Source organism: Acartia tonsa, chromosome 6, assembly GCF_053477335.1.
Source record: "Acartia tonsa isolate MP-2025a chromosome 6, ASM5347733v1, whole genome shotgun sequence".
Lineage (NCBI taxonomy): Eukaryota > Metazoa > Arthropoda > Copepoda > Calanoida > Acartiidae > Acartia > Acartia tonsa.
The window spans coordinates 347,341-468,721 of record NC_137265.1 but is presented as its reverse complement, the minus strand read 5'-3'; the positions used below and the strand labels follow the sequence as shown (position 1 = coordinate 468,721).

General features: G+C 33.0%; 9 protein-coding genes and 7 long non-coding RNA genes across 18 annotated transcripts; 6 read left to right on the top strand and 10 right to left on the bottom strand.

Moving 5' to 3' along the window:
- Nucleotides 1–6,033: 6,033 nt before the first annotated feature.
- On the bottom strand, nucleotides 6,034–13,227 carry LOC145321505 (uncharacterized). The gene is made up of 14 exons (XM_080162918.1): nucleotides 12,770–13,227; nucleotides 12,488–12,584; nucleotides 12,307–12,407; nucleotides 10,775–10,833; nucleotides 10,645–10,694; nucleotides 10,470–10,547; nucleotides 9,973–10,061; nucleotides 9,332–9,376; nucleotides 8,909–9,023; nucleotides 8,663–8,794; nucleotides 8,476–8,514; nucleotides 8,003–8,035; nucleotides 6,636–6,729; nucleotides 6,034–6,309 (listed from the first exon to the last, which is right to left on the bottom strand). The coding sequence occupies exons 1-14, from the start codon at nucleotides 13,111–13,113 to the stop codon at nucleotides 6,179–6,181; spliced, it is 1,407 nt and encodes a 468-aa protein (XP_080019044.1). The 5' UTR covers nucleotides 13,114–13,227; the 3' UTR covers nucleotides 6,034–6,178.
- On the bottom strand, nucleotides 13,167–15,182 carry LOC145321506 (uncharacterized). Its single transcript, XM_080162919.1, has 7 exons — nucleotides 15,017–15,182; nucleotides 14,826–14,933; nucleotides 14,227–14,310; nucleotides 14,072–14,152; nucleotides 13,709–13,804; nucleotides 13,503–13,582; nucleotides 13,167–13,357 (listed from the first exon to the last, which is right to left on the bottom strand). Exons 1-7 carry the CDS (start codon nucleotides 15,178–15,180, stop codon nucleotides 13,287–13,289), a joined length of 684 nt encoding a protein of 227 aa, XP_080019045.1. The 5' UTR covers nucleotides 15,181–15,182; the 3' UTR covers nucleotides 13,167–13,286.
- A 22,280-nt stretch (nucleotides 15,183–37,462) lies between these two features.
- LOC145323210 (uncharacterized) lies at nucleotides 37,463–45,753 on the top strand. The gene is made up of 17 exons (XM_080165660.1): nucleotides 37,463–37,677; nucleotides 38,278–38,352; nucleotides 38,967–39,024; nucleotides 39,985–40,081; nucleotides 41,163–41,239; nucleotides 41,400–41,458; nucleotides 41,781–41,836; nucleotides 41,899–41,938; nucleotides 42,511–42,560; nucleotides 42,638–42,726; nucleotides 42,824–42,868; nucleotides 43,176–43,284; nucleotides 44,436–44,558; nucleotides 44,700–44,738; nucleotides 44,870–44,902; nucleotides 45,013–45,073; nucleotides 45,501–45,753. The coding sequence occupies exons 1-17, from the start codon at nucleotides 37,581–37,583 to the stop codon at nucleotides 45,524–45,526; spliced, it is 1,134 nt and encodes a 377-aa protein (XP_080021786.1). The 5' UTR covers nucleotides 37,463–37,580; the 3' UTR covers nucleotides 45,527–45,753.
- Nucleotides 45,754–48,165: 2,412 nt separating this feature from the next.
- LOC145321504 (uncharacterized) lies at nucleotides 48,166–50,466 on the bottom strand. The gene is made up of 4 exons (XR_013880264.1): nucleotides 50,335–50,466; nucleotides 49,857–49,941; nucleotides 49,605–49,670; nucleotides 48,166–48,783 (listed from the first exon to the last, which is right to left on the bottom strand). It is a non-coding gene; the product is annotated as an uncharacterized LOC145321504 (long non-coding RNA).
- Nucleotides 50,467–50,687: 221 nt separating this feature from the next.
- LOC145321503 (uncharacterized) lies at nucleotides 50,688–53,529 on the bottom strand. Of its 2 annotated transcripts, XM_080162916.1 has the most exons (5): nucleotides 53,414–53,529; nucleotides 52,047–52,624; nucleotides 51,751–51,807; nucleotides 51,273–51,313; nucleotides 50,688–50,939 (listed from the first exon to the last, which is right to left on the bottom strand). In XM_080162916.1, exons 2-5 carry the CDS (start codon nucleotides 52,234–52,236, stop codon nucleotides 50,703–50,705), a joined length of 525 nt encoding a protein of 174 aa, XP_080019042.1. In that variant the 5' UTR covers nucleotides 52,237–52,624; nucleotides 53,414–53,529; the 3' UTR covers nucleotides 50,688–50,702. The 2 variants fall into 2 exon arrangements, with proteins under 2 accessions (XP_080019042.1, XP_080019043.1); XM_080162917.1 differs by lacking the exons at nucleotides 50,688–50,939; nucleotides 53,414–53,529 and having other exon boundaries at nucleotides 51,123–51,313; nucleotides 52,047–52,372.
- Nucleotides 53,530–59,447: 5,918 nt separating this feature from the next.
- Nucleotides 59,448–60,954, bottom strand: LOC145321499 (uncharacterized). Its single transcript, XM_080162915.1, has one exon. The coding sequence runs from the start codon at nucleotides 60,932–60,934 to the stop codon at nucleotides 59,771–59,773; it is 1,164 nt and encodes a 387-aa protein (XP_080019041.1). The 5' UTR covers nucleotides 60,935–60,954; the 3' UTR covers nucleotides 59,448–59,770.
- A 1,172-nt stretch (nucleotides 60,955–62,126) lies between these two features.
- LOC145321502 (uncharacterized) lies at nucleotides 62,127–63,317 on the bottom strand. The gene is made up of 3 exons (XR_013880262.1): nucleotides 63,231–63,317; nucleotides 62,537–62,595; nucleotides 62,127–62,196 (listed from the first exon to the last, which is right to left on the bottom strand). It is a non-coding gene; the product is annotated as an uncharacterized LOC145321502 (long non-coding RNA).
- A 130-nt stretch (nucleotides 63,318–63,447) lies between these two features.
- On the bottom strand, nucleotides 63,448–67,762 carry LOC145321501 (uncharacterized). The gene is made up of 3 exons (XR_013880261.1): nucleotides 67,684–67,762; nucleotides 65,503–65,595; nucleotides 63,448–64,480 (listed from the first exon to the last, which is right to left on the bottom strand). It is a non-coding gene; the product is annotated as an uncharacterized LOC145321501 (long non-coding RNA).
- A 1,864-nt stretch (nucleotides 67,763–69,626) lies between these two features.
- LOC145321498 (uncharacterized) lies at nucleotides 69,627–71,324 on the bottom strand. Its single transcript, XR_013880260.1, has 2 exons — nucleotides 71,266–71,324; nucleotides 69,627–70,606 (listed from the first exon to the last, which is right to left on the bottom strand). It is a non-coding gene; the product is annotated as an uncharacterized LOC145321498 (long non-coding RNA).
- Nucleotides 71,325–71,477: 153 nt separating this feature from the next.
- On the bottom strand, nucleotides 71,478–73,034 carry LOC145321496 (uncharacterized). The gene is made up of 2 exons (XM_080162914.1): nucleotides 72,952–73,034; nucleotides 71,478–72,532 (listed from the first exon to the last, which is right to left on the bottom strand). Exon 2 carries the CDS (start codon nucleotides 72,505–72,507, stop codon nucleotides 71,566–71,568), a length of 942 nt encoding a protein of 313 aa, XP_080019040.1. The 5' UTR covers nucleotides 72,508–72,532; nucleotides 72,952–73,034; the 3' UTR covers nucleotides 71,478–71,565.
- A 41-nt stretch (nucleotides 73,035–73,075) lies between these two features.
- Nucleotides 73,076–76,477, bottom strand: LOC145321497 (uncharacterized). Its single transcript, XR_013880259.1, has 3 exons — nucleotides 76,381–76,477; nucleotides 74,895–75,747; nucleotides 73,076–74,388 (listed from the first exon to the last, which is right to left on the bottom strand). It is a non-coding gene; the product is annotated as an uncharacterized LOC145321497 (long non-coding RNA).
- A 4,159-nt stretch (nucleotides 76,478–80,636) lies between these two features.
- LOC145321492 (uncharacterized) lies at nucleotides 80,637–86,124 on the top strand. The gene is made up of 2 exons (XM_080162912.1): nucleotides 80,637–80,744; nucleotides 84,734–86,124. Exon 2 carries the CDS (start codon nucleotides 84,759–84,761, stop codon nucleotides 85,551–85,553), a length of 795 nt encoding a protein of 264 aa, XP_080019038.1. The 5' UTR covers nucleotides 80,637–80,744; nucleotides 84,734–84,758; the 3' UTR covers nucleotides 85,554–86,124.
- Nucleotides 86,125–87,375: 1,251 nt separating this feature from the next.
- On the top strand, nucleotides 87,376–92,342 carry LOC145323476 (uncharacterized). The gene is made up of 3 exons (XM_080165878.1): nucleotides 87,376–87,490; nucleotides 90,521–90,627; nucleotides 91,026–92,342. Exons 1-3 carry the CDS (start codon nucleotides 87,376–87,378, stop codon nucleotides 92,340–92,342), a joined length of 1,539 nt encoding a protein of 512 aa, XP_080022004.1.
- A 2,152-nt stretch (nucleotides 92,343–94,494) lies between these two features.
- Nucleotides 94,495–100,219, top strand: LOC145321493 (uncharacterized). Of its 2 annotated transcripts, none has more exons than XR_013880256.1 (3): nucleotides 94,495–94,578; nucleotides 98,881–98,981; nucleotides 99,260–100,219. It is a non-coding gene; the product is annotated as an uncharacterized LOC145321493 (long non-coding RNA). The 2 variants fall into 2 exon arrangements; XR_013880257.1 differs by lacking the exon at nucleotides 94,495–94,578 and adding an exon at nucleotides 96,119–96,183.
- A 2,360-nt stretch (nucleotides 100,220–102,579) lies between these two features.
- LOC145321495 (uncharacterized) lies at nucleotides 102,580–106,277 on the top strand. The gene is made up of 3 exons (XR_013880258.1): nucleotides 102,580–102,653; nucleotides 103,461–103,530; nucleotides 105,555–106,277. It is a non-coding gene; the product is annotated as an uncharacterized LOC145321495 (long non-coding RNA).
- Nucleotides 106,278–107,855: 1,578 nt separating this feature from the next.
- Nucleotides 107,856–111,936, top strand: LOC145321494 (uncharacterized). The gene is made up of 3 exons (XM_080162913.1): nucleotides 107,856–107,947; nucleotides 108,919–109,006; nucleotides 110,661–111,936. The coding sequence occupies exon 3, from the start codon at nucleotides 110,685–110,687 to the stop codon at nucleotides 111,645–111,647; it is 963 nt and encodes a 320-aa protein (XP_080019039.1). The 5' UTR covers nucleotides 107,856–107,947; nucleotides 108,919–109,006; nucleotides 110,661–110,684; the 3' UTR covers nucleotides 111,648–111,936.
- The last annotated feature ends 9,445 nt before the right edge of the window (nucleotides 111,937–121,381 follow it).

Below are 121,381 nucleotides of genomic sequence, written 5' to 3'. Positions count from 1 at the left end.
TGAGAGGTATTTGGGGCAATACCTGTTTCTCACCTTTCTACAAATAAACAATTCCTAGATTAACCAAAAAAAAACTTTAAGATATTGTCCAAAACAGCAAAAATACAGCTACATAATGTGTACTTACATGAAATATGTGTTTTTACATACAGCCACAATAATCAAGTATTCATCATCATCATCGCCATTTATCTCTTCTTTCCAGAGCATAGGCCACGCACAATGGTTCTCCATTTATCTTTGAATTGGGCCTCAGTAGAGGCTTCACTGAAAGATGAAAAATTCTTTTTACTCAGTTCTTCAAGGAATTCCCTCCTCCAGGTTGTTTTTGGTCTACCTGGTTTCCTTTTTCCTGTGAAGGGGTCCCAAGTCAAGGCTTGATAGGTTAAATCATCATGCCCTTTCCTTACAGTGTGCCCCAACCATCTCTATTTTCTCTGTTTTATTGTCAGTTTGATGTCTGACATATCACTGCGCTCTAAAAGCTCAGCATTTGTGATCTTGTTTGGCCAAAAGATCTTGTGGATTCTCCTAAGACATTTGTTGACATATGTCTGAAGCTTGGAGACCACTGCTGTGTTTAGGAACCAAGTTTCGGCCCCATACAGCAAAACAGACAGAACATTTGACTTGAAAAGTCTTAACTTGGTCTTTATGGAGATGTTGTTGGAATTCCAAATTTTGTTCAAGCTGGCAAAGGCTGTTCTAGATTTGTTAATTCTAGCTTTAACATCTGTCAAAGTGCCTCCAGCTTCATCAATTTTACTTCCAAGATACTCAAAGCAGTTAACATCCTCAAGAATTTGGTTTCCAATAGTTATTGGTTCTTGGGAGTTTGCATTTAATCTGAGTATTTTAGTTTTTGGAGCATTTATTTCAAGTCCAACTTTCTTGGAAGTTTCAGCTATCATGTTAGTCCTTCTTTGCATTTGACTTCTATTGCTTGTTAACAAAGCAATATCATCAGCAAAGTCCAGATCTCCCAAATATTTGGGATTGCCAAATAACTGCCAGCGAATGCGATCATTGCTTTCACAGTTCTTCATGATCCAGTCAATGGCAAGGAGGAATAGGAAGGGAGAGAGAAGGCATCCTTGCCTGACACCTGTTACAATCTCAAAAAAGGTTGATAGTTTACCTTTATACATAACATTTCCACCTCCTTTATGATAGATAGCTTTAATGATATTGATTATCTTTTCTGGAATGCCATAGTGTCGGCAGATTTTCCAGAGTGATTTCCTGTCTAAAGAATCAAATGCTTTTTTGTAGTCAATAAAGTTTACAAAAAGCTCAGAGTTCCATTCCTTGGATTGCTCTATGATGATTCTTAGAGAGGTTATCTGATCAATAGTAGAACAGTTTGGTCTAAATCCAGCCTGATTAGGTCTTAGCTTTTCATTAACCTTCTTCTTTATTCTATTAAGAAGAATGTTACTAAAGATACGGCCAGGTACTGAGAGAAGCATTATCCCTCTGTAGTTTCCACATTGGGTCAAGTCTCCTTTTTTGGCCAGTATTGAGATATGTCCATTTTTCCAGTCCTCTGGGCATAACTCATCATTCCATATCTTAGTGATCAAAGGTAGGAATGCCTCAGCAGATGTGTCTAGGTCTGCTTTCATGACCTCCGCTGGGATGTTATCAGGTCCTGCGGCCTTGTTATTTTTCAAACTTTTAATGGCCTCTTTGATTTCCAATAGATTTGGTGCTCGACAGTCAATGTCAAGTGCATCTGAGGGTGGAATCTCAGTTTCTTCCTCTGGAACTGGAAGATTCAGCAGTTCAGTGAAATGTTCTGCCCATCTATTTAGAATATCCTCATCAGTTTTAAGGAGTGAACCATCCTTGTCCCTGATGTGTGATCCTGATTTGTGTACTTTGCCTGCAATGCTCTTAGTAATCTCATAGACATCTTTCATTCTATTTTGATTAGCAGCATTTTCTGCTTGCAAGGCAAGGTTTTCCAAGTGTTCTTTTTTGTCAATTCTGACACTTTTTTGGATTTCCCTGCTGAGCCTCTTATACAGGTCTTTATCTTCTGGAGAGTTTCTAGAGAGTGTCTTTTGTCTTACCTCTCTTCTTTGATCCATGAGATCAATGGATCTTTGAGTGATCCACAGCTTTTGGTTATCCTTTTTGAAACCTAATTTTTCTTGGCTGGTATCATTATAAACTTTTTTGATACCTTGCCAAATATCTTCCACTCCATCTTCCTCTTGAAGAGTCAGCAACTCAAATCTATTCTTTAGAGTGAGCTTAAACTCTTGCAACTTTTCGGAGTTTTGGAGGGTTGTTAAATTATATTTCTTCCTGGGGTTAGGCTCTGTGTCCTGCTTTTTAAATCTAAGCCGAACTTTAGAAGATAGAAGATAATGGTCTGAATTAACATCAGGTCCTCTTTCAACCCTGACATCAAGGAGAGAACCTTTAAAGCGTCTAGATATACATATGTGGTCTATCTGGTTAAAGGTTCTTTGATCTGGTGATCTCCAGGTGGCAGTATGAATCTTTTTGTGTTTAAAGATGGTTCCACCAATGACAAGTTTGTTTTCAGTACAAAAACTTACAAGTCTATCACCATTGTCATTTTCCTTGCCATTACTTAAGCCTAGGCCATATCTGCCCATAACTTCTTCTAAATTCTCATTATTACTCCCCACTTGAGCATTGAAATCTCCTAGGAGCATGGTCAGATCCTTTTCTTTATGACCATTTTTAAATACAGAGTCAAGCTGGTCATAAAATTCGTTTTTGACCTCTGTATTTGCTTGTTCTGTAGGCGCATATGCTACTATAATTCTCAGTTTGATGTTTTTAACTGAGGATTTGAAATAAGCCTCCTTAATTCTAGGACCATGGGGTTGCCAACTAATCATGGCCTGCTCTGCTTGCTTGGTCAGCATAAGAGCCACCCCTTGATTATGGCCTAGATCCTCTTTCATATGACCTGAGTATAGTATTTTCAAGGCAGAATGATGTTTAAACTCTCCATTGTTTGTCCACCTTGATTTGGTGATAGCCAGGATGTCAACCTTGGCTTTTAGCATTTCTCGGCAAATGTTTTCTGTCTGGCCTGACTGAAACATTGTCCGAACATTCCAGGTGCAAATTTTTGCTGGTCTGCGGGAATTCAGAATCATCCGCCTGACTGGTCCGTTAGCGGTTTGCCAGCCAAACATCATATTGTTGTTTCCAACCTCTACTTCGTTCCCGAGCCCAAAGTTAAATTGGTTTTTACTTTGTGCGGGTTGAACATAAGCAGGTTTTTTCTAGGGAGGGATTGTTAGCCCCACCCAAACCCCCTGGACTGGGGGGAAGTGACCAGAATTCAGTCTGGCATCTACCCTGGGACCTTTCCAGCACAGTAGGACTCTTCTGGTGTAGCTGCCAGGGTCATTGATGCACGGTGCAGGATGGACGGCGTGCACTTACCTGGTCTCCCATCCCATAATCAAGTATTACAATCCTTAAAATCCTTATAATCCTCTCAGTAACCGCTTAACTGAGAGGGTTCTCCACAACAGGGTAGATTTTCATAGGTCCCGGAAAGGTTTATTAACTATTTTGGGGGAGGTTGCCACCAGCCTTCCAAGAGAAATCACCCGTAGAAAAAATCCCCCCCCCCCAAAAAAAAAGTTTAAAATTTTTTAACTAAAATTAAAAGTGCCCCCCCCCCCCCACCCCATTCCAAATAAAAAATTCCCCAACCTCAATTTTTGTTTTACTTTTTCTTTAAAAATCTAAAATAATAATTTGGGTTATCAAATTTGCTTCTCCCCTCCCCAAGTGCCCCTAGTAGACAGACTAATGTATATGAACTTAAACAGGAGGTCTAAATCTATTACAAGGATGACATTTAGCAGAGCACAGATATAATAAAGTAAATTATGAGTCTACACCAAACATTTCAGCTTTATAGATTAAATAGAAGACAAGAAAATAATGATTCCACTTAGCACCCCTCCTAATTTTAAATTTTAGTTTTCAATGGAACAAGGATGACAAAATCCATAATTATAATCAGATTATTACATCACATAAAAAATTGTTGTTAAAAATGATAAAAATATACATGTTTAAAATGGACGTTCTGGTAACAATTATAGAGTGGCTACTAAATCATACTACTACAGGAATCACCATACAAAGTTTGAAATCAATAGGGCAATTCTAAAAAGCCTAAATTAACGAAAAAGTTATCTGTTCCGGACAGACGGACACACCCTAAATATAGAAAAGCTTTGCTTTCAAAAAGAGCCAACATTTTTTGGGGGGTTCTTTTTTTCAGGGGCAATCAATATTTGGAGGTTTGTGCTACCCTCCACTAAAATAGTTAGAAACCACACCAAGATCAACAAGAATCTACATTGCAAAGGAGAACCCTACAGGTGCAGCGATTAGGAAGATCCGTTGGTAATGACACACAGACAGACAGACTCATAGACATCTTTTAAATACGTGTATATAATAATATGTAATCTGAAATAGCAAAGGTCCCAAAGGTGAATTAAAAAATATGTATATCTCACAAGCGTATTGAAGTATTAAAAAATTGTGTTTCTACACACCTCCTTTGTGCAGGACTAAATTTGTATAATAAATACTCAGGTGAATGTGTGTCCGACAGTTTCACAGGCCGACAGGTAGACTTTTTGGGCTAGGAGGCGAGTTTTGCAAAATGTACTGTGACCACAGGATTTGGTCAAGTCAGAGTTCAGCAACAAGTGCATATATGGGAACCAAAGAAGTGTGTAGCTGGTGTATAGTGCCCTAGGATAATGGGTTTAGATGTCACCGCTTTTGGTCTATTGTTGTAAGGGTAAGGGTATTCCCGACGTCAATAGAATATGTAGGCCAAATGCAGTGACATCTAACTCCATTTAGCTAAGGCACTATAGATAGACAGCCACAAAAAAGTGTAACTTAATGAAAGCATTATGATACTGCATAGGTTGGGTCATGTTAGTCATTACTCAAAAACAAATTTAGAGCAGTAACCCTCTGACAAGATATCTTATTTAAAGAGGAAATTATATAGTGTTTTTTAAATCCTATGATACAAAGTAGAATGATGTCTGTCTGTCTGTCTCTCTGTCTGTAGCTTAGGTAATTGCTGAACTGATTACATTCTACTTTTCAGGGAATATACCTACTGGTCCTATGGTGGTTTTAAGGGCACTACCGTTTGCCTAATTATTTAAAAGTGCCATTTTTAATGTGGCTGATGGCAGTCTCAACTACTTTAGTAAAACAAGTTTTTAAGGTTTGATTTGTTGAAAAGCGTTAAATATCTTTTTTTTTCATTCTAATGATTACTTTGTGATAGGGGTAAGATGGGTTAAATTAGACCATACTTAAATTATTTCTATATAAATGTATACATTTTCATATAACAAGAAGAATATTCAAGCGTAATACAAAATAATTAACATAATACATAGTTACAATTGGAATTTTATCAAACAAAACAAAAAGAAATGATTTGCTTTCTCTATTAAATTAAAACATTTGGGATTAGGCCTTATATTCATCATGCATGGAATAATTCATTACTATCCATGCAAGCAGGACAGTCTTATAGGTGAATTCTTCATACACATATGATTCTTTCAACACCAATCAATATACATCTCACATCGCACGCATTCTATCAACAACAGAAGAAAATCAGCTCATTGGAGTCACATGCGTTACCCTCCCAGGATGGAGATATTCAAGAAATTTCAACTCTCAGTTATGTGTCATTCCCATATTTAAAAGTTTTGGCTCTTATCTTTCACACAGAGAAAATATGATGGAAAAAAAACAGATGCTGTTAAGGGTTAAATTACCATTAAAAGTTTTTATTTTATAGATTACAGTAAAAAAATACTTACCCTGATTACTAAATGAAAAAGAATCAAACTTTTTTTTCCAAACATTCCTCCAATATTATCCAATGACAGGAATATATATAAATGATGACGTTCATTTTATTTGAAACTTTATTACATAGAAAGTATGAAGAATTGTAGGAAAAGAGCAATTGTAAGTTTCATTTAGGAGGTCAATAGATTTTAGCCCTATGAAAAGAAAATGAGATATAAAAACCATAGGGGTATTGAGAAGAGGGGAGAACTCTCCCCCCCCCCCATCTTAAAATATTGGGTTTAAAACAAATATAAGCCTAAACTTTTCAGTAACAATGTTCCCAGGTTGGATTGTCACACCATGTGTCCAGTTTAAAAATGTTGTTGTATTTATATAATGTTGGATAAGTTTCAATCAGTTCTCTTTCATGGTTGGTGTGCTCTATCATAATAATGCCTAAAATTTATTCAAATTAGATTAGAGGAATCAAAAAAAAAATTCTTATTCAGTGCATGGGGGGAGGGGTTGTAAGGTTTGAATAAACCATTTTTATAGTTGGTAAATGTCATTGCATACAATTTTGTTTTAACTCAAGTTAAACAATATCAAATTTTTTTTTTATTTAACCTTTTAAAGTATTGCCAATCATTTAGAATTGGCTCTTTCCTTAAAGAAAAAATAAAACTTTTGAATGAAAAACCTACTTGTTCTGTGCATAGTATGTACATTATGTTTATGCAGCTATAAATAATTTCTATTTTGGAAAAAGTTTAACATCTTACCTTTGCAAAAAAAGTATTGTGTGCTATGACATTGTCTACATAATGGAAATTCTTGAACATCTTCATCATTTTCAATCATTTTTGGAACTAGCCTCTAAATAAAATAATATAAGATAAATAAACATACAGGGTGACCCCAAGACAACTGGTAGTATATTTTGTTGTTTATGATATAAAGATTTTTATAGTGAAACACTATTTTGAAATATTTTTAATAAAGATTTAAGACTTGAACGCATCATAGACATGTTATGTAGAAGCTTGAATGCAACATAGAGATGTTACATATTATTTTTATAAAAAAAAACATTGAAAGAGCCATAAGAGTCCTCTTGGGGCGTAGCTGCTGGTTAAATATAAATCACAAAATCTTACCAAATTGAAGTATAATTTTGACCTTTTTAAGCTTTAGAGTGAATTTTTATTTTATGATATATCAAATCATCTTAAATTTTATGTATATTTTTACAGAGAATATAAATCTATAAATATTTTTGATATCCCTACTGGTTGTTTCCCAAAACCAAAAATAGTAGTTTTCATAGGGTTACCCTTAAAATTATTTTTCTTCATTTACATGCAGGTTGTATTTTTTCAATCTTTCTCATATTTACAAGCAAAAAAGGTTATACTAAAATTTTTAATTTAAACTTTATATTTTTTTAGGAAATCTTGGACAAAGTAGCCTAGGACAAAGTAGCTTCAAACAAAGTAGCTTCAGGACAAAGTAGTTTCCGGACATTTACTTAAGGAAAGTAGTCTCCACTGTTAATAGAGGTCATGGCCACAGCGCTTGGCCCCCTGTCCTGCCTAGCCGCAAGCGCTCTGCCCCCTAGACTATAACCTAACCTAACCTAACTGATGTTAGCCTCATGACATTTATTTAAGAAAAATATCCTCAACTGTTAATACATAGGTGGTTTCGAATTTCGTGTATTTTCAAAAAAGTGGTTGGTCAATTTTTTAAAATTTTTAATATTTTATTTACAATTTTCAATACTGTTTTTACAAATTTTAATAATGTTTTTACAATTTTTAGGTTAGGGGGCAGCACTGCAACCATAAACTTTCATTAACAGTGGAGGCTACTTTCCTTAGGAGGCTACTTTTCTTAGGTAAATATCTGGAGGCTACTTTGTCTGAAAGCTACTTTGTCCTGAAGCTACTTTGTCTGGAAGCTACTTTGTTCAAAGTTACTTTGTCTGCAGCTACTTTGTCCAAGATCCTTTATAGGTACATACAAATGTACAATGATTGTGTCAATCTAACATATTTAAGGTGTAAATCTAGCCACCATTACATTATAATTTTGAAGATATTGAAAGCTTTAGGCAATATTAAAAGTTAAAACTTTTATAAAAAGTTACCTGATAGTTAAACAAGCATGGAAGTAGATATATCTAAATATTACATTTATTAAGATAATGCTTTCACATAACAAGTAGATTAGTTAGACCTTATAAACTCCCTCCCCCCTCCCCGCATTTTTTTTAATAATAAGAAAGTAAAGTAAGGTGTCGTGCCTCTTTGATTGTTTATTACATTAGGTCAGATTAGTTCAGATTATAGTGTGTACTGGTTAATTCCATGGGTTAGGCATCGCAGGTATAGTCCCTGTAGGGTGAGGCCCCATACAGGGTTTATACATAGAAGGAAAAAAACAATTACACACCCCTATCTTTTTTTAATATGATTTAAAAATAAAGGACTTAAAAGTTTAACAAAACATTATATCAAACATTTGAGGGAGTGGACAAAATTTCAATATATTGAATGAGTCTGAGTCTGCAATGTTGAAATTTAAATTAAATTAATACCAAATAAAAAGTATCCAAATAACCTGATGAATTTCTTTCCATCTGATCAATGAGTAAACTATCTGAAAGACCATTTATTAACTAACTAAAATTTGTGTCAGAAAAAATATTTGTATTGTTATATATTAAAGAGTATTTTAGACAGCTTACTGTGGATATTTAATTTTTTGTAATTAATTAATTTCAGAGCCATTCTGGAAACATTGCTACCTGATCTCCCCAAGTAGGAATATTGAATTCTTTGATATAAGATTTTATTTTTAATGGGGAAAATAAAGTTGTGTATTTATTTTTTCTTCTTAATTTCTCCAGGTCCATCAGAACAATACCAGAATTTAAATTCTAAATTTTAATTAGATCATTTGTAAATAAACTTAATCTTTATAATTGATTAATTAATATTAGCCAAAGAAAGCCAATTTTTAAGGCACCATGTAAATTTGTTTATTTTCATACCTGTAAAAATGGAAATGGTTCTCCTATTTGTAGACCAGTCAATGTCCTTCCTCTGTACCAAGCAGTTTCGTAAGATACATCACCCCAATCTTTTCCAAGTCCAAGGGCTTGTTCCCTAAGATTATTCAATAAGACTTCATCTGAATACAAATGTTTTTCTATTAATGTGTATAAACTAAAAGCTCTAAAATATCTGGATATATTGGCCAAAGATTTAAAATATTTGAATTCCTGATGGGAAATTTTTAGGCTTGTTTTATATAAGAGAAATTAAGTCAGCAATATGAGGATCAATGATTATATGGTAAAAAAAAATTCAAACAAACTAATAATGATTTAGTTTCTCATAGAATGGAAATATTATTGTTGTGGAATTTACAAATTAAGCAAATTGATCAATAAACTTCATTATCTTGTAATTACCTGTTCATATGATCAAAATACTTATACAGGTCTGCAATATCACATCTAGATTTCAAATATTAATTTGTATATATTTGTTTTTTCTCTATATTTATAAAAAATTGCTAAAGCAAATTAAGTTAATTTGAGTGTTTTGCTTCATAAATACAGTATATTACTATTAAGTAAAATTAGGTCTTTTGATTTATTCCTTCAAAATGTGTTAAAATTCTTATTTTGGGATATAAAATAAGTATTACAAGATTAGTAATGAAAAAAACAAGGATGACAAAATCAATAAGTAGATAAACACTAAAAATTAATGGAAGTATAAACAGACTAAATGAAATATAGAGAAGATTTTCAGTTGATAAATGTGCAATAATTCTTAGAAATTATTAACCTTTTTGAAATATTAATAAGAAATATTGTTAATTTCTTTTTTTGAGTGACCATCAGAAGGACAGACAAAGGAAATTATATTTGATGCTCATTTATACAGGAAATCTGCACTAAAAATTTAAGCTTAATAGCAGCAGAGAAAATAACATTTTCCCCTTTGCAATACAGACAGATTGATAAACTGACAAACAAAGTGAATTACACAGAGTAGCTACCAAAAATATTGACTTCCATCTGATCATTTTTAATGATAAACTTACCTTAATCTAAGATCAATATCTAAAATTATGATTCTCTTAAAGCTTGGAGAAAGTATGCCAGGTAAAAGAAATTGAACCCATTTATATTCCTAGGAAATTAATTTTTACAATATACTGTGTTATATAAAAACTAAAACAAAACAACCTTTAGTTTCAAAGGAATATGATTAACTGAAGAAAGACATTTATTAATTACTTTAATGATACTTGTTTCTTTCTTCCATAAATGCATTATTTTAAGATCTAAGAAATATTTGGATTTTTGATTAATTGGTTATATTCCTTTTCGAGATGACTCTTAAGGATTATTTCATCATATTTTCACAGTAGCTTTCCTCCTATTTCTATCCCCTGTGGGTCCAATTGTCTAACCCTGCAGGGCTATCACCTAACCTAACCTAAAATAACCAAAAGCTATTGTGAAAGTATGACAAATCGGCCTTTAAGAGGCATTGTAACGAAAGGGACTACACCTTAATATTCTACTTTTTGTTTACCTTTCTGCACTCTTCTGTCAGCCTGTTGTTGAAACCTACAGAAGTTGTTGTTTCTTCTGGATTAGGATCAAAAAAATCCTTCAAATCAATTAACTTAATTAATTGATTAACTTAAGAAATAGTATTATCTTTTTATTTGTTGAATTGTTTATATTTTTAATTTCTATAAACATACCATAGCTATTGAACTATACTCATCAATACAAAGTGTGTCTCTGTAGTCATCTAAAAATATTGATTTATTTTTTTTAACATTATTTTGATCTATGCAAATACTTTATTGTATCAAATTATTCTTCATTCACCTATTTCTTCTTTGAAATTAGATTTAAAATACTTTATATCCAGCAAACTCACTCTAAATCTGAAAAAAAGAAAGAAGTCCTATTTTGATGTTTGATATTCTAAAGCAAATTTCCTGGAATGCTTACATAATTTTAGCTTCAAGTCTCTAATCAATTAAAAGTTCATGTTATCTATTTTTTTACAGAAATAAAAATGTTCTCTCTTTATATTTGGTTGTTAAATGAATTTAATAAGCCTTTAACTCTTGAGTTGAAAAAAAGTGTTAAATAGCCAGGAAGATAGGAAGAGAACTGGAAAAGACAAATGTATAAACTTATTTTTGTAATTTTCAAAAATTATTTTTTTTGTCTGTGGTCAAAGGCAGCCACCAAAAGTAGGCAAAAATATTTTAGCAAAGTATCAAAAAACATTAATTTGTGACGTAACCACATATCACAAGCTTAACCCAATAGTGCCGAGCGCCACTTTTATGGGCCTATCGAGCTGAAAATCTCAGGGAAGCTTTATAATGGTAAAAACGGAAAACGTATTTTTTTGTTTTGCTCTAATGGCGTGCACATGAAAGTTGCCAAAAAACCTGGTACGGCTCGGCCATAAATACCAACCAGGCATTATTACCCATTTTGGGCAGTTTCCGCCGGCGTTAAAACCCGGTTTTGCTGTAAAAACCCGGTTATTTGGACCAAAAATTGAAAAATGTATTTTTTGAACGGCCAAAGTGAGATGAACACTTTTTAGAACTTTGATATGATCCGTAATTGAAAACTACATAACCTCATGTAATCTATAGAGCTACAAGTAATATACGAAGCGATTTATTTCAAATTTAGTGTTTCGGCTATAGGTGCCGCCATTTTAGGGTAAAAAAACCCAGTTTTGTTGTTGTTGTCAAAAAAGATCTATTAGTAAAACCGGGTAATAAAAATTTCAGACTCCAAATGGAAATGCCGAACCGGGCTTATATAGGGCGTAAAAAAATGATAAAAAAATCATATAAAAAATAATAATTTAAATAAACCGAATTCACAAATAGATGTACTTGTCAATAAACTTTAGATTTAACGAAAAAAATCAGCGACTTTACTATAAAAAAAAAAAGGTAAGATGGGGTATTTTGAATTTTCATGATTTTCAAACTTTGTTGAGCTATACCAGCAAACGGAAGTAAGCAAAACTGCCTGCTCCAGGGGGAAATGAAAGCCAGGGTAGTAGAGGGGGGATTCATACCTAGAATGATGCAATTATGAAGCCGAAAACCATTTTTTTTCTTCATTTTCTGGAACCGGGTTTTAATGCCCGGTTCGGCACTAATGGGTTAAAATAGCAGGCACAGGAGCCATTTTAAGATTGCTAAATATCAGAAGGATCTGGACTAGCAATATTATATCTTAAAGATTCAATTCATCTCCTAGCCTAGAAAATAAGTAAGAAAAAACATTCCCACTTTTCTTATTATTAACAACCTAGAAGAGCCCTAACTGAAGTTTTGATATTTGAATATAAAAATGAGAAGCCAGAATAAAATAAATACCTGGGAAAAATCAATATTTTGTTTTCCTTGCTCTTCTTCAAAAGAAACTTTTCAGTTATAACTTTGCCAACTTCATTTGATAAAACATTTAGCAAAACGTCCTTAAAAAACAGACTATAAATTTTGTATCTAAATTTTCTGGTTGGAAATCTATTAAACTATAATATCTAATCATTTATACCTTGCTTGTTTCATCAGTTATGAAAATGAGATAAAGAGGTGAACCAGAACTTTCAGAAAATAATGAATGCAACATCCTGTGCAAGTATGTCACATACCTGAATTGAATTGAACAAAATGATTTTATACTTAGACTAATAACCATGAACAATTTTTAACCAAAATTTACTACACTGAATTCCATGTATTTTTGGTAACTCTCAACAAAAAGAAGTATATAAATTTAATTTTTATAAAAAAAATATTGATTGTCATAATTTAATTGACCATAAAAAGGTTTTACCTTGGAGTGTTAATTTGGAAATTTCCTTCAGTCATTGTATAATTATTATTAACAAAAACAAATAACAGAGGAATAAATTCTTCTCCTGGAAGTTCTAACTTTGAAGGATCTGAAAACTGTAAACTTTCATTCCATAAATTCTCAGCAGGTAGATTTCTACAGTTCAGCTCAAAATTACTGTCTGACAATTTTATATTTGTTTTTACCTCAAGACATATGTTGTTGTCAGTATCTTTAGGGTTTAATATGATACAACTACAGAAAAACAAACATGTAATAAAAATTATGAAAACATTCTTCAAAGTAATTTTCTCGTACATTGTAATCTGAAATAGGGGATACATAATTTGTCTAATAATTTTACTTAATAACTAAATTTATAATTTTAAATTCTTTCCAATGTTTTTTTCAAAGTATTTTCAAATTTAACCCTTGACATGAAGGATCTACATGGGTGTTAGCATAGGGAGAAATTTCCAAACCCATTTTAGTCTGGATATCCACCCCCTTCTGCTTATTAACTAATCGGCTTCAGAATTACTAATTCTGCATCCTTATGCTTTCTGTCCTCTTTAAAAATTTCAAAACCTAAATAAAAAAAAGCATAGTTTTTAGTTTTTAAAAATACACAATAAGGAAATTTATAATTTTGATAAATTTAATCAATCATGTGAAATTGCATGAATAAATCTATGGATGGCATATATTATAAAAGGTGAAGAAAGAATGTTACCTTGTTCTAATAAAACTTTGTATTCTGGCCTTTGCCAGTCATGCACAATAACAACTCCAGACTTATTTAGTAATTTGTTCCTATTAAAATAACAAGGTTTTTCTACAATCTACAATTTATAACTGATTATTAAGAAATGAAATACTTTACTACATTGGCTTAAGAGGAATATATAAAACTTTAAAACTTGTAAAGAAATAATTTACCTCAAAACTGACAATGCAGCCTCAACCCTTGCTCTTCCATCAACAAGGATTACATCAAATTTTTCATTTAGGCTCTTTGGAAATTCTATATAATCCCTAAAGTGTAAAAAATTTACTTATTCAACTTAAATTACAATTATAAATCTAGTAAGATGTAGAAGAAGCCCTTAGGAATAGAAGTTTGCAGTAATTTCAAATCTTAATGAACTCACCTCTTAAAATAAATAAATTTAAACAGTGATTATTATAAGACCTTTACTTCAAAGGGCCACACAAATCAGCACTTTTGATTCAATATGTTTTTAGACTAAAGGGCTTAGTTAACCCAACATGATCCTAGATATTGAAACAAATTTTTATTACCTAAAATTTTCATAAGTTCCATCAGATGTTAAAATATCATAATCTTCATTATTTCCAATGAAATTCACATATGTATTATATCTAAACAAATAAAACTATTAAACTTTTTAAATTTGCAAAAAAAATATTAATTTTATGATCCACTTATAAATTACCTTCCATTTCTGCTATTAATTTCATTTTGAAGAAAAGTTGCCCATTCTTCTTTGTGTTCTACACACACCCATTTCTTTGTGAATCTTAATATTTGAGTGTATAAATTAGATTAACCCTTACAAATCGGGGTGGGGGCTAAATCATCCCCCCCTCTCTAGTTTTTTCAATTTAATTTAAAAAGAACAGATAGAAATATTAATTGGCGCCTCCAACCGCCGAAAATAACGGTTTCTGTTATTTACCAACAGTCATAAAAAGTATTTTTTTTGTTATGAGAAATAAAAATTCCACTTAAAATTTGGTGATCCTGTCTTTAAAATTGGCCGCTTTACAGCTGTTTTAATATTTAGCAGCAAGTTGCTAAAAAGCAGCAAAGAAGTGGTCTGACTACTATGGCTAGAAAAAGTAATTTTCTCTAAAAATGCACATGAAAAACATGTCTTTATCTGTAACTGGAGCCAAAATAGAGTGGGGGAAGGGCTCCAAGAGCCAAGCCCCCCCCCCACCTCCTCCCTCCAATCTATTTAGGTGCGAATTGGGGCCCAATCTGTAAGTAAGTAAGAAGCTAACTTTGAAAACCAGAATGAAATATATTTACCTTGAAAAAAATAAAGTAGAACCTCCACAACCCCATTCCAGAACTGATATATCCTTATTAAGAGTTGAACAAAATAATTTAATAGATAACAGGTCCATATGTGGTAAACTAAAAACAATAAGATTTATTTTTGCTTCAGTTAAAAATATAATGAAAGTGAACTTATAATAATCAAATAATCAAAAAATTACTTGTATTTTTTTGGTGGATTTAAATCATCAAGAGAATTGTGTAAATAATCTTCAAGACATTTGTTTTTGTCCTTATCATTAGGGTTAAATATAATACAACCAGAGAAAAACAAACATATGATAAAAATTAGGAAAATATTCTTCAAAGTAATTTTCTTGTACATTGTAATCTGAAATAAGGGATACATAGTTTATATAAAAACTAGCGGCTTCGCCCCAAGCCTCTAGGGGCTTCGCCCTATGAAGTTATGGGAAGTCAACCCTCCTTAATTATTCTTTGTTTAATTACTTTGTGGTAAAATTAAACCCAGGTTGTGCGGTTTATGCACAAAAATTTTCATTTGTACAAAAAAATTTCAATTCGTAAAGATTAAACCTAGGTTGTTCGCATACACAAAAATTAAAATTAAAAAAATTTATTTTTTTTGGGGGGGGAGGGATTCATGGGGGCTTCGCCCCATGTTGCAGTGGGGTTCCCCCACCCCAATTACTGGTTTTTGTTTACAAAAATTTTTAAAAATTAAAAATTTTGGAAGTTGGGATTTTTTTATTTTTTGGGGGGTTGGGGTGTCCCACCCCCCCAAGAAAATAGCTTAAAACCACCAGAGGACCAGTAGGTATATTCCCAGAAGGGTAGAGCCCAATTTGATCAGCAGTTACTGAGATTTTACAAAAAATGTAAAAAAAAAATTTTGGGGGTGTTTTTTAATTTTTGGGGGGGTTGGGGGTGTCACACCCCCCAAGAAAATAGCCTAAAACCACCACATGACCAGTAGGTATATTCCCTGAAGAGTAGAATCCGATCGGTTCAGTGGTTACCGAGATCTTAAGGGACAGACAGACAGACGGACAGACGGACAGACATCAAGCTACTTTGTATTATAGATAAGAGGTCTACAAAAAAACTATTGCATATTTAAACTTTATTGACCATTACTATATACTAAAAACACCAATTAGCTATTTTAAATAAAAATCAAAAAAGTTAGGACACCTTCTTTCGGGAATGGAAAAATTTTATTTTATTTTGTTGCTTTAGTAAAAAGCTGAGTAAGACTTGTAAATAGTCATAAAAGAGCTAAAATTTTAAATGATCTACATATTTTTATTTGTATATAAAACCTTTTTATAAAAGGCAAATACAGAATAATTTTAATTACAAATTTATTGCAAGAAATTCAGGACTGACTGATGGAAAGACAAAGTAAATTATAGAGTAGCTTTGCTACTTAGAAAAAACATATAAAATATATCTAGTCTTAAAATAAACATTTAAAAGCACCCCGAAAACACAATTTATATATTTTTTTCAATTAATCCTATATTACTTTTAATTTGAACCTTAATATTGCTATTTTTAAAAATTGGTAATGATATCTACTTTCCGAAATGATTGTATCCAACACAGCTTCCAATGAAAATATTTTTCAGAAAGTCCAGATTTTTATTATTTTTTGACAAAGCCAAAATTTTTGGTTTACTTTATTAATTTTGAGATATATGCATTATTTATAAAGGACACACACAAATACCTGATTAATTTTATGGTTAGGGCATTGTTTCTTAAATTGAAAAACCCTGTATAAAACTAGGCTATTTTTAAGGATCTTGGACAAAGTAGCTTCAGACAAAGTATCTTTGGACATTTACTTAAGAAAAGTAGCTTCATAAGAAAAATAGTCTCCAATATGGCCGCAGCACTCGGCCCCCTGGCCTGTCTAGCTGCGGGCGCTCAGCCCCATAGCCTGTAACCTAACCTAACATAACCTATGTTAGTCTCAGAACATTTATTTAAGAAAATATCATCAACTGATAATACATAGGTGGTTTAGAATTTTGTGGATTTTGCAAAAAGTGGTTGATAGATTTTTACAATTTTTAATAATGTTTTTACAATTTTTGATAATGTTTTTACAATTTTTAATAATGTTTTTACAATTTTTAATAATGTTTTTACAATTTTTTTGGTTCGGTTAGGATAGGTTATAGGCTAGGGGGCCGAGCGCCTGCGGCTAGGCAGGCCAGGGGGCCGAGCGCTGCGGCCATGACCTTTATTAATAGTAAAAGCTACTTTTCTTAAGTAAATGTCCTGAAGCTACTTTGTAATGAAGCTACTTTGTCCGAAGCTACTTTGTCTGAAGCTACTTTGTCCAAGATCCATTTTTGGGTCTAGGCTGTCAAATTTTTCCGAGGAATGTAATTGTGTCAGTATGTCTTTGCAATAGTTCTTTATAGTCATATACCCTCGCCCTAGATATACCACACTTTTCTGGGATCTTGCCAGATCAAGTATCAACTGTGGGGAATACCAAAGGAAGACTCCATGCAAAATTTGAGCCGGATCCGGCCAAAACCGGCCGGGATTTTTATAAAAAACCGTTTTTTTCCGGTTTTTAGGGGGTATCTGTAAATCAAGCCCCCTCCTGGGTACGCCCCAATATAGATTTTTGCTTTAAGGTCTGATCTGAATTCCTCAACACTGGATATGACCCCTAGAGTTGAAAAAATGGTTAAAATCCGGTCTTTTGACCGGTTTCCGGCCATTTCCGGCCCAGAAAAAAATTTTAAAAATCAAAATTTCATCTAAAATTTTAAAAAATATGCTTTAAATTCCATTTTTCACTAATAATTTTTCAAAAAACAAAACCTTAGGTAATGAAGATAATTTTAGCAACTTAAAATGTAAAAAAAGGTTGAAAATTGACAAACTTATGTCAATTTGAAAAATGTTGGTAAATCCTAAAAATTTGACGGATTTATACATACATTTCAGAATTTAGGTTGACTTTGGTCTTTAAGACAAGCCATATCCAACAAAATTGCAATGAGAAAGTCTAAATGTTTTTCTTAACCAAAATTCTACATAACCTGTCGGTTCCAGGGATATATCATTAAGGCTTGTCGGCTGGCCAGAAAGCTTTTAACAGGTGGCCAACTAAAAGCCAGATTTAATGGTTATCAACTGTACAAAGTAGCGATTTTCGGTTTTTTGGCAAAAACTCATGCAGGGAGTTGTTTTTGTGGGATTGACATACAAAAGCAAGTTAATACAACTTTTTGGGGCGGACATTTCTTTACTTACGCATTATCCACGGACCACCACGGGTGAACCATTTGGCCGATACACACCGCCAAAGGCATGATTTTTACAAAATTTTTTGGTTTTTTGCTCCCTTTAGGGGATGACGGAGTCGATTTAGCGACTAAGGACACTTCTTCAATAATGTTCAACTTTTTGAGGCGGAAATTTCTTTACTTATGCATTATGAGCCTCTGGAAAACTGTTTGGCTTTTATTTGCCGCCAAAATCGCGATTTTCGGCGATTTTGCTGTTCATGAGGTTTCAATGGCAATTTTGTAGGGAAAGGAGTCCTCCAATCAAAATGATTATTAAATACTTTTCTTTTGCAAATTTAATTGGCTACATTTCATGTGACATAATTTTTTTGTGCGTCCAATCGGTTTTGTTCCAGTTGAAATTTTAACTATAATTATAACACTATAATTATGAACTATATTATCTTACCATATTTATACAAAGGGGGGGGTGCGTAATGACATAAGCTCTTAAACCGTGAGCAAAATGGTCTAAATATTGAGCTAGACCCTTCAAACTTGGTATATAAGCCTAGTCCTATAGGTATTACATCTAAATGGCAAAAAAATCCAAAAAATTTTATTTTTAGGTTAGGTTAGGTAAGAAAAACCCTGCGGAAATGGGGTTTTTAGGCTTTTTTTGATCTATTTTGATGTGGAAACTTGTCTTAAATTGTTTTTTCTTAGGGTTTTAACTTAAATACACTGTATCTATTCATATGGACATTATTTAAGATGATTCAGCAAGTCGGGGACCGACCCCAGGGGGCTAGGTGGGTGGCCCGCAGGGGTTAAGTTCTTTTTTCCCAATATATTTGTTGTGATACATCAAATTATAGGTTTTTTAGGTCAAGGAACTCAAATTCAGAGCTAAAATAAGCATTAGACTAATCTGAAGCTAGCCCCAGCGGGCTAGGTTGGTGGCCCGCAGGGGTTAAGTGCATTTATTCTAATATATATCTTGTCATATATCAAACTATAGGTTTTTTAGGTCAAGAAACTCAAATTCTGAGCGAAAATTAGCATTAGACTGACCTGAAGCTAACCCCCCCGGGCTAGGTTGGTTTTCTGCAGGGCTTAAGAGCATTTACCTAACCTAACCTAGAAACTTACTTATATTTTTACAGGTTTTTTTCTTGGATAAACTGTGTCTATTAATGAGGACTTTATTTAAGATGATCCAGCAAGTCGGGGACCGACCCCAGCGGGCTAGGTGGGTGGCCTGCAGGGGTTAAGTGCATTTTTACAATATATATGATGTGATACATCAAATGATATGTTTTTTAGGTCAAAGAACTCAAATTCAAAGGTAAAATAAGCATTAGAATAATCTGAAGCTAACCCCAGCGGGCTAGCTGGGTTGCCCACAGGGCTTAAGTGCATTTTACCTAACTATAATCCTGTTTGCTTAAAATTTGTCTTTATATAATTGTACAGAATTCTTTCTTATTTCCAAAAGGCATCGGTTTTCATAAAAACTAGTTTTATTCCAAAAATATTTTTCAAACGCAAAAATTCTCTATAAAGGTAACTTTTTAAGAATAATGTTTTTTTTTTATAGTGAAATGTTGTGTTTATATATTTTTATATGTAGCTTTGGGGGGCCTATACCCCTAACCCTACATCCCCCCATTTATATTTTTTTGATAAGGGTGGGGGGAAGGGGTATCCATGTTTAAACGAGGTCAATGTGTAGGAAAATAAATAGTTTACTTAAGAATGTATATACTCTTACAGTTTCACAAGCCGACTGATAGGCTTGCGAAGATTTCATATTGAAAACTGCTACTAATTTCTGTGACCACAGGATTTGGTCAAGTTAGTATTTAGTAAACAGGAGCATGTATAGGACTAAACAATGTAACTTGATGAAAGCATCATACTTACTGCGTAGGTTTATCATATTACAAAAAAATTATAGCACACAGTGCGTATTAAGATGCTTTGACTTTTGTGTCAGAGCCTAAATTGGGACATAGTGCATTTAATTCATTACCCTAGGTTAGGTAACTTTATTTTACTTTTTAATAAAATCTAAAATGCAGCCGTTTTTGAGAAAATTAGATTTGAAAATTTCAAGTTCAATTTTCATCCACTAGGATTTACCGCATAATCATGACAAGAAAAGCAAAGATTATTTATTTAAAATTTGAACAACTTTGCTTCTATAAAGACTGTCATAAAACCTCTATATATTTGAGTTATTTAAGGCTGAATTTCCGTGAACTTAGCAAAGCAACTGCTAAAAATGGCCATGAATCAACTCACTTCAGGAGTGGTTTTATGAAGAACTTTATAAAGGCAAAGTTGTTCAAAGTTTTAAATAAATAATCTTTGCTTTTCTTGTCATGGTTATGTGATAAGTGAGTGAAAATTGAAAATGAAAGTTTCAAATATAATTTTCTCAAAAACGGCTGCATTTTAGATTTTATTTGAAATTTAAATGAAGTTACCTAACCAATTGTAATGAAATGCACTATGTCCCAATTTAGGTTCTGACTCTAGCACCTTTGAACGCAGTGTGAGTGGTGACCCTTTGATGAATATTTAAGTGGTAATTGAATTGTTTTTTTTTGTTCCTAAATTAAAAGTAAGGGTAATATCCTCTTAAAAATATATTTTTTCTCTATTTTTTAAAATTGTTATATGCTATTTTTACTAACAATTTGTCTATAATAATATAAAACTTTAAGTGCTGGTTATTTTATTTGCCTGTGACCCATAGCTATGGCATCCTATGTTTAAATTTAGAAATTATTTGCACAAAGATATATAGTGAATTGCAAAAATTTAATACGCACCAGCGCGCTGAAAAGAATAAATTGGTGCACTTCCTTGTGCGCTCTCTGGTCCGCTAAGTGGATGTGCAATTTCTTTATTTATACTCGTGACTGGCCTAATAGGGTTGGTCTGTCGGTCTGTTTGTCTATGGATTATAATTTTGCATTATGATTCCTATAACAACTAGGTATGATTTAGGAAGCGTAGCAACTCTTTCTTCGTTGCAGAAATTTAGAACGTCTATTTAAGACATGCTGATACTTTACTTTTTAACAAATTTTTGTATGTTATAATTATCATATTCATCTAACTTTTTAAATACTTATTCCTATTACCTCGAAGCACAATAATTATAATTATATATGATTTCTATCTGTCTGTTACTTGGGGTGCTAGGTCGATTCCTAAATTTTCATGTTTTTGTGATGTTCCTAATTACTATTCAAGATAGAAGGCTAAAACTTTCAGAGTTTAATTTGTTTTACATTCAAAATATTTTAACTAAGTTTTACTAAGATTTGTGTATTAATTGGGGTGCTAAATCAATACCTAATTTTTTAGATTTTCGTGAATTTCTCTATTCCTATTCAGGATTAACGGCTGAATTTATCAAGGATTGAATAGGCTTTTATTCTACATGTTTCCATCAAGTTTCATTAAGATTTGTCTATTAATTATGGTGCTAGATCGTTTCCTATATTTTTAAGTTTTCCTGATTCAAAGGTTGCGTAATTTTAAATGCTTCGTAATTTCCCTATTTTATGATTATTGTATGACACTGCTCTATGGTAAATTTTTCGTGATATCCATTTAAAATTTTTGAGCTTCACTATTTATGGATGCTGCATCCTTGTTTGTGTACAGTTTACGTGAGAAACAGCACCTAGTTGTGTCTATTATAAAAACAGTCAAGTATGATTTACGAAGCGACGCAACTCTCTGCAAGAAAGTCCATACGTCTTGTTAAAACATGCTGATTTTGAACTTTTGCCATTTATTGTTATCCTATTCATCTAATTTTTGGTTTAATGATTCCTAGTAAATCAAGGTACAATATTATGAAGCGAGGCATCTTTATAATCATATCATAAAATTAATGTATGTTCTTTTACTGCATCCTGTATTTTAGCAATTTTACAACCAATATATATATTATATATATTATACATATATATATATATGTATAATTTTGTTCAGACTTAAAAATAAATTTTCTGCATACTGAGTTCTGACACTATACAAGAGTTAATATTCGTTTGCCCTCCCATCTCATTTTAAAGCTTTGTTTTCATGGATGTTGTCATTCTGTTTTTATAGAATTTATTACTTTTATCTAAATAGATAGATATTTAGAAAGTATTATTGCAACCCATACAGCAAAATGTTTTGGCTTATTACTTTGGCAAAGCGAAGAAATTCTAGAAAATGAATTGTACAGTCATTATATCAATATATTAGCAGCTGCGTCCGTTAGGATCCTCTAGGGCCCGTGAGGTGGGGAAAACTATTTCAGTTTTAATAACACAAAATTTCGGCACCCTTGCAGAATGATATAATTTACAGTCCAATGTTCACTCCCTCTTTGATATTAGTTAATGGAATGAAAGGAAACAATGTGATGACAACATTCATAAAAGCAAAGCTTTAAAATGGTAGGACAAACGAACATTAAAGCTTGTAGAGTAAAATGCATAAGTCTAAACAAAATTGTGAGTAAATCGGTTTCAAAACAGAATACTATTCAAGGACATACTTATATTTTTAGGACTTGATTATAGATATGCTTGTTTACAACAATGTTCTTTGTACATTCTTGTAACGATTATAGAGTTGCTACCCTTTCTTAATCTTACCTAACTACTACAGGAATCAGCATGCAAAGTTTGAAATCGATAGGATAATTCTAACATGCCTAAATTTACGAAAAAAGCTATATGTAGCATTTAGCTCATTTATTTAGACATGTTATGATTGTCCTATCAATTTTAAACTTTGTAAGATGATTCCAGTTAGGTATGATTTTAAAAGCGTAGCAACTCTATAGTCGTTGCCAGAATTTCCGTACGTTCATTTAAATCATGTTGATTTTCAGCTTTTTGACAACAATTCTTTAAGTCTTTTTTACACAGCATTTAAGTTGAAACTGTGTTTTTTTAACATCCCAATGGGCACAACTTTTTGATATAAGTACGTCTAAGGGGGGGGGGGTGGTTCTTGTAATAAAGTAACAGGATCCCTAGTGTTTATCTATCTGTACTAAAAGTTAAATAAGTCTTCCTTTGTCTTATACCTGATGATCCCTGGTTAAAATACCATCAACTTATAGTTAAAATTTAAATAACTTGCAGGGAGGGAGAGGACTTTGGGCTATTTATTACGCCAGTCTCCAAAATTTTATAATAATGGTTTCTTATTCGTAAGGGACTTTTTGGTACTATTATTGAATTTAGATTTTTTGTTTAAATAAGCTGAGTGTCCAAATATTTCAAAAACTAATTGTAATCTACATTGGGGGTTATTTTGTGTATCATCATTAAAGTAAAACAGGGAGAAAGGGTTAACTAAGTGTATCTTTATTTATACATTCAAAATTTTTTATTTTTTCAAATTTTCATCACTTTGGAAGTGTGAAGCTTTTTTAGCTAGTAGTAAATATTGAGATAGGATGAGGAAACACCGAGAAAACTTTGCACACATTCGGAAATTTTACATTTATACTGTACACGTATACTGTACACAATAATAAATTAGCCCCCTCTCCCCTTCTCCCTTTATTGACTGGAAAGGGAAGAGTTGAGTGACTCATCTAGCAATAAAATATGCCGAGCTAGACCAAATTAAATTTGCAAGTCATTGTCTATGCAATTATTTATAATTTCTAAATATAAACACTTTCTGTGGGAATAGAATTATAAGACAAGAAGCATAATGTATAGTAAATTTGTCTTTATGGAAAAGGAACTTTTAAGGATTAATCATCGTTTATTCATGATTAACTAAAACTATTTTATTGGATTTTGTTGGTAAATATAATATTTTTTATACATTACAAAAACATTATACACGTTACTTTATTATTAATTTTTAAAACTTATTTAAGAAAATTAAGACTACATCATTATCTTAAAAATATATACATAATAATCGTTCTTTAAAACTGGTATATCTTCTTAGACTAAAATGTACACAATGTTTTCTTAGTTTACAGAAGATATTTTTAAAAATTACGATTTTAAGATCCCGTCAACCTTTAGAACAATTTTTACTTAATATTGGGATACAGGATTTAATTTTTATTAGAGGATATTATTGCGTCAACGCATTAAAATTTATGAACCGAGGAAAGAAAAAAATTAAATACACACTATCATCATTGTCATAAAATTAAAATTGCGCTTATAAAAATGGAAAGGGAACGGACTCGTATTTTATTATCTAAGTTTATTAGTATTTTTCTATTTTTTAAATGTATGAAAATCTATAAAAAACAAGGATGACAACATCCATAAAAGCTAAGCACTGAAACAGTAGGACAAACGAACATTAACACTTGTATAGTGTCTGAACTGAATAATCAGAATATAAAAGTATCGAAAGAGTCGAAGCAAAATTTAAGTAAATTAGCTGGAAAACTGCTTGATACAGGATAATGTTTATGGACATACTTACATTTTTAGGACTTGATTATAGAGTTGATTCGCTTATACTATTGTTCTTTGTTGTCCCAGGAATCAATATACCAAAAATCAGATCAAACGGATAATTAGATCACATAAAAATTTGTTGTTAAACAAGGATGACAACATCCATAAAAGCGAAGCTCTGAAACGATATGACAGACGAACATTAACTATTGTTGAGTTTCAGAACTGAATATACAAAATATGAAAATATAAGGTTTGACAAAATTATACGTAAATTTGTTGCAAAACTTATTAAATGCAGAATTCTGTTTAAGGACATACTGACATTTTAATACTTGATTATAGAGATGCTTTGCTCATAATATTGTACCTTATTGTAATAGGAATCAATAATCAAAAAATCAGATCAATCGGATGATTTTATCACATAAAAAATTGTTATTAAAAAAGTAAAAAAATCAACATGTTTTAAATGGACGTACGGACATTCTGGTAACGATTATAGAGTTGCTACGCTTTTTAAATCGTACCTATCTACTACAGGAATTACCATGCAAAATTTGAAATTGATAGGACAATTCTAACATGCCTATATTAACCCATTAGTGATGAACCCGGTATTAAAACCCGGTTCCAGAAAATGTAAAAAAAAAACAGTTTCCAGCTTCATAATTGCATCATTCTCAGTATGAATCCCCCCTCTACTACCCTGGCTTTCATTTCCCCCTGGAGCAGGCAGTTTTGCTTACTTCCGTTTGCCGGTATAGCTCAACAATTATGAAAATTTAGGTGAATTCAAAATACCCCTTCTAACTTTTTTGTTTTTATAGTAAAGTTGCTGATTTTTTTGTGAAATCTAAAGTTTATTGACAAGTACATCTATTTGTGAATTCGTTTTATTCAAATTATCATTTTTTATATGAATTTTTTATCGTTTTTTTACGCCCTATTATGACCCGGTTCGGCATGGCCATAAATACCCGACAGTTTTAAAACCCTGCTCAGTTTTGGTTTTATTACCCGGTTTTAACTTTTTAACCATTAAATATTTGTTTATGATTTATTATTCTTGAGCCACCCTAATCAGTATACCCTAGTAATCTCTATATGTGTCACCCAATATTGTTATGCTCTTTTTCTTATATGTAACACCCAAATTTTATATGTTCTTTTTTTGTAGTGTGTGTGTTTTAAAACTTCGACAAACGGGTTTTTTTAACCGAAAAGGATGGTATTTTTGAAATAAATCGCTTTGTATATTACTTATAGCTCTATAGATTACATGAGGTTGTGTAGTTTTTAAACACGGATGGTATCAAAGTTCTAAAAAGTGTTCATCTCACTTTGGGCGTTCAAAAATTACATTTTTCATTTTTTTGTCGAAATAACCGGGTATTTAGAAAAAACGGGTTTTAATGCCCTGGGGAAACCGCCCAAAACGGGTCAAAATACCAGTTGTGCATTAATGGCCATGCCGAACCGGGTTTTTTTGCAACTTTCCTGTGCATGCCACTAGAGCAAAACAAAAAAATTGGAATTCTGTTTTGACCATTATAAAGCTTCCCTGAGATTTTCAGCTCGATCGGCCCATAAAAGTGGCGCTCGGCAGTAATGGGTTAACGAATAAAAGCTAACTATCTCGGACGGACGGACGTACGGACGGACAGACCAACCCTAATTATAGAAAAGCTTCACTTTTAAAAAGTAGAAAAATCAACATGTTTAAAATGGACGTACGGACATTCTGATAATGATTATATAGTTGCTACGGTTTCTAAATTGTACCTAACTACTACAGGAATCATCATGCAAAATTTGAAATTTGATAGGACAATTCTAACATGACTAAATTAACGAATAAAAGCTATCTATCTTGGACAGACGGACGGACGGACGGACGTACGGACAGACAGACGTACAGACAGACGGACCGACCCTAATTATAGAAAAGCTTCACTTTTAAAAATAAGGAGTAGTGTTACTAATACCATTCCCAACGAAATTTGAAAGCTATTGAAACTAATTGGTCTAAGGGTTATAATTAACCCTTACAGATTGGGGGAGGGGGGGGGGGGTCATATTGCACTATATTACAATAAATTCCTGCGTTTTTTTATATAATTATGGTGCCAGATTAATTTGGGGTCTTTTTTTGTACTATATGTTAAGTAGGTTTTTTTTCGTGAGTTTTAAAAATAGATTTCCTTACTCAGTGTAAAAACAAGAGATTTTTAAAACCTAAAGATAATACTATATTTCAGAAGCAGTATTTAAAGAGGTGTTTAACCCCAAAATTAAAAAAAACATTAGATTACCCCCCCTAAAATCTTTAAAACCCCTAATTTCACCCCCCTCTAAATAAAAAAAACTTGGACGTCTCTAAGTATTCAAGTAATTATTGTTCTTTTAAACCTTGCATACATTCTATGATTACTGGGAGTTTGTCACCGGTATTAAAATTGGTTTGTTAGACTGGCCCAAAATTTAAACATGTGACATTTCTCTTGGGAAGGTATCAAAACATATCGGTTCAATGGTTAGCAAGATCCTTTGGTACATATGGAAAGGACAGACACTTACCAGCACAGATCCTGTTACTTTTTAAAAAGATTAGATATTAGTACACTATTAAAATTCTAGTCAGGCAAAAAATTCTAGAAATTGTATCTGAGACTATATCACAGTATACTAAAGTTCACATAATATTTATCTTGGGAAGGTGGTACCGTCCCCCAAAATAGTTATAAACCTTCGCATGGCTTATGAAAATCTACACTGTAAAGGAATACCTTATCGGTTAAGCGGATGGCAAGATCCAAGATATGTACAAGAAAAAATTATTCTAGAAATTGTATCCTATTATATCACAGTATACTTTTCAGTTTACATAACATTGCTCTTGGTAAGGTCGTAGTACCCTCCCCCAAAATACGGAATAATCTACTATGGAAAGGAGAAACATATTGGTTCAGTGGTCAGCGAAATCATTTGGTAAACACAAAAAGACAGACAGACACTAACTAACACAGATCCTGTTACTTTTTAAAACAGATTAAATATTAGGACAATATTAAAATTCAAGACAGGCTAATAATTCTATAAATTGTATCCGAGAGTGTATCAGTATACTTATCGGTTCAAATAATATTTCTCTCGGTAAGGCGGTGGTACCCTCCCCTGAAACACTTACATTCTACACCCAAAAGGAGAATCATGTTGGTTTAGGGGTTTGCGATATCATTTGGTACACAAAGACGACAGACATAAACAGATCTTATTACTTCTATATAAGGATATAAAAGGACAATATTTGGGGACATTCTAACGATTCTAGAAATTGAATCTAAGACAATATCTCAGTATACTTTTCAGTTCAGATAACATTTCTCTTTGTAAGGTGGTAGTACCCTTTCCCCAAAATACTTATAATCTACAATGGAAAGGAGAAACAGCCAAAAGGAGAAAGTGGTTCGCGAGATCTTTTGGTACATATAGACAACAGACAGATACACACTAAGGCAGATCCTGTTACTTTAAAAAACAGATTAGATATGATTAAATTATTAAAAAAATGCCCCCCCTCCCTATTATCTCAGTTCCTCTTAGAGCTAGAGGGCTAAAAATTTTTGTACAAGTCCCCTGTTAGATAATGAATTTCCGACCTTAAGTAAGTCAAAGTCAATTTTCGCTTCCTTCACCCTTTTAGCAACTGAGTAAATCTAATGTCTCCATGAGCATTGGTTTCAGTACTTGATTGCCGCTTTGAATGAAAGTCAGAGGTTCTGATTACACATAAACTTTCATACCGCCTGGATGAACTCCTGTGACGCTTCAGGTACAAATCCCAATTGTATTGATTTATTGAATTGCAATATAACGCACTTAATCACACAGGGAATTGGGTAAGGTAACACCCATTAGACCACCAACTCTTTGAATGCAAGAACTTTGTCAAGAAGTCTTAACTGTAAATTGTAATGAGTTATGCCTAATTTGGGCCAAGGCATTCTCCCTACTCTAACTATGTATGTTGCACACCTGACATATCATCATTAGGAACTATTCTTAACGGCTTTAGTCATGACGCGGTGTCGGGCCAAGATTCAAACCTCACACCATCCCGACAACAATGAGCGGAGGCACCACGTGAAATTTCATATAATTTCATATCTTATAGTATAGCATAGTTTTACTGTCTGGTTTTATAGACTTTAATTGAACAATGATTCAACATTTTTTGTTTCAGACAATTTTGCAATTTTTCTTTTTAAATTACTTTAGAGAAATTCTTGTGTATAGTTTTTGTACTGTTCAAAAGCAAAACTTTTATATAATTAGGGCTGATCGGAACGTCTGTCCATCCGTAACGGATTGCTCTTATTGTTAATTTGACCGTGTTAGAATTGTCCTAAAACGATCTAACTTTGCATGGCAATTTCTGTAGAAGTCAGGTATGATTTATAAACCGTAGCAACTTTATAATTGGTATAAGAATGTTCGTACGTCCATTTTAAATATGTTGATTTTTAACCTTTTTGACAAAAAAACTTTTTATGTGATATATTTATCCTAATCATTTGATTTTGGTAATATTTATTCCTATTACAACAAGGTATAATTTCATAAGCAAGGCATCTCTATAATCCAGTCTTAAAAATCTCATCATGTCCTTAAATAGTAATCTTTAATTAAGCAGTTTAGAACAAATTTACTTAAAATTTTGTTTAGAATTAAACATTTTTATTCTGCTTATTTAGTTCAGTAAGTTGGTTTGTCCTACCGTTTTAGAGCTTCAGTTTTATGGATATTGTCATCCTTGATTATATACAATTTTATAAAGACTTATAAATTTATAATCTGTTTATTACTCTGTTTGTCCTAGCTACAGTCTGATTTTCGAGCTTCACTTTTATGGATGTTGAAATCCTTGTTTTTATGAGGTTTCTAAGAGTCAAACTTTAGCTGTTAGACAAACAAGGTGGAGAACATCCTTTAATGCAAAGCTCTAAAATAAAAAAAAAGAAGGAAAAACTAACAATAACTGTTGTAGTGCACTAACCTTATAAACAGAACATTAATCTATTAGTCTAAACAAATTTATACATAAATCTATTCAAAATTGTGTGTTTCATGTTTAATGGACGTTCGTATTTTCTGGATTATAAGTTTGCCACGCGCTGCCTAAGGCGTATCTTACTCATGCAATGTTTGATACCTATAGGACAATTCTAACATGTCTAGATTAACTGAAAGAGCTATCTGTAAAAGACTGACAGAAGGACTGGCAATAAATGTAGAAAAGCTTTGCTTTTAAACAATAATATGTTAGTGAAAGAGAAAATTGCAACATTAATCATTATTTTTTTGCAAAATTTTGAAATAATACCAGACACTACACTGTACAGTTGTACAGGACACATTTAATTATAATTGAAAGGCAGGGGATCTTTAGAGAAAATTGCTGCCAATTCAGCATTAATCATTATTTTTTTTGCAAAATTTTGAAACAATACCAGACACTACACTGTACAGTTGTACAGCTAGTACACATTTAATAATAATTGAAAGGCAGGGAATCTTTAGAGAAAATTGCTGCCAATTCAGCATTAATCATTATTTTTTTTGCAAAATTTTGAAACAATACCAGACACTACACTGTACAGTTGTACAGCTAGTACACATTTAATAATAATTGAAAGGCAGGGAATCTTTAGAGAAAATTGCTGCCAATGCAGCATTAATCATTATTTTTTTACAAAAGAAGTTGTATCAACTTTTTTTTTTATAGCTAGCCGGTTCTTTTAGTAAGTAGTAGATGTAAAATTTTTCATAGAATTCAGATATGCAATCGGTTTTTTTGTAGACCTCTTATTTTTTAAGTAATTTAAGTTTTTAAAAAAAATAATTAAGTCGGTTTTAAGGTACTAAAACGCAACAAAATAAAAGAAGAAAATGGTCAGTAAGAACAAAAATAGTAAGATCTTTAATTTGACACCTTACTTTTAAAATTCTGTTGAGTAATTATTGAAAAAATCTATTTTTTTAACCTCGGTATAATAAAAACTTTAGACCTAAATATTTTCTCAAACAGACATAAAAAACATGGGTTCATATATACCATTAGAATCAGAAAAATATTACGAATCCATTGTAAGCAAAATTGAAAAAAATTAAAAAATTAAAAAATTACAGAAATGGCCAATTATTTTTTTTGTTCAGACAACACTATTGTCTTACCTTTTTTACCCCCTCTTTACCCCCTCTTTACCCCCTTCCCATTTTTATACTCAATTGAAGAATTAAGACGTTGCCTGTACAACATAATATGATATTTTCATATAATTCCTTTTATTGTAGTTTATATACTATATTGTAAACTTTTTTTTTCAATTTTGCTTACAATGGATTCGTAATATTTTTCTGATTCTAATGGTATATATGAACCCATATTTTTTTATTTGTGAAATAATAAAATTAAGTTCAAAGTTTTTATTCTCGTGGGTTTAAAAAAATCGATTTTTTCAATAATTACCTGACAGAATTGAAAAAGTAAGGTGTCAAATTAAAGATCTTACTATTTTTGTTCATAATGACCATTTTCTTTCTTTTTTTTGTTGCATTTTAATACCTTAAAATCGACTTAATTTTTTTTTTTTAAACTTAAATTACTTAAAAAATAAGAGGTCTACAAAAAAACCGATTGCATATCTGAATTCTATGAAAAATTTTACATCTACTACTTACTAAAAGAACCGGCTAGCTATAAAAAAAATAGTTGATACACCTTCTTTTGAAATAATACCAGACACTACACTGTACAGTTGCACAGTACACATTTAATAATTGATTAGTTTAAAATTACCAATAATTTCACACAGAATTAGAAAGGCAGGGGATCTTTAGGGATAAGACAATAGTCAATAAAATATCAACTTCCCCCCCCCCTCACCTATGATCAAACAAGATTACCCCTTATGTATATTTATATCATTGGTGGCAAAGTTTGGACAGTGTTCCTTTAAATTGACTAATCATAAAAGTTTAAGCCTACAAATAACAGAAATTCTAGAGGTATAATATACAGTCCAATGTCCCCTTCCTCCCTGACAAAATGTGCGCACTTATTTTCAGGGATCCTAAAGGATAAGACAAAAGCCGATAAATTGATGAACATCCCTAATGTTAATACACAAAATACCCCTTTGGACACGCTTGGACACTCAACTTTATGAACCAACCAATGAAATTCAATATAAGTCCCAAAGTTGTAAAGCCAACGAATAAGAAAACGTATTTCTAAAACTTTGGGGTTTAGTGTAATAAACAGCACAATGTCTCCTCCCTCCCTGACTTATATGCATCCTGTAATAAACATTAAACGCAACAGGATGTCTAGCTGTATACATTTGTGCTGTGCCAAAAGATCTCGCTAACAGCTGCTTTGTCCGTCGGTATGGAAATTCGTACATGGTGAAAATAAATATGAATTTTTCTATCTGCTAGGAAAGAAAGAGAGGTGTCTGACGTTTTGTTTTAGAATTTTTATAAACAATATCAATATTCTACCCTATTATATAAAGAAGTAAGCTTTTTTTTTCTCTCAAGTTTAGGATCTCAATAACCACTGAACCGATTGGGTTAACTATTTTAGCCATTCCTTATATAGGTCCTAGTTGGTTTAAGGCTATTTTAAGCCAATTTACAAGTCTCTTCATGCCCCTTCAAATACAGAGCTCCTAGATGCTAGAGCTTATTGGGGTGTTATGGGGATTTGAACTCCCCCTGTAAATTAAAATATTGGGTAAGGCTAAGAAGCTATATGTTGTAAATAATATCCTTATAATAAAGTAACAGGATGTCTGTTTGTCTATGTGTTTGTATCGAATGATCTCGCTAACTGCTGAACTGATCGGATAATCCTTAACAGGGTAGCTTCTCATAGGTCCTAGGAAGGTTTTTTAACTATTTTGGGGGAGGGTACCACCACCCTTCCAAGAGAAATCACAAAAAATAGAAAAAAATTTAAAATATTATTAGAGACTTCAACGCAACATAGAAATTATACATATTTGAAATATAAAAAACAAACAAAAAATATAAAATGAAATACATTTTTTAAAGGGGGGGGGGGAGGAATCAACCCTTTAACCCCCCCACCCCCTTTGACGTCCCTGTTTGGCTGTCTTGAACTTTAAGTACTAGAATGAATGTGACTTTTCTTTCTTTAACTAATTTAAAATACTTTGAGGCCTAGCGCAGAGAATACCGTTATAAAGTTACTCTCCAAACAGACAAAACTAACTGAAAGAAATGAAGATGATTAAAGTTCCCAACAGATTATGACGTTGAAGGAAGAATTTTGATTGGCTATTGGGTCAATATTGAAAATAATGCTTGTTGGCGGATTTCTTTGAGGATCCTTGTCTACAGCAATAACAAGTATGTCCTCATCCAAGAACCTTTTTTTTAGGTCCTGCCGAGATGGAGATATTCAAAAAATTCCAAATCTTAGTTATGTGTCATACCCATACTTAAAAAGTCACGCAATTTGGGCTCTTTATCTTTCACACACAGAAAATGAGTTAGAAAAAATGAGTTAGTGGCGTTCAATGACCCCCCCCCCCCCGACCAAAGATTATCTGAATAGTTATTGTCTACATGTTGAGGATGTTTGTCTGACTGACTGTCTGTTTGTCTTGGGAAAATATTGTCTGCATCTATATTGTACTGTTGTTCATTTATGTCATTACTGAAGATTAATCATGTTAGAATTGTCCTGTTGAGTAAAAACCAAGCATTAAAAAAATGGTTTTAAAAAAAATCCATATATTTTCTTATATAAAAGTAACAGGGTGTGAGTCTGTCTGTTTGTAAACAGGGATCTTGCTAACCGCTGAAAATATATGGTTCTCCTTTACAATGTAGCTTGTAGTAGGTCCTGTAAATTCAATAAAATTCAAAAAGATATTGAGTTGGTTGACTATCCTCCTAAGTGCCCCTAGAGGCCAAGAGCCGCTAGTTTTTATTTAGTGATATAATTATAATCAATTTGAAAATGTTATATCTAAGCTTATTTGTCACAATTCCTAAGCTTTAATTAGGTTTAAAATATATATCTTTAAAAGCTTGGACGTCCTTGCTTGTATATACCTAATTGTTACATGAATCATCTTAAGATTTTGCTATTAAGAGTTATTCATTTACACAGTCGCACAGTTACAACCAAGTCTAGCAAATGTTTACCTTCTAAATATTGCTCAAAATTTCACTACTATTTTTTTTTTAAATTGACGCCTCCTTTAAATTAAAATCGAAGGGTGTTATTTTATGGTGTGGTTGTGTAGGATGTTTCGATGTTAATTATGGAAAAAATATGTCTTATTGTCAGGGGAATTAAAAATTAGATGCACATACACCACAATTATCTATAGTGAATTTTACAGACTGATATACACTGTATATCTATACAGTTGTGGAGAATTTTTGCTTATCACCTTCCTCCTGGGCTGCATTAAAGGCGTGTGTAGGCCTCTGATAGGGGGGGGGGGGGTTGAAGGGTGGTTCATCCATAGGGGGGGGGGGGGGGGTGGGCATTCTCCCACTTTTTGTACACAGAGGAATGATACCAATTTTTTTAGGTCTGTCTGCGCGTGAGAGTGCATCAAATTTGCAAGACGCTATTTCTGTACACAATTTTTTAGTGCACTTAGTGATGGGGGTACCATAGCTTTTGGACATAGGGGAGTACAGAAATCAGCCCTTAAACAATCAAATTCCGTATTATAAACTAGCCTTTGGCCCCTCGGGATTACCAAAACTGGTTATTATTTTTATAGATTTTCATTTTTATATGATATCCACTGAAAGCTGTCTAATATATGGTGGGATATTAATCTAGACTAACATCTGAGGACTATATTAGCAATCTAAATTGATTCCCCTGTCCCAATATCCAAATATTCTATATCCATTATTGCAACAATTAAAATGGTAAATTTCAAGGGCTTTTAAGAAGAAATTGTACTTAATACAAAGCATTGATCTTGATTATAAGAGTTTGAACGCTTAAGTTCTGTTATATGAAAATACATACAGTTATATAAAAATAATTTAAGTATTGTCTAATTTAACCCACTTACCCCTATCACAAATTAATCATTAGAACGTCAACCCAAGACTACTTAATCAAACTTGCATCTTTGTACAGGCCAAATGTATATTTCAAAAACAAAAGTCTTCACTCTCAATCGTCCTGTAAAGGAAAAAACACAAATCAGTAAATAATACAAAAAGTCTATTTTTGAAAAATCTGAATAAGATATTTTATGTTTCTTTTTTCTCTATTGTTTCCATGGATTGCGGAGATGCATATAAAAAAAAGATATTTAACGATTTTCAACAAATTAAACCTTAAAAACTTGTTTTACCAAAGTAGTTGAGACATTAAAAATGACACTTATAATTAATTATACTAGCAGTAGTGCCACTAAAACCACCATAAGACCATTAGGTATATTCCCTGAAGAGTAGAACCTAATCGGTTTAGCAATTACCTAAGCTTCAGACGGATAGACAGACAGACGGACATCATTCTACTTTGCATTATAGGTAGGATTAAAAAAAACTCTATATAATTTCCTCTTAAAATGAATGTCTTGTCAGAGGGTTTATGATTTAAATTTCTTTTTGAGTAATGACTAACAGGACCAAACCTATGTAGTTATCATAGTGCCTTCATCAAGTTACACTTTTTGTAGCTGTCTATAGTGCCCTAGCAATATGAGGATAGATGTTACTGCTTTTGGCATACCTATTCTGATGACATCAATAAATACCCTATACCTCATCTCTAATCTAGAGACTTTCTTTCCCCCTTTCCTTTCTCTTTTCTTTCAATAGAATAGGTAGGCCAAAAGCAGTGACATCTATCCCCATTTTAATAGGGCAATAAACAGAGCTGCACAGCTTTTTGGGTTCCAATATATGTTGCTGAACTCTGACTTGACCAAATCCTGTGGTCACATTACATTTTGCATTCACAATGTGTATAAACTGTATTATAATGACGCATCAAAACTCGCGTCAAAGCCCTACAAGTCTACCACCAGTTTGGCCTGTGAAACTGTCAGACACACAAGTATTTATTTATACAGATTTAGTCCTGCACAATTTTAAATACTCCACAATGTTCGTGAGAAATACATGTTTTTAAAAGCGAAGCTTTCTATAATTAGGGTCGGTCCATCCGTACATCTGGCCGGAACGGAAAGCTTTTTTCGTTAATTTAAAAAATTAAATTAAAAAGTAAAAGAATTGTCCTATCGATTTTAAACTTTGCATGGTAATTCCTGTAGTAGTTAGGTACAATTTAGAAAGCGTAGCAACTCTATAATCACTTCCAAAATGTCCGTACGTCAATTTAAACATGTTGATTTTTTACTTTTTTAACAACAAATTTTTATTTGATATAATTATCTGAGTGATCTGATTTTTGGTATACTGATTCCTGGAACAATAAAGAACAATATTATAAGTGAAGCAACTATATAATCAAAACCTAAAATGTAAGTATGTCCATAAACATTATCCTGTATCAAGCAGTTTTTTTAACAAATTTACTTACAATTTATACATTAATATTATGATTTGTCAGTTCTGACACTATACAAGTGTTAATGTTTGTTTGTTGTAAAGTTTTAGAGCTTCGCTTTTATGGATGTTGTCATCCTTGTTTAATTCACCATTGGGACCTTTGTTACTTCGGATTATATATACAACTACGGCCACTTGATCGAGGAGGGAGGAGTTGCATCCCCAAACCCATTTTTTTTTTAAAGAAGGTGTCCTTTTAAGTTTAAAGGGATCCAGGATACCTTGTTTAATTTATTTTGGGCAAAGTAGACAGATACTTAGTGATCTATTCATGGTTACCCGGGCAGAACTGATTAGGATTGAGGTTGTTTATTGTTATAGTAATTTAAATTGTGTTTTTATATTTTATGACTATGTTTAATTTTTATGCCCAAATAAATATGTTTATGTTTATGTTTTAACTTTTGTGATATTTTATCAAAACAGCTAGTCGGTGCTTTCAGTGATTAGCAGATGTAAAATGATCCATAGAATTTAGATATGCAATCGGTTTTTTTGTAGACCTCTTATTTTTGAAGTAATTTAAGTTTTGAAAAAAAATAAGTTTGTTTTAAGGTAATAAAAGGCAACAAAGAAAGTAAAAAAGAAAAAAACTTTAAAAGTTGAAAATCAACATGTTTAAAATGGATGTACGGGTAACAATTATAGAGTTGCTATGCCCTCTCAATCGTACCTAACTACTACAGGAATCAACATGCAAAATCGATAGGACAATTCTAACTTGCTTTAAAAAGATATACGTGTCGGACGGATGGACCAATCCTAATTATAGAAAAACGTTTTCTTTAAAAAGTAATAAATTAGCTATCTAAAGGAGAAATGGCACAAAGGGCGTTTTGTAGGTTGTGCAGTACATCAATATATTGGCCATTGTCTTATTCCTTTAGATATTTGTATTTCATCAGTTTTATCTTAATCAGTAATTAATAATTCTAAATATTGATCTGCACAAGTAGATATTGTTAAAAGCCAAAGTTTTCTATGGTTAGGGTCGGTCCGTCCAACCGTAAGTCTGGAACGAATAGATTTTTTCGTTGATTTAGACATGTTAGAATTGTTCTATCGATTTTAAACATGTTGATTTCTAACTTTTTTAACAACAAATTTGTCGATAAAATTATCCGATTGATTTGATTTTTGGAATACTTATTCCTAGGACAACAAAGTACAATATTATAAGCGAAGCATCTCTGTAATCAAGTCCTAAAAACGTAGGTATGTCCTTAAATATTAACCTATAATTAAGCAGTTTTTCAACAAATTTAATCAACATTTATACATTTATGTTCTGATTTTTCAGTTCTGACACACTACCAGTAGTAATGTTCGTTTGTCCTACCGTTTCAGAGCTTCGCTTTTATGAATGTTGTCATCCATGATTTTAGAGTAAAATGATGGCCATAATTAATTTATTCATAATGCTTTTTGTTTTTGAAAGTAAAGGGGAAGCAACTAAAGAAGATTGTTTTAATAACATGGTTGACAAAGGTAAATAATAGTTATTTCTTGCATCGTATTATAAACAACTTTACACGGATATAGAATGTACAATTGTAAGATTAAAACCAGCTTTAGCCCGAGATGCCAAAGGCACAGACTAAAAAAACTTTGCAATTTTTCTTATTTTGGCTAATGTCATAGACTTTGTGGACCAGCGCACCTTAAGCCGTTTAAGTTGTTCCAATCCTATATTTGATGACTAGCGGCTTCGCCCCTAGCCTCTAGGGGCTTTGTCCCAAGGGGTAATTTGAAAAGAAATTAAGTACTACTAGAGCTGCCTCCACTAATTTCAATTATTTTTTTTAAATTGGGGGGGGGATCATTTCTTTTTCGGGTTGTTGGGGGTGTCCCAAAACAACCACAGGACCAGTAGGTATATTCCCTGAAGAGTAGACTCCGATCTATTCAGTGGTTACTGAGATTTTAAGGGACAGACGGACAGACAGACAGACATCATTCTACTTTGTATTATGGATAATTCTCTACATGCCAGGAATTATTACAAATTTTATGTCACTGAAACAACTTTGATTTGTCATCAATTTAAATTTTATTTCTATTAAACCACAAAATATCTCCATTTTTTAGAATGGGTGATGCCTCCAGATATTGTAAATCCTGGAACAGACTTTATTCATCTTGCTGGAATGTTTAAACTTTCAGGTACACATGAATATTTGACTAAATACACTTGTTTTTGTACTATAAACAGCTTTCTATGGATATAAAAATGTACAATTATAAGATTGCACATTTTTATATTCATAGAAAACTTAATATAATACATGATTTTTCAGTATAATTTAGTACAGGTCCTAATCAAGCAGATATGAATCGTTTTTGAAAGCCAAACTGGAAAAAGGATTGTACTCATTGGAGGAACCTATTCCTTACTTAATCTAACCTTACCCAAGTAGAGAATGAATTTTTTCTTTCTTTTTTTTGAATTGTCTCTCCCAAAAAATTAAAGAAACTGCGGTGTATAGAAAAAAGAGTAAATGAGCTGCTTGGAAGTTAAACTACATGAAACAAAATTTAACTTTTAATAGAAGAATAACCATTTTTAATTAAAAATTAGGGTTGGCCCAGATACTTTTTTTGGCCAGATACCAGATATCCAGCTGATTTATAATGCCAGATATTGAAAATGGCCTGATATCCGGAAAATTATGGATATCTGGCATTAGATATAAGCCAGATATCCGGTATCCAGATAGTTTCAATATCCGGTATCCAGCCAGATTTCTGGCCCTACCCTATTAAAAATGTTATCTTAGATTCTCAAGATCGTCATGGTCATGCATCAGATCGTGATGGTGTTGCATCAAGACGAAGGTTATACACTATTTTTTTAGTTTTAACCTTATGAATTAAGCTAATTTTTCAATATCAGGCTACAAACAATTTGCAACCAAATATACACTAATCCGTACAATAAAGTAAGAATGTGTCTGTCTGTTTGTTTGTATTAAAGGATCTCCCTAACCGCTGAACCGATCGGGTTCTCCTTAACAGGGTAGCTTCTCATAGGTCCTGGAAAGGTTTATTATTTTGGGGAAGGGTACCACCACCCTCTCAAGAGAACTTTTTTAACATATAGAGACTCCTATGCAACATAGCTAGGTATTGTAGAAACTTGAAAGCAATATAGATAGGTATCATGTTATTTTAAAAAAAAACATTTAAATTGCCATTAGAGGCTTCTAGGGGCGTAGCCGCTAGTATCTGTACAAAGGAATAATATTTATTCATATTGTATGTACCAAAGGATCTCACTAACCGCTGAACTGGGTTCTATTTTATAGGTCCTGAAAGGTTTATAAATAATTTGGGGGAGGTCACTTTCACTCTCACATTATAAATCAGCCCTGGAATATTTTTTACTTTCTCTTTTTAAAACTAAAATAAAAAATGGGTTATGGAATTCAACCCCCCCCCTCCTAATGTGTCCCTACAGGCCTCTTGGGGCGAAGCTGTTTGTAGTGTTAACATCATTACCTGTTTATTTAACCCAGAATTTTGAAAAAGATTATTGCCCAGTTCACAAACAACTTTAGGAGGTCGACTGATTTTTTCTCTAGGTCAACCTAAACAAGTACAACTAACAAATGCCTTTCTAAAATCGGTCAACCTAAAGCTTCTTTAGGTCGACCTAAAATTTCCAGCGGTCAACCTATGTCTTTTGTGAACTAGGCTAATGACTAATGATTATTAATCCTCTGCATATATATGAATGCCACTGACTTTTTTTAAATGTGAGAAAACTATAATTGTACTAATTTGATATCATTTTAGTTTAGAAGAAAATCTGCACCTTCATTTCTTATCCATCATTACACACATAAAAGAAACTCCAATTAATTACATTTTATTTGCGGATGAGTTGGGTAAAGTAAGTATTTTTAAAATTAATAAATTCAAATCAACCCAGAGGTAAATTCTTTAAAAAAATTTGCTTCACTAAAATCAGTGAGGCTCACTAAAAATTTAGAGTGGATAATTTTACCTCACTAAAATTTTAGTGAGGCAAAAGTTTTTTCAAGAATTCACCACAGTTTAGCTTTGTCCAAATCAAATGAGCAAAACTTTTTATTTATAGCTTTGTTTCTAGATAATATTGGCAATGCATCCTGGGATCTGAAGGGATAAGACAATGGCTGATAAATTGATGTACATCCCCAATGTCAATACACAAAATTACCCCTTCTCTAGATTACAATTAGTTGTTAAAACGTTTGGACACTCAACTAAATGAATAAACCAATCATAATTCTTTAAAAGTTGCTAAACCAACAAGTAGGAAAACGTTGTTGTAAAACATAATTGTGAAACAAGTGTAATAAACAGCCCAATGTCCAAACCCTCCCTCCCTGCTTTGCATTACAGGGTTACAAGATTTTTTACATGAACAAAAGAAATATACAGTGTAATGAAAAGCAGTCCACAAGAGGGAGTGTGAAACAATTAAAGGGTGTTTAAGTGGAGTGTGGCCATATCCTCTTTCAAATTTAAAGGAGTAATTGCATAGGGAAGGAGGGCCCTACCACCCCAAGAAAACAGCTTAAAACACTCACTAGTTAGAATCTATAGAAGTGTATTTTTCCTGCCTGTTTTAGAAAATTTACATGTGTACCTTATTAGTAATTATGCAACTTAATTTAATGTCTATTATAAACAACATTGGTGAATATATCTACTTAGTATTGTAAATCTATATTTAAATTAGGGTTGTGCCGGATATCCGTATTGGCCAGATATCTGGCTGAATACACGGCCATTTTCAATATCTGGCCAGATACCGGATATCTGGGTAAGTTCTAATGCCAGATATCTGGTAATTTGCCAGATATCGAACGTTGGCCAGATATCCGGCTGAATATGCATATCCAGCATTAGAAATCAGCCGGATATCTGGTGTCCAGCCAAAAAAGTATCCGGCCCAACCCTAATTTAAATAACCACTTTATGTTTAGAATACCACAGTTTTGGTACTTAAAAGTATTATTGATAACTTACCAATTAACCAAATAGAAAAAAGAATAGAAAACAAGTAAGATTTTTTATTTAGCACATGAAGCTACTCTAGTATTGCAATTCTGTCAGGATGGAAAATGATTATCTCTCCTTTGTTTTGAGATAGACGAATGAAATTTTCTCTGAATATTTTCTGTATAGCAATGAGCCGCTAATAAGTCTAATTGTTTGTATAGATTTAAACTACAGTTTGTCCCAATAAACTACTTTAGCAAGAAATATAGAAATGAATTAGGTAATCTTTACATAAATTCCATTTTGAAAGATTTTGTTGGTTTAACCCAAGTCATTTAAAATGCTGTATTCTAAGTTTTTTATTATTAAATCAAAGAAACTGATTAAGTTCTCCTTTATAAAGAAGCTTGACATAGGTCCCACGTTTTTTTTGCTAATTTAATCTTAGGTTGAATCTTCAGGATGGTTTTAGGCTATTTTTGTCCTATATCTATCCCTTTTTTACAGAGCCCTTTAGATGCTAGAGGAATAACTAATAATAATAAATAATAGAGATACACCTATCGTCTAATGTTTAATTTTTAAGAATATGTTCTATTAAGATATGTATATCAAAATCCTTTGTGATCAAAATGGAGACATAATTCCAATTCTCAAGGTGAAAATTTTTCATAAAAATTAATTGCAAAATCCAAAAGACAAATAATTGATTTTATTCAGAATTTTAAAGTGTCTGGTGTTTACTTTGGAGGTTATGAATGTAAGTTTATCTATTTTTACCACAAAAAAAATATTTTTTTTATTCTATAACATTATTTTATGTTTAAAAGCTTTAAGTCAGTAATATAAAGATGATTTTGTGTTAAATAATCGTCCTTGTGTGCACAGGAGGCTTTGGATTATTACAGGAACCTAAAGTTGGCTTTGACACCTTTTTATAATGATGCCTTACTTTATTGAATAGTAGTAAATTATACAGTGGCGCTGCATAGCAAGATTTTAGACATATTTTTGGCAATTTCTCTTTGAAGGGTGATAGTAACCTCCATTAAAGTAGCTATAAACCTTCCAAGGACCTAAGAAGCTACACCTTAAAGAGAGCTATATTGGTTCAGCGGTTAGCAATATCCTTTGATACAGACAGACAGACAGATCCTGTCACTTTTATATAAAGATTTTAGTATTTATTATCTTTAATTTCATTATTAAATCTTTTAGAGTTAAAGTTAGTTTCTTTAATTAAAGAACGTATGACTACTCGTATGACAAATGTTTATAAATATCTTACAATGTAACAATTTTGATAATGCGTTAATATCTATCATTGTTCAGATACTGGTTTAGATGACCTCAAATTGATTTGCTTCCATAAGTATACTAAAGTATTATTTTATTTTATTTCAAGTTATTTCAAGAATTTTTATGTATCATGTCTTAACCTTTTACTAACACCTTTTAGGATTTATTTTATATTCAATTTCTACTCCACCAAGAGTTGCCAATGTTTATTGACAAGCTTATCATACTGGATGTTGATACTTATTTTCTGTGAGTATGGTTGTAATATATATATGTATAAATATTAATGATAAAGTTTAATTATACAAATTCTAACCTTTTAACTTAATAACTTTATATTTTGTAGAGATGATGTAAAGTTACTGTTTGATTACTTTGAGTTAATGAATAGGTAGAAATTTCATTTTATTCTTTTATTACCTTTTGTATGATTATCAATCTTTGAGGCTTTACTTTCTTAATAGTTTGAAAGTCTTGCAAGGTAGAGAAAATTAAGTTGAATAATGACATCTTTGATGAAATCTTATAAGTACAGATAATGATTAGTCTCATGACTTGAAATAAGTTCTCAAAATTATTATATTTATCCATTCCTAAATTTGTTCAATCTGCACACATTGATAAGTTAAAAAATAATGAATTTTAAAAACTATTTTCTGTTTGTACATGCAATGCAATGGTTTACTGTATCTGTTTAGACATGAACTTGTTGGATTGAATAAGAATGTTGAAAATAATGAAATAAGAGGATTTGCACAGAAAGACAAAGACCTTCATTCATCAATAGGAGAGCCTGGAACATTTCAGGCATGTGACCTTATTTTTAGTATTAATTTAACTAAAATTGTACATTTACAAATTCTTTTAGCTAAAAAAATATTTTCTAAAAGAATGCTTATCTAGATAGAAAAAACAAAAATACATCTGTTTTAACCCCTTGCCGCACCTTAATCAGTCGGGGGGAGGGGGGGCGTTCAACGCCCCCCCTTATTATCTCAGTTCCTATTAGAGCTAGAGGGCTAATTTTTTTTGTGCAAGTCCCCTGTTTGATAATGAATTTCCGACCTTTTACAAGTCTAAGTCAATTTTCGCTTCCATCGCCCTTTTATTCAACAACCTTTGTTTTTAGGTCTTTTTTTACTTAAAAATTTCAAACGGCATTAATTTTCTTATTTTTGAAGCTAGAAGTAAAATTTTTTTCCAGAAAATGTTTATCTTTGAGTAAATTTTACATTAGAAATATCAAAATATAAATTTCAGCGGCCGCAGCTGTACTTGGCAGCTGCCAGCCGCCGCAGTCGGCGGTCGGCGGGAAAACGGCGGCGGATCTTCATGAAATTTTAATACGTTATGTAGACATGTAAGAAAAGCCTAAGTTTAAAATTTGAAGTCTCTAAGTCAAAAATTGCGGCCACAGGAGCCTTTTAAAGATTTCTAGAGACCTGGAGGATCAGGACCTGCAGGATCATACCTGGAACCTGAAAGTGACTTGAACACCTGTATTTTATATAAGGATGTACTACTAGAGGATTTTTTTGTATTTTAGTATGATAAAATGCTTTGTTTTAGTCAAAAAAATATTTTTGCTCTTTACCTGGATGACCCTGCCAGGTTTGCTGGCATCCTGTGCCCGCCAGGATGGAGATATTTAAAAAATTCCAACTCTCAGTTATGTGTCATACCCATACTTAAAAAGTCAAGCAGTTTGGGCTCTTTATCTTTCACACACAGAAAATGAGATAGAAAAAACCGGATGGGGGGGCGTTTAACGCCCCCCCCCACCGTTAAGGGTTAACATTTAAGAAAAGAAATACCTAAAAACAAAGATTGCATAAAAAACTTAAATAGTCATGAAGTAACAGTTTTCAATCTTACCAACAAAAAAATGACATTGAAAAAACCATAGGGTTAAGAGTTAAGTATTACTTAAGACTTTTATTATAATAAATAATGTTTAGACACTTAATTCAGCTGTAGTATTGATGAATCTGGTGGAAGTGAGAAAGCGGCCAAATTTATTTTCTCCTCAACACTTTTCTAAATTAAAGACTAAATATGGTTATGCTCCACTTGGGGATCAGGTTCATTTTTATAAATTATGTATACTTGATCCTAGGGAACAATAATATGTGTCAATGATTTTCATATTTTACTAATCTAAATCAAATTTTTAAAAATTTAAAAGTTTTTTTAATATATCAGGTTAATTAATAATTGTTAAGGATGCATACTTTTTTCTGAGATATGAAGATCCCAAATTGGTAATAATTAACTGATAATTCATTACCTAACTTTAGTTTATGTAAATAATTCAATTTTGCTTTTCAAATTGTGCTTAAATTATTAATAGATTAATTTTGGTGTCCTTTTTCATATGATTATGATTTATTAGGTATTTATGCTACCCTGTGTATTTAATCCACTGGTAAGTAAATTTTCTGTCCTACTGCTTATTAATTGAAACAATAAAAATACCTGTTGGGTTATAAAATAACTTTTTGCATGTAATGACCCATTATCTAACTTTTTTCTCAGGTTAAAGAATTCAAGTTGAATGCTGTTAACACTAAGATATTATCATTGGATATTTGCAAAGGTTTCCTTATTAAATATTTTTATTACAATTGCCATTAACATGTTGATTTAAATTTGGACACTTTAATTATTTGATTAATCTATAATACAAAGTAGAACAATGTCTGTCTGTCTGTCCTTCCGTCTGTCCCTCTGATCTCGGTAACAACTGAACCAATCGGATTCTGCTCTTCAGGAAAGATACCTACTGGTCATGTGGTGGTTTTAGGCTATTTTCTTGGAGGGTTGGACACCCCCTCCCCAAAAAAAAAAATTATTAAAAGATTTTAAAAAAGCATTTTGGGAAACATATAAATTTATGGTTCGCAGCACCAAAATATGTTTGAAATAAGTGGTTGCATCTCCAATTTTTTTTTATTTTTATATTACCTCTTGGGGCAAAACCCCTAAAGGCAAGCGGCGAAGCCGCTAGTATGTATATATTTCAGGTGAAAGCATGATACGAGAAACATAGTTTACATTAAATGCAAGACTTGAAACTTGTGAGAAAACAACTTCTTACATACATTTTAAACAATACTATTAATTTCAGAGGAAATGAAAACAGTATAAAATTTTATACATTTCTAGTTTCTTGAATTAGGAGGAAGAAATATAAGAATTAACCAATACACCTGCAAAATTATTCTCCTTCTTTTCATGTCTGTTGTGTAACCATGCTAAATATATAATAGTAAAGTATAATTTGTATATCTATAAGTAAATAAGCATCTACTCTATAACTCACACTGTCTGTCTGTCTGTTATGTAACCATGCTTTGCTACTTATAGATCATCTTTGTAAATGTCTATATTTAGTCATACATACCTTAATAAGAGAATTTATTAGCATCTACTCTATAACTCACACTGTCTGTCTGTTTGTTATGTAACCATGCTAAAGGGATAGTTCTATGAAGTGTATTTAAAGAGTTAAGGTACTTAGAGTAGTGAACTTTTATATGTCTTAGTAGAATATATTAGGCATTGGATAGATATGATTATATGTTAAAGAATTTTTAACATTGACCAGACCAAACTTTTTTATTTGACAATATCGAAAAAAGTTAAAGAGATTTGCCACATAAATTACAATGTTCTATTTTTTTCCAAATATGTATAGCCAAAACACTAATTTTAGATAATCTTTTTCCATATATTTCACAAGAGTTATAAAAAAATTGAACAGGGGTTCCCCTTGGGACAAGTTACTTAAAAAACATAAAAAATAACGTCCGGTTCACTATAGGACAGGTTTTCTATAGATTCTTTTTTAAAAAAATAAAGAAAACCGTCCGGTTTATCTACAATATACACATTATCTCACGCGGAAATACCAACTAACCATACAACATATATATATATAAAAAGACCATTCTCATGTAATTTATGTTGCAAATCACTAACTCTTTTAGATATTGTCAAATAAAAAAAGTTTGGTCAGGTCAATGTTAAAATTCTTTATCACAATCATATCTATCAAATGCCTAATATATTCTACTAAGACATATAAAAAGATCACTACTCTAAGTACCATACTGAATATTTTATTGGTCATTCTTTGTTGTTATGTGTATTTTGTTGTATAAAAAGTTTAAAGTTCTATTAACTAGTAAATGCTATCTAAAGTTGTACTTATGACAAAAAAGTTTTTGCCATATATAACACGCAACGAAGTTGAAAATAAAAATGAAAAACTCATTTTTTAAGGAAAATCCCTGGTGAAATCTCTTAATTTTAATCAATAACTTTATATTATGCACTACTACGTTATTTAAAATAGAAAAAACTTACAGTTCACTATTTTTTTTTAAATGCACTTCGTGAAACTATCGTGAAATAGTATAGTATAATTTGTATATCTATTAGTAAATAATATAAGCATTTACTCTATAACACTGTCTGTCTGTCTGTTATGTAACTATGCTTTGTTACTATATATATTTAGTCATACATACCTTAATAAGAGAATTTGTTAGCTATGCAACCTTTGAATGATAAATGTTTTATATTTACAGCCTTCCTTTAAGGATGTTATGATCCTTGTTATATGCACAGCAACTATGTATATGTAAATTTTGAAAATCTAACAGTCTGTCTAACATTTTGAAAAGTAAAACTTAACCAATTAATATAAAAAATGTTTGATTAATATTCTTTTTTTTCTCAAAACTGTCTTTATTTTCGTTATTGAGGGGCGTCACTATGATCTAAATATTATATAGTAACATCATGTTAGTTTGTTCCAAAGGATCTTGCTTAACCACTGGACTGATATGGATCTCCTTTACAAAGAAGCTTCTCAAAAGTCCAGGAAAGGTTAATAATCATCACCATCCGAAGAGAAATAGCCCCTGGAAACAAATCTATCAACCCCCCCCCCCAAAAAAAAAAAAATATGTTATGTCTGCTTGTACCGAAAAATCTCAAGTACTGCTTGACCGATATGGCTAGTGATGGTTTACACAAGTTTCAGAAGAAAAAAATACCTTCTAACACCAACAAATATTATTTAAAAATTAGCTCCCTAGATACTTAAAGTGGCGTAGCCGCTAGAACTGCATATAAATTTGATGCTTAACTGCGCGGGTATATACAGGATTCTATTTAAGAAAATTCTTACATTTTAGGACTTGATTATAGAAATTATTCGCTTAAGATAATTTACCTTGTTGAATAAAAAGTTGTTATTAGAAAAGTTTAAATCACCATGGTCAAAAATACAGACTTTCTTGTAACGATTTGTCATATATTTATGTTGTGATGTCATATATTTAAGCTTGCAGACCATATGATAATTGTTACTCTTAATTGCTCTTTAATTGCTCTCAGAAAGAATAAAGAGAAAATATATTTAAGTCAGTTGATATTGAGAGTCCTAACACAGAACATTATCTGGTTTGGGTTCGAGTCTTTATTAAGACCAATACAGCTATTTACAGACATCCTACTACTTTAGATAGTTTGCATAGGCAGATATTCTACCCCTTCAAAGTGCATAGTTAATTAATACATTGTATTAATTAAACAGACAGTCATCCTGTTGTTTGGTGTCCTGATATACAGACAGACATCCTGCTACTTCAGAACTATCCAGCTTTGAATAATCAGTAGTTTTGACTTATTAACATATTTAATCATTTCTAAATATAGTATCAATATATAATCTTATTTACTCAAAAACTGCATTTAATCCAATATAATAAATACTTAAAAATCTGTTTGCATTTTGAATTGAACATTAAGTCTACTCTATCATTAACTTATGTAAGTCTGTCTATATCACATTTGGCGCAGTCTTATTGTGCTACGTGTTATTTAGACCTGCTGCTGAGTTAAGGGTGGGGGAAGTGGTGTTTAATTTGAAGTCACTCACTTTTTGAGATATTTTTTTATCTCGGATTTTTCACAGTTTTGTTTTAATTTTTATATTTCTAACTTGATTTATATTTCAGGTTTCTGTGGAATTTCATTCTTTAACTCTTTTGATCTAAATTTCACGGCGGATCTAGTTCCAGTGCTCGGATATGGCTGATGGAGAAAAAGGAGAGCGGGGTAAAACTGAAGGCAAGCGTGGACGGCCGCCTAAACGTCCTCGGGAGAATGACAGTCAGGATGATGATGGAACTCCCGAACATTGGGAGGAGGAGGATGCTGCGGCTGAGGATGCTGGTGCAGGTGCCAATGCGAATGTGGAGTTGGCGTTGGGCGAGGTGGAGAATGACGTTGTGCCTGAAAGCATAAAAAAATATGTTAGGGCAATGTTGCAGGAGCATACGACTGTCAAAGATCAGGTGGATAAGTTAACGGCGGCGAATAAACGGCTGGAGAATAAGGTGAAAGAGTTTAAGAACTCTGATGAGCATAAGAAGTTAGGTTATGATGTTGATTTGGCCACTATTAAGAAAAAGGTGGCGCAATTGCCAGTGGATGGGGATATTAGCGGTTTTTTGTATGAGACAAGTATGGGGGCTAGTGTATCTGCAGTCAAGGTGACGGGGGATGATTCGTTTAATACATCTTTCATTAATCGTTTGAGTGTGGAGGCTAAATTGGATTCTACAAATTTTGAGGCTAAAAGAGGGAAAAGTGCTCCTGGACATTTGAAGTTTTCGCAGATTGAGTTTTTAGGTCCTGTTGGGAATGGAAATTGGATGAATGTTCGTGAGAGTTGTCTGACCGAATATGAAAATCAATTGTTGGATATATTTCCTTTAATTGAGGAAAGGGCTGAAGTGCTTAAGGCCTATAAAAAGGTGGCCGGCGGTAGTGTAAGCCAACAGACTGTGGAGGAGCAGTTTAAGGAGTTTTGTCTTGTAAGAGGAGTCAAGTGGGATAGTGATTTTGTGCGGGATGCTCCATTTTGGGATGGAAACATTGATTTTGAGGATTATTTCTTATCCTTATGGAGGGTTGCTAGGTTCGCAAAGTTGGAGGATCCTATGCTTTTCAAGGACATCCTGTACAATAGGATTTTTGAGTGCAAAGGGAAGAAGATGGGGAGGTTGATTACGCCGGAGGCTAATGCTTCCTTAAGTGCTTTAGGTTATTACCTGTTGATAAGAAGGTTGGTGATACCCTTTGCTGATACAGAGTCGGTTACCGAATTCTTTTACGCCCTGAAACAAAAGAGTGGTCAGAATGTGGATGTGTTTTTCAATGCTAAATTGCGTCTGTTTAGGCTTATGCATCCTGGTCAAATTTCTAGACAATCTTGGCGTGATTTTTATAATAATGTGGCTAAGAATTTGCTGTTTTCTGATTTAGCTAGAGATATGGCTAATTTCATTGAATCTATGCATTACCTGGAAGATTACAGTGCTTTCTTGACTTATTTGATTCGCAGAGGTCAGCATTATATAAGCTGGGCTCGTTCTGGACACGTATCACCTGAAAATGTAACGTCCTGTTATTCTCAGGCTATGGAAGGGTTGAGGCTAGAGGATTCTAGGGAGGTGAAAGCTAGGCCTGTAATCAGTGAAGTGCATGTATCTGATATGGAGGGCAGGACTGAGATTGGCGATAATAATGCGTGGATTGAAGGGGATGATGATATTCCTTGGGATCAGGTTGAGAACGTGATTGGGGCTCTGAATTCGAAGGCTAAAACTATGATTTGTTGGTATTGTGGGAAAAAAGGTCATGTAGTGGCTAGTTGCTGGCAGAAGAGAGATGGCAAGCCGCCAGCTCCTGATTCTCGCATAGGAAAGACCAAAGCTAAGTTTTTCTCAGCCGGTAGCGAAAAGAAAGAGGGTCCTGGAGTGCCTAATAATAGGGTAATACCTGAGCAGTTTCTGAAGAAGACAGTCAATCAGGTGGGGCCTGTTGTGGATAGGTGGGGCAATCAGGTGGGGCCTGTTGTGGATTCTGAAAAGAGCAGAGATGAGAAACAGTATGAGGCTATGATTGCTGACATAGCCAGAAACAATTTCCAGCAATATCCTATGTAATGGATATGATTGATTTGATGTATAAATCTCATTCTAGGATGAAATTTATAGATCGTTCTTTTATTCATATTCATTATATAGGCTATAGTACTGTAAATAGTTAATTTTGCTGTTTTGTATTTACATTATTGCTTTCAACTTTATAAAGCATTATTGTCTTGTTTATTCTTCAGTCAAGGTGTGATCGTGTTAATGAAAACATTATATATATATATTTATATATATATATATATATCTACTATATATTATATTTTGATAAGTACCTATGCAAGGTTGAATACTTCGAGAGGTACTTACCTGTATAAAAAAAAAAGGCTTGGAGTGTAGCTGTGTGATGCTGGTAGTCTGGGAGATGTACAGGATTTCATAAATTGAACAGTATGTTGGCGGCTGGTGACAGATGAGGGGCTGACTGCTGTGTAGTGGAATGATGTATATCTAAAATATGTGGATATATTAATTATAATGACTAGTGTTTTCAAGAGATTGTGAAGTTTTTGAAGATAACGAAAATGCCTATTTGTGCGGATTTAGAATTTCTTGTGCCTGGGGCTGATATTTCGGTGAAGGAGTTAGGAATTATTGATACAGGAAATAATTTTAATTCTTTGATATCTAGAGAAATTCTTGATAAACATGGAGTTGAGTTTTGTCCTGCTAAATTATCAGCATATTCAGTAGATTTAAAGAAAGTTAATATTATTGGATATGTTGAGTTGAAATTTAGATTTGCTGGAACTCAAGCTGTGTTTACGGAGATATTTTATGTACCTGAGGTGACGAGTAGGTTGGTAAATCTTGGATCTGATTTCCTGAAAAAGAATAAAATTAATATTTGTTTGGATGAAGATAAGTTTGAATTTTGTGGGGAATCTGTTCCTATTAATTCCTGTTTACAGAAACAGGTGGTGGCAGAGATACAGAAAATTCCTATTTTGTCCGGACGAATGAATTCTGAAATTCCATCTAAACCTACCTTGCCAGGGATAAAGGAGGGGGGTGGGTTTGGAGAGTTATATTCAACGAAGTATAATGTGAAGTTGCTGGATAAAACTATTTTTTATCCTGGAGGATCTACCGCTGTGGTGCATGTGACTGGATTAAAGAATGATGGGCTTTGGTACGTGTCCCCTAATTCTTCTAAGATGACAAGTGGCAATGGGATTATGATTATTGAGGGGGTGTATCAGCCACGGAAAGATGGGTCCTGTGTGGTTAATGTGGTTAATGCGTCAATAAAACCTATTACCTTGCTGAGAAATGTGAAGATGGGGCATTGTTTCATCATGGATAATCAAGATGTTACCTGTAATAAAACAATTAATGAATTGGATAAGCCAGAAAAGTTGTCGGGGCAAAAGATGCATGAACGGGTACAGTTTATTATTCAAAAATTGAAGTTAGATGAAAACCAGATGATTAAGGAAAATCCAGAATTGAAACCCAGGATTATTAAAATTTGTTTGGAAAATTTTGATATCTTTTCAATGAATGATTCAGATATTGGTGATTGTAGATTAATGACATATAATATAGAATTGTTACCTGGAGCTAAACCTGTGAAGGCCAGAAATATTCCTTTGAATCCAGAGTACGATGCTAAATTGAAGGAACAGTTGACCAAATGGCTGGATGCTGGCATTATTGAGGAGGGTTTCTCGGATTGGTCCAGTCCTATCTTTGCTGTGAAAAAGAAGGCTGCACCTGGAGCAGAGGCTAAGTTGAGGTTTGTCATCGATTTCCGCAACCTCAACAACGTGACTAAGCGGGTGGCGTGGCCGCTGCCACTGATCTCGGATAATCTGACGAAGCTGGGTTCTGGCAAGGTGTTCAGTACTCTTGATTTGACAGCTGCCTACCATTCGATGACTATGGATGAAGACTCTAAACCGTTGACAGCTTTTAGTGCAGCAAACAGGATGTATTTGTTTAACAGGTTGCCATTTGGGTTGTGTAATGCACCCAGCCTGTTCTGTGCTCTGATGGATAAGGTGCTGTCTATCCTGCCAGGTATGTATGGATTCTGTATCAGCTACTTGGACGATCTGATCGTGTTTTCATCAAATCCAGAGGAACATGTAGAGCATCTGCAGGCACTGTTTCAAGTTCTTCGGCAGGTCAACCTGAAATTAAATTTAGATAAGTGTGATTTATTGACTAGAGAATGCCATTATTTGGGACATATTATTAGTGCCGATGGATTGAAAATGAATCCTGCATATCTGGAACGGATTAAGGATTGGGGCAAGCCTAGAACAGGGAAGGAGTTGCAGAAATTTTTGGGATTTACTAATTATTACAGAGGATATTTTGCTGATTATGCCAAGAGGTCGTGCATGTTGGATAGTCACAGGAATGACACTATAATAAAGTGGACAGAAGAGTTGAACAGAGTATGGACTGAATTTATGGAAATGTTCAAGACTGAAATGTGTAAAGGCTATCCTCAATGGGATAATCCTAATCTTTTTATTGTGGATGTAGATTATAGTTCTCAGTATTTTGCAGGGATTATTTCGCAAGAACAGGATGGTGTAGAGAGAGTGTTTGGTGTCTGTAGTAAAAAGTGTAATGCTGCAGAACAAAATTATCCTTCCTATAAAGGAGAATTAGGTGCATTAGTATATGCATTAAAGAATTTTTTACACTTTTGTAGGTTTCGTGAATTTTTGGTTCGGACAGACAGTATTTCACTAGTGCATTATAAACGTTGGGCTAAAGGATCAATAAACGGTGTCACCTATCGATGGATAACTTTCTTGCAAAGTTTTGACTTTACAGTTATCCATCGACAGGGGACTAAGCATGTGAACGTAGATTATTTGTCGAGAACTGAGTTAGATTGTAAGGATCATCGACTGAAGGATTGTCAGGAGTGTAGAGAGACAGATAATAAAATTTTGGATCCTTACCTGGATGATTCACCATTTCTGGATCAAATCTATTCTATTATGCAGGTACATTCTGCAGAGGATGAGGCGGATGTTGAGTTTGTCTGGCAAAGTAGTCTTCAGCAGGACGAGATCCTAAATGAAATAAGGTTATGGATATTGGAAAGGAGACAGTTGTCGTCTTATGAGAGGGCGGAGTTATCGGGCAGAAAAGAACTATTGTACAATTTTATTGGCCATATGTATGTGCTAGAGGGGGTTGTAATTTTCAGACAGCCTTTGGCCGAAGGGGGTTTCGTCGAGAGGCCTGTAGTGCCTCTTTCTTTATACAATGATATATTTGATTCAGCTCATGGTGGATATGGTTCTGGACATAGAGGTGTGCAGGAGACAATACGTAAGATAAATGAGAGATTTTTTATGCCTGGCGTGAACAAGTTTGTGGAATCGAGAATACGAAGTTGTATTACATGTTTGAAAAAGGCTGGAAGTAATCCTAAACATGTTTCACTTATAACTCATTCTGTTCAAAGTAGTGAAGTTTTTGCTAATATGTCCGTAGATCTGGTTGGACCTTGGACTCCATGTTATCATCAGGGACAGACGGTTAAATTTGTCTTAATCATGGTTTGTCTATTTTCTAGATATGTTTTTACATGTCCGTTGGTTGATGCTAAAACTGAAACAACTGTAAAGGCTATATTGGAAAATTTTGTACCTACCTATGGTTTATTTAGAGCTTTGAGATCGGATAGAGGTACAAATTTTACAAGCAGTGTGTTTAAAGGCGTGATGAAAGGATTGGGGGTGGATACTGTCCTAATTCCCCCCAGGAATCCAAATTCGAATCCTGTAGAGAGGCAAAATCAAAGTTTGTATGCTGCTTTGAAAGTAGATGAAAATCATGGAACAAAGGACTGGGCTAAAAAATTACCTTTGGCCACGTTGGTGATTAACTGTTCCAAGAGTACTAGAACTGGATATTCTCCATTTTTTCTAGTTTTTGGTCGGCAGCCACGTATTCCTCTCGATTTTCTATCACCAGTCCCGTCTGTTGAATCTTCATCCTCGCGGTCGTATTTGGAATTTCTGAAAAATATTGAGGATGTAATTAAGAGAATTTCTACAAAATCCAAGTTATATTTAGAGGTTCAAAATAAACACAGAGTACAGAGGGAAGCATTAAGAGTTACAGATGTTTGTTATGCTTTCTTTAATATTGTAAAAACTGACGTGTCCAAGAAATTACAGTCTTTCTATGGAGGGCCTTTTATTGTAGTTAAGAAATTTTCGGATGCATTGTATGAGTTGGCACCTTTTGGGAATAATCCCATCAAGAAAAATCAGGTTGTAGCTAGGGATAAAATTCGGAAAATTCATGCTCGAACGGAAGTTCTAGGGGAGGAGGTTAATTTTAACGTTTTTCCTTTACCTGAAATTTGTCCGTCCGATGAGATATTTTTGGAGGTTGACAATATGCCTGTGGAGAAAGAAACTGTAGAGGAGAGAGAGAGTGAAGATGTTGTGTATTTGTCATCTGAAAATGATGGTTTTGAGTTGGCAGAGGAAAGACAGAGTGACGAGATTCAGGAGAAGGAGAGTGAGGTTGAGGTTGATAATGACAGAGTTTCAGAGAATGAGAATAGAGAAATTATACCTGTAGGTGAAGGAGTAGAGGTGGGAGTGACAGATGAATCTGTGGTGCCTGCGCCTGTAGCTGAGGGTAATTTTGACGAGGTTGAGCTTCCATCGGAACAGTCGTTTTTGACTACGGCGCCGCCGCAATCTTCACCTGAAAGATTAGTTACAATTAAGAAAAGCGGATCACGGGTGGCGAAATATTTATGGGACACTGGGAGGAGGTTAAGATCTCAGGTAGGGGGTCCTGTGGTACATGTTCAGATAGGAACTCGAGGACGGAGAAAGTAGGGAAAGGAGAGCTGATAATAATTATTTTTGAGAAAAAAAAAATAATTATTAAAATACATATAAATATTTAAAAAAAAATATATTATAATAAGAGTTCATGAATTGTTATTTGATTATTTTAATAACAAATATGTGCTGACAAAGCTAGTAGGTAGAAAGTTGCCCTGCAATGAAAGGCTAAATCAGTTGATATTTGCGGGTGAATTGGTGAACAGTTATCAGCTAATAATGTCTGGTCATAATAATAAATTCAAATCAGGTAAATATTTTTTAATTTGGGGATTGTGTTTGTTACCCTGTGGTGCTGATGTGATACCTGTGCTAGTAAAGGAGTGTGTTGGCGACGGTCCTGAGTTGAGGGCTTCAGAATGTACAGTATTTGGTCAGCATGAGTTTAATGGAACAGTCAGCGGTCATCTGTTAAAAAAAGTTGGAGTGAGATTTTTGCCCGCGGTACAATGTCACGTCGACAGAACGGTTCACACCTGGTATTGCGGCAAATATAGCCATCTACATTTAGGGGCACCAGCTGTTGTTAGTAGTGATGAGTTAATTTCTAGTGAAGATTGTAAAAGGATGGAGGAACAGAGGGTGTTAGACATAGATGGACGACGGTTGCCTGTAGCGTTTTATGACCGGTCACTGACTTATTTCATAAATGGTACCATCCTGTATGATGATATGATGACGTATGGGATTGACCCTCAGTGCAGAGGAGATGGTATTTATTTAAATAATACCTTTGTGCCTAATACTTTTCAAGAAGTTCAGATTACAAGTTATTTGAAAAATATACAAATTTCAATGTTACCTGATAACAGTTGTTTTCTTGAGGACCAGTTCATTGGGGCACACTGTCTGGAGTCTGATCTGCGGCTTGGGCTTGATCGAGTGATAGTTCACAATAGATCACAGGAAGATAGACGTTATTTTAGTTATTTTCGGACTGTTGAAATTGTAAATTTAACTTTGTTTACATTTTCTAATATGGCGGATGATGCTAATAATCAGGGTGGCCAAAGTTGGTTGGCGATTTCTCCACAGTTTTCGTTGGGATTAGAACTGGGGAAAAAAGTGGAGTTTTCTGACTTTCTGACTGATTTGCATTATTTTCATACCAACGTTCCTGATGTATTTTTGTGGATTACAACTGCTAAAAAGAATTTCTTTCCTTGGATGCGAAAAAAAGAGGAGGATGGTGCTTTATTATTACAGTTAACTTCTTCCTATCATCAAGTGGAAAGGTACCATTGAATTTTGAGCATCTGCTGGATAAGGGAGAGAAAGGACAGGTGTTGGAGTCTGTGGAAGAGGCTAAACTTTCGGAATTGGCTGCTAATTCAAATGCGTTTGTTGTAGAGGTGACAGAAGATTGGTTTGTACATTTGTATAATTCCTCAATTGATTGGTTGACTAATAGTTGGCAGCATTTTGTTATGGCTGTGATGGGGGCTGCTGGGGTGGTTATTGGATTGCTGTGTGTTGGTTGTCTAGGCAGACTGTGTAACTGCGTCAAATTTTCGCGTTATCGGGAAAACAGTAATTAAAATTTGGCATCCCTGATAAATATAATTTATGTAAAGTATTTCGTTTTGAATGTCGTCTTATATATGAAAAATGTTAAAATATTAAAATATTAAAGTGTTAATATTTAATTATTGATTATTATCAGGAAATGGAGATGGAAACGAAAGGCGGTATCAGCGGCCGTCTGGTCGGCGGGAGGAGCGTGAACCGTCTGTTGAGATGTTGGAAGCTGGTAGATCTAATCGGCGGCATGTTGTGTATAGAAGAGATGACAGGAGGCAGTATGATGTAGAATCCCCCAGGTATGAGCCTGGATATGATGATGAGGACGATGTTGGCAACGTGAGTCTTGAAGTTGAGCTTGATTCCAGGGATCGTCTGCCCAGTGAACAGAGTGGTTCGGAGATAGACAGTTGGACTGAGCCTACTACGGACAAGCCTGAAAAGGTGGCAGATACTGGTTCTGGTGAGGGACGGCGCAGATTTGGTAAGTTTGTGCCAAATCAGGCTGCTGGGTCGGTCAGGTCTAAGGGAGCCAGTAAGGCTTATGATGATGCTGGAGAAGGTACTTCCAGAAGGGGAGCCAGCAATGCTTATAATGATGCTGGGGAAGGTACTTCCAGAAGGGGCGTGGTCAAGCGGCCTGCTGGGGCAGATTCTCTTGGGCCTAAACAAAAGAGGGAGTTACCAGATTTACGTGCTGAGGTTGAGAGAAATAAGGCTGAGCGCAAGAATGACAAACGTGGCTTGGCGCCGCTCAGTGATGAAGATATAGGTAAAATCAGTAATTCTGTTGCTGTGACTCTAAAGCCTATGATTGAGGAAAAAATTCGTGAAGCTGTAAGAGAATCAGTCAAAAGTTTGAACACTGCACAGAAACTTTGGCAGACGGACAGTCATAATCGGATTAAAGATATGTTGGCCTCGCATAAGAGGGATCTAATGGACTGTATAAGGAAGGTAGATACAGAGATGCAGCAAATGGTGGCTACTACTGCACAGCAAAAGACTTCTTATATGGTACAAAGTGTACAGACGGCAATGACTGATAATTGGGAAAGTAGTTCAGCCAAGTTGGGACAGCAGGTGAGCCAACAGGTGGAAAGTGTTTTGGCAGGACAGGGAACTAAGGTTCAAGAGGCTATTTCTGAGATGGCGAAAAAAGAGGCTGAAGTGCAAAGGCACCTGTCCAATATTTTTAGTGAGCTTAGCGAGATCCGGCGCAGAATAAACAATGACTTACCGGCGGCGTCATATTGGCAGTTGCAGCAGGCTGGAACTTCTGACGGTGCTGGGGCTAGCAACGGAGTGATGATGGTCTCGGGAGGTGTTCAGGTCACTGGTGGCGTTGAGATGGAGGTGGCAATGTCGGCAGATGGGCCAGCGGTTGCTGCAGAGGTGGCTGTTGCGAATGATACCGCCTCAGCGGTAAATGATGCTGTGATGGTGGCTGTAGGAGGGCCTGTAACTGCTGCAGCGAGTAATGCTGTCATAGCGGCAACAGTGGGCGTTTCGGCTGAGGTTGGTGGAGGGGCGCTGAACACTCCTCCTCCAGTGGGTGAAGGAGAGGAAGGACTGGAGGCCGGGGTTAATTTCGATGTAGGTTCACCCAGTGAAGACATTGATCCTAGTTTATTGGATCAACCTGATGGATGGTGAAACCATGCTTAGCTGGATGGTTTCAGAAGGGGGTAAATGTCATATATTTATGTTGTGATGTCATATATTTAAGCTTGCAGACCATATGATAATTGTTACTCTTAATTGCTCTTTAATTGCTCTCAGAAAGAATAAAGAGAAAATATATTTAAGTCAGTTGATATTGAGAGTCCTAACACAGAACATTATCTGGTTTGGGTTCGAGTCTTTATTAAGACCAATACAGCTATTTACAGACATCCTACTACTTTAGATAGTTTGCATAGGCAGATATTCTACCCCTTCAAAGTGCATAGTTAATTAATACATTGTATTAATTAAACAGACAGTCATCCTGTTGTTTGGTGTCCTGATATACAGACAGACATCCTGCTACTTCAGAACTATCCAGCTTTGAATAATCAGTAGTTTTGACTTATTAACATATTTAATCATTTCTAAATATAGTATCAATATATAATCTTATTTACTCAAAAACTGCATTTAATCCAATATAATAAATACTTAAAAATCTGTTTGCATTTTGAATTGAACATTAAGTCTACTCTATCATTAACTTATGTAAGTCTGTCTATATCACAGATTATAAAGTTGCTATTCTTTTGAAATCGTTCCAAACTGTTACAGGAGATTCATTACCTAAAGTTTGGTATCGACCGGACAATTCTAAAAGGACTAAATAATGAAAAGAGCTAACCGTGATGTGCGTACAGACATACAGAACCTAGTTATAGAAAAGCTTTGATAAAAAAAACAAATGTTACTTATTTTTACAATATTTATTGTACATTAAAGAAACATGTCGTCAAAATAAAACAAAATATCTGTCATTTCAAATACAAAGAGAGGGGTAGGTTTCTTGTAAAATCTGTAAAGGTTATGTGCTATAAATTAAAAACAGTAGTAGAACGATTAAGATTTATGTTAACTTAAAAAAAAAAATATTGTCTATATTTCTTTTCAATAAGAAATACACATATTTAGAGAATATTATCGTCCGACTACTATTTTTAAAGCTTAAAACACACACCTTTACGGATTTTACCAGAAACCTACCCCTCTCTTTTATAATATATACACTAATAGGATGTCATTCTTTATGTATGTATACATGGTCAATACTATCTCATAAACGGCTGGATAAAAGGGATATTTATTAAATTCGATAATAAATTATGTTGTATGTTTGGATTTTTTATATCAGAAAGTACAATGATATTTATAATTATCTCATAAAATTATTTACAACACTCTCATTCACATTTACATTTCAATGGAGAGAGGATCAATATTGTCAGCGCTCATCTGAATAGAGAGAGGGTTCTCTTCAGATATTTCTTCCTTGATATAAACTTCTTCACATTCAATGAAATTGATTGATACAGGAGTTGGAACTGTATTAATACGTCTTTTTATCATTTTTAAATGTTTAACAGATTTTTTGTGTTTTGATAAATCTGAACTAGAGACAAAATGTTTGTCACAAAGTTTACATGAGTATGGTTTCTCTCCAGTATGGATTCTTTCATGGAGAGTCAATTTACCACTAGTTGCAAAGGTCTTTCCACATTGATCACATGAGTATGGCTTCTCACCCGTATGAAATCTTTTGTGAACAGTCAATTGGCTACTTGTTTTAAATGATTTTTCACATTGATCACATGAGTATGGTTTCTCTCCAGTGTGGATCCTTTTATGGACCGACAAATCACTATTTCGAAGAAATCTTTTTTCACATTGATCACATGAGTATGGTTTCTCATTAGTATGAACTCTTTTATGGAGAGTTAATTCACCACTTTGATTGAATGTCTTTTCACATTGATCACATGAGTATGGTTTCTCACCAGTATGAATTCTTTTATGCACAGTCAAATCACTATTCTGAGAAAATGACTTTTCACACTGACCACACGAGTATGGCTTCTCACCTGTATGGATCCTTTTGTGTCTAGTCAAATGACTTCTATCCTTAAAAGCTTTTTCACATAAATCACAAGAATATGGTTTCTCACCTGTATGAACCCTTTCATGGAGAGCCAATTCCCAACCAGATTTAAATGTCTTTTTGCATTGATCACATGAGTATGGCTTTTCGCCAGTATGGATCCTTTTGTGCCGAGTCAAATGGCTAATTTGAGAAAATGTCTTTCCACACTGATCACATGAGAATATTTTCTCTCCTGTATGGATCCTTTTGTGTCTAGTCAAATCACAATTTTGAGAAAATGTCTTTTCACACTGATCACACGAGTATGGCTTCTCACTAGTATGAATTCTTTTATGTCTGTTCAAGTGACTGCTAGTCGTAAATGACTTTTCACATTGATCACATGAGAATGGTTTTTCACCAGTATGAACTCTTTTATGGACAACCAAATTACCTCTCAGTGTAAAATTCTTGTAACAAATATGACAGGTATTCATGCTGGTTTATCCTCTCTCAATATCCTAAAATATTTTTATGGATCAGTATTAAAACATAAAATATTGTTGTACAGATATTTCTAGGTAAAAAATTATTTACACAAATCGAGAAAAAAAGGTAAAATAAATTGTTCTAAAGTAATGATAAATGGGTGAAGTTAGAATTTAATATTTGAGGCAGGGGAGTAAAATGAGGGATTTCAAAGTTTGGGGAAAGCACCCCTTTACCCCCATCCCAGGACGTATATGAGTTAGGGAGGTACTGGTAAATATAAAAAATGCATTCATATAGAACTGGAAATAAATTGTTATTATATTTAGAAGAAAAACATTGATGACAACATCTATAAAAGCCAAGCTCAAATAAACCAAACTAGCAGAAAAATCCAGGTTTCTAAAGGGACAATGGCCAATAAATTGATGTGCATTCCATATGATGATGCCCATAATTACCCCTTCTGTAGATTAATATTGGTGGTTGAAACGATTGAACACTCAACTTAATGAATCAAAATTCACTATTGTCCCCAAAGTTGCTAAGCAATTGAATAAGAAAACGTTATTATAAAACTTTGGGGACTATTGTTATAAAACAACTCATTGTCCTCTTTCTCTCTGAGAAAAATCTGCAATCTATCTTTGATAAAAACTGTGGATAGGTATATTTCTTATTTGAATTTGAAACAGAGCAGTACAGACAGACCAATACATCAAGTGATATGTAAAGTAGGTGCGAAATTAGGAAATTGACAGCAAATTATTTACAAACAAGGATGACAACATCCATAAAAGTGAAGCTCTGATTCAGTAGGACAAACGAACATTAACAGAATAAACATATTGTAAGTAAAGGGAAAAGTAGGTTGCGGGTAAAATCCGTAAAGGTTGTGTGTTTCAAGTTAAAAACAGAAGTAGTATGATAAAATTTTATTTTAACTTTTTAAAAAAAGAGAGGGGTAGACATTTTTTTTTCAATTTTGAAAATTTAAGTGCTAAGCTTTCTCAATTGTATCTCACTGTTATAGGAATCATCATACCTAATCGTACCTAACTACTACAGGAATCACCATACCAAGTTTGAAATTGAAAGGACAATTGTAACATGACTAAATTAATGAAAAGAGCTTACCATTACGGACGGACGGATTGACCGTAAATATAGAAAATCTTTGCAGTTATATATAAATACATACCTTATAATATAAATTAGATCTGTTCACTTTGATTGTTAGTTGCTAACTGACAATGCTACAATTATCAACCTAAATCATAAACAATCGTTATATTCATTGAAATTAACAAAATCTCCGCCCACTTACTTAAATATGATGCTCAACACGAACTCCTCCCATTTTTAATCATCAGAAACTGGACAAGCAATTATTAGAGAGAATAAAGATTCTTGCAGCAAATCATTTTTTATCATGTTTATTACATGTTTTAAAAATGAATATTGTACTGTACATATTTACATCATTTTGTCATTATATAATATAAAAGTAATTTAGCGGCTCAAACAGAACAAATGTGAACTTATTACGGACAGATGGTCAAAATTGGAGAAAGGCTTCGCACATAAAATATAATAAGAAATTAAAGTACCTTTCATGAGTTTATTACACTCCACAATCAAAATTCCTCTGCAGATTTCTCTCTGTTCACTGTAAATTTTTCAATCAGAAACAGGACAAGCAAATGTTTTTTTTTTATAAAGGGTGTGGAGTTATTTTAAAGAAAATTCTGGCGGCAAATTATTGTTAAACTTTTATATTTAGGTAAGATTGTTAAGGAGTAAAACTCTGCCCACCCCCTCAAAAAAGCATTATATGTTTGGAATTATATTAGATTATACCTTCCCCCCCCCCCTTTAAAATCCCTCAAAAACATTTGCTGGCACTTCTCACCTTGGTAAGAAGCCCTTGGCTTTAGCAAATAAGTAGGTACAATATCCCTTTTAAAATGCGGGTTGTAACCCGTCACAAAAATTAGAAGGTAATCCCCCCCACCCTCCAGTTTACCCTAGGTCTAAAACTTTTTTATGTGCCATTTACCCCAACCAATTTTAAATTACCCCCTCTTAAAAAATCTTGGACGTCCTTGACAAGCATTTAAATCTGCAAGAATTTACAGCCCCTACTTGGCTGAATATTATTATAGACAAAGATCTCGTAAACAGCTACAATAATTGGGGAAGTTTAGCATTGACCAAAAATAAGAAAAAAATATCGCTTTTAAGCTCTTACGAAGGTGAAGGGAGTTGTTACTCTTTAGTAAAAAAAATTCAAAAATTTACAACCTGTGTGTTTGTAAACAAAAATAGTAGAAAACTTCTTTCTTATCGATATCTATACTCTGTGCATTTTTATTTGTTATAAATAAATCTGAAAATAATATATTTACATTAGACAATTATTTTATTTACACTACAAGATAAATAAACAAAAAAATGATTTTCTTTATACTGGAAAACAATAAAATCATTTATGTAAATTAAAAACATTTAAACAGCAAGTTGTATGTGAAATAAAATGGAGACAGGATTAATGTGGAGATCCTGTAAAATCAAGTGAAAAGTAAGTATATTTATAATTTAGACACACCATAAAATAATCTAATATTCACATATTAATTGAAATAAACACAATAGCTACCTATTTATAAATGAATAAAAAATTGCAACAAATAAAGATAAAATGCAGATTTTTAATGTGAAAAATAAGATTAAGATTTTTATTTGAATTGACCATTAATCTTGTCTCTCTAAATAAATATTTTCATCCTATGGCAATTAAAGGTTTATATTTCTATTTTATGATGAACAATATCAATAGTATCAATTCTATCTTCATCATAATTTTGTTCTAAAGAAAGAGGATCTTCTATTTCTTGTTTAATATTTTCTTCAATATTGTCAGCTCTCATCTGGATAGAAAGAGGATCTTCATCAAATATTTCTTCTTCTTTAATTTCTTCCTTGATATAAACTTCTTCACATTTAATTAAATCAATAGATACAGAAGTTGGAACTGTATCATTACAGGTTTTCATCATTTCTAAATGTTTAGTGGTTTTAAAATGTCTTTTTAAATCTGAATTAGTGGTAAAATCTTTGTTACAAAGTTTACACGAGTATGGCTTCTCACCTGTGTGGATCCTTTTGTGTTTAGTCAAATCACCATTGTGAGAAAATGTTTTTTCACATTGATCACATGAGTATGGCTTCTCACCAGTGTGGATCCTTTTATGTTTAGTCAAATCACTACTAGTTGCAAATGTCTTTTCACATTGACTACATGAGAATGGTTTTTCACCTGTATGGATCCTTTTATGGACAGTCAATTCAATATTTTGTGAAAATGTCTTTTCACATTGATCACATGAGAATGGTTTCTCTCCTGTATGAACTCTTTTATGTTTGGTCAAATTACTATTACTAGAAAATGTCTTTTCACATTGATCACATGAAAATGGTTTCTCACCTGTATGAACCCTCATATTATCACAAATATCACAGGCATTCATTCTGGTATATCCTCTCTCAATCTACTAAATAAAAGGGGGGGGGCGAAAGTGACACTTTTTGAAACCAAAACTAAAAGTCAAAGGAACTCAACTAAAAAAAGAGTTACAGGTCTGAGATTTTGCATGGCAGTTGCTTTATAGGGGTACAATATGGAACTGTGAAGAAACGGCGGCGCAACCGCCGAAAACCGCCGAGAAAAGGCAAAAAAAAATTCGGCGGGAAACGGCGGTTTTCGGCGGTTGCGCCGCCGTTTCTTCACAGTTCCATATTGTACCCCTATAAAGCAACTGCCATGCAAAATCTCAGACCTGTAACTCTTTTTTTAGTTGAGTTCCTTTGTTGACTTTCAGTTTTGGTTTCAAAAAGTGTCACTTTCGCCCCCCCCCCCTTTATATATTCAAACACAAAATTGATATATTCAAACTAAACAAAGTCATATATAATTCTGATATGCCTTAATTTACTATAAGATCTATTGTTATAGACATACAGACAAAAGTAGAAGGAAAGTAATAAACAAGGATGTTAACATTTATAAAAGCAAATCTGACAAACATAGGTTGATTGGTCTTATTATCCCCCCCCCCCCATCTTCAGGTTATATTAACCTCTCCCATCATCCTCAAGTTTTCGTTTTTATAATTTAAGAATATTTAGCAACTCCTCCTACTTTAACTGAAAAATTACAGTATACTGTTTAAAGGACATACTTACAATTTTAGGATTTGATTATAAAGATGATTTCTTATAATATTGTACCTTGCTGTAATAGAAATCTGTATTCCAAAAATCAGATGAATAGGATAAGTGTAACACATAAAATTTTTATATCAGAAAGGTTAAAAATCAACATGCTTTAAATGGACGTACAGACATGATTATACAGTTGCTACGCTTTCTGAATCGTACCTAAATACACCAAGTTTGAAATTGAAAGGACAATTCTAACATGACTAAACTAATGAAAAGAGCTGACCGTTACGGACTGACGGGAGGACCATAAATATAGAAAATCTTTGCAGTTAAATAATAAATATACAAATACCTTATGATATAAAGTAGATCTGTATAATGGATTGGATATCTCTCTGTTCACTGTGAATGTTAATTACTGACTGACAATGATACAATTATCAACCTAAATCATAAACAATAGTATTATTCATTAAAATTAACAAAATCTCCGCCCATTTACTTAAATATGATGCTCAACGCGGACTCCTCCCACTTTTAATCAGAAACTGGACAAGCAAATATGATATGGTGTTATTTTCAATAAAGATAATGGCGGCAAATTCAGGGAGGAGGAGACATTGAGATGATTATTACACTAGTCCCCAAGCTTTATAATTACGTTTTCTTTTTCGTTTGACCATCAACTTTGGGGACTATAAATACATTCCGATTAGTAGGGTTGGGCAGGATATCCGGTGAGGCTGGATATCCGGCCATTTTCAATATCCGGCCGGACACCGGATATTGAAACTATCCAGCTGGATATCCGGCAATATAATATTTTACAACAAAAATTTATGTTTTTTTTTATAATAAATGGCTGTAATATTCTTATTATTGAAGCTATAAGAACAATTTTTTTCTGAATATGTTTATCTTTATGTAAATTTTATATTAGAAATCTCAAAACATAAATTTTGGCGGGGGCAGCAGTTCTTGGTAGCTGCCAGCCTCAAACTGGCGGTCGGCATAGAATATGATATGAAATTAAAACAAGATACCCTTGTCCCTTACATCCTTATAATAAAGTAACAGGATGTCTATTTGTCTGTCAGTTCCAAAGGATCTCGCTAACCGCTAAACCGATGTGATTCTTCTTTACACCTTCTCATAGGTCCTGGGAAGGTTTATTGCTATTTTTGGAGAGCAACAATCCTCCCCAGAGAAATTGCCAAAAACAAAAAATAATTAAAACGCCGTCCTACATTTATTGAATTTTCTTTTGTTTGTAGTACCCAAACTTTTCAACCAATAATATACAGAAGGGTTCATTTTCTTTATTGGGGATGTATTTCAATTTATCGTCCATTGTCTTATCCCTTAAGATCCCTGGATGTTAAACTTTATTAGTACTGTTTAGTAACAACCAGCTGCTTCGCCCCTAGCCATTAGTGGATGGTGGAGGGGGGTTAAAAAAATAGCTTAAAACTACTCCAACACATTTATAAAGTACATTGGATTTCCTATACTTCATATATTGTGATAACCTTTTCTCAAACAGTAAAAATTAATTAAATGTTTTGGTTAAAGTAAAAACCAGAAGACATTTGGACATTTAATTTTTAAGATTGAAAAATTTCTTGAGTAAGTATTTAAGTTTGTAATAGGAATCTTTCACACAAACAGCATGGAATTTGTTTCTCATTAATGTAATTAAAACAAGGATGACAACATCCATAAAAGCGAAGCACTGAAACGGTAGGGCAAACGGACATTGACACTTGTATAGTGTCTGAACTGAATAATCAGAATATAAAAGTATCGAAAGAGTCGAAGCAAAATTGTAAGTAAATTAGTTGAAAAACTGCTTGATACATGATAATGTTTATGGACATACATACATTTTTCGGACTTGATTATAGAGTTGCTTCGCTTATACTATTGTTCTTTGTTGTCCCAGGAATCAATAGACCAAAAATCAGATGAAACGGATAATTAGATCACATAAAAATTCGCTTTTAAAAAGGTATGTTGTGCTAATATTCCGTAAAAAAGTGAGTTTTAAAGCTTAAAACAGTAGAAGAACGATAATATTCACTAAATATGTGTATTCCTTATTGAAAAGATCTATAGAGAAAATTTTTTTTTACAAAAATTTTATCGTTCTACTACTGTTTTTAAGCCTTAAAACTCAAACCTTTTAGCACAAACTACGTCCCCCTTTGTAATAATTTAAAAATTTGATTTTTTCTCAATAATTTTTCTCCTTGTAACTAAATCCTGTTGGAACTCTTTGACTACTGCGAGACAAACTCTGTAGCTTATAAAGATAGTTGCACTACAAAAAAGAGAAATATTGAGTCAGCAAAAAGAGATATTTTGTTCAAATATCTTAAAGTGAAGTGAGTAGCTCACTAATAAAATTAAGAATTAGCTTGTCTCGAAGGGGTTAGTTGTAATTGGAAAATCTAAAAAGATTCCAAATTGTCTGATTCTGAGATCAATGATGAAAACAAATTCTGGCACAATTAATGAAAGTAATCACATTTACCTGATTTATCTTAGCTTTTTATTCTAATAAAGGCTGGAATAATTCTACTCTACTTTAATTTCATTGTTATCCATTATCTGAAAAAAATTAAAAGGTACAAAAAATGATAAGTTTTGATTTACAAAATAGAAAAAAAATATTTTTAACCAAATAATCTTAAATAACCAGCAAGAGTAGAAAAATAATACATACCGATTTTATAAAAATAAAGTAAGGATTCGGGGGGGGGGGGGAGTTTTGCCAGTTTTACTTACTCCGTGATTATTAGGCTAGGTATTAATGTTAGACAATATAACCGAAAGATAAAGTTTTATCCAGAATAACCTATGTCCTGGCTTTAATATCAAGTCTAATAATGATGGGGTAAGTAAAAGTGGCAAAACTCCCCTCCCTTTAATATTTACATTAACAACAAAACAATATTTACAAAATTTGGTATTTCACATAAGAAAACAAATTGTTCATCATATTTCAATTTTATGTTCTACGATATCAATAGAATCTTTATCCTCAATTTCTTCTCCTTCTATTTCCTGTTTTATAGTTTCTAAAACATTCTCAGCCTTTAAGTTGACAGAGAGAGGATCTTCATCAAGAATTTCTTCTTCTTTTATTTCTAGTTTAATATTAGCTTCTCCACAATCAACAAAACTGGTAGAAGCAGAAGGTGGAACTGCATTCTTAATAGTTTCTAACTTTTTCAGATGTCCAGCTGTCAAAACTAGTGTAATAAGATTTCTGGCATAATTTACAAGAGTATGGCTTCTCTCCTGTATGGATCCTCTGATGTACAATTAATCCATTTTGTTGTGAGAAGGCAATTTTACATGTATTACAAGAGTATGGCTTCTCTCCTGTATGGATCCTCTTATGAAGAGTTAATGCACTTTGTTGTGAGAAAGATTTTTCGCATGTATCACATTTGAATGGTTTCTCAACTGTATGGATTCTTCTGTGATGTCTCAATCCAGTACTGTTTGAAAACGCCATTTCACATGTATCACAAGAGTATGGCTTCTCTCCTGTATGGATCCTCTTATGAACAGTTAACTGACCATTCGTTGTAAAAGCCTTATCACATGTATCACAAGAGTAAGGCTTCTCTCCTGTATGGATCCTTATATGTTCACTTAATTGAATTTGTTGTGAGAAAGACTTTTCACATCTAACACATTTAAATGGCTTCTCTCCTGTGTGGGTCCTCTTATGTGTTGTTAAATTCTGTCTCAGTGTAAATGATTTTTCACATAAATCACATTTGAATGGCTTCTCTCCTGTATGAATTCTCATGTGTTTTGTTAAATCGTTCTTGTAAGAGAATTCTTTGCAGCAGATATGACAATGGTTCATGATGGATTATTAATTGTTCTTGCACCTGGAAAATATAATATTTAATGTAATACTAATGTAGATTTAAAGATAATTATTCCAATTATTTATCATTATTTTTGAAGCATTTCATTTTTAATGAATTTAAGATTTATTTAAGATCATGTCCAAAGGCCTTTCAACACTTAGGAAAACTTTGAAAACTTTCTCCTTATATCAATATCTTAACTACCATAGCAACTCTATAATCGTTACCAGTATTTCTGTACATCAAAAATTTAGAATATGTTGATTTTTAACTATTCATATGATTTTTTAAATTATAATTCCTAGGACAATGATGTAGATTGTTGTAAGCAAAGCATCCCTATTATCAAGTATTAAAAATGTAAGTTTATTCTTAAAACTATTTCATCTATTCAAGAAATTTTAGTATATCCAACAATCTGATATTAAATTGATATTAAATTTTTTTTCAAACTTGTTTTTATATATGCATAAAAAAAATAACTTACTTTGATTTGCTAAACTCAATTTACTTGTCTTTTCTTTATCTTTATGTTTCTACTGATTTTAGTTTTATAATCTGGAGTTTTATTTCATTTTACATTCAGTCTGAAAATAAATTAAATGAGTTATTTACTAACACAATCTTTACCATAAATGGATATTTACATCCCAAGATATTACATGAACAAGAGATAGATCATCAAAAATACTGAGGACATTAGGTTAGAAGAATCTTTTGAATAGCTACATACATCATCTTAAATATAAAAATAGAGTTATTAATATTACATTAAGAATATTACAATATTTACAAACTCATGGTTCATCATATTTCAATTTTATTTTTTACGATATCAATACAATCTTTATCCTCAATTTCTTCTTCTTCTATTTCCTGTTTTAAATTTTCTTCAACATTCTCAGCCTCCATGTTGATAGAGAGAGGATCTTCATCATTAGTTTCTTCTTCTTTTATCTCAAGTTTATCATCAGCTTCACCACAATCAACAAAACTGGTAGAAGCAGAAGGTGAAACTGTATTCTTAGCAGGTACTAACTTCTTTAGATGTTCAGCTGTTACATTATGGAATGACAGTTCTGATCTTAATTTAAAATATTTCTGGCATAATTCACAAGCGTATGGAACAGAAGGTGGAATTGTTTTTTTAGTAGATTCTAACTTCTTAAGATGTTCACCTGTTTTTTTATGTTTAGTCAGGCTAGAAGTGGATTTATAGGATTTCTGACATAACTTACAAGAGAATGGCTTCTCACCAGTGTGGGCCCTTTTATGTACAGTTAACGCACTATTTGTACAAAATGATTTTCCACATGTATCACAAGAGTATGGTTTCTCACCAGTGTGGATCCTTCTGTGGCTTGTTAATGCACTGTTTTTTGAAAAATACTTTTCACAAAAATCACATTGGAATTGGTTCTCACCTGTGGGAATCCTTGGTAAAGAATGAATATCAACATGACTGGTAAAGCTATCATAGTGTGAGAATGTCATATTACATATTTCACATTTGAATGGTTTTCCATCTGTCTGGAGAGAATTCATTGTCAGTACAGATTAGTCAACCTTAAAATTAAACAAATTTAAAAATAGTTATTAAAGAGGTAAAATTATCTACATTACATTTATATTAATATTAAACTTAGAATAGCACTTTTGAAACCTCGTGCATCTGAATCCTAACTTTAGAGAATAAGGCTACATACATACAAACCTTATATAGATTGACTATTTTTTACAGAAAATGGAAAGATATTTTTCTTTAATTGCTTCAACAAAATGACTTGACTTATAATTAAATTCCTAAAAATAGAAGATCTTATGAATACTGAGTCTGATTTTACATGAGTTTTCTCTAGCCTCACATTTCCTAAGAATTACAGAAATTGAATTTTCCACATTGTGCAAATAAGAACTTAAGCTGAACAAACAAAAATTATCATCATTTACTTATCCCATTGGATCTAAGATTTCCTCAAATAATGGAGGTACCATCCGCAAAAATAGTTAAAAACATTCCCTATACTTAAAAGTAGCTTGGCTGTAAAGGATACCCATATCTTATCGGTTATTAGAGGGATTCTTCGCTACAGACAAAAAAAAATCTTACTTCTTTATATATATGAATTATATCCTAAATACAAACTTTAGAGGAATCTTTTATCTCTAATAACCTATGGCCTCACTTTAATGTCTAACCTAATAAATAAGGAGTGTTTAAATACCTGTTTTTATTTGAGATATTTCTATAATTCCATATAATCAAATTTCATTTTTGTGTTCTGAAATATAAAAAAAATAATCAAGAAATAAAATATGATATGTACAGAAAACAAACAAGAATTACAGATTTACACAAAGAGATAACTTTAAAATTCTTATTTAATCAATTAAAAATATGTAAGAAAATAAATATAAATTGACAAAAGTTCTTGGTTATATAACAAAGAAATAAAATAATGTATTAGGTAAGTAATGTATTGTCTCTTTATTTACAACAATTTAATTTACTAAAATTAGATCTTTCAATCATATTCAATTTTATGTTCCACAATTTCAATATTATTTATATAATTAGGATTCTGTTCACAAGGAAGAGAATCTTTATCCTGAATTTCTCCATCTATTTCCTGTTTTATAGCTTCTTTTACATTCTCAGTCTCCATGTTGATAGACAGAGGATCTTCATCAAGAGTTTCTTCTTCTTTTATTTCTAGTTTAATATCAGCTTCACCACAATTAACAAAACTGGTAGAAGCTACAGCTGGAATAGTATTCTTAGTAGATTCTAACTTCTTGAGATGTCCTGCTGATTTATTATGTTTGGAAAATTCTGAATTTGATTTATAATATTTCTGGCATAATTCACAAGAGTATGGTTTCTCTCCTGTATGAATCCTCTTGTGTACAATTAATGCACTTTGATGCGAGAAAGCCTTATGACATGTATGACAAGAGTATGGCTTCTCTCCTGTATGGATTCTCTTATGATCAACCAATGAACTTTGTTGTGAGAAAGACTTTTTACATGTATCACAAGAGTATGGCTTCTCTCCTGTATGGATCCTCTTATGGTCAGTTAAATAATCTTGTTTTGAGAAAGTCTTTTCACATGTATCACAAGAGTATGGCTTCTCTCCTGTATGGATCCTCTTATGTTCAGTTAAACTACCTCGTTGTGTAAAGGTCTTTCCACATGTATCACAAGTGTATGGCTTCTCTCCTGTATGGATTCTCCTGTGGAGACTTAACTCACCATATGTACGGAAATCTTTTTTGCATGTATCACAAGAGTAGGGCTTCTCACCTGTATGAATCCTCTTATGGGCAGTTAATGTACCTTGTCGTGAAAAAGCTTTTTTACAAAAATCACATTTGAATGGCTTCTCTCCTGTATGTATTCTCACATGTCTTGTCAATTCACTCTTTTTAGAGAATTTCTTGCAACAGATATGACAATTGTTCATGATGGTTTCTTAATTGTTCTTGCACCTGAAATAAATTATATTTAATGTTATAATTGTGTAGAATTGGAAAAATAATTTTAAAGCATTTTTAATTTTCAATAATCATTTCAAATACTAGAATTCTAGAATCTGATATACCTTCTGTATGAAAACTCCCCTCTCACACTTATTCTTATCCCACTTTCTCTTCTATCTACTCACATGTACATGACTATAGCATTATTAATTGATCTACTTTTGATGTTTTATTCAATGTCCATCTTTAGATTTTATTTAAAACACATACTATAAAAAAAACCATCCCAAACCCCAACTGTTTGAATATTTTGATTACAGAAAACTAAATCAATTCTATCACAGACAGACAGACATCCTACATCATTAATACTAAGATTCCAAAGATTCTGCTACATATAATATTCGTTTTATGGAAAACTAACTTACTTTACTTTATAAACTCAAATCACCCGCGTTTTCTTTCTTTGCATAATCTCAGAGTCTCAATTCATTTTAAATTTAGTCTAAAAATAAATATAATTATAATTTTACATGTAAGATAATTCTAATAATGAGATCCGACTAATTGAATATAAGAAAATTTAAAAATTAAAGTAGGTAGACAAACTTTTGCACTAAAGAACAGAAAAATGTATAAACTGAAACAGTATCTAAATGATTTTGTTGAAATAAAATTAATTTTTACAATTTTTTATCAATCAATATTCCTTAAACTTAGGTTAGGGTAAATTGGTTTTGTACAGGGGCGCAGGGTTATGGCAACGCAGATTTATGTTTAAACAATAAAGGAAACAAAGTATATATGATACTAGTCTTCTTATTTAAACATTTTAAAATTTTTAGGGGTTATCTAGGTGCCAATAACATTTTTTTGCAGTATCAGGATTTTTTGTTAAAAATCATTTTTAGAAAAGTAATATAAGGGACAGTTGCACGAAGTGCATTTAACGAGTTCCTCCTTAAAGTAGTGAACCTCTAAATGTTTTTGTAAAATAGGAGATATATACACTGGTTAACTATGAAGATATTTGAAATAAAATAAATTACCAGGCAGAATTGAGATACTTTCCTAAATCTCTAATTTGTGTAAGTAAAAATCACTATTTCAGTCTTGATTTTTTTTAAAACTAGTGGTTGGTAATTGAAATTTTTTAAATATATGCCCTATAAGGAAAGTTTAAACAATTAAACAGGAAAAAATATGTGGTTTAATAAATTCAAGTTAAATGCATTTCGTGCATCTACTCCTTTACACATTTATCAAATCCTAAAAAAATAAATTTTTAACAAAGCACTTGCTAAAAGACATTTATAACAAATGTTTATCCAAATTCTTCCTCTTCTATAATTACTTCCACACTTTCAGCCTCTATCTTTATAAAGATAAGATCTTCATCAAGAGTTTCTTCTACTTCCTTCTCTAGTTTGATGTTAGCTTCACCACAATCAACAAAACTGTTAGATGAAGAAGGTGGAACTAAATTCATAGTAGATTTTAACTTATTGAGATGTCCAGCAGATTTAAGGTGTCTTGTCAAGTTCGATCTATCATTAAAAGATTTCTTGCATAATTCACAGGAGTATGGTTTCTCTCCTGTATGAATCCTCTTATGTTCAGCTAATACACTTTGTTTTGAGAAAGCCTTATTACATGTATCACAAGAGTATGGCTTTTCTCCTGTATGGATCATCTTATGACCAGTTAAATGTCCATTCGTACGGAAAGCTTTTTCGCATATATCACAAGAATATGGTTTTTCTCCTGTATGGATCCTCATGTGCAATGTTAAATTACCCTTTGTAGAGAATTCCTTGTAGCAGATATGACACTTGTTCATGATGGATTTTTATTTGTTCTTGCACCTGAAATAAACATTTATTTTAGTCAATTCTTGAGTTGAAGGAATATAATAAATCTTTATTATTGTATCTTTGAATGATCAATCAAATTAATTCTTATTTTGCACTCTGAAACTCCCATCTACTTTTTAAAAAAATTACGAGATATTGAGTTTTTTTCTTGAATCATGCTACCCTGTACCCAATATAACCTAGCCTAACCCAAAGTAAAACACAAACACATAAAAACATCCACACAATAAAGAAGAGGGGGGGGGGGGTCTGATATCAATTTGACACTTCATGGAAACCTTTATTTTCTTAAATAAAAAGAATAAGAATCGTATATTTTCTTGTGGCCTTTTACCATTAAAGATCGATACTACACTCCAATTAAAAGTAAAAAATATATACCTAGACTTATATTGAGATTCATTAAAAGATAACTGAATTATTCTCAGTGGTTAGCAAAGTCTTTTATATGGACAGACAGACATTTACTTACTTCAATTTGCTAAGATAAAACTTACTTTAGTTTTCTTTTTCCTTTTATGTTTCTATTGAATTCAGTTTTATGATCTTAAGCCTCAATACATATGATTTTAATTAACTTTAAATTTGTTTTTGGAGAAGTAATATTATATACACATTTTTCAAATCTTAAATAAAAACATAATTAAGCACTTGTTAAAAGACATTTACAACAAATTCACAAACTTGGTTCATTAATTTATCAAACATTTTTATTTTTATCTAATTAAACAAATTCTTTACTCTCAATTCCTTCTTCCTCTTTTATAATTACTTCCACACTCTCAGCCTCTATGTTGATACACCGAGGATCCTCATCAGGAGTTTCTTCTTTTTTTTATCTCAAGTTTTACATCAGTTTCAACACAATCAACAAAACTGGTAGAAGCAGATGGTGGAACTGTTAATTCTAAATTAAGAAGATGTCCAGCTGATTTTTTATGTTGTGTCAGTTCTGAGTTTGAGTAATAAGATTTCTAGCATAAATCACATGAGTATGGCTTATCACCTGTGTGGATTCTTTTATGGACAGTTAACTCACTATTTGTATGGAAAGCTTTTTCACATGTATTACATTGGAAAGGCCTTTCTCCTGTATGGATCCTTCCATGTAAAGTAAATGTACTTGGTCGTGTGAAAGCTTTTTCACACAAATAACATTTGAATGGCTTATCGCCTGTATGAATTCTCATGTGCATTGTTAAATCACTGCTTTTTGTAAATGCTTTTTCACATAATTTACATTTAAATGGTGTCCTTTATGTATTCTCATATGTATTTTTAAATAGCTCTTTTGAGAGAATTACTTGCAGCAGATATGACAATTGTTCATGGTGGAATAATTCTGGAATTCTGGAATAATATTAACTCTCAATAAAAACAATTTATGTAAAAAGAAAATATACCCCAGATTAGGGTTGGGCCTGATATCCGGTGTGGCCGGATATCCGGCCGGATACCGGATATTGAAACTATCCAGCCAGATATCCGGCTCTATAATTTTTTATACTTTACACCAAAAATCTCTGCTTTTTAAAATTTTAAATGGCTATAATTTTCTTATTATTGAAGCTAGAAGAACATGTTTTCTGAACAAGTTTAACTTTATGTAAATTTATATAAGATTTCTGAAGAAATTTTTTTTGCTACTTTAGTATCTGGTAATTTGGCCGGTTATCCGGCCGGTTACCGGATATCCGGCGTTTGAAATCAGCCGGATATCCGGTATCCGGCCAAAAAAGTATCCGGCCCAACCCTACCCCAGATGAGAGTCTAGGGTATTTCAAGAACTTTTCAATATTATGACTTTGTAGAAAAAGTATCAAAACTCTACTCCTTATATCCATATCTTATTTATATATGGTCACTTATTCGTCACAATGTACAATTAATGTACAAGTATAGTATTTTGATAATACATAACAAATTTCAAACACTTACTCAAATTTATCATTGTACTTGTTAGGTATAAACTAACTTACCTACTTTTTTTTTAACGCAAAATTGAAGATTTTTTCCTCCTTATGTTTCAATTGACTTTAGCTTTGCAATCTTGAGTCTAATTTCATTTTATATTCTGTCTGAAAAACAATATTATTATTAAAAGGTGTATTTGAGGCTTGTGACTCAAGGGACTGACTGGAAGATTTCTTCATGGCTCATGCATGCATCAGCTGCATCTACATACCCTTGGTTGGTTAATGAGTACCTATTTTTGATCAATAGGCATGTAAAAAAAACATTGGCCTTAGCTTCTCTGCAAAGATCATAATTTATTAGTGATTTAATTTGGGACACCTGCCATACTCAGAAAGGTGAGGTAATAGTAAGGAGCTGTATGAAAACATATAAAGAACTTATGTGCATAAACATGGAGCTTGAGCTAGCCAAAAGGACCTAATGAAAAACATTATGAAAACTATAGTCTATTAAAGTCTTAGGGTTACCTAGGTAGCTAATAATAATATTAAAATTGAGGTTTGAGAGGTGTCTATACAAATACAGGTACCAAGCTAATAAAACATTGAGAATATGGATGGAGAGGTGTATGAAAAATAAGGGATTTTCCTCATCTCTGCTCTTTATTCCTAAAAGTGTTCTATTCAAAATGGAACACCTGCCATACTCAATAAGTCCAGGGTGATGTAATAATTTAGTGGCTTCCACAAGTAACATCTGTGCTTGCCAATATTACTGTATATCTTAATCCAAACACAAGAGAATTAGGACTAATCATCATATGGAAGTTTTCAAAATATGAATCTAAAGATTTATAAGACTAATTTGTGGTTGTTTAGGTTGCCATTTTAGAAAAATAATTGCAAGCATAATCACCAGAAAACTGTCATACATTAGTATTTCATAGGTAAAAAAATAATAAAAAAATATAGGCGGCACTAAAGAATTTGTCAAGCTGTTTTGAGGAAAATGTTACATATTTAAAAGATGCATATATCACTTGGTGTTATAAAAACAACATGGTAAAAATTTCAATTAACTTATTTATATGCTCTATAAACACATATGAAATATTAGAAATATTGTGTTTACTAATCTATATCCAATGTAATTATTGCAAATGTCCCTTTTGATAATAAGAACATATTTAAATCTCTTTACTTATTTACTTACCTAGGTATTAAGTATATATGCAAGGGTCATGATTCAGCAAATAAAATCCATATGAAATTAATCAAAATTTGTTTTGCCCTGTAACTAAAGGGAAGTGGGTAAGAAGGAGGGAGGGAGAGGGGAGAAAGAAGTGGGTCGTGGTGAAATTTTTACTAAGAATTATTTGTCAGAATCACTGTCCCTGAATGTATGTCTTAACAAGATCATTTTGTAATAATTAGCAGCAATTTTTTACATTATCAATGGTTTGTTACCAGAAAAACATACATTTCTTTCTCTAATATTTTTCTTTCAATTATACATACAATAAACCCCCCTCTTAATTATTTCAGTAAACTGATGTGAATGTTTCTTTATCTGTAAGTTTTGCTTTATATTAAGAATTAAAATGAATAAGAAATTAAATATTTAAAAATTATAATGATAATAATTAAAATTTTTTTAAAAAAATAAACATTTGTGATGTTGAAATAATCTAAAATTAGATATTCCTTCCTGTTATATTTGTCTAACCATAAATTATAATTAATTCGTCACAAAAATAAGCATATTCTACAATTATACATTTGTTTTGTTATTTAAATTGTTTTGAAAAATGCTCTGTTTATTTTCTTCGTACAAATGCCGCACTCTCTATTTTGTATTAAATGTCGTCTTTAAAAAAACGTTTGGTCGAAATATTCTATGACATGTTTTCCCACAAAACATTATATCTTTTTTGATAAATTTTTCTTAATTTCTTTAGACAAATAAATTTAATTTGCTATGTATATAGTTAAAATACAATTTTAAAATCAAATTATAAATGATATTTGGATTTATTATTCTTTTATTTTAAAAATGCAAAAGGAATTTTTAACATAGTTTTATATGTAATCAAAGACGACATTTAAAAAATGGCATAAAGTGCGGCATTTGAGCATTGTTTATAAACAAATATTTTGAATTACTATTAACTGTTATTGTTCACAAATAAATCAATGAAAATAACATATATGATAAGCAGCAAAAAGATAAAAAATGCTTTTAAAATAAATAAAATTTTAAGTTTTAAAAGTTTTTTTTTTAAATTGGAAACTTATAGTGAAATGGCTTATTAAGTTCAGCAAATACAAATAATATTTAACAATGAATACACAGTGGCCTTAGCGTATCTTTGGCTTAAAAATCTTGACCTTAACAGTTGAAACTGTCATAACTTTTTTATTTTTAGGAGTTATGACTTAATTTTTTCCTTTTTCGAAATGGGATTGCATGTATTTTGATAGGAAAATTTAAAAATATAAATTATTTCATCTATTCTACTGTTGTTTTACCAAGATATGCAAATTTTTGATGAAAAAATCGTATTGTTTTACTCAACGCAGGGAGGGAGAAATTCAGACACATTGCTAAAAAATTTGAAAATTTGAAGTGCAAGTAATACCTGAGTTACAAGAAATCTAAAATATGTTTTGGAAAGGTCTTAAAAATGTCTAAAACATTTGGTTTAAATTTTAAAAATATTGCCCACCCCCAAGCCGCCAGGGGGGAAAAAACGAAACAGTAAGAAAAAGTATGCCTCATACGGGGTGAGATGGGGTGAACTTCCCATGGATAAAATCTAATGAGATTTTGCACACTCATTATTAAGCATGTCTTGTTGCCGCGTTTTGCTGCGTATAATGGTAGCACTATTTTTGGGCTAATAGTAACCGCTCAAAAATACCTTATATTTAAGTACTTCCAATTGCCCTAAAAAATTTAAATATTAATTTTTTTCTATAAAAAACAATAAACGAGGCCATAAAAATTTATCTTAAATAAGACCAAAGATATTATATTTAGTTATGAAACAATTATTTGAATAATAAGAAACAAAGCATAATTTGGTCAGAAATGGTATAGCAAGACAACTTTTTAAGTTGGGTGCACAGGCTTTTACCAATCTTATATCTCAATCATATATAATCCTTTTGAAAATGTAGGACAGACCTGCATTTAAGGGGGGGGGAGGGTGGTGTAAAACAGGATATTTTGAAAGCTAATAAATGTTCTAATTAAAAAAGTTTAACCAACTTCAATACATTCTCAATCTCAGAAGTTTAATTAGTTAGGTACCTACGCCCTTTTTGTATATATATGCATACAGCAAATATCATATATATATTATCTGTAGCTGGGTAGTCTGAATTAGTACATTATAACTTTTCTTTTAGGGTAAAATATTGTTAGGGGAGTGTGCCTTCTTTTTAGTTTAGGGAAGTGTGGATGTAGTTGTAAGATGACAACATTCTCTGGTTTCCTCCTCTAACCAATTAAAGATATCTCGACCATTTGGCCATTTAGCCTCAAATATTTTACTGAATAATGACTTTTTGAGAATAGGTACCTAGGTAATATTTTTTTTTGTTTAAATACATGGAGTACAGCTTATCCAATTTTATGTCTTCTTAATCCTATAATAAACAGTAGTAAGGCTTTTTTGTCTGAATCTAAATATCTTGAAAATTAATGTTCAAAATTATTATACTTTTCAGTGAAGCTGTAAAAATCTCAAGGGGTGTAGGCTATTTATCTAATAGTATAAAAAAGTTGCAATTTACATTCACAACCACAGGTTTATCTCTACTTTTCCCAGCCAGCTTCTAAAAGTAGTTTCTATAATTACAATAGTAAATATTCAAATATTGACTTGTTTGAAACATTACAAGTGTTAAGTACTATTAGGGAAATTCTTATGAAAACAAAAGTTTAGCCCAGATGATTGAAAATTGTCTAATTTGGCGAATAAAGGCAAAAAAAATAGGCTGGAAACGGCGATTTTTTGCGGGAGCGGCATTTGATGATTGTAGGCATTAAATTATTATAAAAAAGCAGATCCATACAGATGTGTAGCTATTCAAATGTTATTTATGTTTGACATCTCCTAAAAATAGGAAGCTAATCTTTAATCCAAAGTAGAACACTGTCTGTCCATCTGTCCAGTTAAAAGCTTAAGATCTAATCTATGCCAAAAAATATCCTTGTTATTTTTGATGATCTATCTCTTGTTCATATAATATCTTGGGATATAATTATTCATTTATGGTAAAGATTGTGTTAGTAAATATCTCGTTTAATTTATTTTCAGACTAAATGTAAAATGAATCAAGACTATATATAAAGATTATAAAACTAAAGTCAGTAGAAACATAAAGATAAAGAAAAGACAAGTAAATTGAGTTTAGCAAATCAAAGTAAGTTAGCTTTTTTATATATAAAAAAAAGTTTGAAAACATCCATAAAAGCAATGTATATTAATATATTAATATCAGATTGTTGGACATACAAAAATTTCTTGAACAGATGAAAAAGTTTTAGGGATAAAGTTACATTTTTAGTACTTGATAATGGGGATGCTTTGCTTACAACAATCTACATCGTTGTCCTAGGAATTATCATTAAAAAATCATATGAGTAAAAAATCAACATATTTTGATTTTTTTATGTACAGAAATACTGGTAACAATTATAGAGTTACTATGCTAGTTAAGATATTGATATAAGGAGAAAGTTTTCATAAAATACTATTTCCTACGTGTTGAAGGGCCTTCAGACATAATCTTAAATAAATCTTAAATTAATAAAAATGAAATGTTTTAAAACTGATGATAAATAAGGGGGGGGGGGGAAGTTCTGACACATTTGCGTAAACGGTGATTATTGGCTTTATCTTTGGACTGAGAGGATAGGTTATTAGGGATAAAATCATTCTTATATGCTGAATTTCCCCCAGATTTAAGATTTTTTGGATAGGCCTCCAGGTTCCGGAGCTCCAGGCCTCCAGGTGGTCTCTGGACAGGTAAAAAAATAAAAAAATTCTTATTTGAACAGTTAGAGGTAAGTTAATAAAACAACATAAGCTTCTTTTTATATATTATTTATATATTTGAAGAAAAAATTACAATCGGCCTCCAGGTTCAGGTGCTGCAGGCCTCCAGGTGGCCTATGGACAGGTATAAAATCCAAATTTCTTATTTGAACAGTTAGAGGTAAGTTTATAAAACAACATAAGCTTCTTTTACTATATTATTTACATATTTGAAGAAAAAATTACAATCGGCCTCCAGGTTCAGGTGCTTCAGGCCTCCAGGTGGCCTCTGGACAGGTAAAAAATCAAAATTTCTTGTTTGAACAGTTAAGGTAAGTTTATAAAACAACATAAGCTTCTTAATATATATTATTTACATATTTGAAGAAAAAATTACAATCGGCCTCCAGGTTCAGGTGCTGCAGGCCTCCAGGTGGCCTCTGGACAGGTAAAAAATCAAAATTTCTTGTTTGAACAGTTAAGGTAAGTTTATAAAACAACATAAGCTTCTTTTTATATATTATTCATATATTTGAAGAAAAAATTACATTCGGCCTCCAGGTTTAGGTGCTGCAGGCCTCCAGGTGGCCTCTGGTCATGTATAAAATCCAAATTTCTTATTTGAACAGTTAGAGGTAAGTTTATAAAACAACATAAGCTTCTTTTACTATATTATTTACATATTTGAAGAAAAAATTACATTCGGCCTCCAGGTTCAGGTGCTGCAGGCCTCCAGGTGGCCTCTGGACAGGTAAAAATCAAAATTTCTTGTTTGAACAGTTAAGGTAAGTTTATAAAACAACATAAGCTTCTTAATATATATTATTAATATATTTGAAGAAAAACTTACATTCGGCCTCCAGGTTTAGGTGCTGCAGGCCTCCAGGTGGCCTCTAGACAGGTAAAAAATCAAAATTTCTTATTTAAACAGTTAGAGGTAAGTTTATAAAACAACATAAGCGTATTTTAATATATTATTTATATATTAGAAGAAAAAATTACAATCTGCCTCCAGGTTCAGTTGTTGCAGGCCTACAGGTATAAAATCCAAATTTTCTTATTTGAACAGTTAGAGGTAAGTTTATAAAACAACATAATCTTCTTTTTATATATTATTTATATATTTGAAGAAAAAATTACAATCCGCCTCCAGGTTCAGGTGCTGCAGGCCTCCAGGTGGCCTCTGGACAGGTAAAAAATCAAAATTTCTTATTTGAACAGTTAGAGGTAAGTTTATAAAACAACATAAGCCTCTTCTTATATATTAAAAACTACTTGCCTAGAAGGTGAATCTATTAACGGTGTGTCCATTATTTCAGATCTTGTTAAGTAGTCTAAACTGCCAGTAAATGTTTATATGAAAATTATGTAAAAAAAAATTTGCACCCCATCCTAGATTATCTGAAATTAAACATTTAGGTATTATCCTCTTAGGATTTATTTTTCTCCAATTTAAAATTTTGAGTACAATAGAACCTGGCCGCGGATCTCGGCCTTCTGACCTGCCTAGCCATGGGTACTCAGCTTCTAGCCTATAATCTAACCAAACCTATTTGTAAAAAAGTGCCGCTGCCAGGTTTTATAGTTTAGTCGGGGGATAGCAAAATTTTCAAAATTGAAAAAAAAATTTTAAGAGGATAAGGCCAACATATAATTTCATTAGGTCCTACACATTGAGACTTCAAAGGTTTAAATTGTAGAATTTAATGACATTATCTTTTTTTTATTTTTACCTGTTCAAAGCCCGAAGCTCCTGAGCCTGGAGGCCAATTGTAATTTAAAATTATACTTATTATAATATTATTTTGGAGGCCATTTGTAATATTGTCTTCAAATATATAAATAACATATAAGCTAATTTTTTTTATAAGTTTACCGCCATCTGTTGAAATAAGAAATATTGATATTTTACCTGTCCAGAGTTCACCTGGAGGCCTGCATCATCTAAACCTATAGGCTAATTGTAAATTATTCTTCAAATATCTTTAAAGCATCTAAAAATAAGCTCATTTTGTTTTTTATGTAAACTTTACCTTTAACTGTTCAAATAAGATTTTTTTGATTTTATTAGCTGCCCAGAGACCACTTGGAGGCCTGCAGCACCTGAACCTGGAGACCGATTGTAATTTTTTCTTCTAATATATAAATAATATATTAAAAGAAGCTTATGTTGTTTTATAAACTTACCTCTAACTGTTTACATAAGAAATTTGGATTTTTTACCTGTCCAGAGGCCAACTGGAGGCCTGCAGCACTTGAACCTGGAGGCGGTTGTAAATTTTTCCTCAAATATATAAATAATATATAAAAAGAAGCTTATGTTGTTTTATAAACTTACCTCTAACTGTTCAAATAAGAAATTTTTTTTTTACCTGTCAAGAGGCCACCTGGAGGCCTGCAGCACCTGAACCTGGAGGCCGAATGTAATTTTTTCTTCAAATATGTAAATAATATAGTAAAAGAAGCTTATGTTGTTTTATAAACTTACCTCTAACTGTTCAAATAAGAAATTTGGATTTTATACCTGTCCAGAGGCCACCTGGAGGCCTGCAGCACCTGAACCTGGAGGCCGGATGTAATTTTTTCTTCAAATATATGAATAATATATATAAAGAAGCTAATGTTGTTTTATAAACTTACCTTAACTGTTCAAATAAGAAATTTGGATTTTATACCTGTCCAGAGGCCACCTGGAGGCCTGCAGCACCTAAACCTGGAGGCCGATTGAAATTTTTTCTTTAAATATGTAAATAATATATAAAAAGAAGCTTATGTTGTTTTATAAACTTACCTCTAACTGTTCAAATAAGAAATTTTGATTTTATACCTGTCCAGAGGCCACCTGGAGGCCTGCAGCATCTGAACCTGGAGGCCGAATGTAACTTTTTCTTCAAATATATGAATAATATATATAAAGAAGCTTATGCTGTTTTATAAACTTTCCTCTAACTGTTCAAATAAGAAATTTTGATTTTTTACCTGTCCAGAGGCCACCTGGAGGCCTGCAGCACCTGAACCTGGAGGCCGATTGTAATTTTTTCTTCAAATATATAAATAATATATAAAAAGAAGCTTATGTTGTTTTATAAACTTACCTCTAACTGTTCAAATAAGAATTTTTTTTATTTTTTTACCTGTCCAGAGACCACCTGGAGGCCTGGAGCTCCGGAACCTGGAGGCCTATCCAAAAAATCTTAAATCTGGGGGAAATTCATCATATAAGAATGATTTTATCCCTAATAACCTATCCTCTCAGTCCAAAGATAAAGCCAATGATCACCGTTTACGCAAATGTGTCAGAACTTCCGGGGGGGGCCCTTGGAATTATTATCTTTAAATGTAAACTGGTATTACTATAAATATTGTTTATTCCAGGTGCAAGATCAATTAATAATCCATCATGAACAAGTGTCATATCTGCTGCAAGGAATTCTCTACAAACAGTAGTTTAATAAGACACATGAGAATTCATACAGGAGAGAAGCCATTTAAATGTGATATTTGTGAAAAGACATTTTCAGAAAGTGGTAACTTAACTAAGCATGAAAGAATTCATACAGGAGAGAAGCCATACTCGTGTGATATATGTGAAAAAGCTTTCCGTACAAAGTATTATTTGAATTATCATTTTACTGAGCATGGTGAGCCATTAACTCTACACAAGTGTCATATCTGCTGCAAGGAATTCTCTACAAAGAGTAGTTTAACAAGACACCTGAGAATTCATACAGGAGAGAAGCCATTCAAATGTGATTTTTGTGAAAATGCATTTACACTACAACAACATTTGGTAAGTCATATGAGGATCCATACAGGTGATAAGCCATTCAAATGTAATTTGTGTGAAAAAGCTTTCTCACGATCAAGTTTATTAACTTTACATAAAAGAATCCACACCAGTGAGAAGCCATACTGTTGTGAATTATGTCAGAAATCTTTTTACTCCAGTTCAAACCTGACAACACATAATAAATCCGCTGGACATTTCAAGAATTTAGAATCTACTAAAAATACAGTTCCAACTTCTGCTTTAACCGTTGATTTTGATGAAGCTAATATCAAACTAGAGAAGAAAGAAGAAGAAACTCTTGATGAGGATCCTATATCTATAAAGATAGAGGCTGAGAGTGTGGAAGTAATTATAAAAGAGGAAATAAAGGAGGAAGAAGGAATCGAGAGTGAAGAATCTGATTAAGTAGGTAAACATAAAAATGTTTGATAAATGAATGAACCTTGTTTGCGAATTTGTTGTAAATGTCTGTTAGCAAGTGCTTTGTTTTATATTTATGATTTTTATTTAAGATTTGATGTAATGTGTAAATGATATTACTTCTCTAAAATCAATTCTAAAGAAAAAAATCATAATTCTTTGAAAAAATATTATTCGTAAAAATGTGTAAATAGGTAGTATCTTATATATTTTGTTTGCTTTATTGTTTAAACATAAATATGTGTCGTCCTAACCCTTCAGGAGTATAGTGTATATACCCAATTAACCCTAACCTAAGTTTGAGGAATACTAATTGATATAATATTGTAATTTTTTTTGATATTTCCACTAAATCGTGTAGATGTTGTTTCTGTCTATACAATTTTTCTGTACTTCTCTTGAATGCAAAAATGTGTATACCTTCTTTAATTCAATCAGATCTACTTATAAAATAATAATTTTGTCTACTTTCAGACAAAAAATAAAATGACATAATATTTGAAACTGAAGTCAACATAAAAAGAAACAAACCACGCACAGTCTCAGTTCACAAAATTAAAGTAAGTTAGTTTTTAACAAGTACAAGAATAAATATGTCCATAACAATGAATAAAATAGCACAGCATATTTTGATTACTTTTACTTACATATTAATGGACTTTGACACACCCAACATATAGGGTAGCTATATTAAAAGCTATATTAAATAAGATATGGATGCAAGAAGATAGTTTTCATAGAGTACATCTGGTGTACTTTTACCTAGATAGTGATGACCAAACCCTACATATAGAGTAGCTATACTTAATAAGATATGGATGTAAGGATAGAGTTTTCATAGAGCAAATATGAAATACTTTTACCAACATATTGTCAGCTGCACGAACACATCTTAATTATATACTAGCTGCACAAATTATATACTAGCTGTTTTTACAAAAGTCAGTATTTAAAAGGATTATTAAAAAATATGAAGGCTTGAAATTATTATTTTCAATTACACACAGGTATTACATTCAATATTATTTATTCTAGGCGCAAGAACAATTAATAATCCATCATGAACAAGTGTCATATCTGCTGCAAGAAATTCTCTAGAAAGGACTGTTTAACAGTACATATGAGAATTCATACAGGAGAGAAGCCATTTAAATGTGATATTTGTGAAAAGGCATTTTCAGAAAAAGGTAATTTATTAAGACACAAAAGGATCCATACAGGAGAAAAGCCATTCAAATGTAATACATGTGATAAGCCTTTCTCACGTCAAAGTCATTTAACTGACCATAAGAGGATCCATACAGGAGAGAAGCCATACTCTTGTGATACATGTGAAAAAGCTTTCCGGTCAAATGGTGAGTTAACTTCCCATAAGAGGATTCATACAGGAGAGAAGCCATACTCGTGTGATACATGTGACAAAGCTTTCCGTACAAAGTATGAGTTTAATTATCATTTTACTGAGCATGAGAAGCCATACTCTAGTAAATTAACTCTACACAAGTGTCATATCTGCAGCAAGGAATTTTCTATGAAGAGTAGTTTAATAAGTCATATGAGAAATCATACAGAAGATAAGCCATACTCTTGTGATACATGTGAAAAAGCTTTCCTATATCAATGGGAATTAAATAACCATAAAAGGATCCATACAGGAGAGACGCCATACGCTTGTGATACATGTGACAGGGCTTTCTCTCATATAGGTAATTTAACTATGCATAAGAGGATCCATAAATCCAGTTGGAATTTTGTCACACCTTCTGCTTCTACCAGTTTTGTTGATTGTGGTGAAGCTAATATAAAGATGGAAATAAAAGATGAAGAAACTCTTGATGAGGATCCTATATCTATAAAGATTGAGGCTGAGAGTGTGGAAGTAATTATAAAAGAGGAAATAAAGGAGGAAGAAGGAATTGAGAGTGAAGAATTCGTTTAAGTAGATAGAAATAAAAATGTTTGATGAATGCATGACCCTAAATAGCGAATTTGTTGTAAATGTCTTTTTAAAAGTGCTTAATTATGTTTATTTATGTTTGTATTTTAGATTTAATAATATGTGTAAATAATATTACTTTTCCAAAAATAATTTTTAAAGAAAAAAATGTGTAAATAGTTAGTATCTTATATATTTTGTTTGCTTTATTGATTAAACATAAACATGTGTCGTCCTAAGATTTGATGTAATGTGTAAATGATATTACTTCTCCAAAAATTATTTTAAAGAAAAAAATCATAAATCTTTGAAAAAAATGTTATTTGTAAAAATGTGTAAATAAGTACCTAGTATCTTATATACTTTGTTTGTTTTATTGATTAAACATAAATCTGCGTTGCCCTAACCCTGTAGGGCTACCTTGTACCCAATTGTATATACATACCCAATTTACCCTAACCTAAAATTGAATACTAATTGATATAATATTGTAAATATTAATTGCACTTCCACTAAATCATTTAGTTACCGTTTCTGTTTATACATTTTTCTATCCTAATGAGCAAGGTATTTCGGATCATGGAAAGAAAACAAAGTCATTCCTAATTAGGACAGAAGTCACTGGAAATTGGTCTAAGGAAGGCTACTTATGTCCTTCATCTAACAAAATCTAACTTAAGGGAGGTGACTTATGTCCTTTGTCTGACAAATTCTTACATTAGGAAGGCTGCTTATGTCCTTCAAGTTGCAAAACTTAGCTTTTCTGTCCTTCACATAGCAAAACCTCACAAAACATAGCATTTCTGTCATTCACATAGCAAATTCTTGCAAAACATAGCAAATTCTTGCAAAACATAGCATTTACGTCCTTCACATAGCAAATTCTTGCAAAACATAGCAAATTCTTGCAAAACATAGCATTTATGTCCTTCACATAGCAAATTCTTGCAAAACATAGCAAATTCTTGCAAAACATAGCAAATTCTTGCAAAACATAGCAAATTCTTGCAAAACATAGCAAATTCTTGCAAAACATAGCATTTATGTCCTTCACATAGCAAATTCTTGCAAAACATAGCAAATTCTTTCAAAAAATAGCATTTCTGTCCTTCACATAGCAAATTCTTGCAAAACATAGCAAATTCTTGGAAAACTTAGCATTTCTGTCCTTAACATAGCATTTTGGTCCTTCACATAGCAAAATCTCACAAAACATAGGTTTTTCTGACCTTTTTCTACCAGGAGATCAGAACTAAATCAGAACACACATAACAAGAGTTTTTACATAATACATTAAGATTATCAATTATGCATTTAACTCTGCATAAATTATGATAATTCATTATTATTACCCCTCCCCCCCCCCCTATTTAAAATTTACCCCTGCATAAATTATGATAATTTATGCTGAGTTAAATGTACTGTTTGAACTTCTATCTAACAGGATATGAGAACTTAATCAGAACACACATAACAAGAGTGACACAAAAGAGGCCAGCTATGGTTCCATGTAGGAAAAGTGGCATTGCATTCTAGGGCCTAAAAGGCGTCATAGCTGGCCCCTTTTCAGTCCATCATATGACATGGGAAGGAGGTTGAGGAGCATTTTATGCAGTCTAAATTCCCAAGAATGCAATGCCACTTTTCCTTCATGGCACCACCTCCCATGTCATATGATGGACACAAAAGAGGCCAGCTATGACGCCTTTTAGGAAAAGTGGCATAGCATAGTGGAATTTAGGCTGCATAAAATGCTCCTCAACCTCCTTCCCAAGTCATATGATGGACTGAAAGGGGCCAATTGAATAATTGTTAATCTGAATGTACTATGTAAACACTCTTGTTATGTGTGTTCTGATTAAGTTCTCATATCCTGTTAGATAGAAGTTCAAACAGTACATTTAACTCAGCATAAATTATCATAATTTATGCAGGGGTAAATTTTAAATAGGGGGGGGGAGGGGTAATAATAATGAATTATCATAATTTATGCAGAGTTAAATGCATAATTGATAATCTTAATGTATTATGTAAAAACTCTTGTTATGTGTGTTCTGATTTAGTTCTGATCTCCTGGTATGAAAAGGTCAGAAAAACCTATGTTTTGTGAGATTTTGCTATGTGAAGGACCAAAATGCTATGTTAAGGACAGAAATGCTAAGTTTTCCAAGAATTTGCTATGTTTTGCAAGAATTTGCTATGTGAAGGACAGAAATGCTATGTTTTGCAAGAATTTGCTATGTTTTGCAAGAATTTGCTATTTTTTGCAAGAATTTGTTATGTTTTGCAAGGATTTGCTATGTTTTGCAAGAATTTGCTATGTTTTGCAAGAATTTACTATGTGAAGGACATAAATGCTATGTTTTGCAAGAATTTGCTATGTTTTGCAAGAATTTGCTATGTGAAGGACATAAATGCTATGTTTTGCAAGAATTTGCTATGTTTTGCAAGAATTTGCTATGTGAAGGACATAAATGCTATGTTTTGCAAGAATTTGCTGTGTTTTGCAAGAATTTGCTATGTGAAGGACATAAATGCTATGTTTTGCAAGAATTTGCTATGTTTTGCAAGAATTTGCTATGTTTTGCAAGAATTTGCTATGTGAAGGACATAAATGCTATGTTTTGCAAGAATTTGCTATGTAAAGGACAGATAAACTATTTTATGCAAGATTTTGCTATGTGAAGGACCAAAAAGCTAGGTTTTGTGTGGTGAAGGGAGGCTACTTATGTCCTTCGTCTTGCAAAATCTTTGTTAAGGGAGACAAGTTATGCCCTTCATCTAACAAATTCTCACATAAGGGAATCTACTTATGTCCTTCCTAGGAAGGTGACTTCTGTCCTAATTAAGGAATGACTTTGTTTTCTTTCCATGATCCGGTATTTCTACCATTTCTAATTTTTATTATTTCTTATTTTCAATTAGTTCTTATAATTAAAATTGTGTTACTTGTAAAATTATTATTATATTTATTTTCAGACTGAGGATGCAAAATTATTATTATATTTATTTTCAGACCGAGGATGCAAGCTTTTCCGGAGTGGTCCTATCCGGGGAGATGGAGAAGAAGTCCCCGGGCAAACCTGCATCAAACACACCTGCTTGACCATTCACCCTGTCCGGGTTTCCACCAAGGGGCCGGCCTAATAGGCTTTTAAGTCAGCCCCTGTCAGCTCTGGAGGCCTTGGAGGCCTTTCAACTCCAACCCTCCAACATCCCTCCCCCTCCTCCTCTCATCCTCTCTGGCGACATCCACCCAAATCCTGGCCCTAAATACCCCTGTTCTACCTGCTCCCGCAATATTACCCGCTCCTCTGGTGCCTTCCTCTGCAACTCCTGCCAACTTTGGGTTCATCCTAAATGTTCCCTCCTTCCATCCAAATCCGATTACAACTCCAACTGGTCCTGCCCACCCTGCACTTCTGCCTCAACAACTCCCTTTTCACCTATCTCCCCCCAACCACCAACACCCCCATCCAAACCCCGCGGTCCTAAATTCCCATGTACAGTCTGTTCCTTAGGTGTTACAAAATCCACTGGCTCCTTCCAATGTAACTCCTGCCTCCAATGGATCCACCCCAAATGCTCCCTCCTCCCATCTGCCACCCACTACTCCCCTTTCTGGTTCTGCCCTTCCTGTTCCCCCCCCAACCTCACCCCCTCCCTCTCCTAACTTATCACCCCCTACACCCCTCCCATCACCTAGCTCCCCGTCTCCCCCACCTTCCCCTTCAGCTCCTCCTTCACCCCCGCCCCCTCCTCCACCCACCCCTGCCCCCCGAAAACCTCCTGGTAAACCTTTTGTCCTTCAATTCAATTGTAATGGCCTCCTTACCACCCAAGATGAACTCCACAACCTTATTTCTACCCATAACATCCCTATCACCTGCCTCCAAGAAACCAAACTCTCCAGCAAATCCAATCCCAAACCCCTCCCTGGCTATAACTTTCTCAGGAAGGATCGTCAAGACCGACCTGGTGGAGGAATAGCCTTCCTCATTGCCGATGACATCCCCTTCACCCACCTTGACCTCAATCACCTTTCCAATGGCCCCCTAGAGATTGATGGCATCCAAATTTCCCGCAATGGCTCTCCTACACAAATCATCAACCTTTACCTTCCTCCACATTCCTCCTGTCCCCCCCAATACACCCCTGACTTTAACCTCCTCTTTGACAACCCAAATGACCTTATCCTAGTCGGTGATTTCAATGCCCACAACCCTGCCTGGAACTCCATAACCCTTGACCAATCTGCCATGAATCGTGAAGAGGCTCTGCTGGAAGCTCTCAATGAGAGCAGCCTCTGCCTCCTCAACGAGGACTCCCCCACCCGCCTCCCCCCCAACGGCCAACCTACCTCCCCCGACCTCTCCCTATGCTCTGCCCACCTTGCACTTGACTTCTCCTGGCACACCCTCACCACCCTCCGTTCTGACCACCTCCCCATCCTCCTCTCCCTCCCTGAAATCAACAGAAACCCCCGCCCTGTCAAAACCTTCCACAACTTCCGTAAAGCAGACTGGGACACCTTCACCCTTGAAACTGAAACCCTCTTTGAAGATCTTCCTGATCCTTCCTCCTGCTCCCAAGGTGAAGCCACTTTCCGCCAAATCCTCCAAACTGCCTCCAAACACACAGTCCCCGCTGGCTTCATCAAAAACTCCAATCCCTCCCTCCCCCAGTCTGCTAAGCCCCTTATCCAGCAAAGAGACTCCTTAAGAGAAACTAACCCCCATGATCCTCAAATCCAAATCCTCAATGAACAAATTTCCTCAATAGTTAACCAACACTCCAACAAAAAAATGGCAAGAAACCCTTTCCAAATCCGACCATAGAACCAACCCTTCCAAATTCTGGTCCCTCCTCAAATCCCTTTCTGGCAAAAATAATTCCCCTCCCTCCAACCAACCCATTTCCTTCAACAACAAAGTTCACACCTCCCATGCCCACATTGCTGAATCCTTTACCAAACAATTCACCTCTGTCTCCCGCCACACCTCCAACCCTTTCTCCAGAAAAATTATCCGCAAAATTAGACACCGCCACCGCCTCAACAGAGATTTCCAACCTTTCACCCCTGCCCTCGTCCTCGAAGCCATTAAAAATTCCTCAAACTCATCTTCACTTGGTCCTGATCACCTCAACATCCTCCACCTCAAACACCTTGGTCCAAATGGCATCTCCTACCTTACCAAACTCTTCAACCTCTCCATTTCCGCTGCTAATATCCCTGCCATTTGGAAGCTCTCCAAAATTATTGCCCTCCTCAAACCTGGTAAACCCCCTGACCTTTCCACCTCCTACCGCCCAATCTCCCTCCTCTGTCCTGCAGCTAAAGTCCTTGAACGCCTCCTTCTCCCATACCTTAAACAATCCCTCTCCACCCACCCCTCTCAACATGGCTTCAAACCCCTCCACTCCACCACATCCTCACTCCTTAATCTTTCCACCTCCATTGCTAACGGTTTCAACCAAAACCTCCCCCCCAGCCGCACAACCGTAGCATCCATTGACCTTTCCAAAGCCTTTGATTGCATCCCAATCCACCTCCTTCTCCAAAAAATCTCCTCCTCAAACCTCCATCCAAACATCATCAGATGGCTATCCTGCTACCTGCGTGGCAGGATGGCCTTCTGCTCCTACCAAAACACCAACTCCTCCCCCAGAATTGTCCACACTGGTGTCCCCCAAGGCTCTGTTATTTCCCCCGTCCTTTTCAACTTCTACATAGCAGATGCCCCCCACAACCCCCCAGCCACCACCTCCTCCTATGCCGACGACCTCAACTCCTTCCACTCATCTCCTGACATCCCCCAGTCAGTTGAATCCATCAACTCCCACCTCTCCTTAATCGCTGACTGGGCCTCCACCAATGGCCTCTCCATCGCCCCCAACAAATCCACTGTCACCCTTTTCACTCCTGACCGTAAACACCAATCCAACCTCCATCCTCAAGTCCAAATTAACGGCTCCACACTCCCCCTTGAGAAAACCCCTAAAATCCTTGGAGTTACCTTTGACACCTTTTTCAATTTCAGTTCCCATGTCTCCACCATTTCCTCTAAAATTTCCTCCCGCCTCAGAATCCTTAAATGTCTGGCTGGCACCAAATGGGGCCACCAGAAGGAGACCCTCCTCACCACCTACAACACCCTCCTCCGCCCCATCACCACCTATGCCTGTCCTGTCTGGTTTCCTAACACCTCCAAAAACAACATTGATAAACTCCAAGTCCTCCAAAACCAAGCCCTCCGCATCTGTACTGGTTCCACCAAAAAATCCCCCATTAGCCACCTCCACCAAGAAACTAAAATCCTACCAGTACGGAACCACCTTTCCCTTTTATGCTCCCAGTACCTGGCCTCCTCCCTCCGCCCTTCCCACCCATCCTTCCCCAATGTCACAACCCCTCCTGGTCCTAGATCCAAGAAATCCACCCTCCAATCCATGTTCCTACCGACCCTCCAACCTTTTCTCACCCCTGAGAACACTCTCCTCCCTGCAAATTACAAATCCACCATCTCCCGACTCCACACCTCTGCAGTTACCCAAGCAATCAATTCCTATCCCCCTAATCCTGTCCTTAACCACGCCCCTCCCAACATCAACCCCTCTGAGATCCAACTTCCTAGGCACTACAGAACCATCCTCTCCCAATTGAGATCCAATTATTGTCCTAAGCTCCAAAGTTACCTGCATTCCATCAACGCTTCTCTTTCACCCAACTGCCCATCCTGCCCCAACAATCCCACCCCTGAAACTGTCCAACACCTCTTTTCCTGCCCTAATAACCCCACCAACCTTAATCCCATTGACCTCTGGCATAATCCCGCCCTTGTAGCTGCCTTCCTATCATCACACCCAAGTTTCACCAGCCTCCCTCCTCTTCAACGCCCCCCTCCAGAGCCCCCCCCATAAGCCTCCCCTCCCCCACCTACTGATGACGACCCTGGACACGAAAATGGACTATGAGCAGCCAATACAACAACAACAGACTGTATAAAAAATGAATTGAGACTCAATGATTATAAATAGAAAGAACAAACGAATTATTTGAGTTTACAAAGTAAAGTAAGTCAGCTTATATATAATACAAATATTATGTAGCAGAATCTTTAAAATCTTAATATTTAAGATAAAGTATATATCTGTCTGTCATAAAAGTGAATTAGTTTGCTGTAACAAAAATATCATTAAAAAACAGTTGGGGTTTGGGATGATGTTTTCTATAGTATGTATTTAAAATTAAAGCTAAAGATAGCAATTAAATAAAACATCAGAAGTAGATTGGGTAATAAGACAAGTACTTAGTACATGTAAGTGGATAGAAGAGAAAGTGGGATAATAATTAGATGTAAGAGGAGAGTTTTCAGAGAGTACATCTGGAATACTTTTACCTACATAGTGACGGACACACCCTACATATAGAGTAACTAATAAAAATGATGTTGCTTTAATTTTTTATTTTCAACTCTACACAAGTATTACATTAAATATTATTTATTCCAGGTGCAAGAACAACTAAGAATCCATCATGAACAAGTGTCATATCTGCTGCAAGGAATTTTCTATAAAGAGAGACTTAACAAGACATATGAGAATTCATACAGGAGAGAAGCCATTTAAATGCGATTCCTGTGAAAAGGCTTTCTCACAACAAAGTGCATTACATATACATACGCGGATTCATACAGGAGAGAAGCCTTACTCTTGTGGAACATGTAAAAAGACTTTCAAGCAACAAAGTGAATTAACTACACACAAAAGGATCCATACAGGAGAGAAACCATTCAAATGTGATTTATGTGATAAGGCTTTCTTACAACAAATCCATTTAACTCATCATCAGAGGATCCATACAGGGGAGAAGCCATACTCTTGTGTTACATGTGGAAATACTTTCTCACGTCAAAGTGCATTATATATACATAAGCGGATTCATACAGGTGAGAAGCTATACTCTTGTGAATTATGCCAGAAATATTTTTACTCTAGTTCAACCTTGAGAAATCATACAATTTCAGCTGAACATCTCAAGAAAATAGAATATACAAAGAATACAGTTCCACCTTCTACCAGTTTTGTTGATTGTGGTGAAGCTGATGTTAAACTAGAAATAAAAGTAGAAGAAACTTTTGATGAAGAAGATCCTCTCTCTATCAACATGGAGGCTGAGAATGTTGCAGAAACTATAAAACAGGAAATAGAAGAAGAAGAAATCAAGCATAAAGATTATATTAATATCGTAGAACATAAAATTTAAATATTATGGAATACCAAATTTTGTAAATATTGTATTATTTTTAATAAAAAAAAGGGGGGGGGCAGTTTTGCCACTTTTGCTTAACCCATACTTTTTTAAGCTTGATATTAACGTTACACTATATTTTAGGTTATTTAAAATAAATTACTTTTATGTTATATTGTCTAACATTATAACCTTTCCTAAAATCTCGGAGTAAGTGAAAGTGGCAAAACTCCACTCCCCCTCCCGAACATTACTTTATCTTTATGAAATCTGTATATATTATTTTTCTACTTTTGCTGCTTAATTAAGATTATTTATTTAAAATAATTTTTTTTCTATTTTGCAAATGAAAACTTTTTTTTCAGATAATGGATAACAATGAAATGAAAGTAGAATTCTTGCAGCCTTTATTTGAATAAAGAGCTAAGGTAAATGTGATTACTTTCATTAATTGTGCCAGAATTATTTTTCAAAATTTCTCGCAGAATCAGACAATTTGGAAGCATTTGAGATAATTTTTTTCTAGATATTCCCTTGCCAATTAACCCCTATGAGACAAGCTTGATGTTGATTTTATTAGCGGTGAGCTACTCACTTCAATTTAAGATATTTGAACAAAATATATTTTTTTCAGAGCAGCTATCTTTATAAGCAACAGTGCTTCTCTCTTAGTAGGCAATGAGTCCATACAGGGGTTAGTTAGAATAGATTAGGTTCAGAAGTAAGTAAGGGTTTGACATGTACTAGGATAATTTTGTCCATAACATTAAATAAAACAGCACACCATATCTGGAATACTTTTACTTATTTATTGATGGACTCACCCAAAAGAATTTAAAGATCGTATACTCATTACGTCAAATGCGTCATATACTTGACTCGCAACATCTTAAATTGCTCTATTTTGCCTACATAAAGTCTGTTCTCAACTATTGTTTAATTGTATTCACTGCTGTTCCAAACACCTTATTGGAGCCAATCTTAAAGCTCCAAAAGGAGTGCTGCCGCTTAATAGCAAAAAAACCACGCCGTTTTCCATCAAATATTTTATTTAAACAATTGGAAATTTTACCAATCAGGAAACAAATGGAATACGAAGTGTTTTTATTTATGTACAAATATAAAAACAATATGCAGCCTAGAGTATTTGATGGTGTCTGGAACACACGTGATACAATTCACGATTATGAAACCAGATTTAGAAATAATTTCATAGTAGATCAAGCCAATAGAAATTTTATATTCAATTCACCATTACATTTTTTCCCAAGACTTTGGAACACATTACCTGAAAATTTAAAAACAATACCTACATTCCTGGAATTCAAACGGAAAGCTTTTTACTTTGTATTAAACTCAATATAATGGTTTCATTCTTTATTTTTCAGTATTAATTTTCTTATCTTTTATCCTTATTTTTTTAACTTATCAATAGTTTATTTTTACACTTTATGCAGGCAACAATATATCATAACATCATACTCATACTCATAATCACCAGAGCAATTTAAGTTGGATTCAAGTATTCTTTTTTGATTTTTTGGAATCTTTATCCCTATCATATTTAAAATGAGTATACGGTTAAAAGGTTCTTTTGTACATTTCTCAAATATTTCACGCATCGGTTTGACATACTTAATTATAGCATCAGATCATTCTGTCCTAAATTTCAACCAAAATTTTGATGCCTTCAAGCAATGTTTTTTCTCTTTCCTTCTTTTCATTCATTGGGGTTGTACATGGTCGTCTCAGGGACTAAGGGATTCATTGGAAATTTAGCAAGGGTTGAAACTTAGTTCGAGGACGTCGGAGTTTTTTGTGAACGGCCGGGAAACGTTAAATACAAATGACCAATTAATATCAAAATAGCTACCTAGGACTTAATACACATAGAAATTCTTCTTTAATCTTAACTTTTCAAATTCAAATTTAATTTCGATTCATTTCTCAACTTAATTTTATTTTATTTTTTTAATTAATTTATCTAATTTATTTTAGACTACCTTGTCCCGGTCTGTACAACCAGGAGCTCCTGGAAGGCGTACATTGTGTCCTTCGAGTCCGACCTAAATACCTACATCCCCGTCGTCGAGTTGTCGTTCAAAATAGAGTTCTTACTAGATGTTAACCCCTGCAATTAAATTCATTCAACAAATTTTTTACATTACAGTTTTTTATAAATTTTTAGCAACTTCTTTCTAATATTCTCTTTTCAACATTTTTATTCTTCAACATGTTTTTTCATAACAATATTTAAATTTAAAATTAGCAATTTACAATTTTTTCTTTTTTTCAACTTACTAAAATTACTTTTGCGGGGGAGCGCATCTAGAAACCTGCTGAGATTCTCACAAATTTATTAAATTTTATTAAATTTATTTAATTCCAATCAAATTCCTATTTTTAATCAAAATTCCTTCTTTTTTCGTAGTTTTTTTTAGTTTTTTCCTTCTAAATTTTCTTTGTTTTCAATTTTTACTATAATGGTCACACGAAATGTCTATATGTCATGATTAGGTTGGTTCATATTTACATGTTGGGCACAGGATCCATCTATCTGTCTAATCGCTAGCCGGTCAACTCGTTGACCGGTCACGTACTAACATTGCTGTACAGGTTGATGTATGAAGGTTGTGGAGAAGGGGTTGCAGGCAAAGCTGATGTGAAGGCGAGCTCGCAGATGGTAAAGCGGTGGAACCACGAGCGGATAACTTTCTGATCCGCATTTATATGGCGGTCACCGGCCGGCGAAAGTGGTACCGACACCAACCACAGTCCAGCCCGAAGTAGGCTCAGCCGCACCTGGCCCGCCAAGAGAAATCACCTAGTTTATCAAATTCCGCAATTATGTTTACCAGTAACAATAAAAACATATAATTATTATCGTTATATTATGAAATATTAACATGTAATTTCAATATAATAATTAATTGTCTATGTGATTTACTCATAACAGGATTGAAGAGTTATTGAATAAAAGTTCTTATTATTATTATTATTATTATATAGAGAAGCTATACTAGTTTTCATAGTGACAGACGTACAAGAAATCATGATTATAAAGTAACTAAAATTATTATTTTTCATTCAACACAAGTATTACATTAAATATTATTTTTTTTCAGGTGCAAGAACAATTAAGAATCCATCATGAACAAGTGTCATATCTGCAGCAAGGAATTCTCTAGAAAGAGTGTTCTGATAAGACATGTAAAAATTCATACAGGTGAAAAAGCATTCAAATGTGATACATGTGATAATGTGATAAGGCTGTCCGAACAAGTTATGAGTTAACTGTCCATAATAATTTGGATTATTTATTATGATATATGTAAATGGTAGTATTCTGATTTCATTACATTAAGGAGATTAATTTTGCCTGTTCTAATCCGTACTTTACAAAAATGTTCAATTCTAAAAAAGTTATAATCCTAATCAATCAAATTTGATTTTAGTTCTTTGTAATAGAGAAAATCAATTTTTCTGAAATTTTTTTTATTTCAGGTTCAAGAACAAAAAAATCCACAATGGACAAGTGTGGTCTTTGCAAGAAGAAAATCTCTATCAAGGGGAACTCGACATTACATATGAGAACTTTTGAAGGAGAAAAACTGTTCATTTGTGATTTATGTGAAAAGACTTTCTCACAGATAGATCACTTGAAAATTCCAAACACAGATGAGAAAATATTCAAATGTGGAATATGTAAAAAAAACTTTCCTTACAAATTGTGAGATGACTCTCCATAATTCGATCCATACAGGAGTAAAGCCATATTCTTGTGATACATGCGAAAAGTCTTTCAAATATAAAAGTAATTTAAATAACCATAAGAGGATCCATACAGGAGATTACTCTTGTGATACATGTGAAAAAGTGTTCCGTACAACAAGAGAGTTAACTGTCCATGAGAGGTTCCATACAGGAGAGAAACCATACTCTTGTGAATTATGCAAAAAATCTTTTAACTCATGTTCAAACCTGACAACACATAATAAATCCGCTGGACATATCAAGAAGTTAGAATCTACTAAGAATATAGTTCCACCTTCTACTTCTACCAGTTTTATTGATTGTGGTGAAGCTGATTTAAAACTTGAGATAAAAGAAGAAATTCTTAATGAAGATCTTATGTGTAAAAGAGGAAATAAAGGAGGAAGAAGGAATTGAGAGTGAAGAATTTGTTTAAGTAGATAAACATAAGTAGATAACAATAATAAATGAATAAAATTAGATTGCGAATTTGTTATAAACATCTTTTAACAAGAGCTGTATTATATTTAAGATTTGATGTATTTCGTAAACAATATTGCTTCTCAAAAATCAATTTGAAAGAAAAAATCATAATACTTAGAAAAAATGTTATTTATAATTATATCCATTTTAAATAGGTAATTTTGTATATATTTTGTTTCCCAATTTACCCTAACCTATGTAAGAAGAAAACTAATTGATAAATTTTTTTTCAACTAATTCATTAGATACTGATCTGTTTATATATTTTTTCTGTCCTTCTCTTGAATGCCAAATTACCTATCTAATTTTTGTTAACCAATATATATAATTATATTTATCATTTTCTTATATTTAATTAGTTCTCATAATTCAAATTGTTTAACTTGTAAAATAATAATTTATTTTTATTTTCAGACAGAATATAAAATGAAATAAGACTTATGATTATAAAGCTGAGGTCAATAGAAAAGAAGACGTTTTTATGGAACAATTTATAGAGTAAATGTCTGTCTGTCCATATAAAAAGAATTCCCTTACAACTGAAATGATTCAGTTCTCTTTTGAAGGAATCTTTATAAAAGACTAAGTATGTTTTTTTTTGTTAGAGTGTAGTACAAACCTATAATGGGAAAAGGCCACTGGAATTTTTTTTTCTTTCGTATGTTTGTTCTTTATTTAGTACAGATAAGGTTAGGTCATATAGGGTAAGAGTAGCACCACACCACAGGACTAATACAACACAGGTATATAGTTCAGTAGTTAGGTATAAAGATAAACAAATACAACCCACTGTTTTCAATTTATTTTCTTAAAATAGGAAGGTGGGGGGGGGGGTTGCTTATGCTTTCTAGACAAAGATTAAATAATATTTTTGATTTAACAAACTCCCCCCTTCCCCCTAACACTCTTAAGCTCAGTAAAGCTCAGTATATACTGTTTCTGTTTAAATATTTTTCTATCTTTCTTTTTAATGCAAAAAATTATAAAGCAATATATTTCTCATTTTCATAATTTTGATTATTTTCAGACCGAATAAAAATAAAAAAAAAAGACTCCAGATTATGAAACTGAATTGAATAGAAACAGATAAGAAAACGTAGGTAAGTTTTAATTGAGCAAATTAAAGTATGTAAATGTCTGTCTGTCCATATAAAAGATTATCACAAATTTGATACAGTTCTCTTTTGAAGGAATCGTGATTTAAATCTAGGTAAGTTTTTTTTGTAGGAGTGTAGTTTTAACAAACCTATAATGGGAAAAGGTCAAGATTTCCCTCAAAGTGCTTAGTCAAACTCAGAACTCCTTCAATGGAGGGGGTAGTCTTTCGTATGTTTGTGTTTTATTTCCGTTAGGTCAGATTAGGTTACGTTATAAAGGGTAAGAGTAGCACCACTGGGCTTGTACACCACAGGTATTTAATTAAGTAGTTAAAAATAGGGGGGGGGGGGGTTGCTTATGCTCTCTAGGCAAAGTAAGAATTAATATTTTTAGTTGACATCCACCCCCACCCCACCAATCTCACTTTTAAGCAAAGATAAAATAATAAAGGCAAAGAATTATTATTTTATTTTCTACTCAGGATACCTATATGTTAATTATTATTTATTTCAGGTGCAAGAACAATTTAAGAATCCATCATGAAGTGTCATATCTGCTGCGAGGAATTCGCTAGAAAAAGTCTTTTAACATTACATTTGAGAATTCATTTAGGTGAGAAGCCATTCAAATGTGATACATGTGAAAAGGCATTTTCAGAAAGAAGTACCTTAAATAAACATAAAAGAATCCATACAGGAGAAAAGCCATACTCTTGTGATACATGTAAAAAGTCTTTCTTGCAACAAAGTTATTTAACTGTCCATAAGAGGTTTCATACAGGAGAGAAGCCATACTCTTGTGTATTATGCCAGAAATCTTTTATATCCAGTTCAGACCGGTCAAGACATAAAAAATCAGCTGGACATCTGAAGTTAAAATCTAAAAAGAATAAAGTTCTACCTTCTGCTTCTACCAGTTTTGTTGATTGTGGTGAAGCTGATGTAAAACTGGAAATAAGAGGAGAAGAAACTTTTGATGAGGATCCTCTGTCTATCAACATGGAGGCTGAGAATGTTGAAGTAACTACAAAAAAAGAAATAGAAGAAGAAGAAAGTCAGGATAAATATTCTCTTTCTTGTGAACATAGTTCTGATGAGGTTAGAGTAGACACAATTAATATTATTGAGCATAAGATTTAAATATGATGAACAATTGTTTTCTTTATGAAATACCAAATTTTGTAAATATTGTATTATTTTTAACGTAAATATTAAAGAAGGAGGTGGGCAGTTGCCACTTTTGCTTACTTCGTCATTATTAGACTTTGTATTAATGTTATACTAGCTAGGTATACGTTATTTGAGTAAAAACTTTACTTTTAGGTTATATTGTCAAACATTAATACCTAGTCATGGTGTAAATGAAAGTGGTTACCCCCCGCCCCCCTCCCAACCCTTACTTTATCTTTACAAAATCTGTATGTACTATTTTTCTACTTTTTTGGTTATTTAAAAATATTTGGTTACTTTTTTGTACCTTTTGATTTTTTCAGATAACGAATAATAATGAAATGAAAGTAGAATTCTCCCAGCCTTCATTTGAATAAATAACTAAGATAAATCAGGTAAATGTGATTACTTTCATTAACCCTTAACATTCGGGCCCATTGCCGCTCCTTTGTCGGTAAGGTGTGGGGAGGTTGGTTGTACCCTCCTTCAAATTAGTTATTAACCCTCCCACAACCTATGACAAGCTACCTTGTAAAGGAGAATCACATCGGTTCAGCGGTTAGCGAGATCCTTTGGAACAGACCGACAAATAGACATCCTGTTCCTTTATTATAATGATGTAATCTATCTTATTTTAATTTCATAGGTATCATGTTTTATATGAAAAGCAAATCTACAATATTGTTGTCTGTCAGTTTATACACTTCAAATAAACTTTAAATTGTGCTCTTTCTAATCAGACTATTTCATATAAATAAAGAATATTCTCCCTATTTTAAAGGTAGTATGTTTTTCTTCTTAATTTCCCGCAGTGATATAAAGGTATAAGACAATGGCCGATAATTTGATGTACATCCCGAATGTTAATACATAAAATTACCCCTTCTGTAGATATAAATTATTGATTGAAACATTTGGACACTCATACCAACCATTTGGAATGCAATTTAGTCTCCAAAAGTTACTCAAACGAATAAGAAAACGTGATTATAAAGCTTGGGGAACTAGTGTAATAAACAGCTCAATGTCTCCTCCCTCCCTAAGTTTGCCGCCATTATCTTCATCTAAAATAATACCATATCATATTTGCTTGTTCAGTTCCTGATAAAAAGTAGGAGGAGTCCGCATTGAGCATCATATTTAAGTAAATGGGCGGAGATTTATTTTAATATAACAAGAGTTAAATATTGTTTATGACTTAGGTCAGTCAGTAACTAACATTCACAGTGAACAGAGAGAAATCCAACATACAGATCTACTTTATATTATAAGGTATTTATAGTTTTGTGCTTTATGTCATTACTCCAGACTCATTCTCTTATGCTATTCAATGCTGATGTTTAAAAGCGAAGCTTTTCTATAAATAAGTTCAGTTTGTCCGTACATCTGTCCGGATTGGTAAGCTCTTTTCATTAATTTAGTCATGTTAGAATTGTCCTTTAAATTTTAAACTTAATATGGTTATTCCTGTAGTAATAAGGTACGATTCAGAAAGCGTTGCAACTGTACAATCATTACAAGAATGTCTGTACGTCCATTTAAAACATGTTGATTTTTAATCTTTCTGACATAAAATGTTTTATGTGTTATAATTATCCTATTTATCTCTATAATCATGTTCTTATCCTGTAATTAAGCAGCTTTGCAACAACTTTACTTACCATTTTGTTTAGACTTATACATTTATTTTCTTAATGTGTTAGTGTTCATTTGTCTTACCATTTCAGAGCTTTGTCTTTATGAATGTTGTCATTCTCCTTTTTTTTAGATTGCTGTCAATTTCCGAATATGCTTGTTTGTCTGTCTGTACTGCTCTTTTTTAAAATTTTATAAGAAATATGCCTTACCTCAGCTTTTGTCAAAGAAGATTGCAGATTTTTCTCAGAGGTCCCCAAAGTTTTATAGTTACGTTTTCTTATTCGTTTGCTTAACAACTTTGGGGACACTAGTGAATTTCGATTAGGTGATTCATTAAGTTGATTGTTCAATTGTTTAAAAACTAATTTTAATCTACAGAAGGGAATTATGTGCATTATCATAGGGAGTGCACATTAATTTATTGCCCATTGTCTTATCCCTTTAGATCCCTGGCCTTTTCTGCTAGTCTGGTTAATTTGAGCTTTGTTTTTATAGATGTTGTCATCAATGTTTTTCTTCTATGATATAACAATTTATTTCCAGATCTATATGAATGCATTTTTTTTATACCTACCTCCATAACTCATATACGTCCCGGGATGGGGGTTAAGGGGTGCTTACCCCAAACATTAAAATCCCGTATTTTATTCCCTTGCCTCAAATATTAAATTCTAACTCTGCCCATTTATCATTCATTTAGAACAATTAAAGTAGGAGAAGTTGCAAAATATTCTTTAAATAATAAACTAAAACTAAGGAAAAAATTTTTATTGCATTTCTCGCCGAATAGACAATTTAAAATCATTTGAGACCATGTTATTTTTTACAAAAATTTTTCCTCTTATAACCAACACTGCGGGGGGACTTTTTCCAAATTCTCGTTTATCAAGGTATATCTTAAATTCATTGCCTCTCCTAAGCTTTTAAATATATTGAAACAAAATCTTTTTAGATAGGTCAGTAAAAAAGATTTTGTTTCAATATCTTTAAAAGCACAGGAGAAGCACTGAATTTAAGATATATCTTGAAGAACGAGAATTTGGAAAAAAAAAATGGCGGTGAACGGCGGGAGCGGATGTCCCGCCGCCGTTTTTTTTTTTTTGAAAGGTAACAAAACTTTGGGTAATTAGTGACCCAGCCCAAAAGATTTTCACCAATTATCTCTAAAACTAAGGGAGTAGCATCCAAAATATAATTGCTGGTATTTCGTGGCACGAGTCACCACATTTTACCCCCCCCCCCCCGGGCCCCCCTTCATGTTTGTCAGTTTATCCTTGTTTATTACTTTCTTTCTACAATTTTAAAAGCGAAGCTTTCTTACATTTGTTTGTATGTCTATAACAGTAGCTCTTATCATAAACTCAGTCATGTCACAATTGTTCTGATGATTCCTTTAACAATAAGGTACAACAAAGAAATTAAATGTATCTGTAAAATTGTTACTAAAAAGGTTGTTTGTTCTTTTAAAATTATTTAGCTTTATTGACAACAACTTGGATATGGCTTTTTGTTTTTTTGGCCGTCGGCGTCTGTTTTTTCTTGCTTTGCTTCTATGGAAGTTGTTATCCTTGTTTCAGTTTTTACCTGAATGTTGTGTTTATTTGAAAATATTGGATGAACTATATTTTGTGTTTTAATTAATAAAAATATTATTTTAGGAGATTGAGAGAAGATATACCAGCATGAGTGCCTGTGATATTTGTAATAAGAATTTTACAAAGAAATCTCACTTGGTTGATCATAGGAGGGTTCATATGGGTGAGAAACCATTCTTCTGTGATCAATGTGAAAAGACATTTACACGTAGTAGTCACTTGACTCGGCACAAAAGATTTCATACAGGTGAAAAACCATACTCATGTGATCAATGTGAAAAAACCTTTTCTCAATTAAGTCATTTGACAGGACATAAAAGGATCCATACTGGTGTGAAGCCATACTCATGTGATCAATGTGAAAAGACCTTTTCTCAAATAAGTAATTTGACAGTACATAAAAGGATTCATACGGGAGATAAACCTTACTCATGTAATCAATGTGAAAAGGTTTATTCTGACAATAGTGCTTTGATTAAACATAAAAGGATCCACACAGGTGACAAGCCATACTCATGTGATCAATGTGAAAAATCTTTCTCTAATATTAGTAATTTGACTAGACACATAAGGATCCATACCGGCGAGAAAAATATTTGATGAAGATCCTCTCTCTATCCAGATGAGAGCTAACAATATTGAGGAAAATATTAAACAAGAAATAGAAGATCCTCTTTCTTGTCAACAAAATTATGATGAAGAAAGAATTAATACTATTGATATTGTTCATCATAAGATATAAAAATAAAGATTTAATTGTCATAGGATACAATTTTTTATTTAAAGAGACAGGATTAATGTCAATGGGGGGGGGGGGAAGTTCTGACACATTTGCGTAAACGGTGAGTATAGGCTTTATCTTTGGACTGAGAGGATAGGTTATTAGGGATAAAATCATTCTTATATAATGAATTTCCCCCAGATTTAAGATTTTTTGGATAGACCTCCAGATGGTCTCTGTACAGGTAAAAATGAAAAAAAGTTACAGGTCAACTTATAAAACAAAATATGCATCTTTTTTAATTTTATTCACATATTTGTTTTATAAGTTGATTTTTAACTTAAAAATTTTTTTTTTTTCATTTTTACCTGTAGAGAGACCACCTGGAGGCCTGGAGCTCCGGAACCTGGAGGCCTATCCAAAAAATCTTAAATCTGGGGGAAATTCTTCATATAAGAATGATTTTATCCCTAATAACCTATCCTCTCAGTCCAAAGATAAAGCCCATACTCACCGTTTACGCAAATGTGTCAGAACTCCCCCCCCCCCCCTTGCTCAGTTCAAATAAAAATCTAAATCTCATTTTAATTGTTAAAGAGCAATTTAATTTGTTTTTTCCTATCAAAGGCTATACAATGTTGTTCAATCATATTTTGCTTACAACTTATTTTTTTGAAATGATTTATTTCACTTTAATTTTCTGTGAATAATTTTGATGTTTTTAAGCATAATGACAATCCATGATTTATTAGTTTCTGTGTGAATAGAATATTTATCAAATGTAAATATATTATTTTCAGATAAACATTAATAATATATAAAAATGCACCAAGTATAGATAGCAATGTTACAAAGAACACAAGTTTCCTACCAATATCGTTTCTAAATACACAGGTTATTTATTTTTATTCAGACTAAAGGCTCCACCTTATTCTCTAAAAGGTCCAACTTATAGGATTTACATGGCTGGTTCTAGAAATATGATTCCTCCTCGAAAGCCAGCACCGCTGGTACGTCCAGCGATGACTCTTTCCCCTTGTTCTTGTTCACGATTGTTTATTGTTAAAAAGTTCTATGAGATTTAGAAATTTTAATCATAGGCAATTAAACCCTTTAATCTCGGTGTAGAGGGGGAAAAGACATAGACGAAAGATAGAAATTTGGTAGAAGAAAAGACTGTATTGCTAAGCCGTAAGCCCCCGTGCCAACTTTAAGGCTTGGTGTATCTATGACCCCCTCTTAAACCACCAAGTCTAATGCTCCCTTTCCAGCAGCAAAGTAAGGGGGAATGGACTTAAAAGGCCATATGGTACAAATGACTTAATCCTTCAAAACGCATAAATTAAATCTAGAATAAATTCAAGGATGACAGCGTCCATGTATCGGGAGGCCCTAACCCTGCGGGGCTATTAAACATTACCTAACCTTACTTAAGTATTTAGGTAGGATAGATTAGGTCTTTATTCAATGTTTTTTTTCTTCATAAAGATAAAAAAAAATTTCCGCCAGAATAAGTTTCTGATTATGTATTAGTAGGAGTCCGTGTTGAGCATCATTAGGTATTAAGTAAATGGGTGGAGATTTGGTTTAGCTTTATTTTACAAAAAAAACAAGAATAAACTATTGTTTATGTTTTAGGTTGATAATAGAATCAATGACAGTCAGCAACTTACATTCACAGAGAACAGAGATAAATCCGCAGAGGAAATTTGATTGTGGAATAAACTCATAAAAGGTACTTTAATTTCTCTTATTAAGAACCAGCAAAACACAGCTAGATGTTTTTTTTTGTCAAAATATTAAAATTTATGCCAAAAATTACAGTCATGCTTAAAGTAACTGCCATAATTACATCAAACACTAGCATTTATACATTCATAATCTTACATATATTTCTTGCCAATTTTATATCTAAACAGACGGACATTTGGGAGTGGATATAAAACCGCGACAGGGACAAAACCGCCCCATAACAAAACCGCGACAGTGACAAAACCGCCCCATAACAAAACCGCGACATTACAAAAAAATCTATAATACTAAAAATCTATAATAAAAAAAATCTTATTGCTAGAATTTCATGGCCGCAGAGCTCGGCCCCCTAGCCTGCCTAGCCGCGGGCGCTCGGCCCCCTTGCCTATAACCTAACCTATATGTTTGAATGTTTAATGTACATTAATTTATTTATAGTTTAGAATTTCGTGCATTTTACAAAAAGTGGTTGGTCGATTTTTTTCAAATTTTTAATATTTTTTTTAACAATATTTAGGTTAGGTTAGGTTATGGGCAAGGGGGCCGAGCGCCCGCGGCTAGGCAGGCCAGGGGGCCAAGCGCTGCGGCCATGTATTCCTACAAAAATTCCTACATAGTTATATTTTTGTTATTGTCGCGGTTTTGTTATGTGGCGGTTTTGTCACTGTCGCGGTTTTGTTATGGGGCGGTTTTGTCCCTGTCGCGGTTTTGTTTGTCGCGGTTTTGTATCCACTCCGACATTTGGAATTATAGAGTAGCTTAATGTAATACTGAATGATCAAAAATAATTTGAAGCGAGAATTTTTATAAATTTTTGAATTACATAACAACCTTTGACAAAAATAATTGCTTGTCCAGTTTCTAATTAAAAGTGGGAGGAGTTCGCGCATTGAGCATCATATTTGAGTAAATGGGCGGATATTTATTTTAATATAACAAGAGTTTATGATTTAGGTTGACAAAAGTATCTTTGTCAGTCAGCAACTAACTTTCACTGTTAACAGAGAGAAATCCATTCAACAGTTCAACTTTATATTATGAGGTATTTATATAATGTTTTGCTTTATGTTATTACTCCAGACTCATTCTCTTATGCTATTCAATGCAAATTAAAGTTGGTCCGTCCGTACCTCTGTCCGAAATGGTAAGCTCTTTTCATTATTTTGGTCATGTTAGAATTGTCCTTTCAATTTTTAAACTTGGTATGCTTATTCCTGTAGTAATAAGGTACGATTCAGAAAGCGTTGCAACTGTTTAATCATTACAAGAATATCTGTGCGTCCATTAAAAACATGTTGATCTTTAACCTTTGACATAAAAGTGTTATAATTATCATATTTATCTGATTTTTGGAATACTGATTCCTGTTACAACTAAGTTATAATGTTATAAGGAACCATCTCTATAATCAAGTTCTTATCTTGTAATTAAGCAGCTTTGCAACAAATTTACTTACAATTTTTTTTAGACTTATACATTTCAATTCTGCTTATTCAGTTCTGACATTTTTAATGTGTTAATGTTCGTTTGCCCTACCATTTTAGAGTTTCGCCTTCATGTGTTGGTCTGTCTGTACTGCTTTGATTAAAATATAAGAAATATGCCTTTCCTCAGCTTTTATCAAAGATAGATTACAGATTTTTCTCAGAGGTCGCCAAAGTTTTATATAATAATGTTTCCTTATTCATTTGCTTAACAACTTTGGGGACACTAGGGAATTTTGATCGGTTGATTCATGAAGTTGAGTGTTCAATCGTTTCAACCACTAATTTTTATCTACAGAATGGGTAATTATGTGCATCATCTTAGGAATTGATTGTCTTATCCCTTTAGATCCCTGGATTTTTCTACTAGTCTGGTTTATTAATACTCTTTTCCCCTCCAAAACGATTCTAACTAGTAGTTGCTGGACCTAGAAATTAAAAAAAAATAGTTTTTGGTATCATTTCACATTATATATAGACATACCAAGGATTATTCATGCCAAGTTTCGTAACGAAATTCGGATTCTAAGTGCCATTTAATCATTGATCAAGAGAGGGTTGCATTACCCCCCCCCCCTCCCCCACCTTATGTACGTCCTGGGATGGGGGTAAAGGGGTGCTTACACCAAACTTTGAAATCCCTCATTTTACTACCCTGCCTCAAATATTAAATTCTAACTCCGCCCAATCCCATTTATCATTAGTTTAGAACAATTAAAGTAGGTGGAGTTGCTAAATATTCTTTAAATAATAAACTAAAACTGGGGGGGGGGGGGGGGGGATGGTTGGGTTATAAAACCATATCAACCTGTGTATACAATATGAATTCCATGTTTGTCAGTTTAGCTTTTATAAATGTTGTTATCCTTGTTTATTACTTTCTTTCTACAATTTTAAAAGCGAAGCTTTCTTACATTTGTCTGTATGTCTTAACATTAGCTCTTATCGTAAGTTCAGGCACATCAGAATTGTTCTGATGATTCCTTTAACAATGAGTTAATGATCTGTAAAATTGTTGCTATAAAGGTCGTTTGTTCTCAAAAGTTATTTATTGACAACAACTTGGATAATGATACGACTTTTACAATTTTTCTTTCTTTGCTTCTATGAAAGTTGTTATCCTTGTTTCAGTTTTAACCTGAATGTTGTGATTATTTGGAAATATTGCGAAAACTAAATTTTGTGTTTTTATTAATGAAAATAACATTTTAGGAGATTGAGAGAGTATATACCAGAATGTATACCTGTGATATTTGTAACAAGAAATTTACAAAGAAATCTTACTTGGTGTCTCATATGAGGGTTCATACTGGTGAGAAACCATACTCATGTGATCAATGTGATAAGGCATTTTCTCAAATTAGTAGTTTGATTAAACACAAAAATATCCATACAGGTGAGAAGCCATACTTATGTGATCAATGTGATAAGGCATTTTCTCTAATTAGTAGTTTGATTAAACACAAAAGAATCCATACAGGTGAGAAGCCTTACTTATGTGATCAGTGTGAAAAGACATTTGCATCTAGTAGTGATTTGACTGTTCATAAAAGAATCCATACAGGTGAGAAGCCATACTCATGTGATCAATGTGAAAAGAAATTCAGACAAAGTAGTAAATTGACTATACACAAAAGGAACCATACTAGTGAGAAGCAATACTCATGTGATCAATGTAAAAAATCATTTTCTCAAAATAGTGATTTGACTAGACATAAAAGAATTCATACTGGTGAGAAGCCATACTCGTGTGATCAATGTGGAAAGACCTTTGCAACTAGTAGTAATTTTACTGCCCATAAAAGATTTCATACAGGAGAAAAGCCATACTCATGTGATCAGTGTGAAAAGACATTTACAACTAGTACTCATTTGACTCAACACAAAAGATTACATACAGGTGAGAAACCATACTCATGTATACTTTGTAACAAACATTACGCCTCTGGTTCAAATTTATTAAAGCATAAAAAATCTGTTAAACATTTAGAAATGATGAAAAGCTGTAATAATACAGTTCCACATTCTGTATCTATTAGTTTAATTAAATGTGAAGAAGTTTATATCAAGGAAGAAATTAAAGAAGAAGAAATATTTGAAGAGGGTCCTCTCTCTATCCAGATGAGAGCTGACAATATTGATCCTCTCTCTATCCAAATGAGAGCTGACAATATTGATCCTCTCTCTATTGAAATGTAAATGAATGAGAGTGTTGTAAATAATTTATTCAGAGAATTATAAATATTATTTTACTTTCTGGAATAAAAATCCAAACAAAAATACAACTTAATTTATTACCCAATTTTAATTAATATCAGTAAAATCTCTAATTTATCATTAAATACATCGCCCCTTTCTCACAGACTTTTTTTCATTTTAATACAAACTTCCTAAATTAGTGAAATGTTTATCCAGCCATTTATGAGATAGTAATGACCATGCATACATACATAAAGAAAGACATCCTTTTAGTTTATAAAATTTTTATTTAAAATGACAAATATTTTGTATACATTTTGACATGTTTCTATAATGTACAATAAAAATTATAAAATTAACTAAACGTTTTTAAAGTCGAAGCTTTTCTATAATTAGGGTCAGTCCGTCCGTACGTCTAGAACGGATAGCTTTTTGTTAATTTAAGCATGTTAGAATTTTCCTATCGATTTCAAATTTTGAATGGTGATTCCTGTAGTAGTTAGGTACGATTTAGAAAACGAAGCAACTCTATAAACGTTACCAAAATGTCCATATGTCCTTTTTAAACATGTTGATTTTTAACTTTTTTAACAACAAATTTTTATCAAATAAAATTATCCGATTGATCTGGTTATTTGAATACTGATTCTTACGACAACATTGTACATTTTTATAAGCGAAGAACCTCTATAAGCAAATCCTAAAAACGAAAGTATTTCCTTAAACATTATCCTGTTTTTAATCAGTTTTTCAACAAATTTACTTACAATTTTGATTCATCATTTATACATTTGTGTTCTGGTTTTTCAGTTCTGACACTCTACAAGTGATAATGTTTGTCCTACCGTTTCAGAGCTTCGCTTTTATGGATGTTGTCAACCTTGTTTTTATCAAAGCTTTTCTCTAACTAGGTTCTGTACGTCCTAATGCACGTCACTGTTATCTCTTTTCATTATTAAGGCTTTTAAGAATTGTCCTGTCGATTCCAAACTTTGGGTAATGAATCCTGATAGGTAAGGTACGATTTTAAAAGCAACTTTATAATCGTTAAAAGAAAGTCCGTACGACCATTATAAAATACTGACTTTACATTTTTCGGCAACCACTTTTTATACAACAAAATTTGATAAGTTCTTAAATCCTTTATTTATGCATTTTTCCATCAAGTTTTTATACTATGCCAGCGGATACTCCACTAAAAGTCTCTAGGGAGCTTATATTTAAAGAATATTTTTGGTGGTAGAAGGCTCTTGTTTTTACTGAAACTAATAAAAACCATCACTGGTCCTATAAAGGAGAACCATATCTTTCCAGCAGTTCTTGAGATTTTTGGTTCAAAACTACATAGTATGTTGCTAGATAATGTAAAGATCATAATGACGCCCCTTTATTTTTATTTTTATTTGGGGGGGGGGGTGTTGGTGGATTTGTTTCCTGGGGCTAATTCTCATCGTTTGGTGATGGTACCCTTCCCCAAATTGGTTATAAACCTTCTCTGGACTTGAGAAGCTTCTTTGTAAAGGAAATCTATATCGGTCCAGTGGTTAAGCAAGATCCTTCGGTACAAACAGACAAACTAACATAATGTTACTATATAATATACAGATCATAATGACGCCCCTCAATAACGAAAGTAAAGAGACAGTTTTGAAAGAAAAAAAAGAATATTAATAACAACCTGTCGTGGAGGTGTCGGGTTTGAGACTGAACTGTGAAATACAAGAGACATTAAAAATGTGTAGTTCGTGAATGCTCGAAAACAGGCAGTACCATGCACAGTTAGGACCTCCTAACAAATGTGGTACAATCAAAGGGTTCGTTGTCAAGGATGATAAAATCCATGAGTAGGAAAAAAACTAAATTATATAACAAATAAATTAAATGCTAGTACACAATAAAATAAATTATCTATTCATATTTTAAGATTGTGTCTTTTATTTAAAACAACACATTATTTAGGATGAAATATATACAAGATAGTTCCATAGCAGATAATTTACTTTTTAAAATTCAAGATAATCAGCGATAAAAAGTTACTATCTAATATGTAAATTAAAAAACATAAATCACAGGAGAATAAATTTTCCATTATGGCTTCGAAACCGATTAATATCCGCTAGATTAGAACCGGTTCTTAGCCATACTAAAAAATCATGTGTAGCATGTATTACAGACAATTTTTCACGAATATTAAAACACAAATTTAATACTATTGCCAATTTTGTTAGTCCGGGACTTCGGCCACTTAAAGATAACAAAATTTAATACTTTTTCCTTTTAATATCCGCGGAAAGCTGTCTATAATACGATGCGATAAGTAACTATTATATTTAAGCAGTAAAAAAGATTTAAGATTAAAAACCTATTTGTTTAATTCTGATTCTGAAAATTTACACAAAATTTTAGGTAGCTAACATGGAACTCATTTATTGGTTATCCAGTAGGGAGTATCGTTATTTCACTGCATGCTCCAAGTATTACTTTATCAGGGTACATGAAAATCTGGTGTAACATCCAAGTAAAAATATATCCATTATAATAGATCACAGCTCCTCTTTAGCTATAGCCTTCTTATTATTCTTCTTCTTGCGTCGGGGTCTTATGTCGTTGGGGGTGAATAAAACACTACCCTTCCCCTCCACTGTAGACATTTTGTGCTTTACCATATCCTAGATAGATAGATAAATGGATGGATAGATAGATAGATTGATTTATAGATGAATAGATAGAGAGATTGATTTATAGATGAATAGATAGAGAGATGGATAGATAGAGGGATAGATAGACGTATAAATAACTATGGATAAATATATAGAAAATGTCTATTGGAAACGTATATGGAGAGTATATTTTTAAAAGAGAAAGAGAAAGGGTCGGTCTGCCCGTTGGTCCGTAACGGATGGCTCCTATCGTTAATTTAGGCATGTTAGAATTGTCCTATGAATTTTAAAATTAAACATTGTGACTCCTGTAGTCGTTAGGTACGATTTAGTAACTCTATAATCGTTACGAGAATTAGATTTTTAATATTTTTACAATTACTTTTTGTATAATAAGATTATCCTATTCATTTGATTTTTGAATAATGATTTCTAGGACAACAAACTAGAATGTCATAAGAGAAGCATTTTTATGATAAAGTTTAGAAATGTCCTAATAAATTATTCTGTATTAGTTTTCCTACAAATTTACTTACAATTTTGTTTAGACTTATAAATTTAATCTCTGACTATTCAAACAAGTGTTAATGCTTGTTTGTCCTAGGTTTTAGAGCTTCGCTTTTATAGATGTTATCATCCTTGTTAGGGATAAAATAACTAAAAGGTGCAATGAAAAATGGAGAGGTTTAAAAGTAAAAGAATTATAGGTTTGGCCGGTTGGTGGATCGATAATGTTGGTGCTTTCTTACTTAAGGGCAGGTTAGGTTAGGAAAAATATTTATATTGTATTCAAAAACCCGTCTTCAGACCACATTCATCTAAAATAAGCAGTGGATTATCTATCTATCTATCTACTTATCTATCTTTCTACCTTCATCCTCTTTCAGACAACATTTTTCTAAAAAAAAAGTAGTGGATTATCTGTCTATTTATCTATCTATCTACTTATCTATCTTTCTACCTTCATCCTCTTTCAGACAACATTTATCTAAAATAAATAGTGGATTATCTGTCTATTTATCTACCTATCTACTTATCTATCTTCATCCTCTTTAAGACCACGTTTATCTAAAAATAAATAGTGGACTATCTATCTATCCTTCTATCTATCTATCTATCTATTACTCTACAGAAGTCCGCCTCTTGCCTGTTTGTATGTCCATCCGTTTGTATGCTCGTTCGACAGTCTAAGTTAAAAACTCTAACCTTGGCTATAAAATAGTTAGAAGAATATCTTTTCACATTGTTTAAGTCTTAAAAATAAAGGACAGTAATCAGTATAGCCATTTACAAGATCTTTATATGCTTACACATGTATTAATACCTGCTAATCGATATTTATATTACTTGGATGTTGCATCATATTTTCACATACTCTCATACAAATGTCATTTCAGCTGGCTTTCACAAAGCACCCTAGTGAGCTATGATAAAACCCTCCCCCCTATTTTAAAATAACTTGAGAAAAATAAGTGGATGGGGGTTTCAGTGCTCAACTAGGTACTTTGTGTGAAATCGCCAAAAATATTGCAATATATATTTTGTTCAGACAAGCTTTTATACATATGGTTTCAGAGTCAGTTGGCTGCGGACGCGAAAATAATGAGATTATTAATTTTATAATTTTGTCTATGATTCTGTGAAAATTTTACAAGAACCCGGTTAGTGTTTTATCACCTTGCGGAACTGATTCATATCCAACGGATATGAATGAATTCCGGAGGAAAATATTGTAAAATTTTAAATATTTGTTTTCTTCATTTAAGCAAATAAGCAAGATTCTTTTCTTTTAAAGCAGAGCTGCTCTGTAGGTTTTTATATCCTTCTTTCTCTTTCTATCCAGGTACAACAAACAACCCTAAAGGAAAATTTCCCCACAACCCCCTTCCCCTTTTCCTCCCCTTCTTTCCCACCCCTCTTCAGTTACATGACAAAAACAAAATATACCACCAGATACTTTATTAGGTTTCGTGATTTTTTGTAGAATTGTTGGTTAGAATAGCTACCCCTTTTCTACCTATCTCTCTTCTTTTTTCTCTCTCTCCCTCTCTTTCAGTCTACAAATCTACCTTTCCTTCTCTCACTCTTTCAATGTCTTTTTTGCTTTATCTCTCTTCATATCTCTTTCTCTTTCTTGCTTTATCTCTGTCCTCTCTAAATCTATCTCTTTCTGTCTCTCATATTGCCAATAACCGAACACTTTATATTGCAACTAAACTGAACTTTTATAGCTGCACTTCTTATGGACATAAATATTAGTCATTGCAGAATTGTTAAAATAAGTAACATAGATAGTTTTTCAGAATTTTAAACTTTTTAGATTGTTTATAAACTTTTTCTTAATTAGATTTCCACAAATTAATGTGTATTAAACCTATAACTTACTCTTGTCCGTTCTTTTGTCAAAGTGCAATGGACATAATTTCTATTTTGAAATGTTTTTTTTTTTAATTTTAAGATAAAAGACTGATTTTTTGTGTATAATCCCTTTACAGTGTTTCATCTACTGTATACATTATTCTGTCTGTTTGACTGCCAGGTGGTTTCTCTCAGAGGGTCAAGCACAGCAACCCCCCACGCACCCTTTTTATTTGATTTATAGTAGTTGGTTTATCTTTTGTTTAAATTCTATATCCCCTCCTTTTCCTTAAATAAACACTTTCAAAACAAGGATGACAACATCCATAAGTAGCGAGGCACAAACATCATGGACAAGAATACATACAAGTAGATTTAAAGAGTATTTATCAAAATCAAGAATAGATTTATTGGAGAAAATAAACACATATTTTGTATAATTAAGACGGTAAAAAAAATTACTCAAAAGATGCTTATAACAATCAGAAAAATTATTTTGATACTGATATCCCAAACAAGGATGACAACATCCATAAAAGCGAAGCTCTGAAATGGAAGGACAAACGAACATTAACACTTGTAGATTGTTAGAACTGACTTAGCAGAATATTAATGCATCAGTACAAACAATACTGTAAGTAAATTTGTTGCAAAACTGAATAAATAAATGATACTGTTTTTGGGACTTGTTTATATAGATGCTTCGCATTGTACCTTGTTGTATTAGGAATCAGTTTTCAAAAAATCAGAAAAATCGGATAATTTTAACATACAAAAATTTGTTGTCAAAAAAGTTAAAAATCAACATGTTGAAAATGGATGTACAGACATTCTGGTATTGATTATAGAGTTGCTACGCTTTCTGAATTGTACCTAACTACTACCCTAATTATAGAAAAGCTTTGCTTTTAAAAAGTTTTAAAATTGGACCAAAAACACCAAAGATAGAGGGAAATATGTAAAGCATAATAAAATAGCAAAAAACTTGCTAAAAGGCAGTCTGACGGACATGGTTGTTTTCTTAAAATGACAGGAAACTTAATTTTTATATCTAAAACTGAAAAAAAAAATTGGAAATAGGACCATAAACACCAAAGATATGGAGAAAAATGTGAAAAATACAAAAAATAGCCTAAAACCTGCTAAAAAGCGATCCGACCGCTATAGATGTTTTATAGTTTTAATTGTGCTCCTTAATAATGGAAATGTTGTCAAAAAATTTCAGCCTTTTATCTTTGATAGGAGCCGAGAAAATCACGTTTCCTTCAAACTAAGACGGACATACGGACAAACAGACGGACGTTTCAAATGATAGAGTAGCTTCGCTACCAAAAAAGGGGGTTTTTATTGCTCAGCAGGCACTTTTATTGTTAATGTTTATTTTAGATAAAGTCATTCTTCATTTGTTTTTACAAGGTTGTGTCAATTTAAAACGTACATTTTAGAGACATATACGTTTTTCACATAATTAAAGAGTTGGGAATAATTTTTATTTTATTATCTTTATTTTGATATTCATAAAAATTGTCTTTTATACATTGCTATACATGATTTTTCAGTATTTCTGTGAGAATCTAATCTAATCCAGTGGATATTAGTCGGTTTTAAAGCCTATCCTGGAATTTTTGAAAATAAAATAACAAGGCTCGACAGCCGCAACTGAAATCAGACACTGCTACCAAATATTCATCCACTGACATCTGGAAGGGAGAGGGACATTGGACGGTTTAATACACTGGTCCCAAGGACGTCCAAGGGGGGGGGAGTAAATGGGTGATTACCCCTCAAAATATTTTTCCTTTTACCCCCACCAGTTTAAAATTTACCCCTACCTTGGGGGTGCCATAGGCACCCCCAACCATTTACGAGGGGGTATTTACCCCCCCAAGCTAATTTTACCCCCGGGGGGGTAAAAATATTTGCGGTGCGCTTCGCGCGCCATTTTACTCAGCCAAAAAACGCATTACCCCCCCCTTAAAATTTTTTTACTCCCCCCTAATAGAAAAATCTTTGACGCCCCTGACTGGTCCCTAAAGTTTTGTAATACTATTTTATTATTGGTTGGATTAACAACTTTTATCAAATTTGTATTGGTTGGTGTCAAAACGTTTCAATCATTGGGAAAATTTGTGTTTCGTCATTGGGGATGTACATCAATTTGAACACCAGTATCTTATCCCTTTAGATCCCTGGCATAACAAGCTTCTCTCCTCTGTTCTGAGCTGTTTTTAACTCTGCCAAAGTTTTCAGCTGCAGCCCTAGCCGTGCAGCTGAATGTGCATTTGACACGTCCTATTAAAAATTAAACTGAAAGATAAGGAAGGAATATTGTTTAGTTGTTTCTTTACCGTCGTCGTGACAATATATCATTCAAAAAGGTAAATATTAAAATGTTAAAGCAAATAAGAATATGACAAGAATGGCCGGCAACATCCCCAAAAAAGCGAAGCAAATATGTATATCTAGTATAGTGTAATGTATATCAGTTGTGTTACACTAAAGATGGATGGACGTATTAGCTAGTTTGTAGAGAAGCTTTGATTCCAACCCCAAAATAACATTCAAAATTTGTACACGTTTATTGAACTAAAGTGGTCACAATACTAAATCAAAGATATTTACACATAATTTAGGTTAGGTTACAATGGCTAAATATAGATTTTTCCACATTTATATTTCAGGGGGAAGGTTCAAAGGATACTTTTCATCTGTAATTCCTGTGGTTAGGGTGGGTTAATCAGGATACATATCAATTTTCTGGTATTATCCTCTTAGGATTTTTGAAAACTTTGGAACCCACCCTCCGACAAAACTATGAAACTTGGCTGACAACAAATAAAATAGGAAAAGCCATAAAACCAAGACTCATATAAAAACAATCAAGGATGACAACATCCATAAGTAGCGAAGCTCAAAAATGATGGACAGTGTCATCAAATAAACATGAAACTTGATAAAATAGGGTAATAAAGAAACCTTTGAAATCTAGGAATAAATCTAGCACTGCAATTAATAGACAAATCTTAATGAAACATGATGGAAAAATTTAGAATATAAGCAAATTCAATCCCTTATAATTTCAGCCATCAATCCTGACAAGGAATAGAGAAAATCCCGAAAACCTAAATCGATCTATCCCCCCAATTTATAGACAAATCTTAATAAAATTTGGTAAAAATATGTGTAATGTAAAATTGATTAATCCCTAAAAAATTTGAGCCCTCTATCTTGAAAAGGAGTTGAGAAAATCATGAAAACGTAAAAACCTAGGATCGATCTAGCACCTCAAATAACAGACAGATGGACAAAACAATGTATATCTTAGATGCGCATATATATGAAAACGTAAAAACCTAGGATCGATCTAGCACCTCAAATAACAGACAGATGGACAAAACAATGTATATCTTAGATGCGCATATATATTGGGAATCTTCACTAAAAATTTCAGCTGTCTATCTTTTATAGGAGCTGAGAAAATTACGTTTCCCCCAAAACGTTTCTCATGGACAGACGGACATTTCAAATTATAGAGTAGCTTCACTACACAAAAGATTAAATGCACACTAAGTGCATTAAATAATGGACATATTTTTTGTTATAGTTATAGAGAATCCTTACACCTTATGAATAACTATGGCCTTGGTGTTATTTTTTATTGTTAGGTAAACAGTAGACTTATTCATTTTCTTAATGATCGCAGCTACTCGCTATCAAGATTGTGTCTGTCCTTTATTAGCATTTAAATTACAAAATTTAACAACAAATTATACAGGAAAAGGCATAAAAAAGGCTCATAGAAAAATAAAGAAGATTAGATACACTGAGTGTAACTACTAATGAATGTTTTTGTTATTTTAGTTATAGAGAAGAATATATCTGGCCTTAGTGTTAAACTTTTATGCTTAGGTAAGTGTTAAAATTAGTCATTTTTATAATCAAAGCAGTTTCTCTGTATCTAGAGTGTGTTACTCACCCTTTTTCATTATTCCCTTTTTTACACTTGTCAATAAAAAATGGATCACATATAGTATATATCTTAAAAAAATATTCTAACAGTATGTTAGTTTTATATAAAGTGCATTTTAAGCACAGATAACCTCACCCCTTTATTTGAAAATGAAGGGAGTGTTTCCATGCCTAAACCCAGTGGGATGCCAAGTAGAGTACTCAATAAAACCCAACCTAACCTGACCTAGAGAAATAATCAAATGAAAATCTAACCTATTGTGTTTTAAAGCTAGTGTATATATACTTATTAACTAAGGACTATGCCTCTAGAGTTATTTGAAATGGTGGGGGGTTGATCTCGACCCCCTATTTTTTTATTTTAGTAAAAAGAAAATAGGCGGGGTAGGACAGGGGTGTCCAAGCTTTTTTTTGGGGGGATAAATTTTTTTTAAGGGGGGAGTAATTCGTGTTTTAAGGGGGGGGTAAAATGTCGCGCGAAGCGCACGCGCGGCGAAATTTTTTTTTTAAATTTGAAATTTGCTTGGGGGGGGGGGTAATTACCCCCCTGAAATCTGTTGGCAGGGGTAAATTTTGTTTACCCCCCCAAAAAAAATTTACCCCCGGCGTAAAATTTTGGGAGAGTGATAAACAAAATTTTATGAAATATTTAGTATTAAAAATGCGCGTGAAGCGACAAAAATATTTTTTGTAAGAGATCTTTTATTTTTTAGGGGGGGGGGGTATTTACTTCCCCAAATTTTTTGG

Coding starts and splice junctions, on each gene's coding strand:
- LOC145323476 (XM_080165878.1), top strand. CDS start 87,376: ATGGAAATAAAAGATGAAGAAACTCTTGATGAGGATCCTATATCTATA. Junction 87,491..90,520: donor GGAGGAAGAAGGAATTGAGA/GTGAAGAATTCG, acceptor ATTTATTTTCAG/ACCGAGGATGCAAGCTTTTC. Junction 90,628..91,025: donor TGACCATTCACCCTGTCCGG/GTTTCCACCAAG, acceptor TCTGTTCCTTAG/GTGTTACAAAATCCACTGGC.
- LOC145321492 (XM_080162912.1), top strand. CDS start 84,759: ATGAACAAGTGTCATATCTGCTGCAAGGAATTCTCTACAAACAGTAGT.
- LOC145323210 (XM_080165660.1), top strand. CDS start 37,581: ATGATGGCCATAATTAATTTATTCATAATGCTTTTTGTTTTTGAAAGT. Junction 39,025..39,984: donor GGTGTTGCATCAAGACGAAG/GTTATACACTAT, acceptor ATATCATTTTAG/TTTAGAAGAAAATCTGCACC. Junction 42,561..42,637: donor GCTTCCATAAGTATACTAAA/GTATTATTTTAT, acceptor AACACCTTTTAG/GATTTATTTTATATTCAATT.
- LOC145321505 (XM_080162918.1), bottom strand. CDS start 13,113: ATGTATCCCCTATTTCAGATTACAATGTACGAGAAAATTACTTTGAAG. Junction 12,585..12,769: donor TTCCAAATTAACACTCCAAG/GTAAAACCTTTT, acceptor AATTCAATTCAG/GTATGTGACATACTTGCACA. Junction 8,515..8,662: donor TTCCTACTTGGGGAGATCAG/GTAGCAATGTTT, acceptor ATGGTCTTTCAG/ATAGTTTACTCATTGATCAG.
- LOC145321506 (XM_080162919.1), bottom strand. CDS start 15,180: ATGTACAAGAAAATTACTTTGAAGAATATTTTCCTAATTTTTATCATA. Junction 13,805..14,071: donor GGAACTTATGAAAATTTTAG/GTAATAAAAATT, acceptor TTTACACTTTAG/GGATTATATAGAATTTCCAA. Junction 13,358..13,502: donor CAAAGTTTTATTAGAACAAG/GTAACATTCTTT, acceptor TTTTTTATTTAG/GTTTTGAAATTTTTAAAGAG.
- LOC145321503 (XM_080162916.1), bottom strand. CDS start 52,236: ATGACAAACCTCAACTTAGCCTCTGCTCCAGGTGCAGCCTTCTTTTTC. Junction 51,808..52,046: donor CTTCACAGGTTTAGCTCCAG/GTAACAATTCTA, acceptor GTTTTATTACAG/GTAACATCTTGATTATCCAT. Junction 50,940..51,272: donor CAACCTACTCGTCACCTCAG/GTACATAAAATA, acceptor CACATATTTTAG/ATATACATCATTCCACTACA.
- LOC145321499 (XM_080162915.1), bottom strand. CDS start 60,934: ATGAATACCTGTCATATTTGTTACAAGAATTTTACACTGAGAGGTAAT.
- LOC145321496 (XM_080162914.1), bottom strand. CDS start 72,507: ATGAACAATTGTCATATCTGTTGCAAGAAATTCTCTAAAAAGAGTGAA.
- LOC145321494 (XM_080162913.1), top strand. CDS start 110,685: ATGTATACCTGTGATATTTGTAACAAGAAATTTACAAAGAAATCTTAC.